At 52.9% G+C, this 140,562-nt stretch overlaps 6 protein-coding genes and 2 long non-coding RNA genes across 24 annotated transcripts in view; 4 read left to right on the top strand and 4 right to left on the bottom strand.

Annotated features, from left to right (window-relative positions):
* Positions 1–11,068, top strand: part of CDA (cytidine deaminase) — a 20,933-nt gene extending 9,865 nt beyond the window's left edge. The window contains exons 2-4 of the mRNA NM_001193110.2: positions 2,208–2,319; positions 7,245–7,302; positions 10,561–11,068. Of these exons, the coding sequence (NP_001180039.1) occupies positions 2,208–2,319; positions 7,245–7,302; positions 10,561–10,677 (287 nt within the window). The 3' untranslated portion in view covers positions 10,678–11,068. The remainder of the gene's footprint in view (positions 1–2,207; positions 2,320–7,244; positions 7,303–10,560) is intronic.
* A 14,672-nt stretch (positions 11,069–25,740) lies between these two features.
* On the top strand, positions 25,741–46,131 carry PINK1 (PTEN induced kinase 1). Its single transcript, NM_001099701.2, is given in 8 exon segments — positions 25,741–26,164; positions 34,848–35,135; positions 36,539–36,639; positions 38,679–38,861; positions 39,388–39,551; positions 43,037–43,164; positions 43,501–43,737; positions 44,702–46,131. Coding segments are annotated over 8 exon segments (1,767 nt in total). The 5' UTR covers positions 25,741–25,768; the 3' UTR covers positions 44,972–46,131.
* Positions 46,132–46,442: 311 nt separating this feature from the next.
* DDOST (dolichyl-diphosphooligosaccharide--protein glycosyltransferase non-catalytic subunit) lies at positions 46,443–60,299 on the bottom strand. The gene is given in 11 exon segments (NM_001101073.1): positions 46,443–46,851; positions 46,945–47,051; positions 47,176–47,296; positions 47,810–47,957; positions 48,477–48,625; positions 48,809–48,902; positions 49,164–49,258; positions 49,352–49,455; positions 50,288–50,374; positions 59,819–59,929; positions 60,137–60,299. Coding segments are annotated over 11 exon segments (1,320 nt in total). The 5' UTR covers positions 60,291–60,299; the 3' UTR covers positions 46,443–46,701.
* LOC112443422 (uncharacterized) lies at positions 49,451–58,881 on the top strand. Its single transcript, XR_003031779.2, has 2 exons — positions 49,451–49,758; positions 50,013–58,881. It is a non-coding gene; the product is annotated as an uncharacterized lncRNA (long non-coding RNA).
* A 3,013-nt stretch (positions 60,300–63,312) lies between the features above and the next one.
* Positions 63,313–114,300, bottom strand: KIF17 (kinesin family member 17; the record flags this gene model as incomplete). The annotated part of the gene is given in 16 exon segments (NM_001105212.1): positions 63,313–64,007; positions 64,911–65,046; positions 67,445–67,512; positions 69,159–69,417; positions 81,626–81,857; positions 81,951–82,025; positions 82,443–82,540; positions 86,301–86,384; positions 87,145–87,686; positions 89,551–89,698; positions 94,253–94,362; positions 98,925–99,377; positions 102,434–102,623; positions 107,230–107,331; positions 108,310–108,456; positions 114,070–114,300. Coding segments are annotated over 16 exon segments (3,054 nt in total), but the record flags the coding sequence as incomplete, so codon positions are not given.
* Positions 114,301–116,312: 2,012 nt separating this feature from the next.
* SH2D5 (SH2 domain containing 5) lies at positions 116,313–132,170 on the bottom strand. 6 transcript variants are annotated; one of them, XM_059877350.1, is made up of 10 exons: positions 130,615–132,168; positions 124,968–125,096; positions 124,613–124,696; positions 124,076–124,150; positions 122,883–123,029; positions 121,437–121,685; positions 121,118–121,292; positions 120,642–120,750; positions 119,877–120,036; positions 116,313–118,742 (listed from the first exon to the last, which is right to left on the bottom strand). In XM_059877350.1, the coding sequence occupies exons 1-10, from the start codon at positions 130,642–130,644 to the stop codon at positions 118,539–118,541; spliced, it is 1,362 nt and encodes a 453-aa protein (XP_059733333.1). In that variant the 5' UTR covers positions 130,645–132,168; the 3' UTR covers positions 116,313–118,538. The 6 variants fall into 6 exon arrangements, with proteins under 6 accessions (XP_059733333.1, XP_059733335.1, XP_059733336.1 ...); XM_059877352.1 differs by having other exon boundaries at positions 124,613–124,693; positions 130,615–132,167; XM_059877353.1 differs by lacking the exon at positions 130,615–132,168 and adding an exon at positions 130,090–130,166.
* LOC132343568 (uncharacterized) lies at positions 116,484–122,538 on the top strand. Its single transcript, XR_009492446.1, has 3 exons — positions 116,484–116,571; positions 120,349–120,474; positions 122,406–122,538. It is a non-coding gene; the product is annotated as an uncharacterized lncRNA (long non-coding RNA).
* Positions 132,171–137,886: 5,716 nt separating the features above from the next.
* The window catches only part of HP1BP3 (heterochromatin protein 1 binding protein 3), a 39,257-nt gene continuing 36,581 nt past the window's right edge, over positions 137,887–140,562 (bottom strand). For 10 of the 12 annotated variants that reach the window (XM_025000581.2, XM_005203100.4, XM_010802534.3 and 7 more), the window contains one exon: positions 140,422–140,562. This exon is cut by the window's right edge and continues 1,644 nt beyond it. The gene's annotated coding sequence lies outside the window, so the exon portion shown is untranslated. 12 annotated transcript variants of the gene reach the window in all.

Genomic DNA, 140,562 nt, shown 5'->3' with positions numbered 1-140,562 from the left:
ACAATTGCAGGCTTTTATAGGCCAGACCTTTGGCTTCATTGGCTACCCAATTCTGTCACACCCAAAGAATCCTTTCTGTGCAACAGTTCTTCAGCCTGCCAACTCCCCTGTTTTACTAACTGGTTTCCCTGCCCAGCCCTACCCTGCTGCCTCTTTTGAACGGTGGCTACCTTGAAGCTCCCGAAACAATGGCTAGGTGGAAATGACAGCCTTAACCAGATCTTTGCCACAGGGTGTCTCCCGTTGCCAGGTAGAAAATCCTCTGAGTCAGTAATATAGTTTGCCTTCCAGTTTATTCCAGGTTGGGGCTTTAGCAAATAATCTGCCAGGAGTATCAAGGGCCATCCGATTTCCTTCTTGCCATATCTTTGTTTTCTTTCACATTGATTTAGTTGCTAAGTCATGTCCGACTCTTGTGACCCCATGGACTTAGCCTGGCAGGCTCCTCTGTCCATGGGATGCTCCAGAGAAGAATACTGGAGTGGGTCACCATTTCCTTCTCCAGGGGATCTTCCCAACCCAGGGATCGAGCCCGGGCTTTCTGCATTACAGGCAGATTCTTTACCAACTGAGCTACAAGGGAAGTCCCATTCCCAACTGCTGAGCCAAGGCCACTTAGTTTCGTTTTGTTCTTTTTGTCAAAACTACATCTTATTTTTACTGCAAATCTCTGTTTTAGTTGGATATAGATTAAGTTACTCTAACCAAAAGATCCCAAGATGCAGAGACTCGAATTCTTTTTCTCTCCCATAATGATTCAGAGCAGGCAGCTGGTCCCGGGCAACTTAGAGCTCCCCAGGTGGCACTAGTAGTAAAGAACCCACCAGCCAGTGCAGGAGACAGAAGAGATGTGGATTCGATCTCTAGGTCTGGACAGTCCCCCTGGAAGAAGGCATGGCAACCCGCTCCAGTACTCTTGCCTGGAGAATCCCCATGGACAGAGGAGCCTGGCAGGCTACAGTCTGTGGGGTCACAAAGAGTTGGACACGACTGAAGCAACTGGGCACACACGCACCGGGGCAAGCAGGCAACTTGACCCTGCTCCACGAGTTGACCAGGTTTCCAAGTTCCTTCTGTTTTGTTGCCGTTCCATCCTCATGAGCATAAAGCACATGGTCAAAGCTGTCCCACCCCGCCCCAGTCTCTGCAGGAGAGAAGAGAGGACGAGGCAAGTCTCTTTACAAAAGATGAGACCCGGAGTTTCCTACCTCACTTTGTGCCACATCCTATTAGGTGAAATGCTGCAAGGGAGGCTGGGAAATGTAGTCTCTGAGCGGCCATGGGGTCAGCCATATTGGATTGAAAATGACCTGTATTACTTAAAGGAAGAAGGAGAAAATGAATACTGGGGAACAATGAATATCCTGCCTCAGGGAGAAGGGCAAGCTGTGAAGAGTGACGTACTGTCTATCACACCCTGATGGTCCTGGGAGAGTCCAGCTCCTGTGGCCATCGGTTCATGGCCTCACCTGCCTGCAAAGGGGAAGTCTGCTGGTCAGCCACTCTGGCTATGCCAGTGTTTTGTCTCCTGGGAAGAGCCCTTGCCCATTTATCCCCAGGGACACTCCACAGAGGGCCACCGGGGAAGACTCCCTTACTCCGGACTGTGCCACCTTGGCAGCCCACCCTTCACTGGAGGAAATGGATGGCCTTAAGGCTTGTATAATCACAGACACCCTTTGCAAAGCCTGGGAGCTTTTTGTTTCTTATTTTGTTGCTTTTGACACTTCTGTTTTGCAAATCAACTCACAGAGAACCCTGACAGCTGGTATCCACATCAAGAATTTGACCCAGGCCCGATCTTTGAATCAGCATCGCCACCATGTCCCAGGCTGTGGTTTCCGTCTCTGAGACCCAGGCGGGGGCTCTGCTCACCTTCTTAAGCTTCAGCATCTCCCTTGGCCCTGACCTCTGCTGGGAAAATGAGGGTGGGGTCATCAGCCCTGTGAGGCTGCGCCTGCTCCCAGGTTCTGCTTCAAGATGCCAGCACTGCGGAAGTGAGGAGAGTGGGAATTCCCTGGGCAAAGCCACCACACCAGTGAGTCACAAGCCTCCCAGTGCTTCTGGTCAAATTGCCCTCTCCTTCCCCTACCTTGTTCTGAGTAGCGGGTCCCTCCCAGCTCTGGAATGGGGCAAGCTTCTTACTCAACACATGCAACAGGAAGTGGTTTTGCTGGTAACACAACTGGACTCTCCTCTCTTCTCAGGGTGCAACATAGAGAATGCCTGCTACCCGCTGAGCGTCTGTGCTGAACGAACTGCCATCCAGAAGGCCATCTCAGAAGGGTACAAAGAGTTCAGGGCAATCGCTATTGCCAGGTGAGTGAGAAAGGCCAGTCGTAGCAATACTCGTTCATCTGTCCAGCCAGCGTCCACCACACACCTGTTACTCACTCATTCATTCATTCACCTGTGGTGTTTATTCTGAACTTCCTATGTGCCAGGCACTCTAGGCGCTGGGCTGAGGGCTAAAAGTAGAAGATAAATAAGAGACAGACTCTGCCCTTGGTAAGCCTAAAGAGCAGATAAACAGTCAGGACAACTCTAAGACAAAGGGAGGTGTGTTCTTGTTCTGATAGTAGTCCCAAGTACAATAGCATCCCTACAAGATACAGTAGAAAGGCCACTAAGAAGCCTAAAGTGAGAGGGACCTAAAAGCACCTGATTAGACTTCCTGGCCACTGTACCCATTTTACAGTTGAAGAAACTGAGACCCAGAGAGGATGAGCAGCTTTCCTAGGAATTAGTGGCAAAGCTGGGACAGATAGATCTCTAGAGTCCGACTCCAGAGCTCATTCCACTTTGCTGTGCTGTGACGGGAAATGAAACCCTCTTCCCTGCTCTCCTTGAGCCAATCCGGGGATCCTGTCTTCACTGTCCAAGCTGGCACCTTTGCTTGGCATCAGTCACCCCTAGGTGCAAGAACCAGGATAAAAGGACAGGCTGGTGGGGTGACAGCCAGGCAACCCAGGTTATGGTTTAAACTGATCAGATTCCAGCCCGAGTTCTGGCTGAACAAGAGCACTTATCAGCTCTCTCTACATGCCCCAAACATAAATATCCAAGTTCCCACGTGTGCCCTCAAAGGGAATTCTTTGAGTTCTGGCCACGGACCCAGACTCAGTGGCTTCAGGATTCAAGTGATATGAATGGGCTGTTTTATTAATTCAGACCCCATTACACTTCTGATTTAATGATAAATTACTCTTGTGTGTACCGTTGCATTATCTATGAGAGAGAGTTCTCTTAGCAAGATAACAGCACAGGGAAAATAGGTAGGAAATGTTGAATCTACCCAGAAAGAGACTGCAGGGCTGACCTGGTGTTGGTCTTTAGAGACATCTGGGTGTATGGGTCATGGACTAGGAGTAAATGATCTCTTCGTTGTCGGGGAGATGCAGGCCTTTTCTGGCAGAAATATGAGGACCAGGAACAAGGATGATGGGGTCTGCATGACAGAAACCAGCCTCCATTTCTTTAATAAGATCCTCAAAGGAGCTTGGTCTCGCCCCTGAGGTGATCCACTTTATTGAAGGTTTTTTCCCCTGAGTAACTAGAGCCAAGGATGCGCTTCTGGAGGAGGGCCTCAGCTTCTGAGAGCTCTCCGTGGGACCAAGGTCTGTCCTGGCTTCCCTCCGGCTTTGGGAGGAATAAATGAGGCCGCCCTGGGAACATTCTGTGCAGATGAGCAGAGATCAGGATGTGAATTACACTTCAGGGGAGAAAAAAGAGGTGGAGGGGATAACTCAATTTCAAAGCTGATCCAAGAAAATAATGATATTCTGGGGAAAAGGAGGCCAAAGTCAACAAAAGGAGAATGGCTAGGTGGCCCTGCTCTGTTTAGAATGTTCCAGTTGAAAGACTTTTTCTCTTGGTCATTGTCTACTCTTCAACATGACTGGGTTTTGTTTGTGATGATTAGTAAATGTCCTTGTTTAAACAAAAACTACATTTTTTCCAGCGCCCAACCGCTCCTCTCTGGGTGCTCAGCCTGCACTGGCATCCCCAAGCCAGAAAAGCAGTCATTACTGCTCTAATGATTTGTTAAATTGAGAGTGTGGATTTAGAGAGTGAATGGGAAGTGCCAGCTCTCTTGTTAGTGCTGATGGGCGTGCATCATCTCAGAGAGCCCCCTCGAGATCTGTAAAATGCAATGTGTGCAGCTCAGGGGGGATTTGGCTAACGAGGAGATGAGCTTTCCCCCCTGGGGTCCCCGCTGTCATCATCAAAGTCGATAGGTTTCCAGCGCGTCAGGTCTGATGAGCTGGCCTCATTGTGTGCCCAAGGTCAGCACAAAGCACAGGAAACTGTCAATACCCAGCACGAGGCAGGGGAGGCAGAGGCTAGAGGAAAGGGAGAGGGGGGGATGAGAGGAAGGAAGGTCCCTGTGTGCCCAGCACCTTCTGGGGTGCTTCTAGTCCCACCTCTCCCCTGCGCCTAACCACTGTCTGCCTGTAGCTGTGACATTTACACACAGATTTGATCTCCCTTTGAGACTTCAAGGTCCTGCAGGCCGGGACTCTCGGACAGGTCTTTGTTGCTCCCTCCCAGGCTTGCCTAGCACAGAGCAAGCTCTCAGCCAACATGCGTGCAATGAAATAAAAAACAGAGACTTCCCTGGTTGTCTAGTAACTAAGACTCTGTGCTCCCAATGCAGGGGGCCTGGATTTGATCCCTGGTAAGGGAACTTCCCTGGTGGCTCAGACGTAAAGCGTCCGCCTACAACGCGGGAGACCCGGGTTCAATCCCTGGGTTGGGAAGATCTCCTGGAGAAGGAAATGGCAACCCACTCCAGTGTTCTTGCCTGGAAAATCCCATGGGCGGAGGAGCCTGGTTACAGACTATAGTCCATGGGGTCGCAGAGTCGGACACGACTGAGCGACTTCACTTTCACTTTCTTTCAGGGAACTAGATCCCATATGCCACAGCTAAGACCCTGCACAGCCAAAGTAATTAACTAAAAAAAAAACAAAAAAAAAACTTGGTGGACTTCTCTGTGACTCAGTGGTAAAGAATCTGCTTGCCAACGCAAGAGACACGGGTTTGATCCCTGATCCCAGAGCACATGCGTCAAAACTATTGAGTGTGTGTTCTAGAGCCTGGGAGCCGCAGCTACTGAAGCCCAGGCGCCCTCGAGCCTGTGCTCCACGAGAGAAGCCTCGCAGTGAGAAACCCACCCCACAACTAGAGAAAAGCCCATGCAGCAACAAAGACCCAGCACGGCCAAAAATAAATAAATACAGAATAACAGAGTCCAGGACTTCCCTGGCAGTCCAGTGGTTAATATTCTGTGCTTCTAATGCAGGGGGCACGGGCTCGATCCCTGGTCGGGGGAAGATCCCGAATGCTGTACGGTGCAGCCAAAAAAACCCAAGCACATCCTCCAAAGAGCTAACGAGAGGCTCTGGCTGCAACATCAGCCGCTTGGTAACCAGAAGGGTTCATCCGGCTCAGTGTGCATCCTGGGCAGCGGTCCCCACCCTCTCAGGTCCCCAAGCGGTCCCTCTATAGCTAGGAGTGTGAGTGTGCTCAGTGAGGACCCACCTTTCCATGAGCAGGTGCTTTCTTTAACTGGACCTCCAGAGGTAAAAGGGAGTTGTCATGAAGGTTAAATAAAGCAGCAGCCCTCCACTCTCTCTCCCCTCAGCTGCTTTATTCAATTCACAGCATCTGTCTCTAGCTGTAATTGATACGTGGTTGGCTGATAGGCTGATGGTTTGCCGGTTATCTGGTTCACCTGATTAGTCAAAAACTCCCGAGTGCAGTGAATTCCACCTGCTTTGCTCACGGCTCTATCCCCGGCACAGACAGTGCCTGGTGTATAGTGGGTGCTCAGTAAATAACTGTTTGTCAATTAACATGAGAGAAACACTGTAAGATGCTTTGGAGGGTGTCTGGCACATTCTAGGCATCTATTAAATAATATGATAATTATTGTTAATACAAAATAGGTGAATTATATAATATTATACCACGTAAAGCACATCGTGTATAATAAAACTGTACATGACAAGGTACAAAAATTATGACAGATATCCTTATCTATCTAAAGGAATAATGCCCAGTGACTGGTATAGGCAGTAATAATGTGTGTATTGCATTCTAAAACTTAGGAAGTTCTTTGCACGTCTTAGTTCATTTTATCCTAGCATTTCTACAGTGTGGATGACCTTATTCCCCACATTTTATAGGCAAAGAAATGATCCTTGCACGGGTTAAAATGACTTGGTCAAAGTCACATGTAATTAACAAAAGGAGGAACTGATCAAGAACTGAATTTTAAATCCTGTGATCTTCCAGAGACATCAGAGAACTGTGGGTCTTAGAAGCGCAAAGATGATGGTGACCACTGGCTTAACCTCTGACGCTTTATCAAGCTTGGAGGTTCTTACAGTTTCCTCTTTCTTTAAACACCATCCTTTGTCCTGCTCAGAACTGGAGGGCTGCCTGCGGGTGCCTTCATCCCCAGAGACAACCCCTTGGCTGTAAGCTTCTCTTCTCCAACTTTCTCAGATGCAGGGTACCCAGTTTTCTCAAGGACTCACAGGTGTCTTATTCTTTTATGCCTCAGGACCTTTGCACGTACTATATCCCTTGTCTGCAACAGAGAAAAACCCAGAGCTTCAGAATAGCTCTCTGTTACTTCATCTTAGTGAACCTGTGTCCTTGATGATAAATGGTCATCTGGATGCTCAGGTTATACTGAGAATTAAATGAGACAATGTCTATAAGTGCCTGGTCCAGAGATTGGAGCAGATCAGGTTCTCACTATTGATGACTTATGAACTCTACGCTTCCTCCAAGGACCAGGTCAATGCTACATCCTCCATGAAATACTCTCTCTCCCTCCCTAGTCAAGGATCATGTCCTGCTTACCATGTGTTCTTACTGTATGTTGTTTGAAATGATAACTCATCTAGTTTTCCTTGTCACCCACTAGGCTGAAGGCCAGAGACAAATTCGCTTTAACCTTTGTGTCCCTGGGTTGTGGGTGATAGTAAGTGTTCACTAAACATTCTTTGAACACACCAATGAAAAGAATAGTCCTAGCCATGGTCTTGCCTCTTGTGAGTGTGGAAAGTTCTGTCCACTTCTTCTCACCCTCTAGGACAGGCTCATCTGTGAACCAGGAACTGCCTTGAGGGATTTGACTTAATCTGCAGGCAGGCAGGACTCTTGAATTTAAGCAATCATTCTCAAGTTTCCAGAGACTGATCCATGTTTTTGTTTCTCTGCTTCCCCAGTGACTTGCAAGATGATTTTATCTCACCCTGTGGGGCTTGCAGACAGGTCATGAGAGAGGTAAGCAACTTCCCTTTCTTTCTGGAATGGATCTCCCCTCCTCTTCCCTGCTCTTCCAGGCCCTGGGAGCCAAGCCAGGCCAAGTGAAGAGACACAGTGACTGTCCTATTAGCTGGGTTGGCTGACTCCTAAGGCCTTCCCAAGCTTGCATGAATCACTGGAAATTATTCTTTCATTCAGCAAATACTTCCTGAGTGAATGTCTGTTCTGGGCTAGGCATTGACCCTGCTTTGGCGAGACAGCGGTGAAAAGACAGGCCAAGCCTCACAGGCATTATAGTCTAGTGTAGAAGACAGACAAATAAGGAGCAAAATAAATCAACAGTTAGAGTTGCTGAGAGTGAAGAGGGCTACAGAGAAAAAAAAATGCAGAAGAAAGGAGTTGAGAGCGACAGAAGGTGGAGCTGACTCTAGGTCAGAGTCAAAGGTCAGCAAACAACAGCCCGCAGGCAAATCCAGACTTTTGCATGTTGTTGTCCCACACACCAATTCACACGTTCCCTCTGGCTGCTTGGGTCCTACCAGGGGAGAGAGAAGAGTTACAACACGGACCTAATGGCCCGCAAAGCATAAAATATTTACTATCTGGCCCTTTATGGGAAACAGTTTGCCAACCCCTGCTTTTAGATGGCCGGGAAGGGAGTCTCTTTGAAGATAACATTTGATCAGAGATATAAATAAGGAGAAAAGATGAGACAGACCAAGATCTCGAGATTTGCAGGTGGAGGAAGCAGCAAGTTTAATGCCCACACGCTTGGTGACTTGCATGAGCAGTTTGAAAGCCAAAGAGGCTAGAACACCGGGCAGGGCTTGAGGGGGGGTGACGGGTAAAGATAGAAACGCGGTCAGGGGCGCATCACACAGGGTCTAGTAGTCCTTGGATAGAGGGTATATTTCACTCCAGGAATAAAGGGAACTGAATCGTACACTTAAAAATGGTCAAAATGATAAACCTTATGTATATTTTGTGATATTAAAACACAAGTTGGGGGAAGAAAAGAATAAAGGGAATTCAGTGGCTATTTTTAAAAAGAAGAGACTCAAAGGATCTGATGTACTTTTTACAAAGATCTTGGTTGGAAGCCTTCAGTTTCTTCAATTCTAAAAACCAAGGGGCTGAATTCGATCCTTTCTTCTGAATCTGGGCTCAATGAGGTTTTTGATATGCACATGTACATTTGAGGAAGAGGGATGTCAATAGCTCTGATGGACTCTCAAAGGGGCCTGTGCCGGCCAGAGCCCACAAAGGCTAAAGCCACCAACTTGAAGGGTCCCCAGGCCTTGAGCTCTGATGAGACATCCTCGACCCCTCTAAATACAGCATTTCATTTAATCCCCACGCCCCGCCTGGAGGGAAGTGTGGGCCGTTTGTCAGAGAAGCAAGTGACCTGCAGAAGGACACACAGCCCGCCAGTCAGTGGCAAGCTGGCACTCACTATAGCCGTTCCGGCCGACAGCAAAGCCCACACTCCCCTCGTAAAGGCCCCCTCCCTACCTTCATGGTCCTACAAAAGGGACACATTATTTTTGGCCACAGTAGAGATAACATGATGCTGTGCAGAATCAGAGTGGCTTGTTCCATGGGGGCTTCTGCTTTGGAGTTGCTGGAATTTGGTGGGAGGCGGGTGGGGGGATTCAGTTTTGCTGTTGAGTCTTGGGGGGTTACTAGCATCTCTAGAACACACAGACATCCTCATCCTCCTGCTGCTCGCCAGGCCTGCAAATCAGGCACAGTTAGCAGGACTCATTTCCCAAATCTAGATGAAAAATGCCACTGGGAAGGCTCTGAATTCACATTAGGGACTTCATTCACCCCTGGTTAGAGGGGCACAAATGGCCGCCCAGTACCACGGCATGTCCCAGGCCACAGGCAGCAAGCACATCAGGATGCCAGCTCCCTGACTCCCCAGGCCCTGCCTCCGTCTAATTGCTCAAGGCTGTTTTCTCCACGCAGATCAGATGTTGGCAAATGAGAGATGGCAAATGGAAAAGCTGAAGGAGAGAGAAGCAAAACGGAAACCAAAATGCAAATAATAAGAGCTGAAGCTTGGGGGCTGGAGGCCTGGCACTTAAACTCGCCTCCACTCAACTTTCACCCACACCCTCAGGCAGAGCCCGCCAAGCAGAGAAATTTCCTTCCTTAAAACATTAGCTTTAAAAAGACGGACTGTGCCCGATAATAACGTGGTGGTTTAGGCCGAAGCATCAAGAGCAGGCTGCAGAGCTGGCGGTCACTAGGAGCCCTAGCTGTCAGTACAGATGGCTTCCACTGGGCATTTACTACATGCCAGGCACTGCGTGCGGGCCCCTCCCACCCACTGCCTCCAGTACTCTCCATCTGGCCAGGTAGAGCCTCAGGCTGTTGACTCCAACTCCCCAGGCTATGCTCCATTACACTGCTGACCTAACTCTCCACCCAGGACACCTATCTTCCTGCCTGATAAGTCTTTTGTCTCTAAAGCCATTTCACAGATCAAGACAGTGAAACCCAAAGAGTTTCATCATCTGCCCCATGTTTCTCTGCAAAGCCTCAGTTTTCTTATCCGTAAAATGGGAATAATATCCACCTGCCTCAAAGCGCAGATGATGCAATCCTGCTGTTCATTGTACAGTGTGTGACAGGCACGCAATCTCTCCAGGTTCTCAGAAGTTATCGAGAGGCCCCAAGGGAGGAAGATATGAGTTGTCCTTTGTCACAACAGGAGGGGATCTGGCCCCAGGGGTTAGATATTGTTCTTATAAAGCCCCATTGTTGTTCAGTTGCTAAGTTGCATCGGACTTTTTGTGACCCCCATGGACTGTAGCACGCCAGGCTTCCCTGTCCTTCAGTATCTCCCAGAGTTTGCTCAAACTCATGTCCATTGAGTTGGTGATGCTATCTAGCCATTTCATCCTCTGCCACCCACTTCACCGTTTGCCTTCAGCCTTTCCCAGCTTCAGGGTCTTTTCCAATGAGTCAGTTCTTCATATCAGGTGGCCAAAGGATTGATGAGTCCTCATCACGGAACAGAGCGTTTACTGCCCCTTAGCAATGTGCCAAGCACTGTGCTAACTGCTCATGCCATCTTTCACTGGCTCCGCCCTCAGGCCCTATCAACCAGGTACGATTATTATCATTCCCATTTTACAGGTGAGAAAACCGAGGCACAGAGAGGCACATTAGACAGTAAGAGGCACTCAACCCAGGCCAGACTCAAACCAGGGCAGCCCTCCCCTCAGCCACACTGCCTCCCTCACGCTGGCTTTGCCTCTTTTCCAGTTTGGCACCGACTGGGCTGTCTACATGACCAAGCTGGACGGCACGTATGTTGTCAGGACAGTCCGGGAACTGCTGCCTGAATCTTTTGGGCCCGAGGACCTGCAGAAGATCCAGTGAGGGATGGAGAGCACCCTCTGCCCCGGAGCCCCTGCATTCCTACACAGGCTAAAGGGGATGACCACCTGGAGGACTTCATGAAGACATTCTCACAAACCGGGGGACATCTGCCAAACAGGCCCAACCCCCCAGGCACTGGGAGGAGACTGTTTTTGCAATTAACACTGGAGCCCCAGGTTTCTCCTGAAGTGATACAGCGTTTCCATTCCAGCCCTTCCTTGCAACCCCTTCTTGTCCTCCCCAGAACTCAGGGCACCCCGGCCTTCTCTCTCCTTCCCATGGGCCCTCTTTCAAATTCCAACCTAGTCTGGACTGCTTCACCATCTGCCTTCCCAAGGTTCTGTCCTGCTCTGGGTGACTTTTCTAATGATAAACATCACAAAACATTCCAGAGAGGCTTTTAGCTCCATCTCTGTCCTTGCTGGAGCTCTCAGGAGGGGCAGTCTTTATATTAAATAGAAAGACCTGGACTCTCTCTGCCAGGAAAAGAATCAGGCACCTTGGATCTGTGTAGCTGGTGTGGAGAGCTGAGTCTTTAGGTCTCTGTGCCTTCTTCCGATGAGGGGCCGCTGGACTGGGTCTTACTGCAAACGGCCATTTCTAGAATCTGTTCTGGGCTAAGTCAGACCTGGGCCCTGCATGCTGTCACCCCCAAGTATAAAGGGGATGGAGGGGGCTGTTTGTCTAGATGGGAGAGCAGACATCTCTCTGAGGACCTACTGTGTGTCCAGTGTTTTTACCTGGATTATTTTGTATTTAAAGTACTCAGTAAAGTAGCTATCTCCCCCTTCTTACAGCTGGGGGCCCTGGGTCTCAGAGAGGTTGAGTAACTTGCTTTAGGACCACAGCAAAGTTTAAACCAAAATCCAGGTCCCATCACTTCCCCCTTGTAAGGTATAGTTCGGGCTGAGGCAGAAAAGGAAAGATGACCTCAACGGAAGTAGGTTACCTTTATTCAGGCAAGAAGGGGTGACAGTCGACCAGGCTGAGCCCCAAGAGGGATCAGGGAGGCTCCATATGTATAGGGAGGTTTGTGGAAGCGATAAGGGAAACGTTAATCAGGCGGGATGTTTTGGGTATTCTTTAGTTGAGTGGCATTTGTAGTTGGGCAGGGGGTGATAAGTCTTCTGGGCAGGTGTACGGGGTGGAAGGTTTCTGGACAGGGGATGATAAGTCCCAGATAGATAAAACCGGCCTGGAGCATCAGGGTGGGACCTAAAGTTCTGTTTTGTTTTCTCCGAAGTTAGATGATTCAGCAAGGGCCTTTGAGACTGTTGTTTTCTTTCCTTCACCCCCAGGATCTAGAAACAGTGCCTGCTCTTTGCCATGTGCTATGATGTAGCAGACCTGGAATCTGAACCAGGTCTGACTCTTGAGTGTCTTTTTCTACTTTTCCCGCAGCTGATGTCTGGCTGCTTTTATTTACTGAGTCTTTTCTATATGCCAAATACTGCAGAGAAAGATGTATAAGAAACAGTCTCTGCCTTTGAGGAATTTGCAATCTGATAGGGAGAGAGGTGTAAATAGGACTCACGCTCAGAAATACACACTGTGATCCAGGCTGGTAGCAAGTGCAGGGGGGCAGCACGCTGCCTTCTGGGGAGTGAAGAGGGTCGCAGAGGGAGTCTGTTTCGTTGGTGCACTTAGGAAGGTGAGGACTGAAAAGGGAAGGAGCTGGGCTGGCTCTGTAAAGGGGGCTGGCAGCTCTGGGTGTCCTCCCTGGAGGAACTGGCCTTGGGGCCAGCCTTTGTCACTGGGATAAGAATACAGCATGGGTTTCCTGTTTCACCCCTTCCCTGGGAGTCCTTTCTTTTGAGATCAGAGCATCTGCAGGGACTACTGGTGCATGCGTGCTAAGTCATTTCCATCGTGTCCGACTCTTCGTGACCCCATGGACTGTAGCCCACCAGGCTCCTCTGTCCATGGGATTCTCCAGGCAAGAATACTGGAGTGGGTTGCCATGCCCACCTCCAGGGGATCTTCCCAATCCAGGGATCGAACCCGTGTCTCTTACACCTGCCTATGTTGGCAAGCTAGTTCTTTACCACTAGCGCCACCTAGGAAGCCCTACTGTCTGGTAAGACTGGCTTTTCCATTACCCACCCAGACTTACCCGCTGCCATCGTGAGAGACAGAAAAGTAATATTTCCAACATTCTGCATGATGCAAGACTGCACCCTGCCTTTCTCTAGAAATGGTTGCCGAGAACTTCAGCACACTCTTCTGAATGTTCTCAACCAGGAGAAGTGAAGAAAGAAAAGAGAGGAAGCAGGAAGAAAACGGGCCAAGACATTAACATCAGTTAAAATTCTGATCAATGGAAATTTAGAGTAGTGGGTTATTTTCCTTACTACATATCTAGATTTTTAAAATTCCCAACATATTTCTTTTTCATTTAACAGCAACAACAAAAAGATGGTAGGAGTTAAACAGCCTCCTAACCATGTGATTTCATTACTCTGAGTCTCAGTTTCCTCATCTGTAAATCAGCGGTGACAGCTCCCAGGGAACAGCATTGTCTATGGATCAAAGGAAAGAATGCCTTATTGAGAGCCCAGTGCTGGGCCCTCAGTAAGCTCTTGATACATGCCAGTTGTTCCTCTTATGAAGGGTGACAAATCTGGGTCCTTTGCGGGTGGACGTGATTTTTGCAAACAGGCTTTTACACTCTTTTAATAATTTTTTAATTGAGTTCCTACTGGGTTGGAGGGCTGGGGCCACACCCTGGGGTTGCAGCAGTAAAGACAGATAAAATCGCTGTCCTCACGGGGCTCTGACTACCTGTGGGAAAGACATCTAAGTCAGCGGTTCCCAACCTTTCGGGCACCAGGGACCAGTTTAGTGGGAGACAGTTCTTCCCTAGACCAGGGGGTAGGAGTGGTTTGGGGGTGGGCCACGCCCACCACATTCACTGTGCACTGTATTTCTGTCGGGAGTTCCCAGATGGCGCAGTGGTCAAGAAACTGCCTGCCATTGCCAGGAGACACAAGAGATTCGGTTCAATCCCTAAGGTCGAGAAGATCCCCTGGAGTAGAAAGTGGCAACCCACTCCAGTATTCTTGCCTGGAAAATCTCATGGACAGAGGAGCTTGGTGGGCTACAGTTCACGGGGTCAGATACAACTGAGCACGCACGCACTGCACTTATTTCTGTTATTACATCAGTTTCACCTCAGATCATTAGGCATTAGATCCCTGATCTAAATGATTCTAGGGACTTTCCTGGTGATTCAGTGGTTAAGGCTTTACCTTCCAATGTAAGGGGTGCAAGGTCAGTCCTTGGTCGGGGAGCTGAGATTCCCACATGCCTTGCAGCCAAAAAAACCAAACCATAAAAAAAATACAATATTGTAACAAATTCAAAAAATACTTTAAAAAACGGTCCACATTTTTTAAAAATCTTTAAAAAATGGTCCACATTTAAAAAAAATCTTTAAAAAATAAATGATTCTGTCCATCGTGACAAGGGCCACCCAAGGGGAAGTAAGTGCTCTGGGGACAAGTCGCAGGGGGAATGGAGCTAGCCTGAGAATGGGCAGGGCAACCCAACCCTAAGGAGGAGATATTTCAGCCGGGGCACAAGAAAGGTCAGCCAGTTAAGGAGTGGGATAGAAGGAGGGGCAAAGAATGAAGACTGGAGGACTAAGCCTAGTGATCTGTGCATGCATGCTAGGTCGCTTCAGTCGTGTCTGACTCTTTGCAACCCCATGGACTGTAGCCCATCAGGCTCCTCTGTCCGTGGGATTCTCCAGGCAAGAATACTGGGGTGGGTTGCCATGCCCTCCTTCAGCAGATCTTCCTGACCCAGGGAGCAAACCCACATCTCTTACATCTCCTGCATCGGCAGGCAGGTTCTTTACTACTTCATGGGAACAGACTGGGGAAGGCACTTTGCAAAGAAGGATTCCAGAAATTGTTCGAACAATGTCCCCTTGGAAGAACGACACTCATTTGGCTGCAGAGAGGCTGGGATGTTTGTTTTAAATAAAAGCACTTTCATTTTGCAGTCCTGCTGTTCTGAGGGCTGTGATTTCCGAGCAGCACGTGTTCTATTGTTTAAGGCTGTCTGTGTGTTTTAGGACCCTAAAGCTAAGTCCCAGATTCCCATGGACATAAATAGAAGCATGTATGTCTCTGCTGCTCTTGCCAGCTGCTGCTAACTGCTTATGTAAACTACAAGATTCTTTAGGATTTCCTTTTGGCAGGGAGGAGGGAACAAATATGATTCACAGGTGCCGGGTACTTTGGGTGCCTGTGTCTGAAATGAAGCCAGAAAATGCTGTTCAAGAATAAATAATGGATGGCCTAATCAGTCTCACATACGTGAGCGCATGCTAACTGCAGCCCGCCAGGCTCCACTGTCCATGGGATTCTCCAGGCACGAAGGTAGGTTGCTGTGCCCTCCTCCAGAGGAACTTCCTGACCCAGGGAGCAAACCCACATCTCTTACATCCCCTGCATCGGCAGGCGGGTTCTTCACCACTAACACTAACTGGGAAGTCCAGTAAGTCTCACACAGATATAATATTTTTTATTGAATTATGTGAACACAGAAAATACTTGGAAGGAATGCCTAGTCTGTTAATAGTTGTTGAGGGGTATGGGAAGGGGAAGTTAAGGGAGGACAAATTAAAAGCTCTATGACTAAACAGAAAAAAAAAAAAAAAAAAGACGTAATGATTGTGCTAGCTACCTATGGCTGTGTAACAAATTATGCCAAAATTTAGCAGCTTGGGACAACAGAAATTTATTATCACACAGTTCCTGCATGTCAGGAGTCTGGGATGAGCTGGGTCATCTCAAAGTCTCATACAAGACTGCAGTTAAGGCATCACTGGGGCTGCAGGCTCATCTGAAGGTTCGACTGGGGAAGGATCAACTTCAAAGCTCACATGTGTGCTGTTGGCAGGACTCCTACAGGCTGTTGCTGTTACTGTTCAGTTCCTTGAAACATGAGCCGCTCTACTGGGCAATTCACAACACAGCAACTGGCTTCCCTCAGGAGAAGCATGAGGGGAGCCAGAGAGAAGCCAGAGTGTTTTGCTAGCCTGATTGCAAAAGTAATATCCCGTCACTTTGCCAAATTCTATTCCTTAGAAGATGTCCCTGAAGTCCAGCCCATAGTCAAGGGGAGGGGATTCCACAAAGACATGGATACTGGTGTGGGGTGGGTGTCACTCTAAAGATGTAAAAATTGGAGCTTAGACTCTACAGACGGACATCACCAGATGGTTGACACCGAAATCAGATTGATTATATTCTTGGCAGCCAAAGATGGAGAAACTCTCTCTATACAGTCATCAAGAACAAGACCGGGAGCTGACTGTGGCTCAGATCATAAAACTCCTTATTGCCAAATTCAGACTGAAATTGAACAAAGTGGAGAAAACCACTAGACCATTCAGATATGACCTGAATCAAATCCCTTATGACTATACAGTGGAACTCAGAAATAGATTTAAGGGACTAGATTTGATAGACAGAGTGCCTGATGAACTATGGACGGAGGTTCGTGACATTGTACAGGACATAGGAATCAAGACCATCCCCAAGAAAAATAAATGCAAAAACGCAAAATGGCTGTCTGAGGAGGCCTTACAAATAACTGTGAAAAGAAGGGAAGCGAAAAGCAAAGGAGAAAAGGAAAGATATACCCATTTGAATGCAGAGTTCCAAAGAATAGCAAGGAGAAATAAGAAAGCCTTCCTCAGTGATCAGTGCAGAAAAGTAGAGGAAAACAATAGAAGGGGAAAGACTAGAGATCCCCTTCAAGAAAATTAGAGATACCAAGGGAACATTTCATGCAAAGATGGGCTCGATAAAGGACAGAAATGGTAGGGATCTAAAAGAAGCAGAAGATATTAAGAAGAGGTGGCAAGAATACACAGAAGAACTGTACAAAAAAGATCTTCATGACCCAGATAATCATGATGGTGTGATCACTCACCTAGAGCCAGACATCCTGGAATGTGAAGTCAAGTGGGCCTTAGGAAGCATCACTATGAACAAAGCTAGTGGAGGTGATGGAATTCCAGTGGAGCTATTCCAAATCCTGAAAGATGATGCTGTGAAAGTGCTGCACTCAATATGCCAGCAAATTTGGAAAACTCAGCAGTGGCCACAGGACTGGAAAAGGTCAGTTTTCATTCCAATCCCAAAGAAAGGCAATGCCAAAGAATGCTCAAACTACTGCACAATTGCACTCATCTCACATGCTAGTAAAGTAATGCTCAAAATTCTCCAAGCCAGACTTCAGCAATACATGAACCATGAACCTCCAGATGTTCAAGCTGGTTTTAGAAAAGCAGAGGAACCAGAGATCAAATTGCCAACATCCGCTGGATCATGGAAAAAGCAAGAGAGTTCCAGAAAAACATCTATTTCTGCTTTATTGACTATGCCAAAGCCTTTGACTGTGTGGATCACAATAAACTGTGGAAAGTTCTGAAAGAGATGGGAATACCAGACCACCTGATCTGCCTCTGGAGAAACCTATATGCAGGTCAGGAAGCAACAGTTAGAACTGGACATGGAACAACAGACTGGTTCCAAATAGGAAAAGGAGTACGTCAAGGCTGTATATTGTCACCCTGCTTATTTAACTTCTATGCAGAGTACATCATGAGAAACGCTGGGCTGGAAGAAGCACAAGCTGGAATCAAGATTGCTGGTAGAAATATCAACAACTTTAGACATGCAGATGACACCACCCTTATGGCAGAAAGCAAAGAAGAACTCAAGAGCCTCTTGATGAAAATGAAAAAGGAGAGTGAAAAAGTTGGCTTAAAGCTCAACATTCAGAAAACTAAGATCATGGTATCCAGTCCCATCACTTCATGGCAAATAGATGGGGAAGCAGTGGAATCAGTGGCTGACTTTATTTTTATGGGCTCCAAAATCACTGCAGATGGTGATTGCAGCCATGAATTTAAAAGATGCTTGCTCCTTGGAAGGAAAGTTATGACCAACCTAGATAGCATGTTGAAAACCAGAGACATGACTTTGTCAACAAAGGTCCGTCTGGTCAAGGCTATGGTTTTCCAATGGTCATGTATGGATGTGAGAATTGGACTATAAAGAAAGCTGAGGACAGAAGAATTGATGCTTTTGAACTGTGGTGTTGGAGAAGACTCCTGAGAGTCCCTTGGACTTCAAGGAGATCCAACCAGTTCATCCTAAAGGAGATCAGTCCTGGGTGTTCATTGGAGGGACTGATGTTGAAGCTGAAACTCCAATACATTGCCCACCTGATGAGAAGAGCTGACTCATCTGAAAAGACCCTGATGCTGGGAAAGATTGAGGGCAGGAGGAGAAGGGGACAACAGAGGATGAAATGGTTGGATGGCATCACTGACTCAACGGACATGGGTTTGGGTGGACTCCAGGAGTTGGTGATGGACAGGGAGGCCTGGCATGCTGCAGTTCATGGGGTCGCAAAGAGTCGGACATGACTGAGCTGAACTGGTGGCTCAGTGGTAAAGGATCCGCCTGCCAATGCAGGATACAGGTTTGATAGAGTCAGGTAAGATCCCATACACAGCGGAGCAACTAAGTCTGTGTGTCACAACTATCGAGCCTGTGCTCTGGAGTCCAGGAACCGCACTCCAGAAGACTGTATCCTGGAGCCCGGGGTCCGTAATCAGAGGAGCTCCCACCATGAGAAGCCCAAGTACCGCAACTGGAGAGCACTCACATAAGCAAAGACCCAGCAGAGCCAAAAACAAATAAATAAAATCATTTTTTTTTTTAAAGGTGTAAAAATTGAAAATGCTCGTGGACAAAGAAAAGAAACCAGAAAAGCATAGTAGGGCAGCAGGAGGGCCTGGTTCACCCTGTTAAGAAGTTGACCTTGTTCCAAAGGGCAGCTCTCAGTTTCAGATGGGTGTGGGGGGTGTGCATGTATGTGTATGTGTGTGAAATGATCAGCTTTGTGCCTTAAATACCTCAGTCTGTCAAGTCAGGAGATGTTAGAGATCTGAAGGAAGACAGAAGAAATAGCCATACGGGGAAAATAGCATGCCTCTGGGCTTACGTGGAGTTGGAACAGCAGATTGTTTGCTTTTCATGATGAGTGTATCTCTATATACTGGTAGTCTTTTTCAAATCATATGTGCATATTACTTTTAATTAAAAAACTTAAATTTTATGTATTTATTTACTTTAATTTTGGCTGTGCTGAGTCTTCGTTGCTTTGCTCAGGCTTTCTCTAGTTGAGGCAAACGGGGGTCGCTTTCTAGTTGCGGTGCTCGGGCTTCTCAGGGCGGGGGCTTTTCTTGTTCCAGAGCATAGGCTCTGGGCACTTGGGCTTCAGCAGTTGTGACTTGTGGGCCCTAGAGCACGGGCTCAGAAGTCGTGGTCACGGGGTTAGTTGCTCTGCGGCATGTGGAATCATCCCAAACCAGGGATCGAACCCATGTTCCCTGCAATGGCGGGCGGATTCTTCTGCACTGCACCACCATGGAAGTCCTTAAAAGACTTTTTAATTTAAAAAAAAAAAAAAGAAGAAGAAGCTTGCAGAGCGGAGGTTCATTTAGCAATAACGTAGTGTATTAGAGAGCAGCTGCGGTAGTTAATTCTGTTGGCAGCGGGGGTGAGCTGTTTAACATTCCTGATATTGCTGGATCACTAAGGGCAGGGAAGAGGGACTGCAAGGAAGAGCCTGGAGCCGAAGAGCGGAGAACACTCTCTGCCAGACTAAGGCGCTTAGGCTTTATCCTGAAACCAATGGACAAAGTCAAAGAGCCTGTGAAGGATCTTAAGCAGCAGGTGACATAGCCATATTTGTATTTTGAATAACCACTGCAGGGCAGCAAATTTATTGGAATGAATAAGCCACAGACTGTCTGAATGTCTCAACAGCACCACACCTCCACGATCCATCATATCACACTCGCCTCCATCTTGCCCAGTCGAAACAAAATCACTTCTTTCCGGTGAAATCTCATTCTCTGCCTACAGTTGTCTGATTTTAACCTCCAAAGACTACAGCCCAGGAGTTCCAAGCAGCTGGATTTTGATCCAGCAGCAGCTTTGCTCTGTCAACAGTTTAAGCAAACACTCCTTCCACCTCCGCTGGCAATTCACAGATAGCACTTCTGAGATGGTCTGTGGAAAAGGATGTGGCTGCCCTGGGAAAACGTGTCTGTCTCCTGCCGGAGGAGACAAAGAGCATTGAAATGGTGCCAAAGGACATCGTCCACAAGGGAAGGTCAAATAGCCCTCAACGGTTCTCTTTTTGCAAGTCTAGTCTTTTTCCATTTTCACATTAGCGTCAGCCTTTCTTCTCCCCACTACACATCCCCCCGCCCCAGCCATGTCCTTTGGGGAGAGGTTAAATGATGCTTCTTAGGAATATTATGCACTTTATCAAAACTATGCGGTCTTGCTGCCTGGAGGGAAAAGGGTACAATGAACACACGCGGTGCCCACAGAGCAGAGTATATACCAGAAAAGAGTCTTGTGGCCTCTCCAGCAACCCGCTCCGTTCCCCTCTAATTCTCATGGCGGAGCATATCAAAGCCAGCCTTTGATGTTTAATAAATATGCTCTGAATGAATGAGACTCTCAGAGTATTAAATCTGCAGTATAAACAGATACCATCGCAGAAAACCACATGCCAATTCCTCGATGTCACCTGTGTGGGATACCACTAAAGAGACAGAATATGTTATGCGAGAACCTTAGGATGAGTCCCCTGAGACAGGAAACCAGGGCCATGATCCCTACAAAAGACAGCCCCTGTGCCCCGAACAATAAGGCTGTATCTCTGCCCTGAGAAGGGAGAACACAGAACCCCGTGAACCCTGAAGGCAGCTTCTCTGTGTAGAAATCCCCGTTTGCCCTTTCTATAATTAGGCCTGCTGAAGAACTGAACTTCATGATGTGCTTGGTTTAGACCTGTCACAAGCAACTTAAATTTTCTACAGAAGGAGACGTGAACCCATCTGGTGCTCTCTGTTGGGCAAGAAACTTCACAGTCTACAATGGAGGGTTAATTAACATCAGCCTGAAGTTTTCATTTCTGCAGGTGGGTAACTTAAGCATCACAAGTCTGGCAAGTTTATTTGTGGCTTAGGGGAACAAATCCGGAGGCTGATAACAACCACCCTCTTTAACTCAAAAACACCAACACAATGTCTCCTTAGTGAATACGCGTTACAGGCTGCATAGTCATCACAAGCCTCATGGTAAAAGGTTACATTCCTAGTGGAGTAAAGAAAATCCTTTTAGTTAAAATATTAAACATCTCAGGAACCTCTCGCTCCTTTTCAGTAAACATTAAAGAGAAGAGCTGTAATGACAAGAACACACATCAGATGGGCAGACTTAAACTTTAAAGGAGGTCTTTGACCCAACTAAGTTTCCATGGGTGAAGTTTCTCCAACCTTCTCTTTCTTGCTATGCTATGCTATGCTAAGTCATTTCAGTCGTGTCCGACGCTGTGCGACCCCATAGACGGCAGCCCACCAGGCTCCCCCGTCCCTGGGATTCTCCAGGCAAGAACACTGGAGTGGGCTGCCATTTCCTTCTCCAGTGCATGAAAGTGAAAAGTGAAAGTGAAGTCACTCAGTCGTGTTCGACTCTTAGTGACCCCATGGATTGCAGCCTAACAGGCTCCTCCGTCCATGGGATTTTCCAAGCAAGAGTACTGGAGTGGGGTGCCATTACCTTTCTCCAAAGGACAGTTTCAATGGAGCACTTTAAAATTGTAGTTTAAAACTCTCTGCTGCTGCTGCTGCTGCTAAGTCGCTTCAGTCGTGTCCGACTCTGTGCGACCCCAGAGATGGCAGCCCATCAGCCAAAAACTTAAAGATAATATCTGACTTCCATGCACCTCCATAAATAAATTGGAAAGAAATGTATCTGTTTATCTACTTATGTCTCTCCCAAATAAACATGACTGCATATGACATGGGCCCTGCTGTTTCTCCCCATAGGCGAGATCAGAACACCCATACTGTTCTGGCAAAGCAGCTGCCCACCTGTCTCTAGCCAGGGATCCACCCCACGGCCAGACAAGCCTGGGGCTAGAACTCTTCAGAGGACTGAAGATCCCTCCAGCAACAGCTGCTATTTACTTAATTTCATACATAAGAAGGAAGGAGGGGGCGTGAAGCCTTTTGCATGCTCTCTCTTGGGGTCCTGACTTCCATCACACCCTCATCAGATCAATCAGAGTGAAGATGATCCCCAGTGTTGGCTGGCCCTGAGCAGGGGAGAGTCCCTTCCTCTTGTCATTCAGGAAAGGGCTGGCTGGGTTCAACTCAAGGTCTCCGATAGGACAAAGCTCACTATTAAAATGTGTTTGTCTGTTTGAAACCACTCAGTGCAAAGACAATTAAGTAAACCTTGTGAGTTTTATCAGACTATTCATGCTAAGTTCGTTTTTCATGAGTTAGTTTGAATTTTTTGTATGTGTTCAAAATGTTTTTTTTACTTTGTTTCTAACTTTTCTTTTTTTGCATCTATTTAAAATTTTTATTGCAGTATGCTGCTGCTGCGGCTGCTAAGTCGCTTCAGTCGTGTCCAACTCTGTGCAACCCCATAGACGGCAGCCCACCAGGCTCCCCTGTCCCTGGTACTCTCCAGGCAAGAACACTGGAGTGGGTTGCCATTTCCTTCTCCAATGCATGAAAGTGAAAAGTGAAAGTGAAGTCTCTCAGTCGTATCCGACTCTTAGCGACCCCATGGACTGCAGCCCACCAGGCTCCTCCGCCCATGGGATTTTCCAGGCAAGAGTACTAGCTGATGTATAATATTATAAGTTGAGGTGTACAACATAGTGATTCACAATTTTTAAAGCCTATACTATGCTTATAGAATATTGCCGATATCCCGTGTGTTTTACAGTATACTCTTTTGCTCATTTATTTTATACATAATGGTTTGTACCTCTTAATCCCCTACCCCTACATGTCCATCAACAGATGAATGGATAAAGAATATGTGGTGTATACATATATATATATATTACTCTGCCATAAAAAAGAAAAAATTCTGCCATCTGCAACAGCAATGGATGGACTTGGAGGGTATTAAGCTAAAGTGAAATAAGTAGGACAAAGAAAGACAAATACTGTATGATGTCACTTATATATGGAATCTAAAAAATAAAACAAACAGTAGTGTTGCCTGGAAAATCCCATGGGCGGAGGAGCCTGGTGGGCTGCAGTCCATGGGGTCGCTAAGAGTCGGATACGACTGAGAGACTTCACTTTCACTTTTCACTTTCATGTATTGGAGAAGGAAATGGCAACCCACTCCAGTGTTCTTGCCTGGAGAATCCCAGGGACAGGGGAGCCTGACGGGCTGCCGTCTATGGGGTCGCACAGAGTCGGACAAGACTGAAGCGACTTAGCAGCAGCAGCAGCAGTGAAAGTGAAAGTCGCTCAGTTGTGTCCAACTCTTTGCAACCCCATGGGTATAGTCCACAGAATTCTTGAGGCCAGAATACTGGAGTGGGTAGCCTTTCCCTTTTCCAGGGGATCTTCCCAACCCAGGGATGGAACGCAGGTCTCCCACATTGCAGGTGGAAACAAACTAGTGGATATAATAAATAGAGAACAAATTAGTGGTTACCAGTGAGGAGAGCAAAGCGGAGAGGGGCAAGATACACTGAATTTTTCAAAAAAGCTTTCCTTATATCAAGAAGGTTTATGTAAAGTGTTTACTAAAACACCACACAGAGAAAATTGAACAAATCAAAGTGTACATCTAGGTGAATTTTCATCAAATGAACATACCTAAATCAGGAAAGAGCATGTCCTCAGCACCTCAAAAGCCTGGCCCCTAACACTGTAGATTAATTTTGTCTGCCTTTGAACTTTATATAAATTGAATCACATAGAATTTATCACTTGTTTTTTTTTTTGACTGCCCGCCCATGGCATGTGGAATCTTAGTTCCCCAACCAGGGATCAAACCCCTTGCATTGGAAACACAGATTCTTAACCACTGGACTGTCAGAGAAGTACCTATTTATTGCTATTTATGTTTGCTTTTTTAAACTGATCAGTGTATTTATAAAATATATAATATGTTGTTGCCTATATTTGTAGACACTCTTCTGGCTGAATATACCAGTTTATCCGGTCTACTGTAGATGGTCATTTGAGTTGTTTCCAGTTTTATACTGAAGGAGGAAACAGAACAGGCTCCCTCTTGAAAGCAGGACTCCATCTTGGGGCAGACTGTGGACTTTGAGCTATATGCCCAGTATCTATGGAAACGATATACCAACTGGAAAACCAGGCCCCTGGAAGGAAGAGCCCCGGGGCTCCCCATCGCCTAAAAGAATACCCTAATTATCTGTGTAACCGAATAGAATCATACATTCTACTTTGCTTATTGGGAAATGACCACAAGCCTATTAATAATGGTCCACTGTTAACTACCTAGGTTTAAGGCATATGAATCATGGGTTAACTTTGATAGTATCTTTCTTTTTCCTTTGTTCAGACTAGTTTCAAGAAACCTTATACACAGGGTATAAAAGGTTTTCACAAAGGCTGGTTGGGGTCCTTGGCTAAGAGGAGACTCTGCCTTGGGCCCGCCGGTGTAATAAACGACACTCCACCATCTGCACTGTCTTGAGTGAGTCTGTTTCCCGGAACGCGTGGCTACAACAGCACTATGTAGAACAGCACTGCTATAGACATTCTTGGGGAGATTATGTTTGCATTTCTATGGGTCTATACTTAGGAGTAAAATCACCAGCTTCTCATTTTATACATATGTGTGTGTGTGTGTGTTTAAACTCACCAATTCAAAGATAGATCTTTTTGCAGTGCCTTATTTTTATTCTTATTTACTTCTATTTTTACTTACTACTCTACAGCACAGAACCAGGGTTGTGCTGAAGGTCACAAATGAGCCCCAAAATTAAATGGATTAGGTTGTGCCTTTCTACCCAAGCAATGCTGAGGTGGTTCTCACACCAGACAAATGTCTCCTTGCCCTGAAGCTCACCTGTCACACACAGGTATGGCTCTTCACTGTTTAGTCGCTAGGTCGTGTCTGACTCTTTGCAACCCCATGGACTGCAGCACTCCTGACTTCCCTGACCTTCACTATCTCCTGGAGTTTGCTCAGACTCCTGTCCATTGAGTTGGTGATGCCATACATACTTAGCTGCACCTACAAAAACATTTTATATCTTTTCCAGGGCCTGTAAGGAGAATATTACTGAATCCAAGCTCAGTTTGCTTGTCGAAGACTGACTGACCGAGAGACTAGGAGGCAAGGAATACAACTTTATTCAGAAAGCCAAATGACCAAGAAGAAGGCAGGCTAATGTCTCAAAATAACTGTGTCAGGGTTTAGATGCCAGGTTCTTTCACAGAACAGAGATGGGGAGGAGTTGAGGAAATAAGCAAGTCCATCCTAAAGGAAATCAGTCCTGAATATTCATTAGAAGGACTGATGATGAAGCTGAAACTCCAATACTTTGGCCACCTGATGCGAAGAACTGACTCCTGAGAAAAGACCCTGATGCTGGGAAAGATTGAAGGTGGGAGGAGAAGGGGACAACATTAGATGAGATGGTTGGATGGCATCACCGACTCAATGGACGAGTTTGAGTAAACTCTGGGAGTTGGTGATGGACAGGGAGGCCTGGTGTGCCGCAGTCCATGGAGTCGCAAATGGTTGGACACGACTGAGCGACTGAACTGAACTGACACCGCATATGACCTGGGACCCTCACAGCCCTTCCGTGCCTGTTTTCTTATCTATAAAAACGACATTCCTATCTCATTGGTGGGAAATTTAATTAACAAATGTAGAGAGTCTGGCACAAGGGGGGTTACTCAATAAATATTCCCTCCTCAATGACGATTTCGCCAGAAGCAGCCAAGTTCACACCCCTGACGTCCTTGAGAGGCCACCCCGCAGACGCTGCGGGCAAAAGTCTGAACAAAGTACGCGCCGGCAGGGACGGCCACAGCGCCCTCGCGCGTCCAGCCGGGAAACCGCCTGAGTGACGGCCCCGCCCACCGGCGCCCGCGCCCGTGCAGAGGCTCCGCCCCGAAGTTGAGGCGTTGTGTCAGGCGCCCCGGACGCCGGCAGGTCCCCAGGGACCGGGCGGCGACGCCATGGCGGTGCGACAGGCGCTGGGCCGGGGCCTGCAGCTAGGCCGAGCGCTGCTCCTGCGCTTCACGGCCAAGCCCGGCCCGGCCTACGGCTGGGGCCGGCCGGAGCGGCCCGGCCCCGCGGCGGGCTGGGGCCGCGGAGAGCGCCCGGGCCCGGCCGCGGGACCCGGCACGGAGCCGTGCAGGCTCGGGCTCGGGCTTCCCGGCCGCTACCGCTTCTTCCGCCAGTCGGTGGCCGGGCTGGCGGAGCGGCTCCAGCGGCAGTTCGTGGTGCGGGCCCGGGGCGGTGCGGGCCCTTGCGGCCGCGCTGTCTTTCTGGCCTTCGGGCTTGGGCTGGGCCTCATCGAGGAGAAGCAAGCGGAGGGCCGGCGGGCCGCCTCAGCCTGTGAGGAGATCCAGGTGAGTGTCGGCGGCGGGCGGGGCAGGGTCGGGGGCGGGGGGGAGGATCGGGATGGGGCGGGGGCGGGGCCCCACTTGGGTGAGGGGCGGGGCCGGAGCCGGGATGGGGCGGGGCCAAGTGCGGGGGCGGGGCCCACTTGGGTGCGGGGCGGGGCCGGGGAGACCGAGCTGGGGCAGGAGCCGGGCTTGGGGCGGGGCTAAGTGCGGGAGCCGGGTCCGAGTTGGGGGCGGGGCGGAGCGGAGCCGGCTGCCTTCGGGCCTGGGGTCAAGATTTAGCTTGTTCAATCGCGCAGTATTGTCCCACTCTCTGCGACCCCATGGACTGCAGCACGCCAGGCTTCCCTGTCCATCTTCAACTCCCAGAGCTTACTCAAACTCATGTCTGTCGCGTCGGTGATGCCATCCAACCATCTTCTCCTCTGTCGTCCCCTTCTCCTCTTGCCTTCAATCTTTGCCAGCATCAGGGTCTTTTCAAATCAGCCAGTTCTTTGCATCAGGTGGCCAAAGTATTGGAGTTTCAGCTTCAGCATCAGTCCTTCCAATGAATACTCAGGACTGATTCTATTTATCTTGTAGCTGGGAATTCCTTGGCAATCACTGATTAAGGCTCATTTGTTACTGATCTCCTGGTACCAGGCCAGTACCTCACTTTGGTTTTACTATCTTCCCTTCCTCAAACGGGGGTTTCCAGGTAGCTCAATTGGTAAAGAATTCTCTTACAATACGAGAGACCCTGGTTCGATTCCTGGGTCCAGAAGATACACTGGAAAAGGGATAGGCTACGCACTCCAGTATTCTGGCCTGGAGAATTCCATGGACAGTCCATGGGGTCACAAAGAGTCAGACAGGACTGAGAGACTTTCACTTTCTCAAACTGCATGGTTTGAAAGATATACTAATTACATAGCTCCTGGACTTCCCTGGTGGCTCAGGCAGTAAAGTGTCTGCCTACAATGCAGGAGACCCTGGTTCGATCCCTGGGTTGGGAAGATCTCCTGGAGAAGGAAATGGCAACCCACTCCAGTACTCTTGCCTGGAAAATTCCATGGACGGAGGAGCCTGGTAGGCTACAGTCCATGGGGTCGCAGAGTCGGACACGACTGAGCGACTTCAATGTCAATGTCAATGTGTCTCCAAGGCCAATGACCTTCTGTAAATTTTCTAAAATTTAAGGACAGCTAAATCCTAACCCTTATATTCCAGAGGTAGTTGTCATCCCCAATATATGGATGAGGGAGGTGAAAAGTGAAGTAACTTGCTGAAGTCACAAGTCTGACTTTCACAGAACCTGTGTGTGCTGTTGTTAACCACTTGCCAGCCAGGCAGCCTCCACAGTTTAGCCAATTAGTGACATAGCTGAAGCCGCAGTAAAAACCCAAACAGCAGGAGAAAACAGCAGGCCTAGTTAACAACCTGTGTAGAGTTATCTGGGGTGACTAAAATGCTTAGTTCTTGGGCTTTTTAAGTGTTTTAAAGAGCTCAGAGGATTCTGTTTCTACTCAACCAAAATCTCTACTTCTCCAGAGAAACAGAAGGAATAGGATGTGTTTATTAAAAGGCAGCTTTATTTGAAGGAATTGGCTCTGCTGTTCTGGAGTCTGGCAAGTTCAGACTGCAGGGCAGACAGGCAGGCTGGACACCCGGGGAAGAAACATTGTTAAGTTCAAGTCTGAAGACCATCTGCTAGCACAGTTTCCTCCTCTTCAGGGAGGCCCTTCTTCCTGGGGTTGGGAACCATTCACTGCCTTAGTACAGCCCCTGCGTTTTACAGCTGAACGCTGAGGTGGTGCAAGGTGGGGTGATTTGCCCAAGGACACAGCTGGTTAAAGACCAAGCAGTGTTGGTCTTTAAGCTCCCATGTTTCCTGGCTTTCCGCCCAGGTCGTGTTACTCATCACCAGAGCGTCTCATGTTTACGCCCTGGCCCCTGTGAGGCAACAGGTGACACCTGGTCTAGGCCCCATTCTCTGCCCCTGTCTTTTGTTACAGCTCAGCTGGCAGAAGCCAAGGTGGCCAACTTGACAAACCCTACTTAAAATTACAGCCGGTGTTTCTAAACTGAGGAGCTAGATCCTCCTAGCTTACCATCTCCACATCCTTGCCTCACACTTCATTCTTCTGTGTCTTAAAATTTTTAATTAATTACAAATTAATTTTTTAAATTCTTGCATTTGACTTCTTTGGAAAGAAAATCAGAGTACCAGATTTGGCAACCCGTGTGCTAAAATTCTAATTCTAATGCTAATTCCATATGGTGTCATACTGGAGTAGACCAGACCAGTCCCTTTAGATGCATTTGGAAAGCATTTTGTTGGGGGAACCCTTTATAAAATAGGCCAAAGATATGAACATATATTTCACCAAGAGGAGATACAGATGCCAAATAAGGATAGTTGAATCATTAGGGAAATGCAAATTGAAAATACAATGTGGTATCTCTGCATACTTATTAGAGCAACTAACATTTTAAAAATAAGTGATAATAGCGAATGCTTGTGAGGATGCAGAGAAACTGGATCAATGGTGAAAATCTAAAATAGTACAGCCACTCTGGAAATTAGTCTGCAGTTTCTTACAAAACTAAACATACATTTATCATATGACCCAGCCATTGCAGTCTTGGGCGTTTACCCAGAGAATTGAAAATTTATGTTCACACAAAAACCTGTACCTGAGTAGCTGCTATGGGAAACAGTTCCCCCAAACATTAAAAATAGAATTATTGTATGATCCCAGCAATTCTACTTCTTGGTATATAGCCAAAAGAATTGAAAGCAGGGATTCTGAACAAATATTTGTACACCTATGTTCATAGCAGCATTATTCACAATAGTCAAAAGGTAGAAGCAACCCAAGTGGCCATCAATGGGTGTTAAATCTTGTACACCAGTATTTATGGCTGCATCCCTCATAATAGCAAAATATTAAAAACACAAACATCCTTTAGCTGGTGAATTGTTAAACAAACCCTGGTATATACAGTGGAATACTAATAATAAGGAATTACAAGGAATCAGCATTGATACAGGTAACAACTTCAGTGAACCTCAGGGGCATTATGCTTAGTGAAAAAAGTCAGTTCCAAATGGTTGCATCCTGTGATTCTATTTATATAACATTCTTGAAATGACAGAATGGTAGAGATGGGGAACAGGTCAGTGGTTGCCAGGGACGTGGTTGCATGGGGCATGGCGGGGGTGGTGCAAAAACAAAGAGGCAGCTCAAAGGGATTCTGTGATGGAGCAGGTCTGTATCTTGGTGATTACATGAATCTGTAGGTGGGGTGAAATCGCACAGAGCTACACCGCAGGGGCATGCACACGAGTGAATGTGGGTTAGAAAAGATGGTGAGAACTGGGTAAGATCTGCAGCCTCGTTGACAGTAGAGTATGTCGTCACTTTCCTGGGTTTGATACTGTACTAGTGCCTCGTGACGGAGAAGGCAATGGCACCCACTCCAGTCCTCTTGCCTGGAAAATCCCATGGACGGAGGAGCCTGGTGGGCTGCAGTCCATGGGGTTTCTGGGAGTCGGACACGACTGAGCGACTTCACTTTCACTTTTCACTTTCCTGCATTGGAGAAGGAAATGGCAACCCACTCCAGTGTTCTTGCCTGGAGAATCTCAGGGACAGGGGAGCCTGGTGGGCTGCCGTCTATGGGGTCGCACAGAGTCGGACACGACTGAAGCGACTTAGCAGCAGCAGCAGTGCCTCGTGAGAGGTCAACTGGGGGAAACTGGGAGAAGGGCACACAGGACACTTTGTTGGGTTTTTTTTGGCAGCTTCCTGTAAGTCTATATTTATTTCAGAATAAAGCTTTAAAAATTTTATCTCATCCTCAAAACTATGGTTGACTGAGGATTACACGATGCTTCTTTGGCTCCACAGAATTTAGAAACTGGTTGGCAAGGCAAGACAGACTTTCATTTTTAAAAAAAATTAAAAGTTCTCATGCGAAGTGTTTTAGCTTATAGACTCCCAGTGCTTTAGGAATCTTCCAGAAGGAAAGACTACTGCGGGCTGAGTGGTCAGCACTTGTTATAGGGGAAGCAGGAGCTTGAGTTGGGACTTGATGGATGAGTAGGGATGAACAGGCAGAGCAAAGACAGTATTTCAGGGGGCAAGGGGAGGGGAAGAGTTTGAGCAAAGGTTCAGGGAGAGGCATGTGAGAGACCAGTATGGGCAGTGCAGACCAGCCTGCAAAAGAGTTTTCATATATAGGAAGTGTCAGGACAAGGCACTGAGTAATGCATAAGTTAGGTTCTTTTTTTTCGGTGGTGGTGCTGGTCTTTCTCGCTGCGTGCGGGGCTAGTCTTTGTTGCAGTGCACAGGCTTCTCATTTTGGTGACTGCTCTTGTCGCGGAGCAGGGCTCCAGGGCGCACAGGTTCAGTGGTTGCAGTACACAGGCTCAGGAGTTGTGGGGCACAGGCTTAGTTGCTCTGAGGCTTGTGGAGTCTTCCCGGATCAGGGATCAAACCCATGTGCCCTGCACTGGCAGGCAGATTCTTATCCTGGACCACCAGGGAAGTCCATCAGTTAGGTTCTGCTGCAACATTTGAAAGCAATGGGCTTTCACTAGACTCGGAAGCAGGTAAGGAAGGACATGAGTGGGCAAGTCTGGAGGCGAGTGACTAGCCATAGAAAGGGAGGGATCAGCAGATGAGATGGGATTTGAGGAGGAAGGTAGAGTTTGGGCAACTGGAGGAATGATGTCACCTGCCTGAAGTAGGCAAGAATACCAATTTGGGGGAAATGGCCTCTTTCCCCGTGCACCCCCACCTACACTTCCATCTAATTCCATCAGAACTCTTGTACTCTTTGTCTCCTTTCTGTGAACAGAATGGCCCCCCAGCTTCCTAAGAGGCAGAAACAGGGAGACAGGTGTATGGTCAGGCCACTCAAGATGGCGGTTCTCTTGCTCTCTGTACATCCCCTGTGGGACCGGTCCCTGCTTCAGCTACATCCTCCTCACAGGAACATGCTTGCCCCCTGCCCCAGCTATGGTTGTTTTCAGCTTTGGGCCAGAGCAGCTCCACCTGCTAGTTTATTAACAACATACTGACCAGAGACATTAATAATACGTCTTTTGTTACCTAATCGTTATTGACCAGAGTCGTCTTTTAATATTCACTTATATAAAAATCGCTGGCCCCAGTTGTTAGTTTCTGCAAAAATCCCCCAATTGATAATATGTTCAAGGGAAACATCTGTCCTCGTGATGGTCGTTAACCTGAGGGGCTGTGAGGGACATGCCCCAGCCACCGGTTTCCCTGGTAACTAATGAGCCAACCTGACTTCAATTCCTTCTGTAAATAGCAGCACTCCCCTCCACCCGACTCCCTGCCCAGTAGTGAAGATTGCTGCCGGGTCCTGCCTGCTGCACATGGTGGGGTGTTGCTCGAGGACCTTTTTCTGCAGACATGTAAGGTTCTCTGTCACTGTCTCCGGGCTTTTGCTTGGGTCATCTGAAGGCTGGGCAACTACAAGGCTTGCGGGCCTTTGGGGTACAACCTAACAATTGGTGAGCCAGCCGAGAAAGCTCCTGTAAACACCAAGATGTTGGGAAAGGACAGGGAGCTTGGTTGGGGAAAGGAAAGCTTTTGGGGAAATCCCAGGGTGGTCGCCCACCAGCTGTGGGCCCTGTGACAGCTGACTACTGTGAGAGACGTCTTTCTCGTCCATTATGCTGATGCTTTCCTGTTAACCTTGGAGTTTCTTTCTTGTTTACATGTAGCAGCCCTGTGCTCACGGGTCATCTGATCGCACAGGGATGGCTGATGAATTCAGACAGAATGCAAGGACCTGGATTGTCTGTGAAATACAGGCACACCCCTGACCCACCCCCCCAAGCAATGTAGACTCAGGTTTAGGGTATTAACTCAGGGACAGGCTTGTGAACTGGACATGGCCAGTTTCTTGCAAAGGCTTGTTTGGGGCCTGTGGCAATGGCAAAACGATTAAAGCATACCCTTGGGCTTCTGGTCCCAGCTTTGAAAGGGAGCTGAGCAACGATAGTAGTGTGATGAACAGCAGTGATACGCAGCCTACGATGCATTACAGCTGACGGAGGACGTTACAAAAGGCCTATCTGTGTTTTCGAGTGACACCAAAAGCCCACCTTACCAGCCACAAAGTTCAGAAATGGACCGAAAAAACAAGTAACACACACTGGCATGCCCATCTGCCTTACAGCTCCACTGCGCCTGGGCTTCCGGGATGATGGAAGCGAGAGCGACGGCCGCCCAGTCGTGTCCAATCTTTGTGACTCCATGGGCTATACAGTCCATGGAGTTCTCGAGGCCAGAATACTGCAGTAGGTAGCCTTTCCCTTCTCCAGGGGATCTTCCCAACTCAGCGTTCAGACCCAGATCTCCCACATTGCAGGTAGATTCTTTACCAGCTGAGCCACAAAGGAAGCCCCAAAATACTGGCGTGGGTAGCCTATTTCTTCTCTAGCGGATCTTCCCAACCCAGGAATTGAACCAGGGTCACCTGCATTGCAGGCGGATTCTTTACCAGCTGAGCTGTGAGGGAAGCCCAGTGGGCGGGATAAAGGAACTCTTTCAGCAACAGTTGAGATGTGAAACCCACTCTCTCACCGTGTGCCCATGTGTGACCCAGGAGGCTAACCCCAGACCTACCAGCTATAACTGAACGTCCAAGGAGTGACCGTCCCCCTGCCTCTGCCACATTAACCCAGAGGCCACTTGTCCACACCCTCTGAGTTCAGCTGTTGATTGCCAAAGGACCACTGCCAGCTGTGGGCCGGGGCAGTAACTCACAGGTTGGTCCTCGCCACAGGACCGCCCCCCGGGGAAATATAAAGCGGTCCGGGACTGGCAGATAAGACCCTGGTGGTTTGGGCTTGCCACCCTGTGGGGCAGGGGATTAGAAAGGGGTTTGCAGATCTCACCTTCTTACAGATCTTCTACCCAGCTCTACCTAAGACTACTTAAAGGAATTAGTCTGGGCCTCTACTGGAGAAAGGCACCATTCTGTTAACCCTGGGGTCTGTCACACCGCCTCTCTCGGACTGGCATTGGCTGTGGGAACTGAAAGTGGACCGGCGGTGTGGTCCCACCGGCTGGCCAGGACGAAAACCACAGGATGGGTGGGCTCTCACAATGCTGGTACTACTTGTATTTTGCCTAGCGGTCACGACCTTCCCTATATTATGTAAATGTAAACATCCTACGTTTTGTCCCTTATCTGAGCAGAGAGCATCTGTCCAGTGACTGGGCGACCATGGTGGCCTAACTGTGAGATGAGTCTGGGAATTTCCCTGATGGTCCAGTGGTTAAGAATCCGCCTTCCAGTGCAGGGGACGTGGGTTACATCCCTGGTCAAGGAACTAAAATCCCACATGCCATGCAGTGAAGCTCCTGTGGCCAAACTAAAGAAGCCAGCACTAAAGACTAGCATGCTGCAGCAAAGACCAGCACAGCCAAAAAAATGAAAAGCCTATAGAGATGAGTCTGACCAGCGGGTCTCCAGCAAGATGCTCAGTCCTCCTGCGTCCCTGGGCCCCTCCAGACTCTGAGCTGCTGGGGTCCATATTGCATCTGTGGTGTTTGGTTGCAGCGCACCTCTGCATATGTGACCCCAGGGACGTCACGGGGGAGGGCTGGACCAAGACTGTAAGGGCCGCGCAGGGTCTGTGGGAGTGGAGTGTGTGGTCTGGGCGCTCAAGATGGCCTCTCTCTTGCTCTCTGTTCATCCCCTGCTGGACCTACAGGTCCAGGGAGCTGGACCAGTGCCTGCTCCCCTACAGCCTCCTCACAGGAGGTGTTTGCCCCCTGCCCCAGCTATGGTTGCTCTAAGCCTTAGGCCAGAACCACTCCACCTGCTGGTGTATTAAAGGGAAACATCTGCCCTGGTGATGGTCATGAACCTGCAGGTTTCCCTGGTAACTAATGAGCCAACCTGACCAGTTCCCCTTGTGAATGGTAGCTGCCTGCTCCCCAGAGGAGCCAAGATTGCTGTCAGGTCCTTCCTGCTGTCTGCCACACACACCGGGATGCTGCTCCAGGACCCCCTGCTGCAGACATATAAGATTCCCCATCCAGTAAACCACGGATGGCATTGTCACTGACTCCAAGCTCCGTCATCGGCCATCTGGAGGCTGGCCATCTACAGGACCTGCAGGTCCTCGGGGTTCAGGCCAACAACAGGACCCGATGACTGGCTCCAGGGAGCCTCCTGATTTTCACCCCCTTGCTTGCAAGAGCAGCCCGAGGTCATTCACAAGCGGAAGGGGTGGCTGTGACCACATGCTCCTGCCCGTCCACAGCTCTTGGTAACCGTCCAGTAGCTGCCTGCCGAGGCCTTTGCAGATAGAACCATCTCCATAATCAGACACCTCCAAGATTGTGCTGGTAGCCTGACAGGCAGCAAAGGAGCAGTGTGCCAGCTGCAGAACTGGGGAATTGTGATCTCTTAACTCACACAGTGTTCTGTGTTGGACTGTCGCGGTGACTGCCATGAAGTGGCAGTTTGAGAACCACTCTGAATAAGGAGAGAACAGAGGCTGGCTTGAGCCCAGGACCAACAGTAGCACCCAGTTTGGTTGTTTTATTAGCGCTCGATCTGCCAGTGGAGATTTGGCCTCGCTGTACCACTCTATCCCTTCACTGAAGCCTCACGGGGCTGCCAAGCTCATGGTGCCTGCTGGTTTTCTTCACAGGCAATTTTCACCCAGAAAAACAAGCTGCTCCCAGACCCACTGGACACCCGACGCTGGCAGGGTTTCCGGCTGGAGGAGTATCTGATCGGGCAGTCCATTGGCAAGGGCTGCAGTGCCGCCGTCTATGAGGCCGCCATGCCTGTGTTGCCCCAGAGCCTGGAGGAGGCAGAGAGCCTGGGCCAGCTTCTTCCAGGGAAGGGCCCAGAGATCCTTCCACGAGGAGAGGAGGCGCCAGCCCCACGGGCCCCGGCCTTCCCCTTGGCCATCAAGATGATGTGGAACATCTCGGTAAGAGTGGGGCCTTCCATCTCTAAAGTCATCCTTTTTCAAAATCCCCTTCTTGTTGGGGGGTAACCAGACGGCACTTTCTCCTAGGAGGTAAATAGGAACCAGAAGATTCTCCACAGGACAGGTGCCTCACGCTCTCGTGCGGCGGTCTGAAGCGGTGTTACAGTCTTAGACTGTAGCCTGCCCACGCGTCACCTGAGGGTGGGTTAGAAGGCAGGTTCTGAGCGCCGGTGTGGGATGGAGCCCGAGGTCCCGCCTCCCTAATGGGCTCCCAGGCCACTGGGCTGCGAGCCACACTGAGTGGCGAGGGCCCGGGGCGTCCGGGCGGATGAGCGCATTTCAGGGCTGCAGTGTGCTCTGTCCTCTCGCTCCGTGACCTGCTCGTGGGGAAGGAGGAGCCACGTGCCTTCCTCTGAGCTCGCCTCCCACCACACTCCAGACCCAAGACTGATGTGCCAGCTCTCTGCTCTTAACCCTTGCAGAACTCAAGACTTTGGCAAGTTGAGTATTTTTCCCACCCAAAAACAAAGATTTTTGTCCATTTAGAGTAGTTTCTGTATCTTGCCATTACATGGTGGGAGGAGGGTTAGGAAATTCATCGAGACTTGATGGTATTTTCTGCTGCCCAGAGCCTCTCTCCAAGGCTGAGGGGGACACAGCCACATAGCTCATGCTGGGCCCTGAAGGATGTGGTTTGTGCCTTGATTTGGGGAATGAAGCTTGTTAGACTGTGCTTCCACGCTGGGCTGATAGCTAACAAGTAGCCAACCCCTCACCCCACGCCCACTGCCAGGAAACATCCAGTCTTAACATCAAAACTCCCACTGGTTGGGGCATGACAGCAAATGCATTCACAAAAGCTAAAAGACTTAATTCTTAAAGGATTCTTTATAGGTGTCGCCAGTCCTGAGAGCTGTTCATAATGAAATGAGGAAAATACGGGGCTTTTCCTCATTGTTTGTTGCTTTTTGCTGGTTGATAGAGGGCTGTTCTGTGATTCAGTGCGAGTTTATCCAGGGTGGGCTTGTCGGGCTCAGCCTGTCTGCTGAAGGGAGCCTTCACAGGTGAGTGTTCGTGCTCGGTGGTCAGGTCTGAGCCTGGTGGTGCCCGGAGGCCTCTGTGGCAGGAAGAGGAGCCCCTGCCGTGGTCGTCTCAACATCTCCTCCGGCCCTGGGAACCTGAGCTGCCGAGAGTTTGAGGCGTGGGCAGCATCCTCTGGGTTGGCATGAATGGCACCTCTGCCTCCTTTCTCCCTGGAGAAACTAGGCTTGGCTTGCCACTCAGAGAGGTTATGAGCTTGAAAGTCAAAGCCAGTTCCAGGCAGTAGTTGTCCCGGTCCAGATTACAAGGAGGGCCTGGGCTTCTCGGACCCGTGTAATTCTGGACCGTTATGGATGTTCCAGGCAGGCTCATCCAGCGAAGCCATCTTTAGCACAATGAGCCAGGAGCTGGTCCCAGCCAGTCGAGTGGCCTTGGCCGGGGAGTATGGAGCGGTCACTGACAGGTAAGCAGCCATCTGCCCCACCTCGCCTCGCCACGGAGCAGCACCCACACCTGTGCCCTCGGCACAGCGTCTGACGTGACACACACACCCCCACAGACACAATAAACGCCCACTGAACAGTGTAGTCAGTGATGGGCTTTCAGTTGGGGGATAATTGGGAAAGACTGTAGTCTGACCCCAGCTGGAGATGCAGGTGGCTGACTCACGCTGGAGCAGGGAGAGAAGGCCACCTAAAACCATCCTTCATCCTTCTGAACTGGGCGGATCTGGTTTATGACTCCTAAGTAATTCTCAGGTAGAGCACCCCAATTTTGCACGAATTGAATTCTGTCTGTCCCCAGCAGAGGTTAACACTCACTTTACAACTAACTGCCATGACCTGATGGTGCCGAGAGATTTTTTTAGTGGCCTTCCCCAAGAGTGTCTTTGTGGCAGAGGCGCCTGAGAAGTGGCAGCAGAGTCCGGTGTGGTCAGTGCTGGTCCGACCCCCGTCAGGCCTCCTGTCCGGATCATTCTCCGTTCAAACACAAACACCCCTCCCGGTGCGGCCACGCGCTGCCCCGGGTTTGCTGACAGCCGTGCAGCACGTTGCTGCTGCGGCACCAACAGCCTTGTGCCGGGATCGTTGTTCTCCCAGTGGCTCTAATGGCTCAGGCCGGAATGATGCTCTGATGCCTTTGATCACCTAAGACAGGGGCCCGTTTGGACGAACCCCAGAGGAGCTGTTGGAGCCACTCACAGCCTGGCTCAAAGCTCGGACCTGAGGCAGCTCGGAGGACAGGCCGGGCGTGGGGCCCTCCCTGTTGCCTCGATGTCTCTGGGCTTCTGCTCCATCCGCCTCTCTCTGCCACCCTGCATCCTCATTTCCTGCCCGCAGGAATACTTCCGGCTTCCCTCAGGCCTCGTGGCACTGTTAAAAAGCAAAATCCTGTGCCTGACGTACAGTGAGGTCAAACAATACCAAAATGCCAGAGTTTGGAACAGAGAAAGGTTTATTACAGGACCATGGAAGGAGATGGGTGGCTCATGGCCCCCAAATGTCAAATTCCCCAAAGAGTTTCAGCAAAGCATTTTTTTAAGGGCACATAAGGGAGAGGGGTGTCCCAGGGTATGTAACCGGCTCGTGCACAAATCTCCAGTAGATGGTGAGGTGACAGGGCAGTGTCACAGTGGTTAACAGCCTGACCTCAGGCTCCAGGAGGTCTGCGGGCTATCTGCTCATGGTCATCAAGTGGTTAGCATCTTCATTTGGTGGGGGTTTTTACATTTGTAAAACAGCTCAGCGAACTCAAGCGCGTTACAGCATCCTTTCAACACCTCAGCTCCATTTCCTATGCAGTTACTGCCGAGTTTTTCCTCACACTCCACAGAGAGCCTCTCCCCTTTTCCTGCCAAGCATTGGGTCTCAGACATGACTTCAGGCCCTTGGTTGCCCTTGGGTCAGGTGCGCACGCTTAGGCCTGGCAGCTCTGGGCAGGGGCGGGGCCACACCCAGTGGACAGTCCTACAGCCTCTGTGTCTGAGCAGGGCGGTGGGATGGGGCTCCCGGAGCAGCAGAGGCCTGGGCAGAGCACCTGACGTGCGGGGGAATCGCTTCTACAAACTGCCTCTGTGTCGGTTCACTCAGAGGCTGACTGAGCTCGTGCCAGGTGTTAAGCTAGGGCTGGAACAGGGAGGTTCTGGGTCCTGTTATCCACCTTACAGGGTATGGTACTACTATATTCCCCTTTTGCATTTGAGACTGAGCCAAGAGACGTTAAGCAGTGTGGCCAAGGACTTGGAGTGGCAGGCGTGGGGTTCAAGCCCAGGCAGCCCACTTCTAGGGCCTCCTGCCCCCTGCTCTTCCTCGTGGGATGGACGGGGTCACCAGTGTGATGAGTCACCGCGGCTTCCCTTCCAGCACCCCGCTCTGCACCTGGCACACACTTGGTATAGATATGGGTGGAGATGAATGTCAGTGTTGATTGTGGCCTCAGACTGTTGTATCCCAAGTGTCGTATCTGCTGCTCCCTCACGTTTGTCCCACCCGGCTGAAACAGAAGACCCAAGGGAGGTCCCAAGCAGCTGGCCCCGCACCCCAACATCATCCGGGTCTTGCGAGCCTTCACCTCGTCGGTGCCGCTGCTGCCAGGGGCCCTGGTCGACTACCCGGACGTGCTGCCCCCGCGTCTTCACCCCGCAGGCCTGGGCCATGGGCGGACTCTCTTCCTCGTCATGAAGAAGTGAGTGGCGGGACCTGGAGTGAGTGGGAGCTGGTCGCTGCCTCCAAGAGCCTGGGATCACGGGCCAGAGGATCCTCTCTCTTTGGGAGACAAGGGCAGGCTGAGGGCATGTGTCTCCCCTGGAGCGCAGTTTCCCTTTGGGACGGCCTTCCAGGCAAACAGAAGTGCATGTTCAGTCAGGTCATACTTCCCATCTAGTGCTCTTAGGACCTTTGACCATAGCCCCCTGTATGCTCACCTTTCTCCTGCGTTGTTTTGTTTTTTTTTAAACATAGACTCTTCTCCTTTTCTCCATCTCTGTGCCCCTGGCATTGCTGTGTGAGTGTTTTAAGGAAACGAGCAGCTGTCCTGTAACTTCTAACGTGTGAGGCCCTAGCTCTTACTTCCTAATTCCAGGATGGTGGATAGAAACAGAACAGCTACTTAGGGAGCAAAGGAGTCAGGAGAAAGGCCATCATCCTAACAGGAAGTAAGGTGCTCGGGATGCTAGGCGCGTGATGACTGGCCCTGTTGTGCTCTCCACCAGCTACCCGTGTACCCTGCGCCAGTACCTTCGCGGGAACACCCCGAGCCCCCGGCTGGCCACTGTGATGACTCTGCAACTCTTGGAAGGGGTGGATCACCTGGTCCAGCAGGGCGTCGCGCACAGAGACTTGAAGTCCGACAACATCCTGGTGGAACTGGATGCAGGTAGCTGCCCGCCCCGCCCCGAGCTGTCCAGGGTGGCCTGCACTTCAGGCTTGGGGACATTTGGGGCCTTCGGGTCTTTTCTGGTTTCTATGTTCTAAGTTGTGTCTTAGCTCTGCCCACAGAGATAAGCACTCTCTCCTTCAAGATGGATGGTTTTGTTCTTTGTTTTGGTCTTTGTATTGTAAGAATATCTTCAGCAAGTACTGCTTGAATGTCAGCCCAGCTGCCTCTGGCAATGAGCTCCCCATCATTGGAAGCATTCAAGCAAAGCTGGGTGGCTACTTGCCTGGGGGTTCTGTAAAGGAGAGTCATTGTTTTGTTCTTCTTGTTTAGTTGCTAACTCATGTCTGACTCTCTGCAACCCCTTGGACTGTAGCCCACCAGGCTCCTCTGTCCATGGGATTTCCCAGGCAAGAATACTGGAGTGGGTTGCCTTTTCCTTCTTCAGGGGATCTTCTTGACCCAGGGATCGAACTTCTGTTCGCAATACAGGCGGATTCTCTCATATGGTCAATTTTGAACTAAAAAGATTTAGGATAATTCAATATGCGATTAAATTCTAGAGGAACTGGCTTTTAAAGGAAGTCTGCATGAATCCTTTTCCAGATAACTAATTGATAATGTGCTGATTTTAGCCAGTTCTTGGCTAAGGGACCTTGATTTCCTGGAGGCATGTCTGTATTTGTGTTGCTGGTCCCACTCAGCTCTCTGGTGAGTGGGCAGCTGTCCAGGCCTTGCTGGCCTGTGTTCCTGGGTCAGCATGTCCTGAGAGTGGCTTTTGTTGTTGTTCAGTCACTCAAGTCATGTCCGACTCTTTGTGACCCCATGGACTGCAGCACGCCAGGCCTCCCTGTCCATCACCAACTCCTGGAGCTTACTCAGACTCATGTCCATCGAGTCGGTGATGCCATCCAACCATCTCATCTTCCGTCATCCCCTTCTCCTCCCACCTTCAATCTTTCCCAGCATCAGGGTCTTTTCTAATGAGTCAGTTCTTCGCATCAGGTAGCCAAAGTATTGGGGCTTCAGCATCAGTCCTTACAATGAATATTCAGGATTGATCTCCTTTAGGATGGACTGGTTGGATCTCCTTGCAGTCCAAGGGACTCTCATGAGTCCTCTCCAACACCAGAGTTCAAAAGCATCAATTCTTCGGTGTTCAGCTGCTGGGGTCCAGCCCTGGCTGATCCAGGGAGTTTGAACGGGAGACGGCATCGGCGATTACCCTTGGCTTTAATTAAATATTAATCAAAGATATAAAGAGTAATAGAATGAGGATAGCTCAGTAGGAAAATTCAGCGGAGAAGAGGCTGAGTAGCTTGGTTTACGCGGAAAATCAATATAACCTGTGACATCAGGTTAGCTCTGACCACGGAGGCCTCAGGCGCCCTCTCGAATAGCAGAGGGTGCCCTACCTTAGGCACCTTCTCGAGTGGGTCTTAGAAGCCCAGGCAAATAAGTGGTCACAGAGGACCTCCGCACTCCAGATGGAAACTCAGCCAGAGGTTGAGAGAAAGAATGACATGGGGAGACCAAGCTTCGGTGAGCAAGGCCCGTAGCTTTATTTTCAACAAGGGCTTTTATACCCTAAGTTGCACGTAGAGGATAATAGGGGATGTGAAATCATGCAAAGTCAGCAGTCTTTGATCCTTATCGAAACCAGGGTTTCTTTTCTGCAAATTTATTGTATACAAATGGTTTAGGTGATTTACATCATCTTCTGGCCAGAAGGCCTATTAACATTTTATGACTCTGACAAAGGTTTGTCAACCGTAAGACTTATTTTCTCTAAGAGTAGTTATTTTAAAGTTTGGCGCCATCCTCTGAAGGTGTTAGATAAAGTTGCATTCCTATAGGGCAGAGGTGCAGTGGGTTTACAACAAAGGAAAGAATGTATTACCTTAAGGGTCTAAAGTTGCTAACACCAAGGCCACTACTTATTTTTTCTACATACCAACTGTATTAATTCACATTCAAGGATGCAACACAGGGGATGTGGAAACTTGGCAGCAAGCATTGGCTCATCAATGAAATCTTTTACTAGTTTTATTCTGACAGCTTCTAACTCTAAGAGGCTCTAAGCTGTTTGAATATCTTAGGCTTCCCGTGCCTCTCGCGGCTGGGAGACAAAACACTCGTATGCATAGCTGTAGGAGTCCGGGTAAACTTGTCAGGTAAGTTAGAGAGCTATCTGAGGGGTTTAGATTTAAACACTCCTATTATGCCCAGGAACTTTATTAACTGGAGTTGTAAGTTAACTCCTTTTCAGAGAGAGAGCGAGATGGTGGTGGGGGACAGCCCCCCGTAAAGTCAGAGGTGAGAGCACAAAGCAGTAAAGTAGGCAGACTCTGGTTTTGGGGGTAGATGCTCGAGAATATCCAGGGGGACTCCTGATGCTCGATCCCGCCTTTGCGTTTGCCGAGCCTCCTTCCTCATGACCTTTGCCATGGGCGGAGTTCCTCATGCTGGCTCCTCGCATTCAGCCTTCTTTATGGTCAAACTCTCACATTCATACATGACTACTGGAAAAACCATAGCTTTGACTATATGGACATTTGTTGGCCAAGTAATATCTCTGCTTTTTAATACCCTCTCTGGGTTTGTCATAGCTGTTCTTCCAAGGAGCAAGCATCTTTTAATTGCATGGCTGCAGTCAACATCTGCAGTGATTTTGAAGCCCAAGAAAATAAAGCCTGTCACGGTTTCCATTGTTTCCCCATCTGTTTGCATGAAGTGATGGGACCAGATGCCATGATCTTAGTTTTCTGAATGTTGAGTTTTAAGGCAGCTTTTTCACTCTCTTCTTTTACCTTCATCAAGAGGCTCTTTAGTTCTTCTTCACTTTCTGCCATAAGGGTGGTTTCATCTGCATATCTGAGGTTATTGATATTTCTTCCAACAGTCTTGATTCCAGCTTGTGCTTCATCCAGCTTGGCATTTCGCATGATGTACTCTGCATGTAAGTTAAATAAGCACAGTAACAATATACAGCCTTGATGTACTCCTCTCCCAATTTTGAATCACTCTGTTGTTCGGTGTCTGGTTCTCACTGTTGCTTCTTGACCTGCATACAGGTTTCTCAGGAGGCAGGTCAGGTGGTCTGGTATTCCCATCTCTTGAAGAATTGTCCACAGTTTGTTGTGATCCACACAGTCAAAGGCTTTAGTGTAGTCAGTGAAGCAGATGTTTTTCTGGAATCCTCTTGCTTTCTTAATGATCCAACAGATGTTGGCAATTTGATCTCTGGTTCCTCTGCCTTTTCTAAATCTAGCTTGAACATCTGGAAGTTCTCAGTTGACTTACTGTTGAAGCCTCACTTGGAGAATTTTGGCATTACATTGCTAGCATGTGAAATGAGTGCAGTTGTGCAGTGGTTTGTTCCTGGGTCAGCGTGTTCTGAGGGTGGCTTTAGTGGAGGTATCGGAGGGCCTCGAGGTGCAGGGAGGGGAGGAGATGGCCTCTCACGTCTGCGAGTCTCCCCACAGATGGCTGCCCCTGGTTGGTGATCACAGACTTTGGCTGCTGCCTAGCTGATGAGCGCGTCGGCCTGCAGTTGCCTTTCACCAGCTGGTACGTGGACCGTGGCGGGAATGGCTGCCTGATGGCTCCCGAGGTGAGTCCCACTGAGCGTGTCAAGTGCCGCCAGCAGAGCCTCTCCCACCAGGTTTCCTCCCTGTTTACTCAACACTTCCATCTTTTCTGACCCATAATTTATCAGAAGTCCCTTCCCTGTCTCTTTGCCTGGAACTGATGTCCCAGGAGAGATGAGTTTTGTCAGCCTGAAGTAGGCAGCCTAAGCACATTTGCTTGGATCTGAGCTACAGTTCATTTCAATTCTGGGTTCCTTGGGACAGAGTCCAGACTAGTGCATGAATTGGGTGCCGTGCAGGAGCACAAATAGGTTTCAAGTACCAGCAGCGTGACTGTTCACTTGTTGCTTTCCGAGCAGGTGTCCACGGCCTGCCCAGGCCCCAGGGCAGTGATCGACTACAGCAAGGCAGATGCCTGGGCGGTGGGCGCACTCGCCTACGAAATCTTCGGGCTCCCCAATCCCTTTTACGGCCAGGGCAGGGCCCACCTTGAAAGCCGCAGTTACCAGGAGGCTCAGCTGCCAGCACTGCCCGAGTGGGTGCCGCGGGATGTGAGGTGCCTGGTGAGGTTGCTGCTGCAGCGGGAGGTCTGCAAGGTGAGGTGGTTCAGGTTTACAGGGGTTGTGTGGATGGGAACCTCAGGTCGCGTTCCAGAGTAAAGGGCAGGGCTGGGCAGGCACTGGAGTGAAACGGCTCCTCTGTCTTACGGAGGTGATGGCCACGTACAGAACACACAGCAGGCTGGAATACAGATAGGAGCAGGGGGGCTGGCCACCAAGCTTGGAGTCAGGACTCCAGCAGTCACTCCTCTTGGCTTTAGCTGCTTAAAGTTACTCAGAGGGAAAGAGATGCAGTTTTAAGACATGTTTAATGAAGATACAGAATCAGCTGAGATCTAGCCAGACAGATAGGATGAACTCTCCTGAGAGATCTGGACATTTTGAAATTACTCCAAAGGCTAACATATTGAAACCTTAACAGGAGTGGCAGGGCCAGTGCGGGTGGCATGTGGAGTGGAAAAAGCATGGACAGAGCAGGGCTCAAAGTCCCGCCTACCGCTTGCCCCTCACCATGTGCAGCAGGCTGTCACATAGCGTGCACTGCCGTCATGAAGTCAGGACAACTCCCCTCACCCCAGACGCAGCTCCTGGGCCTTCAAGGCCTTGGACTGTCACGGACTTCCCTGACAGTCCAGTGGTGGCCTCCCAAGATTCCAGTGCAGGGGACACAGGTTCGATCCCTGGTTGGGGAACTAAGATCACATATGCCATGCTGCATGGTGAAAAATCTTAATAAAAGAAAGGCCCAGGATGGGGAGGCTATTCCAACAATGTCCCCTACCCCACCCACCCACCCCACCCCAAATTTCGTACCCATGTGAAAGCCTGGGGCGTGGGTAGAATTGGCCGGTGTGTGTGCAGAGTACTGCAGGAGGGAAGGGTGAAGAGTATGCTCAGGGCCAAAGAAGGGAAGACCCTGAGACAGGCTGTGCTAACAAAGCGGGCTGTGGGTGAAGACTGTCACAGGTGTTCTAAGCTCTGGCTCCCCTTCCTGTTGCAGAGGCCATCCGCCCGAGTGGCTGCTAATGTGCTTCATTTAAGCCTCTGGGGTGAACACACGCTCGCCCCAAAGAACCTGAAACTAGACAAGATGATTGCCTGGCTCCTCCAACAATCGGCCGCCACGCTGCTGGCCAACAGGCTGACGGAGAAGAACTGTGTGGAAACAAAAATGAAGATGCTATTTCTGGCCAACCTGGAGTATGAAGCGCTGAGCCAGGCGGCCCTCCTCCTCGACTCCTGGAGGGCAGCCCCGAGACAGCTGCTGTAGCTGGTGAATCACTAAAAGAACTTTCCAGCATCTGTGTCGTGATGGTCTGTGAACGCTGAGCGAGTGCCTCCTAGGTGAGGGGCGGGGGTGAGGAGGAAGGACGGCATGGCGAGGGCGAGTCAGCCAAGAGAAGGCCTCAGGTTTGGCAGATGAAGGAGCAGCTCGAGGTCACGGTCTAGCCACTAACTTGCTCTAGCTGTGTGGCTTTGTCTAGCTGTGTGATTCTGATGCATCGTCCAAGTTCTCTTACCTGTGAAATGAAGACACCGCTCTCGAGAGAGGTCAGCAAACTTCTGTCGAGGGCTGGTGCTCAGGCTGTCGCAGCTGCTCAGCTCTGCCATCGTGGTGCAAAGACAGCCTTCAATGTGTGAACAAGTTCAGCTTCACTTAGGGACCCTGAGATTTGGAATTTCGTGTGTCACTATTTACTCTTAATTTTTTCAACCACTTAAAAGGTAAAAACCATTTTTAGCTTGCAGGCCTGCAAAAATCAGGCAGCAAGCCAGACCGGCCCACAGACCAAGTTTGCCAACCCCTTGTCTAGATGACCGCAAAGGGCCTAACCCTCAAGAGAAATGCTAGCCAATCACCAGGCTCCTTTGTGTTTCGGCGCTGACCACGTGACCAGCCCTGGGCACACAGATCCAAAGGATGGGCTCTGTCCCAGGCGAGAGGCTGCTCGGGCGTAAACCACTGACCCGAGTCCTGTCCTCCTAGACCTCTGAAAAGTCAGTGGCCGAGCGGGTCTGTTAGGTGAGGCTGAGCTGAGAGGTCAGACCGGTGTTGTGGCCAGAGTTCACGCAGGTCAGGATAGTCAGGTGTCAGAGTGAACAGCCCGTGAGTGAGGCCCGAGACGGGAGCCGCTGCCGTCAGTCAGTCGTCTGTCCCGGAGCAGCCCGGGGTGCTGGTGACACGCATCGCCGTGGGGCTCGTGCAGCCGCTGACTTGAGTCCAGCAGAGCGCCGGTGATTGAGGACATGGAGATTAGCAGTGCAGTGTTCTGAACCTGCTGACTGTCCCTTCTGACTAGCATTTCTTACAGGAACTGTGACGAATTAAATGCATGTTGACAACTGCAAAATATGTAAGTGCCTCAAATGGAATACTTGGCTTGTAAGAGTAATCCTCACACTATAAAGACAATCATACTGGAGACGGAATCATACATCTTTACGTGTGCTTTTTAGGAACACAGCTAGGGCCTAAAGCAAGTTGAATATGCTGTAAGGTTCTTTTCAACCAAGCAGTTCTATAATTCTATTAAAGTCCAGTGCTGTTACCCTAGCTTTCCCATCTCTGTGATGTCCCCACTGGCCTTTATTAACCTTACTTCACTCCCCTTGACATTCAGCAGCTGTGTCATTTCCAGACTTCAGCAAAACTAAAAAGGGCCACTTACTACTTTGTACCCGTCATTTCTCAACAGCATCCCCCTGCCCCATCAGCAAAGTACAACAGGGGTCAGATGAAATGTGAGGGCCATGTTTCTCTTTATTTTAGAAATAAGAGTTGACGTCACATATGAAAAAATACACAGCGTTAAAGGTGGAAAAACAAATTATTCCCTAACCCCCACCCTCTGGTACTCAATGTTCCATCTCCCACTGAGGTAATGCTGTACCATTGTCCGTGGCTTAAAAAAAAAACCAAAAACCACCAGAAAGGCAGAAGAAAACCAATCCTATGAAAACCCTCCGACTCTGTTGCCAGGAGTGCAGGGCGCCAGCCTCTCAGTCGGACTTCTCCTTCTCCTTCATGTGCAGGAAGACGACGCTGAAGATGAAGAGCCCGAGCATCATGGAGAAGGCGCTGGCGTAGTAGGGGTAGGCCGAGGGGATGAAGCGCTCGTACTGCGTGTGCTGCAGCGGCCGCACGGACACCTGCGAAGGCAGCAGTGCCGGGCCCTGGCCGCGCGGGGGCGGGGCGCGGGGGCGGAGAGTGCCCGGAGTGGAGGGCGGCAGGAGGGGGCTTACCTGAGTGGAGGAGTACAGGTGCGTGTAGCCTAGCCGGTTGTAATCCACTTTGAACTGGAACACACCGTACACGTCAGGCAACTTGAACTGGACGCTGTATTTGCCACCTGGGGAAGAGCCAAGACATACAGCCAGGAGGGGCTTCCTGGGCCATCGGTGAGCTGCTCCTCGAGAGCCAGACAGAGGCAGGGATGGGCTTCCAGAGCTGTCTCTCGCAAGAGCTGCGCTTACCTTTCCTCTTCAAGAAGGTCCTCACAAAAGGATCGATGCGGACAAACTCCAGCTGAATGTCATCGCCATCAAAAGGGACCCACTTTCCATCTGAGAGCTGTTCAATGACGATGCTGTATTCCTGAGACAAGCAGCTGGGGTAAGCCCGGTGGCCAGTGCCTGGCAGGACAGCCTCGCCTTCAGCTGCACTGAATCCCCCTGTGATTCGGGCAGGAGTCTCCCACCCCCAAAGTGGAGACGCAGCCAGCTGGCCTGGCCCTCTGACCTGCCCCGAACAGTGCTCTCCCTGAGCGCACTGGCACGCCTGAGCGGCCCTGCTTCCAGTAGCCATGCGAGCCTTTCCTGACTGATTCTCCAGACCCCACTCAATGTGAATTCTACTCCCAGCGGAGTAAACCAGTAAAGCCTCTCCCCGCTCTGCGTTCCCACAGCAAAAGCACACCTCCTCCACAGAAGGCCGCCTGTGACGGTGAGTTATATGCCAGGCTCTCTGCACCTGAGCTGACTTCCTAGGGTGAAGATGAACTTATTCAGCCTCGTTTGGGCGCTTCAGGCCCAGCATGCAAGTGTTGAGTGCTTTTGAGCGGAATCAACTTGGCCCAAACCCAGGGTCCCTCCAGCGCCAGGCTCTTACCACTAGGTCAGTGACGGTGTAGGCGTTGGGTGGCGCTGTCTCGCCCACCCGATGATGGGACACGGGCCCCACCCGGAGGACCCCCTCCTCCTTGAACACCCAGCGGGAAAGGGCCACAGCCAGCTCGTAGTTGCCAGTCTGGGAATACCTGCAGAAGGAGAAACGGAGAGGCTGCAGCCGGGGACCAACTTCCCTCCAGCGGTGCCTGGTAAACCAGTCACCAGGCACCAGACAGACCACACCCAGCCAGGCCCTGCCTGAAGGCCACACACATCTGGGATCCTGCTCAAGGGGAAAACGGGAAAGGATGACAAGCGTGACACGCTGCTCTGGGTGTCACCTACACGACAGGTGCACAGCTACCAAAACATCAGTGACAGGAGATAGTGAAGGATAGGGAGGCCTGGTGTGCTGCAGTCCACGGAGCCGCAGAGTCAGACGCGACTCAGTGACTAAACCACCACCACCACCACCACCACCACCAAAACGTCTCCAGATAAATCATTACTACTATGAACAGTCTAGATTGCCAACAGAAGCGATAAAGTGACAAAGTCTTCAAAAAAGCACCTGAAGATACTCAGCCTCCAGCACTTTTAGCTAAAAGGCTCCCTCCTCCCGGTCCACACAGACCTACCCCTTGGTGGCCCCAGGCCCCCGCGTTTACCTCTGGGAGCCGGGTGCAGCCTTCTGCACCGCTGAGTTGAAGAAGGCATCGCTGAAGAAGTCAAGGGAGCCGCTGAAGATGACCCGGGCGTTGTTCCGGGCCTGCAGCCCCGCGATGAGAAGGGTGTTCTTCCCCACGGCGTGCGGGTACTGGTGGCAACATGAGGCCGTCAGCCAGGAAGGCCGAGACCACCCCCTGCTGCTGCCCTCACCCTGCCCACCCACTCCTCATCCCACCGCCAAGGGGGCTCTCCTGCTTGCTGCTCACTTTCAGATAAAAAGTGCTGCCCCAGGCCCAGGAGCGGGAGGCCTCGAGGCTGCAAAGGCCCTCACCTGGGTGATGGGTTTATCCGGGAAGAAGGAGTAAGAGGTGGAAGAGCCCGTCAGGATGTCCAGCACCAAAGGATTGTCAGGGTCGGCCACCATACTGGAGAAGGAAAGGAGAACTGCCCAACTCTGACCCCCAAGAACTGAGCCCAAAGGACTGGGGTCCCTCAGTAGCCACTCCTTCACAGGAATTCATCACACTTTTAAAAGCCAAACCCCGAGCCCTCCTCTTGCTGTGACGATGGAATCTGACTCAGTGTCACATTTAATCTCACCCACGTGCTCCAGGGGAAAGAAAGCCTCCCGACAAAAGGGACCCCTTCTTCCCCCAGGATTCTGCCAGCCTCTCCTGCTCACTCACCCCACGCCCCGAAAGAGGATGGGATTCAGAGATGATTTCCCAACAATGGTGGGGGCCTTCAGCAGGTTCTCTGTGTCGGCCACGATGAGCGTGTGCTGCCCAAGCAGAGGGAAATTGGATCAGGAGAAGGTCCCCCAGCCAGGGGGCCCCTCCCAAGCCCCTCCTGGTTTCGAGGCTGAGCTGGTTACCTGGCCAAGGTCTGAGACGTCATAGTTGTGATGATCGATGACAGCTGTTTTCTCCTCGTCGAACTCAATCCCACACTCACTGCCCAGCTCTCGGAGAGGGTCGCCTGCACAGACCCGACAGACGCCTGACTGAGCCCTGAAGCTGGGGCCCTGGGCTGAGCAGTGTCCCTCCTGCCAGCATCCTCATGACTCACTCTACTACCAGTCACCCCCAGGCCCTGAGGCGTCACCAAGCCGGGCGCAGCCCCCACGACCCCTGGGCAACAGCATGGTGTTCTGCCTGCGGAGTCAGAATCTAAACTGATAAACCACCACCAGCTGACCCCTCCCTCCACAAGTACACAGTGATCTTGGTTCTGCACAAAAACTTGCTTTGAAGCCAAGTACCTCGGGCAAACTTCATCTGGGTGAGTCTGGACTTACAAGGTTTCTCTCCTCTTCATCAACACCCAACCAAGACCCCACCCAACACAGTTTTAAAAACCTACCCACACTGAAGAAGGGAAACGAGTGGCCAGGGGGTGCTCACTAGTGCAGCTGGTGGTTAAGTACAAGGGGTTCGGGATCCCACTCCCCTCTCCCTGCTTCTAAGTGTCTTTGAAAATGTCCAAAATAAGAAACAAAAATCTGTTCATCTTCCCTCTTGCCTTCTTTTTTTCAGAGCCGCCAAAAAAACAAAAGAACAAAAGGAAAAAGCAAAACGAAGGAAAAGAAAAACAGGGGTCCCAGCTCTGAAACAGGACCTGCTCCTCACCTCCCTGGCTCTGGTCACGGGAGGCGCAGGAGGGACTGAAGGGTGCTGCAGTGCCCGCCCTCCCTGGCAGGGCTCCCCCCACCTCCCCACCGCGAATGCCCATTTGGCAGCTTCCATGTGTAAAGCTCTCAGCCCCCTGGAGAAACACTGGGAAATGCCACAGCCTCCCGGGCCAGACTCACCGATGTCTGAGCTGGCAGCCACCAGGACACTGCCTCCACCGTCGATAAAGGCACTGATGGTCTCCACGTTGATATTTCCTCCAAAATCTGAAAGAAGCACCAGACTCAGGACCCAGAAGGTTCCTCTTGCTGCTCCTCTGACATCTGGGTGGGGAGGGTGACCCACAGCCCGTGCTAAGTTGCTTCAGTCGTGTCCAACTCTTTGTGACCCCACGGACTGTAGCCTGCCAGGCTCCCCTGTTCATTGGATTCTCCAGGCAGGAATACTGGAGTGGGCTGCCATGCCTCCCTCCAGGGGATCTTCCCCACCCAGGGATCAAACATTGGCACGTGAGTTCTTAACCAGCTGAGTCACACCAGAGACCAGGCACAACCAATTACAGAATAGCACCCTCTGGGGGCCCAAAGCAAGAGGGACCTCTACCATACACGTCCCGACAGGACAATGTTCCCAGTTCCTCAGTGTGAAGAGCCAAGAATAATGGCTCAAATTCATAAACCTTTAGAAGTACAAATGAAACACTCAAACACCTACCAATTACAGCTGTCAAGTCAGTCATACACATTTCAAGTCACACACGAACTATTCGTCTAGAAGTGCCACGTTTTTTCACTCCCATTTCGTGAAACAACTTGCAGCATATCACCCGCACTTTCCATCAGTACCTTTGTCTTCACTCGAGCCACTCCTGGGCCCCTGGCCGCTCTCCAGAGCCCATCGACCTCACCTCAGTGCGCCCGCCTGAGAAGGGGCGCTCCTGAGCCTCAGGATGTGCAGTCACGTGACCCGGGCAGTGCTCTGCCCGACACGAGAAGTTTCCCCGTTAACCCAGGTCCAGCAGTCACAACAGGACCACTTCATACACTGTTTTAAAGTGAGCTCCAAAAAGGCACATGAACTTTCAGCACCTGTAAGACCACAGCCTTTTCTGGCCAGAGGGTCAGGGGACGGCCATAAGCACCCAGAACTGGCACTGCGGGGGCCGCAGCAGGCTCGAGTGCTGGGTCGCTCAGTCGTGTCAGATGCTCTGCGACCCCATGGTCTACAGCCCGCCAGGCTCCTCTGTCCTGGGGATTCTCCAGGCAAGGATACTGGAGTGGGCTGCCAGGCCCTCCTCCAGGGGGTCTTCCCCACCCAGGGACGGAACCCAGGTCTCCCGCATTGCAGGCGGATTCTTTGCCGTCTGAGCCGCCAGGGACGCCCTCAAGGGCCCTCCCCACAGGCACCCCTGAGGCTCAACATGAAGCAGCGGCTAGAGTGCTCAGTAACTCACCTTTTCGTTATGTGAAATTGCTTCCTGTGTGCTGAGAAGAAAAGGCAGGACAAGGGGCTGGCGTACATGTGTGCTGGCCAGGGAGACGCCAGGCACGTGTGTGTGAGTGAGCGAGCGAGGCATCTGGGACGCGAGCACCCGGGCACCGAGAACGGCAGGTGCAAGGCCCCGAGGTGGGCGACTCGCCACCAGGGAGGAGCTCAGTGTGACAAAGGGGTGAGGCGCAGCAGAGGGAGCCGGGCACTGCCGCTTCTGTGGGCTCTGTGACAGTGGCCACAGGGGGAGCCACCGAGGGCTCTGAGCAGGAGACCAAGATAATCTCCTTGTACCTTTAAAGGATGGTTCTGGTGGCTATGAGGGGAATCAGGAACAGGGGTGAGGATGGACACAGAGACAGGGGACCACTGCAATCACCCAGGCAGTGAAGAGTGGTGTCTGGACCCCAGCAGTGGAGGGGGAGGAAGCAGGGCAGCCCTGCGCCCCCACGTCAAGGGCCAAGCCTGATGAGGGAGGCACGAAGGACGGCGCCAAGATCTCTGCCCGAGCAACTGGAAGGCTGGAGGTGCCGTTCACGCCGGCTGGGCACGCAAGTCTGCCCACCACATCCACTGGGCACTTAGAAATGAGCTCACCACGTAAGTCTGTAACGACGCAAACGTGAGAACGGCCCTCTTTTCTGAGCGCTGATTTTCAGGAGAAAGAAAAGCACAGTACCTTACCAATCTACAGAACATCTTAGTCAGGGGTGGGGGGCGCTCAAGCCCTTACCCCACACCGAGCCGTCCACCCAGCCTCCTCCAGAGAGGCCAGGCAGATCCTTACAACGTAAAACAGCTGCTTGGTCCAGCACAGGGGTTCCCAGCAAGGTGATTCCGCCACTCAAGGCAATACCCGCAGATGTTTCTTGTCACCAGGGGAAGCAGGCTGCTGCCACCTGGGGGGTCGGGGCTCAGGACACTGCACTGACCAAGACAGTGCCCACAAGACAAAATCATCCAGCCCAAAGTGTCAGGAAGCTTGCTGCTGAAACTCCAGCATAGTGACAGACTAGGAAATTGATGATTTACTGTTGTTTAGTCACTAAGTTGTGTCCAACTCTTTGCAACCCCATGGACTGCAGCACACCAGGCTCCTCTGTCCTCCACTATCTCCCAGAGTTTGCTCAAATCCATGTCCCTTGAGCTGGTGATGCTGCCTAACCATCTCATCCTCCGTCGTCCCCTTCTTCAATATTTCCCAGCATCAGGGTCTTTCCAACAAATCAGCTCTTCGCATCACGTAGCCAAAGTATTGGAGTTTCAGCTTCAACATCAGTCCTTCCAATGAATATTCAGGACTGATTTCCTTTAGGATGGGCTGGTTGGATCTCCTTGCAGTCCAAGGGACTCTCAAGAGTCTTCTGCAACACCACGGTTCAAAAGCATTAATTCTTCAGACCTCAACTTTCTTTATGGTCCAACTCTCACTTCCGTATGAATGAAACTGAGATACCTGGGCTTAACTCCAGGCATCATGCCTTGAAAACCCAGTGAACAGTATGAAAAGGCAGAAAGATATGACACTGAAAGATGAACTACCCAGGTCAGGAGGTGCCCAATATGCCACTGGAGAAGAATGGGAAAATAGCTCCAGAAGGAATAAAGAGGCTGAGCCAAAGTGGAAACATCCAGTTGTGGATATGTCTGGTGGTGCAAGGAAAGTGCGATGCTGTAAAGAGCAATACTGCATAGGAACTAGAATGTTAGGTCCATGAATCAAGGTAAATTGGAAGTGGTTAAACAGGAGATGACAAGAGTGAACATCGACATTATAGGAGTCAGTGAACTAAAATGGACAGGAATGGGCAAATTTAACTCAGATACCCATTATATCTACTACTGTGGGCAAGAATCCCTTACAAGAAGTGGAGTAGCCCTCATAGTCAACAAGAGTCTGAAATGCAGTACTAGGGTACAAACTCAAAAACGACAGAATGATCTCTGTTCGTTTCCAAAGCAAACCATTCAATATCATGGTAATTCAAGTCTATATTCCAACCACTAATGTCAAAGAAACTGAACAGTTCTATGAAGATCTACAAGACCTTCTAAAACTAAAACCAAAAAATGATATCCTTTTCATCATAGGGGACTGAAATGCAAAAGTAGTAAGTCAAGAAACACTTGGAGGAGTAACAGGCAAGTTTGGCCTTGGAGTACAAAATGAAGCAGGGAAAAGGCTAACAGAGTTTTCTCAAAAGAATGCAGTACTCATAGCAAACATCCTCTTCCAACAACATGAGACAACTCTACACATGGACGTCACCAGATGGTCAATACCGAAATCAGACTAATTTATATTTTTTGCAGTCGAAGTTGGAGAAGCTCTATACGGTGAGCAAAAACAAGACTGGGAGCTGAGCTCATGAACTACGTATTGCAAAATTCAGACCTAAATTGAAGAAAAGTAGGGAAAACCACTACACCATTCAGATATGACCGAAATCAAATCCCTTACACTTATACAGTGGAAGTGACAAACAGATTCAAGGGATTAGATCTAATAGAGTGCCTGAAGAACTATGGATGGAGGTTCGTGACACTGTACAGGAGGCGGTGATCAAAACCATCCCCAAGAAAAAGAAATGCAAAAAGGCAAAATGGTTGTCTAAGAAGGCCTTTCAAATAGCTGAGAAAGAAAAGTAAAAGTCCAAGCAGAAGAGGAAAGTTACGCCCATCTGAATGCAGAGTCCAAAGAATAGCGAGGAGAGAGAAGAAAGCCTTCCTCAGTGATCAATGCAAAGAGATAGAGGAAACAATAGAATGCAGACTAGAGATCTCGTCAAGAAAATTAAGAGACACCAAGGGAACATTTCATGCAAAGATGGGCACAATAAAGGACAGAAATGGTATGGACCCAACGGAAGCAGAAGATATTAAAAAGAGTTCACAAAAATACACAGAAAAACTATACTAAAAAGATCTTCATGACTCAGATAACCAGGATGGTGTGATCACTCACCTAGAGCCAGACATCCTGGAGTCCAAAGTCAAGTGGGTCTCAAAAAGCATTACTACCAACAGGGAATGCCAACTAGTACAGCCACTATGGAGAACAGTGTGGAGATTCCTTAAAAAACTGGAAATAGAACTGCCTTATGATCCAGCAATCCCACTGCTGGGCATACATACTGAGGAAACCAGAATTGAAAGAGACACGTGTACCCCAATGTTCATCACAGCACTGTTTATAATAGCCAGGACATGGAAGCAACCTACATGTCCATCAACAGATGAATGGATAAGAAAGCTGTGGTACATATACACAATGGAGTATTACTCAGCCATTAAAAAAATACATTTGAATCAGTTCTAATGAGGTGGATGAAACTGGAGCCTATTATACAGAGTGAAGTAAGCCAGAAAGAAAAACACCAATACAGTATACTAACGCATATATACGGAATTTAAAAAGATGGTAACAATAACCCAGACAGCAAAAGAGACACTGATGTATAGAACAGTCTTTTGGACACTGTGGGAGAGGGAGAGGGTGGGATGATTTGGGAGAATCGCATTGAAATACGTATAATATCATACGTGGAACGAGTCGCCAGTCCAGGTTCAATGCACGATACTGGATGCTTGGGGCTGGTGCACTGGGACGACCCAGAGGGATGGTATGGGGAGGGAGGAGGGAGGAGGGTTCAGGATGGGGAACACATGTATACCTGTGGCAGATTCATTTTGATATTTGGCAAAACCAATACAATATTGTAAAGTTTAAAAGTAAAATTAAAAAAAAAATAAAATAAAATAAAAAGCATTACTACCAACAAAGCTAGTGGAGGTGATAGAATTCCAGCTGAGTTATTTCAAATCCTAAAAGATGATGCTGTGAAAGTGCTGCACTCAATATGCCAGCAAATTTGGAAAACTCAGCAGTGGCCACAGGACTGGAGAAGGTCAGTCTTCATTCCAATCCCAAAGAAAGGCAATGCCAAAGAATGCTCAAACTACCACACAATTGCAGTCACCTCACACGCTACCAAAGTAATGCTCAAAATTCTCCAGGCCAGGCTTCAACATTACGTGAACTGAGACGTTCCAAATGTTCAAGGTGGATTAAGAAAAGGCAGAGGTGGATGAAACTGGAGCCTATTATACAGAGTGAAGTAAGCCAGAAGGAAAAACATCAATACAGTATACTAACGCATATATATGGAATTTAGAAAGATGGTAACGATAACCCGGTGTATGAGACAGCAAAAGAGACACTGATGTATAGAACAGTCTTATGGACTCTGTGGGAGAGGGAGAGGGTGGGAAGATTTGGGAGAATACTGAAACATGTAAAATATCATGTAAGAAACGAGTTGCCAGTCCAGGTTCGATGCACGATACTGGATGCTTGGGGCTAGTGCACTGGGACGACCCAGAGGGATGGTATGGGGAGGGAGGAGGGAGGAGGGTTCAGGATGGGGAACACATGTATACCTGTGGCGGATTCATTTTGATATTTGACAAAACTAATACAATTATGTAAAGTTTAAAAATAAAATAAAATTAAGAAGAAAAGGCAGAGGAACCAGAGGTCAAATTGCCAACATCTGTTGGATAACAGAAAAAGCAAATTCCAGAAAAACATCTACCTGTGTTTCATTGACTACACTAAAGCCGAAGACTGTGTGGATTACCACAAACTGTGGAAAATTCTTAAAGAGATGGGAATACCAGACCACCTTACCTACCTCCTGAGAAATCTGTATGCAGGTCAAGAAGCAAAAGTGAGATCCAGACATGGAACAACAGACTGGTTCGAAATCAGGAAAGGACTAAGTCAAGGCTGTATATTGTCACCCTGCTTATTTAACTTCTACGCAAAGTACATCATGAGAAATGTCAGGCTGGATGAAGCACAAGCTGGAATCAAGACTGCTGGGAGAAATAGCAATAACCTCAGATATGCAGATGACATCACTGTTATGGCAGAATGCGAAGAGGAACTAAAGAGCCTCTTGATGAAAGTGCAAGAGGAGAGTGAAAAGCTAGCTTAAAACTCAACATTCCAAAAACTCCTGATCATGGCATCTGGTCCCATCACTTCATGGCAAATAGATGGGGAAACAATGGAAAGGGTGACAGACTTTATTTTTTTAGGCTCCCAAATCACTGCAGATGGTGACTGCAGCCCTGCAATTAAAAGACGCTTGCTCCTTGGAAGAAAAAGTATGACAAACCTAGACAGCATGTTGAAAAGCAGAGACATCACTTCGTCAACAAAGGTCCATCTAGTCAAGGGTAACGGTTTTTCCATTAGTCGTGTACAGATGTGAGAGCTGGACCATAAAGAAGGCTGGGCACTGAAGAATTGATGCTTTTGAACTGTGGTGTTGGAGAAAACTCTTAAGAGTCTCTTGGACTGCAAGGAGATCAAACCAGTTGATCTTAAATCAATCTTGAATATTCATTGGAAGGACTGAGGCTGCAGCTGAAGCTCTAGTACTTTGGCCACCTGATGTGAAGTGCCGACTCACTGGAAAAGGCCCTGACGCTGGGAAAGACTGAAGGCAGAGGAGAAGGGGACGACAGAGGATGATGGTTAGATGGCATCACTGACTCGATGGACGTGAGTTTGAGTAAACTCCGGGAGTTGGTGATGGACAGGGAGGCCTGGCGTGCTGCAGTCCATGGGGTCACAGAGAGTCAGACACGACTGAGTGATTGAAAAACAACAAATCCAGGCAACCCCTTCACCTTTCTAAGCCCGTTTCCCCATCTATAAAACAAGGATCCAGTGTTTCCCGGGTACCGAGGACAGGCTAAGGATCCTTCTCCTGTAGCCATTACTGCACGTGCCTTCAGAGTTTCCAGATCCCAGAAGAGCAAGGAACCAACTGACACGTGGAGGAGGCAGCCAGGCTGGGGTCCTCACACCTAAGAGGGCCTAGTAGTCACAGTACCACAGAAGGGCACTCAAGAGCCTTTATCCTGGACACGACTTATCCTGAACACCCCCGACCTCCAGAACATGCTAGCCTTTTCCCTAGGGGTGTCTGAGACGGTTTCCCTCAAGATCGGTCCCCACCCTGCAAGAGGCAGAAAAGTTGACCACAGAGATGCCGGGCAGGGCTTCAAATAACACTGAATCTCAGAGACATTATTCCATTTGTTTTCCCTACTTTCTCCATCAAGAATGGTCACAGTTCAATACTGGCCTTAACACTTCTCTCAACCAGCTCATCTCCTCTTTTAAGAGGATGCCTCAGGTCCAAAGCCTTCAGCAGGTCAAGAATCAGCTAGAACTTGACAGCACTGCATTCATTCTGTTTATATTTTCCTCCACAGAAATCAATCGATGGTAGAGTACTGGCTTTCCATCTTCAGTGGTGACAAGGGGTTCATTACTAGTTTTCTTTTAAACTGGGTTTTTTTTTAAAGCAGGTCAATTTGAAGAAAAACATTACTATCACAAATATGGAAAGTGGTAAAGATCGCGAAGTGGGTACGGAAATGACCCCGATTTCTGAAGCAGTATCTTAGGCTCTGCCATTTCTCCCACTCACAGCAGCCAACCTCAGCCTCCTCAGCCCACCTCTGCCACTTCCCTCCCCCTCAGTGACCCTTCTAAGCACAACTCAGACAGTCCCTCCACTCCATCTTGGACGTTCTGACATGTGGCTTGGGAACTCATTTCAAGTCCTTATTTTTATTTCCTCACAGGTTGAAAGACTCCTCAAGGGCAGGCTCTGTCACTATTCAGTACTGCTTTCAGAGTTCCAACACAGCAATCCAGCAAACACCACTTAACCTGCTAAAGGCATCATTCGCCTGCCTAGCCAACTTGAAGATTTTAATGCACAACTGAACTTGCCTCTAAAAGCCAATTCCAAAGGCACATGTTACAGGGGCGTTGGGAGCACCTCATCAAGTAATGGGAACCTAGGGGAAAATACATCAGGGGTTTGGCAGATCCCAATCTCACATGAACCACAGAAAAGAAAGTCGATGCCAGTGAAGAGGCAGCCTTCCTAAGCTTCATGAGCTGAACAGAGAGATGGCAGTCCTGACTTACCCCGGACAGGGACAACTTGTGTCCTCTGAGAAAAAGATAAACTGAAGCCACTAAAGAAGAGAATGACTAGGATGCTCACTGAAAAAGCACAACAAAGAGGGAAACAGCCAAAGAACTGGGGATATTTAGTCTGGAGAAGAAACAACCGAATAACTCAGGACCTGATCATGCAAAGGCTATGCCTCTAAGCAAAATAAGCATTAGACCTATTCTCTTAGGCCCTGGGGAGTATCAGAAACCCTTTTCCTCCTTGCCCCAATAAACAAAGCAGGAAGTAGGAAACAAATTTCAGCTTAATACATGATCTTCTTAACAGAGTTGTACAGTGGCAGATTGAAATAAAATAGTAAGCTAAAATAGTAAGCTGTCACAGGAATGTCAACTGGAAAATCTAGTGAAGATGTTCGTTTGGTTCAACAACGAGTCTTCTGCTAAGCCCTGGATATATGCACCCAGCCTCAAATAGGGGTTTGGACTAGGTAATCACTAAAGGTTATTCTCAGTCTAACTAGGACTCCATCTGAATTCTCAGGATCAACTACCACCAATGCCCCTTTACAGAAAATCATACTTATGGTACAGCCATTTTCTCTTTCCAGACAGGCAAACCTAAGGGGGCGGGGGGCGCAACGGTGAAGGAACTGTTCATCTTTCTTATCAGGCCCTTTAATGGAGAAAACCCACTTCTCAGAGTAGCAGAGCCAGGAGTTCTAAGGTCTGCAACAACACTTGATCCCACAGTCTTTAGCTCTGTCTTCTGGTAAGGACATATCCTCTCCTAAGCCCAGAGTGAAGTGAAGTGAAATGAAAGTCACTCAATCGTGTCCGACTCTTTGTAACTCCATGGACTATAGAGTCTGGAATTCTCCAGCCCAGAATACTGGAGTGGGTAGCCTTTCCCTTCTCCAGGGGATCTCCCAACCTAGGTCTCCCGCATTGCAGGTGGATTCTTTACCAGCTCAGCCACAAGGGAAGCCCAAGAATACCGGAGTCGGTAGTCTATCCCTTCTCCAACAGATCTTCCTGACCGAGGAATCGAACCGTCTTCTGCATTTCAGGCAGATTCTTTACCAACTGAGCGTTAGCATTTCTCTTCTCTGGGAGCAGCAGCGCCCAGGGCTGGCGACCCATTCCATCCCAGGAATGCCCACGATCCTAAAGACAGCTGATAAATCAGAGTTCTGGGGCGACCCGCAGCCCTTACCTTCTACCGAAGGGGAGAAAATGATGAGATTGTCATAAAGAAACTCCCCGTACTTAATGAGGGACAGGCTGGGGTCATCTGCGGTCTTGAATGTGAGTACAAAGCCGCGATCTGGAAAAAGAGAACGAGGGAGCTGAGGCACATAGGAGGCAAAGAGGAACCACCACTGCAGAGACCATGACCGTCCTGCCCCACCCCCGTTCCCCCACCAGCCCCCTGGCGGCAGGTCAGACCTGGAAGGCCAGCTCGGGTGGGAGGGAGAGGGGTCGGTGTCTCCGGGCTCAGGGACCTTGCCAATCCATCGGGCCCCAATCTCACCCTTCAGGCTCCGGAAGAAAAGCGAATGCGTCTCCCGGAGGTTGAGGTTGTCCAGCAGTACCAAGGTGCGGGGACCGCTGGCGCCGGCCAGGCCAAGCAAAGGCAGCAGCAGCAGCCACCAGCCGGACCACACACGGGCCGCGCGGGTCGCCATCTTCCTGTTCCAAAGAAACCAGACGCCTGGGCACCGGAAGTGCCCCTTCCACCGTCGCCCAATCGTGGCTCGTTGTCTTGGAGTGTCACCCGGAAGTGGTTCGAAAACGCCGGAGCCGGGCGTCCGGAACCTCTGCTTGGACGGCGAGGCGCGAGGAACCCGGCCGGAAATGTCCCTGTGAGAGGCGGATTCTCGGCACACTATTGGTGAAAGCGGCGCGCAGTCCCGCCCCCCCGAGAGGAAAAAGCTCAATCCTAGAGAGACAGCTGTGCGGCCGCGGCCAGTCAGTAGGGCCGAGAGCCCTTGGGTTCCGCCCATTGCCGACTCCCGCCGGAGTCCCTGCCGGCTCCCGCCTCCTCATCCGATTGGTCCTGGACTCGGCCGCGGCGTTCGGGTCGGGGTCCGGGCTGGAGGTTCGCTGGCCCGGGACAGGTTCGACTGGAACCAGGCCCCACTTCCACTCTCTCCAGGGAGGAGATGGTTGGAAAAAGGCCGGGGACGGGTCGCGGGCGTGGGGGCTGCGGGAAGAGGGCCGGAATCTCTCCCGCTGCTCATGGGCGCAGGGCCTTGGCGCGGGCGCGGCCCACCCGCAGGCCGGAGGCAGTGTGGACTGGGCATACATTCAGAACCTGTAGCTGGGCGCATGCTCGCACCAGCCCTGTAACCTGGGCGCTTCTCCGGTTTCCAGGCTGCTTCTCCTGGTGGCTCAGAGGGTAGAATCTGCCTGCAGTGCGGGATACCTAGGTTCGATCCCTGGGTCGGGAAGATTCCCCTGGAGAAGGAAATTGCAACTCACTCTAGTATTCTTGCCTGGAGGTTTCCATGAACAGAAGAACCTGGCGGGCTGCAGTCCATGGAGTCGCAAAGAGTTGGCTGAGCGACTTTCAGGGTAACTTTTTGGGGCTTCCCTTGTAGCTCCGTCAGTAAAGAATCCACCTACAATGCAGGAGACCCAGGTTTGTAACCTAGGTCAGGAAGATCTGGAGAAGGAAATGGCAACCCACTCCAGTACCTTTCCTGGAGAATCCATGGACAGAGGAGCCTGGCGGGCTGGCCCCACACCCCTTCTGAACTGACAGAGGGCAGCCAGCTCTCAGACCACCACGGGTCTAAGTAAAAGCAACCACAAGCATCTCCAGGACTTAGCTGTTCTCTAGGGCTCAGCCCCAATCCTGGAGTGAATGGCGAAGGTAACTGTGGAGAGAAGGCAGCCATTCTTTTCTGATGTATTCTACTTGTCAACCGAACCAAGAACGTGGGGGCAAAAGTCAGAACCTCCCTCTGCGCTTCTCTTCAACCAATCCTGCTCTCAATCCCCAATGACTGCTCCCGGAACTCCTGCCCCACAGCCCAGCCCTCCTGCCCTTCAGCCCATGATTGCCACATCAGTCCACTTCTCACTGAGACCCGATGGTGTAGGCAGTCACTGAGCAGTTGGCCACAGCTCACAGAATCCAGAGGCTCTTCACGCAGGTCTGCACCTAAACTCATCTCGGCAGCCTTATCTCCTCTCGGTCCCTGCTCAGGGCTTCCATGGAACAGGTCTCCTCCCACCTTTTACATACCCTGATCTTCCCACCTCCTGCCTTTTGTTCACGAGGACCACTCTACCAGGAACCCTCTCCCCACATTCCCATCTTAAGGGATCTTCTCCATCCTTCGTGGTAGCCCCACCCACTGCTGCTCCCTTCACAAGGACACTATTCCCCATACAAACCTGATTTTGCATTCTCTTGCTCAAAGGGTGCACTGCAGCCTGCCTCCCCTTAGGCTGATCTCTGGGTTTCCTAAGCACCTTCTGCCCTGGCTTCTCCAGAACATGAGCTCCTTGGCCCAGGCAAGTAGCTTGGGGCAGGTACCACAGTAGTTAATACAAAATATGAAGGGGAGGACTGGAGGACTAACAGCACCTGCTATGCAGCAGGAACTCTACACACTATCTCATTTAACCTTCACAGTAACCCTGTGAGGGCTTCCCCGATAGCTCCGTTGGTAAAGAATCTGCCTGCAATGCAGGAGACCCCGGTTTGATTCCTGGGTCAGGAAGACCTGCTGGAGAAGGGATAGGCTACCCACTCCAGTATTCTTGGGCTTCCCTGGTGGCTCAGCTGGTAAAGAATCTGCCTGCAATGCGGGAGACCTGGGTTTGATCCCTGGGTTGGGAAGATCCCCTGGAGATTGCACAAAGAACTCTATACACTATCTCATTTAACCTTCACAATAACCCTGTGGGGTTGGTATTATCCCCATTTCACAGATGCTCAGTGTGAAATGAGGCTCAGGACAGCACCAAAGCCTTTTCCCTCAGACTGGGCCCCTCCCACAGAGCAGGCCTGGGATACAATGGGCAAGGGGATGGGTCAGTCTTAGGCAACTGGGATGGCCTGGATTCATTTCTAGCGATGTTAGCACGCACGGTTCCAACACAGCCCCTGAGGGCATCAAGACCTGGGTCTTCTCTGGACCTCAGCCAGATGTGGCCCCTATTTCCCAAAACAAGGAGTCTGCTCTCCTGGGTCACAGATCCTTCAAGAATCTAACACCGGTTCACATTTATATGCTCTCTGCTGAAAAAGCTGCACTTATACTCAAAATTGCAGGGAGTTGCAGAGACCTGGAGTCTGCAGGCTGTTAAGAACCCCTGCTCCAGGCTTCCCTGGTGGCTCAGTGGTTAAGGATTGGACGGCCAATGTAGGGGACACCGGACAGATCCCTGGTCCAGGAAGATGCCACATGCCACAGAGCCACTAAGCCCATGAACCACAACTACTGAAGCCCGTGTGCCCAGAGCCCTGCTCTGCTACAGGAGTCACCACAGTAAGCCTGTGCATCGCAATGAAGAGGAGCCTCCACTCACCCCAACTAGAGAAAGCCCGTGTGCAGGTGCGAAGACCCAGCACAGCCAAAAGTAAACACAAACGTACATACATACACAAAAGAAGCCCTGCTCCAAAAGAGCTTCCCCAAGAAGGCCAGGGAGGGGCCGTGGGGACGCTGTCTGAGGACCGGAGAAGAGCAGTCGTCGGTAAAAGGCAGTTTATTAGGGCAGCTTAATGTGGAATGGCCTCCCCTGGGCCGCAGACCAGCTGCTCCAGGACCCCTGGGCCCGCCCCACAGGGCTTCCCCACCAAGTGGGGCCTACTGGACAGAGGAAGAGTGTTCAACTGCCAAGGTGCTGATCTTGATCCACGTGGAGGCCACCGGACTCTGCAGGATGCTGATGAAGGCCTGGAGGCAGAGCTGAGGTTTCTGAACCCAGGGAGGCATGGAACCGCACTGGTGGGCACGGCGGTGGGCCGATGGGAACACTGGTGTGGCGTGGGGAGCAGCTATCTCCAAGGATGGTCCAGGGGCTCACACCCTGGGCAGAGTGGGCTCTCTGGGTAGCAGAGAGGGGAGTGAGCCTTCCCAGGGACAGACCCCCTTGGGTGCCCCGGTCACTGTTGGGGGCAGGCGGGAGGAGGCCTGGCTGGAGCTGCCCTGGGGGGCCTGGCAGTCTCACGGGAGCCCAAGGGCAGGGCGGCAGCTGGCAGTGTGTTCACAGAGGCTCACCGCCAAAGCTGCTTTTGCTTTTCTTACGCTTGGCCTTGGTGAAGGGGATGTCGAGGGACTCGAGGCGGAAGGGCCGAGGCTGGGGCATTTCCGGGGCCTGGGCAGGTGGGATGGCTGAGCCGCCACCGAGCGGGGAGCTGAGGCCTGGTGGGGAGCTGTGGTGTGCTGCGGAAAAGCACAGAAGGGAGACACGCTGTTGGCCAGGATGCGGGGGATGGAGAGGAAAGACTGTGTGTGGGGTACAGAGTCTGGTCCCCCCACCCCAGCCAGAGGCCCTGGGACCCCAGGCTCTGAGAGCTGCTCTGGCTGAGGCCTTGGGCCCAGCACTGCATCTCTGCCCAAAGGGTCTGGTCTGGGTGCATGAATTTTCAAGCCTCAGACTGTGCAGCCTGGGGTGTCAAGCCAGACAAGCCTGCTGCAAAACCCTGCTCCGTCACTTCATGGGAGGGTAACCTTGGGGAGCTGCTTCTCTCAGCCTCGGTTTTCTCATCTGCAACATAGGCACGATGCCAGGTACTCATGGGATGTGAGTTTCTTCACAGTCCAGCTTTCCTCTCCTCACTCCTCACCTCCACCCACTCTGTCTCTCAAACAACCTCAGGACAGATCTGAGATTTGCTTTTTAATTGGTATTGGATTGGAAGCTCAGTGTCTTTGGTTTCAGTTTTAAGAGCAAAGTGGCTTTCAACTCTTGCTTGTAAAATCGTGTTTTGCTTTTGTGGTCCTGATTGCCCTGCTTTGGGAATGAGTTGCCATCTGAAGAAGCTGGTGAGGAACTGACCGAGTCCTGGGCAAGCCCAGGCTGGGGCCCGGCCATGTGCTAAGGGCCTGCTGTGTGTCAGGAAGATAGAGGATCCAACTTGGCACCTCGCCCCCCAGGAAATGGAGGGGGACAGGAGATGGGAGGCACTCCCCACCTCGTCTCACCGATCACATGAGGAGGCAGCTCCCCTCAGTTTACAGTGGAGGAAACAGGCTCAGAGAGGGAAAGGGGTTCCTGGCCCGGCCTGTGTGACTCCAGAGCGCTCAGGGAGGGGCTGGAGGGCAGGAGGCAGGCGGGATGCTCACCCAGGCTCTTCATGGGGTCCGTGCCGAGGATCTGGCTGGCCCGCTTGGGCCGGAAGTAGTTACTGGCTATGTTCTCACTGTCACTGCGACTGAGCATCAGCCTGTAGCGGTCCTCTTCCTGCCGAGATTCCAAGTCCTCCAGGTCAGGACCCCTTGTTTGTGCACTTCCTGTACCCTGTGCCCTGACCCGAGGCGGTTCTGCGGGCTCTGCCGGCCTGAGCGGCGGGCTGCCCTGAACCTCACTGCCCACGTTATGGTACCCTCCACTCCAGACCCTAACTCCTGCGGTGGGATCCAGGCAGCTCAGGCAGCAAGGAGGCTGGCCATCTCCAGTCTACACACGCTCCTCCCCACCCCCACCTTGGGACAGGAAGCACCTTATTCCTCCTGCAGTGCTCAAAACCAGGCGCATCAGGGCAAGGCAGATACTACATCCCCCACACCCAGGACACACACTCATATAACAGTGTGCAGCTCACGCATGATCATTAGAGCTGGAGTCCAGGACACACACTCATATAACAGTGCGCAGCTCACGAGCTCACGCATGATCATTAGAGCTGGAGTCCAGGACACACACTCATATAACAGTGCGCAGCTCACGAGCTCACGCATGATCATTAGAGCTGGAGTCCAGGACACACACTCATATAACAGTGCGCAGCTCACGAGCTCATGCATGATCATTAGAGCTGGAGTCCAGGACACACACTCATATAACAGTGTGCAGCTCACGAGCTCATGCATGATCATTAGAGCTGGAGTCCAGGACACACACTCATATAACAGTGCGCAGCTCACGCATGATCATTAGAACTGGAGTCCAGGACACACACTCATATAACAGTGCGCATCTCACGAGCTCATGCATGATCATTAGAGCTGGAGTCCAGGACACACACTCATATAACAGTGCGCAGCTCACACATGATCATTAGAACTGGAGTCCAGGACACACACTCATATAACAGTGCACAGCTCACGAGCTCACGCATGATCGTTAGAGCTGGTGTCCAGGACACACACTCATATAACAGTGCGCAGCTCACGAGCTCATGCATGATCATTAGAACTGGGGTCCTCTAACACTTGTCACCAAGCCCTAGTGCGTTTCACTGCTGCCGTGGATCTGTTTTCTTCAGCCCGAACCTCTTCCTTCAGGGAACTACCCTTCACCCACTGGACATGATCATGGTAGGTTATGCATTCAGGGCACCCCAGCTGCAGCAGCAGTACCACCACTGCCGCCTGCCCATCCCCTTGCTACACATCTGGACACGTGGCCCGGAGTGGGCCAATCACAGAACGCCATCTCCTGGACATAGTCATTGGTCCAAGAGTAGGCCCATGACCCAGGCAGAGCCAATCAGAATCTTCCCACAAGCACTGGTTTAAGGATGCTCCAAAAAACCGTATCTCTCTTCCTCTTGGATTACCAATTGCTAGCAGCCATCTTTCCTGCCACACAGAGACCTGCCTCCGTCCAAACCTAGGACTCCAGGTGAAGCAGAGCCAAGAGGTGAAGAAGCCACACAGAACCAGGACTGGTTGGGCCCCTTGATCCAGCCATGCCTGAAACTGGTCCACTTAACACAGACCAAGAAAATCCCTGTTTTGCTTATGACTGTTTGCTTTGCGTAGGTATCCATCACCTGGAACTAGAGCATTCAAATATAACCCCAGATTCAGAATGGCTTTTCTCAGAAACAACTTTCCTTTTCCTTTTTTTAAAACCACGTTAGGGAATCAAAAGCAGTCAATCAGTGCCTTAGACCAGCCTGAGTTGCTCAGATGGAGACGCTTGGCTGGAATTCATCAACCTGTGAGTGACCTTATCGTGACTGCAAAGGTATGTTCCATGTAGGTTTTCCAAAGTATCTGTAATGGTTAATGGTGAGGATCAGCAAATTATACAGTCTGTGGGTCAAACCTGGCCCACAGACTGTTCTTGGAAGCGCTCTGGACACAGCTGTGCTCAGCCATCTACATACGGCGGGGGTGGGTTCGCGCTCTCTGGCAGGGCTGAGAGCTGTGTGAGAGACCACCTAGCACCCAAGCCCTGAAACAGTTGCTGTGTGGCCCTTTAGAGAAAAGTTGGCTGACCTCCTTTAAGGCTGTGTATTTGCTGGAATACAAAATAAAGGCAGTATGAAGTAAAGTGACTATAGAATCACAGTGACTGTTTATGGAAACTTTTGAGGACGCTTTCTGTTCAAGAGTACCAGCCGGGGCCCAGGAAACTAGGATGAGCGTTTGTTCTCTGGGTTTGTGGCTGAAACCTCTGTCCTTCACCAGCAGGGTGGGCTGCCTTGAGCCCCTGCTCCTCCGCTGGTCTCTGCGCACACTAAAGTGCCTCTGAACGAGGGCCAGAGGAGCTATGGGGTCTAGGGTGACACAGACAGGGCCCCCGCTCAGCCCCCTGATGTAATCCTCAGGTCGCCTGGAAGCACAGTCCAGTTCCTACAGCCCCCCTGGCCCACCGCGCCTTGGGAGCCAAGCTCCCCGCTCCCCACTGGCTCTCCCAGAGACCCTACCATGCCTGGTTCGCCGTTGTCCGCTGCGGAAGTTTTGCGGGCTGGTCTGTTCTGTGGCCCTGTTGAAACTGCTATGAGAAAACAGAAGCTGAGGTCACTGCTGCCTGGAAGGAGGGCCAGCAGGGCTGGGGGAGAGGCTGGGCGCTCAGGCAGGCCTGGCTCGGGCTTGGAGCCAGGGGAGGACACTGCCCAACCCTAGAGAGGGGATGGCCCTGAGAGACATCAGGAGGGCTTAGGCCGAAGCAGCCATTCCCCTGCCTCCAGGCAAGACTGCAGGTGAGCCTGGGGAGACAGGCCAGCGCTACCTGCAGCCTGCGAGGAAATGAGGCAGCTGGCATTTCACTGGGGGTGGTGCCACACAGGGGTTAACAGTCAGCCGCGTGTTGCTCTGGCTAAGCCACGAATAAAACGCCATGGGAAAAGAATGAAAGCAAGATAGAGCAATTAAGTATAATCTAAACAAAAGTTCATCGTCTTGATAAGTTGGGGTCGTCACGCCCTGCTGAGCCAGGGGAAAACAGTGTGGGCCTTGCAACACTAGGTCAGTGCAAGCTCAGAATACTGTTCACTGCACACACAAAGATGTTTTCCCCAAGGCACGTGCGGGTTTAGGGCCTCCAGCAGGGTGATACCCTTTGCACGAGAAAATAACGACAGTTCAAGGTCATCTGTAACGTGGGACTCGGGACGGGGCACACAGGAAGCTGACCTTATCGTAGCACCACAGATACTCTCTGCGAGCCGAGATACTAAATACAAGTGATGTGGCTCCGAGGAACAGCGCTCTTGACCCCTGAGATCTTGAGTCCCCCGTCCCATCTTTAAAACTTTAATTCTGTCTCTAGTTTCTTTCTTCCAAACTGTGTCACCCCACTTTTGCTCCCTGCCTGCTGCGCTGGTCCCCGCCAGGGTCGTCAGAGATGGAGGACCTAGGTGAGCACTCCCTGAGCAGGGGGCGGATGGGTGCGGCCCCACCAGACCCGGGAGCCTGTGGCTCCCTGGACGGGCGGAGCCGCTGGAGAGGATCCACTGCAAATCTGAGCCTAATCTGAGACTCAGTGAGGGCTCGGTGGCTTTCAGGAGTAGCTCATCCAACCCCTTCTCTGTGAAGATCAGGCGACCGAGGCCCAGAGAGGGACAGTGATCATCACAGGGTCACACAGGAGATCAGCAGCAAAAGGAGAAAGTGAGCCAGGCCTGCAACTGCCCAGCTCGCTTCTGTTCTTGGCCTACAACTCACTGCTCTGATTGTGACTCTGGGTAAGTCACTTACACTCTCTGAAATTTCTCATACGGAAGACGGGTGAAAATATCCCTTCAAAGGGTTGTTGCAGGCTGAAGTAAGGACAATGATGATCGTGGTAATTAAATGCATCAGGCATTTAAAATGTGCCGGGCATGTTTCCAAGGATTTTACACGTCGTAAGACGTTAAGCCACCCAGCGATCTTTAAGGACGGTGCCGTTATTGGTCCCCATCTCACAGATGGAAACACTGAGTCCCAAGAGCTGACAGCGACTGCTGGAGCCAAAACTCCAACCCACGTGTGTCTGACTCAGGCCCCCGACATTCTGGGTACCCAGGGTCAACTGTCTGCTGCCCCCAGAGCCAGCTGGGAGGGGTGCAGGGCCCCCCTGTCAGCCTGTGGGACAGCAGACTGTGGAGAAGGGCGGGGGGGGCAAAGGAGGTGGGCAGCGACAGCAAAGCCCCTGACCTGCTGGGAGGCTGGTTTTTATGATGATGGGCTCGGGAATCTTCCAGAAACCATTGTCTTCATCCCAGCAGGACTCTCGTCTTATCTTCTCCAGGTTGCTATAGTTACAGTCCCGGCGAATCAGGGGCTGCACCTGCTCCAAGAGCTGCTGCAAGAGCAGAAAGTCACGTTCCTGCCGCCGGATGGTGGCCAAGTAATCGATCTTCTCCAGCTCAAACTCCGACTGCAGATCTTTGATCTCCACCTCTGCCGCCCGGAGCTGAAAACAAAAGATGAACAAGCAGTGAGCAGGAAAGACATCCAGCGGTTTCCCTCTCCTCCACGCCCGCCCCCTGCCCCGCCCCCCGCCCATCAGTCACTCAGCCCCGGCCCACTGATCCTCTCACCCATCCAATCTGATCGCCACCGTCTATCCCGTCATCCTTCCATTGATTCATTCCCTGTCCCTCCCACCCCTCCACTCAGTACTTAGATGAGCACCTACAGGGTCCGGAGCCCTGTAGAAAGCAGGAAGAGAGGCTGGTCATCCACTCCCATCACCAGCCCTCAGTCACTATCCGCACTCGTATGTTTTATTCAGAAGCCCTTTACAAGGCTCCACGTGTAACACTGTAGTTACCACAGTCCTCAAGATCTCAGAGAACGGTACAAATTCTTTCTTCTAAAAGAAGCAGTAGGCGGGACTTGCCTGCTCGTCCAGTGGCTAGGAGACAACTGTCTGCCTGCGAACGCAGGGGACAGGGGTTCGATCCCTGGTCCAGGAAGAGCCCGAATGCCACAGCAACTGAAGCCTGTGCCCAGGGCCCGCAAGCTGCTCCTGCTGAAGCTTAAGCGCCTGGAGCCTGCGCTCCTCAACGAGAAGTCACCACAGTGAGGTGCCTGAGCGTAGCAATGAAGACCCAGAACATCCAAAAGTAATAAACTAGTATTTTAAGAAAGCAGCAGTAGGCATACATGCTCAGACAATAGCCCTTGCTCCCCTCTACTGTCACACTTCGTTGGTGTTCAGTCGCTCAGTCGTGCCCAGCTCTTTACAGCCCCATGGACTGCAGCGCACCAGGCTCCCCTGTCCTTCACCATCTCTCAGAGTTTGCTCAAACTCATGTCCACTGAGTCAGTGATGCCACCCAACCATCTCATCCTTTGTCACCCACTTTTCCTCCTGCCTTCGATCTTTCATCAGGGTCTTTTCCAATGAGTCGGCTCTTCGAATCAGGTGACCAAAGTATTGGAGCTTCAGCTTCAGCATCAGTCCTCCCAGTGAATTTTAAGGGTTTATTTCCTTTAAGATTGACTAGATTGATCTCCTTTCAGTCCAATGGACTTTCAAGAGCCTTCTCCAGTACCACATTTTGAAAGCATCAATTCTTCGACACTCGGTCTTCTTTATAGTCCATCTCTCACATCCATACATGACTACTGGTAAAACCATAGCTTTGACTATATGGACCTTTGTTGGCAAAGTGATGTCTCTGCTTTTTGTTATGATGTGACAAATACTAGACTTAAGAATCAGACCTACCTGGATTGAACAGTAGGTTTCATATTTTTTGGTCTCTTGCTCAGGTCTGCCAGACTTGCCCTCCATACCCTCCTAAGCACAGTGACTCCCAGCGCCAACAGCAGCCAAGCCCTCCCTCAGCCCCATGACACGTTCGTGTACAGTCTGTTTCCTCACACAGCAAGGACAGTTTGACTAGTAAAGAAGGCTGTTGTAAATTCACGGGAACGATAATCACATGTAACCAACTGAGAACAGAGAATGCCTGGTAGGACTCAGGTGGGCAGGGAGCCATCAGGGAGGGGCAGGTACACAGGGCCTTCAGCTAAATTAACTGTGCTCCATGTATGTAGTTGGATAGTAGTTACGTGGCATTCATGGTAACAATCTTTATGTATTTTTATACATTTATGCACTCAGACGCTCACTTGTGTCCGACTCTGACCCCATGGGCTGTAGGCTGCCAGGCTTCTTTGTCCATACAATTTTCCAGGCAAGAATACTGGAGTGGGGTGCCATTTCCTCCTCCAGGGGATCTTCCCAACCCAGGGATCAAACCTGCATGTCTTGCGTCTCCTACATTGGCAGGTGGATTCTTTACCACTAGAGCCACCTGGGAAGCCTCTTATCCTTTATCATCACTCACAATTATTTTTAATTGAGCTATAACCCACATCAAACTATTCACCCATTTAAAGTGTGCAAATCAGGAATTCCCTGGCAGTCCAGTGGTTAGAGCTCTGCACTCTCACTGCCAAGGGTCCAGGTTCAATCCCTGGTTGGGCAACTAAAATCCCACAAGTTGTGCAACATGGTCTAAAATTAAACTAAAAAAATAAAGCACAGGGCGTCCCTGGTGGTACAGTGGACAAGAATCTGCCTGAGACCGCAGCGGACATAGTTCGATCCCTGGACTGGGAAGATCCCACTTGCCACAGAGCAATTAAAGCTCATGCACCACAACTGCTGAGCCCATGTTCTAGAGCCTGTCTCCAAAACCAGAGGAGCCAGCACAATGAAAAGCCCACACGGGAGAGGAGCCCCAGCTCACCACAGTGAGAGAAACCCGCGCACAGCAGCAAGGACACAGCGCGGCCAGAATGGCCAACGCCGAACATCCGGTCATATGTTTGTTGGCAATTTGTATATCCTCTTTGCAGAAATCTCTCTTCAGATCCTTTGCCCATTTTAAAATTGGGTAGTCTCTTTATTCTTGAGTAGATTGTTTTATTTTTTTCTAGACTCAAGCACCTTATCATACTATACGTTTTGAAAGTATTTTCTCCCATCCTGTGGGCTGTCTTTTCTCTTTTTGACAGTATTCTTTAAAGCATGACAGTTCTAATTAAGTCCAGTTTGTCTTTTTTTTCTTTTGATTGTTTATGCTTTTGGTGTAATACCTAAGAAAGCGTCTAATTCAAGGCGATAAAGATTTTTTTTTAATTTTATTTTATTTTTAAATTTTACATAATTGTATTAGTTTTGCCAAATATCAAAATGAATCCGCCACAGGTATACATGTGTTCCCCATCCTGGACCCTCCTCCCTTCTCCCTCCCCATACCATCCCTCTGGGTCGTCCCAGTGCACTAGCCCCAAGCATCCAGTATCGTGCATCGAACCTGGACTGGCATCTCGTTTCATGCATGATATTTTACATGTTTCAATGCCATTCTCCCAAATCTTCCCACCCTCTCCCTCTCCCACAGAGTCCATAAGACTGTTCTATACATCAGTGTCTCTTTTGCTGTCTCGTACACAGGGTTATTGTTACCATCTTTCTAAATTCCATATATATGCATCAGTATACTGTATTGGTGTTTTTCCTTCTGGCTTACTTCACTCTGTATAATAGGCTCCATAATTCAAGGCAATAAAGATTTAAACCTGTGTTTTATTTTACATGTTTAATAGTTTTACCTCATATTTGGCTTTTTGACCCATTCTGAGTTAATTTTTATATACAGTGTGAGGCTGGAGTCCAGCCTCATTCTTTCGCATGTGAACATCTAGCTGTCCCAGTGCCATTTATTAGAAAGATCATCTGTTCTCCACTGAATCATCTTGGCACCCTGTTGAAAATCAACTAACTGTAAATGTGAGGTTATTTCTGGATCTCCAATCTAATTGCATTGATTTTAAATCTTTACATCAGTACTGCACAGCCTTGACGACTGTAACTTTGTAGTAAACTTTGAAATCACGAAGTATGAGTCCTCCAACTTTGTTCTTTTCAAGATTATCTTGGCTATTCTGAGTCCCTTGAATTTTCATACAAACTTAAAGATCAGCTTGTCAGTTGCTTCAAAGAAGCCAGCTGGTTCTTTAAGAAAGATTGCTTTGAAATCTGTAGATCAGTTTGAGAAGTACTATCATCTTATCAGGCTTCCCTTGTAGCTCAGTTAGTAAAGAACCTGCCTGCCATGCAGGAGACCCAGGTTCGATCCCTGGGTCAGGAAGATCCCCTGGAGAAGGAAATGGCAACCCACTCCAGTATCCTTGCGGGAAAATCTCATGGACAGAGGAGCCTGGTGGGTTGCAGTCCATGGGGTCTCAAGAGTTGGACACAACTTAGCGACTAAACCACCATCACCACCACCATCTTATCAAGTCTTCCGATCCATGAACATGGGTGTCTTTCCATTTATTTAGGTTTTCTTGTTTCTTCTTTATCATTTTTTGGCCACACTGCAGCACGCAGGATCTCAGTTCCCGGACCAGTGCAGAGTCTTAAGCACTGGACCAACAGGAAGTCTCTATTTAGGTATTCTTAACTTTTTCAACAATATAGTTTTTGGAATATAAGTTTTATACTACTTTTGTGAAATTTATTCCTAAGTATTTTTTTGATGTATTGCAAATAAAATTGTTTTCTTAAAAAATTTATTTGCAGATTGTTCATCACAAGTATATAGACATACAATTGCTTTTTCCTTATTGATTTTGTATCCTGCTGAATTTGTTTATTGATTCCAACAGATTTTTTAGTGGATTCCTTTTAAGGATTTTCTGTTTATAAAGATCATGCCATCTGATAGTTGTGCCTACTCTTTGCCAATCTAAACGCCTTTTATTTCACTTTCTTGCCTAACTGCCCTTGTTAGAACCATCAGTCTCATGTGGAATATAAGTGGTGACAGTAAATGCCCTTTTCCTGTTTCTGAACTTAAGGGACAAGCAGTCAGTCCCTCGCCGTTGAATGTTGTGTTAGCTGTGAGTTTTTCCTGCCCTTTATCAGGCTCAAGAAGTTACCTTCCATTCATAGTTTGTTGAGCATTTTTATGACAGATTTTGAATTTTGTTAAATGCTTTCTCTGCACCTATTAAGAAGATCATGTGGGTTTTGTCCTTTATTCTATTGATATTAGAATAATTGATTTCTGAATGCTAATCCAATCTTGCATTCCTGGGATAAATCCTACTTCAGCACGATGTATAATCCTTTGCATATGTTGTTAACAGTTCTATGAACACCTATAAGAACGTCTAGAGCATCAAAAAAAAAAGATGTTCTTTCATCATAAGGGACTGGAATACAAAATTAGGAAGTCACGAGATACCTGAGGTAACAGACAAGTTTGGCCTTTGAGAACAAAATGAAGCAGGGCAAAGGCTAACAGCATTCTGCCAAGAGAATGCGCTGGTCATACCAAACACCCTTTTCCAACAACACAAAAGACAGCTTTACACGTGGACAGCACCGAATGGTCAACACCAACATCAGACTGATTACGTTCTTTGTAGCCAGAGATGGAGAAGCTCTATACAGTCAGCAAAAGTAAGACTGGGAGCTGACTGTGGCTGAAATCATCAGCTCCTTACTGCAAAATTCAAGCTTAAATTGAAGAAAGTAGGAAAAGCCAGTAGGCCACTCAAGTATGACCTAAATCAAATCCCTTATGGTTACACAGTGGAGATGATGAATAACATCAAGGGATTGGATCTGGTAAACAGAGTGCCTGAAGAACTATGGATGGAGGCTCACACCATTGTACAGGAGGCAGTGACCAAAACCATCCCCAAGAAAAAGAACTGCAAGAAGGCGACATGGTTGTCTGAGCAGGCTTTACAGATAGCTCAGAAAGGAAGAGACGTGAAAAGCAAAGGAGAGAGGGAAAGATATATCCAACTGAATGCAGAGTTCCAGGGAATAGCAAGGAGAGGTTAGTTCAGTTCAGTTCAGTCATTCAGTCGTGTCCGACACTTTGCGACCCCATGGACTGCAGCACACCAGGCCTCCCTGTCCATCACCAACTCCTGGAGCCTACTCAAACTCATGTCCATCGAGTTGGTGATGCCATCCAACCATCTCATCCTCTGTCATCCCCTTTTTAAGGAGAGGTTAGAAAGCATCCTTCAGTGAACAATGCAAAGAAATAGAGGAAAAATAGGATGGGAAAGACTAGAGATCTTTTCAAGGAAACAGGAGATATCAAGGGAACGTTTCATATAAAGATGGGCACAATAAAGGACACAAATGGTATGGACCTAACAGAAGCAGAGGAGATTAAGAAGAGGTGGCAAGAATACATAGAAGAACTGCACAAAAAGATCTTCATGACTGGGACAACCACAATGGTGTGGTCACTCACCTAGAGCCAGATATCCTAGAGTGTGAAGTCAAGTAGGCTTTAGGTAGCATTACTACCAACAAAGCTAGTGGAGGTCATGGAATTCCAGCTGAGCTATTTAAAATCCTAAAAGATGATGCTGTGAAAGTGCTGCACTCAATACATGTCAGCAAATTTGGAACACTCAGCAGTGGCCACAGAACTGGAAAAGGTCAGTTTTCATTCCAATTCCAAAGAAGGGCAATGCCAAAGAATGTTCAAACTGCCATACAATTTCGATCATCTCTCATGCTAGCAAGGTAATGCTCAAAATCCGTCAAACTAAGATTCAACAGTATGTGAACTGAGAACTTCCAGATGTACAAGCTGGATTTAGAAAAGGCAGAGGAACCAGAGATCAAATTGCCAATATCCAATGGATCGTATAAAAAGCAAGGGAATTCTAGAAAAATATCTACTTCTGCTTCATTGACTACACTAAAGCGTTTGATTCTGTGGATCAAAACAAACTATGAAAAATTCTTAGAGATGGAAATGCTCGACCGCCTCACCTGTCTCCTGAGAAACCTGTAAGCAGGTCAAGAAGCAACAGTTAGAACCGGACATGGAACAACAGACTGGTTCCAAATTGGGAAAGGAGTATATCAAGGCTGTATATTGTCACATTGCTTATTCAACTTATATGCAGAATACATTATTCGAAATGCTGGGCTGGATGAAGCACAAGCTGGAATCAAGATTTCCAGGAGAAATATCAATAACCTCAGATATGCAGATGAGACCACCCTTATGGCAGAAAGTGAAGAGAAACTGAAGAGCCTCTTGATGAAAGTGAAAGAGAAGAGTGAAAAAGTTGGCTTAAAACTCAACATTCAAAAAACAAATATCATGGCATCCAGTTCCATCACTTCATGGCAAAAAGATGAGGAAAAAGAGGAAGCAGTGACAGATTCTATTTTCTTGGACTTCAAAATCACTGCAGATGGTGACTGCAGCCACGCAATTAAGACACTTGCTCCTTGGAACAAAAGCTATGACAAACCTAGACAGTGTATTAAAAAGCAAAGACATCACTTTGCTGACAGAGTCATACAGTCAAAGCTCTGGTTTTTCCAGTAGTCATGTATAAATGTGATATGTGAACCATAAAGAAGGCTGAGAGAAGAACTGGTTCTTTTGAATTGTGGTGCTGGAGGAGACTCTTGAGAATCCCTTGACAGCAAGGAGATCAAGCCAGTCAATCCTAAAAGAAATAAACCCTGAATATTCATTGAAAGGACTGATGATGAAGCTGAAGCTCCAATATTTTGGCCACCTGTTGCAAAGAGCCAACTCGCTGGAAAAGACCCTAAAGCTGGGAAAGACTGAAGGCAAAAGGAGAAGAGGATAGCAGAGAAGCAGATGGTTAGAGAGCATCAGCAACTCGATGGACATGAATCTGAGGAATCTCCAGGAAATAGTGAAGAACAGGGAAGCCCAGCGTGCTGCAGTCCCTGGAGTCCCAGAGAGTCAGACGCGACTGAGCGACGGAACAACAATCGACTCAAAAATAAGGAGATTATCCGAGATTGAGTGGGCCCAATGTAATCTATGGTAAGTTATGACCAACCTAGACAGCATATTAAAAAGCAGAGACATTACTTTTCCAACAAAGGTCCGTCTAGTCAAGGCTATGGTTTTTCCTGTGGTCATGTATGGATGTGAGAGTTGGACTGTGAAGAAGGCTAAGCGCCGAAGAATTGACGGTTTTGAACTGTGGTGTTGGAGAAGACTCTTGAGAGTCCCTTGGACTGCAAGGAGATCCAACCAGTCCATTCTGAAGGAGATCAGCCCTGGGTGTTCTTTGGAAGGACTGACGCTAAAGCTTAAACTCCAGTACTTTGGCCACCTCATGCGAAAAGTTGACTCATTGGGAAAGACTCTGATGCTGGGAGGGATTGGGGGCAGGAGGAGAAGGGGAAAACCAGAGGATGAGATGGCTGGATGGCATCACTGACTCGATGGACGTGAGTCTCAGTGAACTCCAGGAGTTGGTGATGGACAGGGAGGCCTGGCGTGCTGCGATTCATGGGGTTGCAAAGAGTCGGACACGACTGATCGACTGAACTGAACTGAACTGAATGTAATCTATATACCACCATGTGGGAGAGGGAGCAGAGAGAGATGAGTAGAAGAGGTTTGTTAAAGGAGATGCTTGGGAATTCCCTGGGGGCCCAGAGGTTAGGACTCCACGTTTTCACTGCTGAGGGGGTGCGTTCAATCCCTGGTTCCATAAGCAGAGTGGCACGGTCACAAATAAAGAGAGGCTTCAGAGAAGTAAGTCAGGACAGCCAAAGAGACGGGAAGCAGGAGAGAGACACTCCAGGCCAGGATGTCTTTGGAGGGGGCCAGGCAGCAGGAAGTACAGGCTGCCTCTAGAAACTGAGCGTGACCATGGCTGACGGCCAGCAAGGAGATGGGAATCTCAGCCCTTCAACCACGTGTCAACAACCCCAAATGGACTGTCCCCTTGGATCTCCAGAAAGAAACGCAGCCCTAACAACACCTCGAGTTCGGCCTTGGGGAATTCTAAGTGGAGAAGCCAGCATGCCGTACCTGCAGTCTGACCTACAGAGCTGTGGGAAGGTTTATTTTTAAATGTTTATTTACTGTTTTGCTGCGCTGGGTCTTCCTTGCTGGGCCGGCTCTTCTCCAGTCGTGGTGCCCAGGCTTCTCGTCGCCGTGGCTCCTCTTGTTGAGGAACACGGGCTCCAGGGTGCTCGCGCTTCAGTAGTTGAGGCACGTGGGCTCAGCAGCTGTAGCTCACAAGCTCAGTAGTTGTGAGGCACGGGCTCAGTGGCTCTGAGGCATTTGAGATCCTCCCGGGATCAGGGGTTGAACCCGTGTCTCCTGCACCGGCAGGCGGATTCTTTACCACTGAGCCACCAGGGAAACCCCCTGTGAAACAGTCAATTTGTGTTGTTTTAGGCAACAAAATGTGTGGCAATTTGCTACAGCAGCCACAGGAGACTAATGCAGAGCTCTGTTTAAAGCCACACCTCCGTATGGACAGAAAAGTGTATTACTGAGTAAAAAAATAAAAACACCTAGCAAGCCACCCCAACCTCTAGCTCTGTATGGCTGTTAGCACAACTGACACCACCTTGGGCCCGTTCAGTTCCTGCTGTCCCTCCACTGACCCCACCCTGGGCTGTGTGTGTGTGCGCGCTAAGTCGCTTCAGTCATATCCGACTCTTTGTAACACCGTGGACTGTAGCCCACCAGGCTCCTCTGTCCACAGGATTCTCCAGACAAGAATACTGGAGTGGGTTGCCATGCCCGCCTCCAGGGGGTCTTCCTGACCCAGGGATGGAACCCGTACCGCTTCTGTCTCCTACATTGGCAGGAGGGTTCTTTACCACTAGCGCCACCTGGGAAGTACTGTGTAGTAAATTTCTTCTGCGTGGCCAAGGGCTTTGTAGTTGATCATTTCAGTTCAGTTCAGTCGCTCAGTCGTGTCCGACTCCTTGCAACCCCATGAATCGCAGCACGCCAGGCCTCCCTGTCCATCACCAACTCCCAGAATTCACTCAAATTCACGTCCATCGAGTTGGTGATGCCATCCAGCCATCTCATCCTCTGTCGTCCCCTTCTCCTCCCGCCCCGAGTCCCTCCCAGCATCAGAGTCTCTTCCAATGAGTCAAGTCTTCACATGAGGTGGCCAAAGTACTGGAGTTTCAGCTTTAGCATCAGTCCTTCCAAAGAAATCCCAGGGCTGATCTCCTTCAGAATGGACTGGTTGGATCTCCTTGCAGTCCAAGGGACTCTCAAGAGTCTTCTCCAACACCACAGTTCAAAGCTATCAATTCTTCGGTGCTCAGCTTTCTTCACAGTCCAACTCTCACATCCACACATGACCACAGGAAAAACCATAGCTTTGACTAGACAAACCTTTGATGGCAAAATAATGTCTCTGCTTTTGAATATGTTATCTAGGTTGGTCATAGCTTTCCTTCCAAGGAGTAAGCGTTTTTAATTTCATGGCTGCAATCACCATCTACAGTGATTTTGGAGCCCAGAAAAATAAAGTCTGACACTGTTTCCACTGTTTCCCCATCTGTTTGCCATGATCTTCGTTTTCTGAATGTTGAGCTTTAAGCCAACTTTTTCACTCTCCTCTTTCACTTTCATCAAGAGGCTTTTTCGTTCCTGTTTACTTTCTGCCATAAGGGTGCTGTCATCTGCATACTGTAGTTAATAGATACTGTCCAATTGTGATTAAGTCCCAGTGGTCTCTATGCCCTGATAGTTGCCAAACAACGATGAAGACCTTCACTGACATATTCCCAGTGCCCACAAGACTAGTCGCTGCTGCTGCTGCTGCTAAGTCGCTTCAGTCGAGTCCGACTCTGTGCGATCCCACAGACGGCAGCCCACCAGGCTCCTCCGTCCATGGGATTTTCCAGGCAAGAGTACTGGAGTCGGTTGCCATTGCCTTCTCCGACAAGACTAGTTACCCATTCATAAATCTTGACTTAAGAGTGCTCTTCCTGGGACTTCCCTGGTGGTCCAGTGGTGGAGAATACACCTGCCCACGCAGGGGACACGGGTTTGATCCCCGGTCTGCAAGGTAGATCCCACGTGCTGCAGAGCAACTGAGCCTGTGCGCCCCCACAAGCACAGAGTCCAAGCACCCTAGAGCCGTGCTCCAGAGCAAGAGCAGTCACCACAAGGAGGGCCCGCACACCGCAGCTAGAGAGTAGCCCCCAGCCACCGGAGTTGGAGGAAATCTGCATGTAGCAACAGAGGCCTAGTGCGGCCAAAACAAAACCAGAACAGGACGCTCTCCCTGTTGTAAAGCTCCTACCCCGCACCCTGGGTCAACACGGGCATCCCAACGGCCCCTCGGAGCTGGGAGGAGCCGCTGCCAACGCTTCCCGGGCGCCAGCCGTCCGGCCCCGCCCCGTGACTACCTCACCCTAAAATCAACTGACCCACTGACTACATGGAGCCGCCTGCCTCGTTTTTTGGTCTCAGGGTACCTTATTTTGGTGGGTACTTTGGGTTCCCTCCATCCTCCAACAACTTCGGCGTTCAGTTGTTACTGAGAGTGCAGAAAAACATGACGTTATGCAATAAACAGAGGAGAGCAGATGTATCTATTCAACGCCACTATTAAGAAACAGGAAGTGAAAATGAAAAGCATTTCAGCAGAAGAAAGCCCCCCCAAAGCACCAGCACATGCAACCAAAGGTTTAAAATGTAGCTCGACGCCCCGGTGCAAGTGGTCTCCTCAAATATTCGCAGGTGTGAGATTTTCAAGTCAGAAATCCAAAAGCTTGGACAAAAGTGAAGAAGGTGCCAGGTGGGGCGTTAACACAAAAGCAGCAAAGGTTTTTTTAATTTAGGTATGTAGACCAAAGTACAAGAAAGACCAAATTTAATTAAAGATATGAAGCACAGTAAGAAAAGGCGTAAAAATAGCCAAGAAAAAAATTTAAACTAAAGACATTTAAAGACCAAAAAATATCAGCTTTATGCTCTGGCAAGATCGCTTGGTTGCCACACTGAGTGGGGATGAGGACGGGGTAGCAGGCGGCCAGGGAGGGCGCTATAAGGCCCAGGCCACCAGGAAGATGCTCTGAAGGCCACGCAGGTGGGTCACAGGTGGCAGAGCCTCGTTTCCCTCCAGTCCCCTCTCCCCACGCTCAGCCACATGGCTGCCTTTCTGGTTCCTGAACCACAGACCGCATTCCAGGCACCGGCCTGTCTCTTCCCCTAGACCGCTTTCCACCAGGCCCCACCTCAGAAGCCACCACCTGCACCGGAACAGCCGTGTCCTCCCATCTGAAGTGGCCCCGGGAGCTTCTGGGGTCCTGCTAAGGCTCAGAGCCCCCAGCCAGGCGCAGCTGGCCCAGGGCACTCCCTTTGTGGAAATGAATTCAGTTGTGCGTTTGTACTTTGATCAAAGTAAAAAACATCAAAATGAAGCCGCCCCTCACCTCCCTCCCGTCCCTGCCCCGCATTCTCTTTGTCGGGCTAGAGTCTCTTCCTTATTTCTCTGCTGTTACTGCTTACTTACCCTTGGAGAAGGGAATGCCTACCCACTTCAGTATGCTGGCCTGGAGAATTCCATGGACTGTATAGTCCATGGGGTGGCAATGAGTCAGACACAACTCAGCAACTTTCTCTATTGGTTACTTACACACACACGCACACACACACACACACGAGTCCACTACTGCAGAGATGACCCTGTCACCACGACAGCTTCTAGAAAAGGGCGTGGCACACAGCCGGCGTGGGATACAGGCAAGGATCAAGACCTGGTGTGAACGCCCACCTAGTGCGCCTGCCTGGGGGGCGGGACCTGCGGGGCGGGGCCTGCCTGGGGGCGGGGCCTGAGCCCGGCCTCACCTTCCTCTGCATCTTCTCCAGCAGCTTGCTCTTGGCCCTCACTTCCTCCTGGATGGAGTCGTAGACGTTGAGCAGTACCCAGTCCCCGCTGTCCTCGTCCGAGTTCTGCAGGGCCGCCACCAGCTGCTTCTTGCGCTCGTCCGCGTACCGCTTCCGCCGCCTGTGCTTCTCCTTCAGGTCCTTGTTCTTGGCCTGCTCCCCCCCGACCACCTGCTGCTCCAACAGCTGCAAGCTGCCGGCGGGGAGGAGAAAGCAAACGTGACAAAGTCTGCCGATCACTGAGCACTGGCTGTCCAGGCTGATCTCCCCGACTCCTTCCAACAACCGCGCTTCACAGACAGGTACACTGAGGCCCGGGGAGGTGACTGCTGTTGGCTCGGGGTCAGACCCAGCGTTCCTTCTGGGCGAGAGTCTCCCTCCGCCCAGGGCTGCCCCACCCACTTCCCGGGGCTGGTGGTCCTGCCACAGAGCAAGCTCCCGGCTGTGCTCCCAGGGCACCTGCAGATCAGAGTACCCCTAGGTTGTGGGGAATGACGGTCAGTGCATAATGTTTCATCAGGGACACAAACAGTTCTTTTTTTTTTAATATTTATATCTACAATGCTTTAAAAAATTATAGAGTTTTGCCTTTTAAAAGCACAAATTTGAAATAACTACAAAGGCTCAGGTGGAAATCCTTACTCAACTAAAGCACCACAGAAGTGTCTTGACTGTGCCTCTTCCCAAAGGGATGCAAGGGTCGGATAACTAAAGGCATGACACGGACTCATAACAGGACAGGCGACCACAGTCAAGGGAAAGAAGGAACCATGCAAACCCAGCCACCCAGTCCAGACCTGCTTCAGGCTCAGCTCTGAGCTCAACAGCAGCCAGGATACAGGTGAGCCACGTCCAAGTCGCTGCTTTGCTTAAAATCCTTCTAGGGTCCCCATCAGGATGGACCCCAAGCCTCCAGGGGCACACATCTGCCCCGGAACCCCACCACCCCTTCCTTGCTCCAGCTTTAATCCCGGGGCGGCTGCTTCTCCAAACACCCAGGCTGTTTCCACCCCCTGCACCCACTTTGCACCACCTCACTGTGCCCTATCCCTCGAATGCCACCCCTGAGACATCTGTCCTGCATACCTTCTTCAAGGGCCCCCTCTTCTGAGAAGCCCTCCCTGACCACACTCCAGACCACACCGTGAAAACCACCACCTGTGCTGTGAGTTTTCACCAAGCTGCTGCCTCTTGGGGCATCGTGCCGTGCGGCCCTCACAACAAGCTTCCCAGCCTGGAACTCTCTCACCCACTGTGTAGGTGAGAGACTGAGGGACAGAGAGGTAATCTCAGCCCAGGTGGCAGAGCTGGGCGATGGCGGAGGCAGATGGGAACGCAGCCAGTCTATCCGCTCCAGAACCTGACTCCCCCTGGACTGAGAGCTTCTTGAAGGCCAAGGTGATATCCCATCCATGCTTGCGTCCTGACGCCTGATACATAGTAGATCCTCAGTTAGTGTTTGAACCATAGTCTGTGGGGCCAGGAGGGGGCTGAACCGCTGGCTGTGGGGCTGACTCTGTCATGGAGATGGGCCTGACTGCAATCTCATTTACGGAAGTGAGAACCAAGGCTCAGAGATGTTAAGTGACTTGCACAAAGCCGCACAGCAAGGGAGGAAAGTCCAGGTCAGCAGGCAGCCCCAGGGTGTGTCGGGAGTGGCCTGTCCCTAGAGGGAGCATGTCTTCCACGAGGGAGGGACTGGAGGCTAGGCTGTGGTGCTGGTGTGCTAGTTGCCCAGTGGTGTCTGACTCTTTGCGACCCCATGGACTGTAGCCCACCAGGCTCCTGTCTGTGGAATTCTTCAGGCAAGAATACTGGAGTGGGTAGCCATTCTCTTCTCCAGGGGATCTACCTGACCCAGGGATCGAACCTGGGTCTCCCACATTGTTTAGGTCAGTTCAGTCGCTCAGTCGTGTCTGACTCTTTGAGACCCCGTGGACTGCAGCACGCCAGACTTCCCTGTCCTTCACCAACTCCTGGAGCTTGCTCAAACTCATGTCTGTTGGGTCGGTGATGCCATCTAACCATCTCATCCTCTGTCATCCCCTTCTCCTCCTGCCTTCAGTCTTTCCCAGCATTAGGGTCTTTTCTAATGAGTCAGTTCTTCGCATCAAGTGGCCAAAGTATTGGAGTTTCAGCTTCAGCATCAGTCCTTCCAGTGAATATTCAGGACTGATTTCCTTTAGGATGGACTGGTTGGATCTCCTTGCAGTCCAGGGGATTCTTAAGAACCTTCTCCAACACCACAGTTCAAAAGCATCAATTCCTCAGCACTCAGCTTTCTTTATGGTCCAACTCTCACATCCATGCATGACTACTAGAAAAACCATAGCCATAACTAGACAGACCTTTGTTGGCAAAGTAATGTCTCTGTTTTTTAATATGCTGTCTAGGTTGGTCATAGCTTTTCTTCCAAGGAGCAAGCGTCTTTTAATTTCACTGTTGCAGTCACCATCTGCAGTGATTTTGGAACCCAAGGAAATGAAGTCTCTCACTGTTTCCATTGTTTCCCCATCTATTTGTCATGAAGTGATGGACCAGATGCTATGATCTTTGTTTTTTGAATGTTGAGTTTTAAGCCAGGTTTTTCACTCTCCTCTTTCACCTTCATCAAGAGGCTCTTTAGTTCCTCTTCACTTTCTGCCAAAAGGGTGGTGATATCTGCATGTCTGAGGTTACTGATATTTCTCCCGGCAATCTTGATTCCAGCTTGTGCTTCAGCCACCTGGCGTTTGATTTCTGCCTCCACATTGTAGGCAGATTCTTGACCATCTAAGACCCGGGGAAAGCCTGCATCGCCTGCCCTGGGCTCCTGAAACCTGCAGGGCGGCCCCCGAGAAAGCCAGGTGGGGACTGTCCCCGCCCCCCACAGTAGCTGCTCCCCCTGCAAGCATCTGATGGGATCTGGAGGCACCTGAGCCGCTTCCTGAGCAGAGAGCCCTGCCACCCGGCTGACTGGCCCCTCCGCACCGCACCACTCCTGGGGAGGACCGGCCCAGTAGCCATGTTTGGGGAGGGCTGGGTGGGGCTCAGGAAGGATCTCTGGGTCCCGCCATCCAGCCCGGGCCCTGGGCTCCCTCCCGCCACCGCCACCGCGGGTCCCACCGCGCCCACCCCCCGCCCCCCAGGTCCCACTGCCCTGGGCTCAGGTGCTTACCGGGCGAGCACTTGCTGTTGGTCCACGGTGGGCAGGAGGTCACTGGCGAGCGCGGCCGCGCCCTCCCTCCTCGCGCCGGCCCCGGCCAGCAGAGAGCGGGGCTGAGCCTCCAAGGCCTCCGGCGCTTCAGACTGGGCTTCCTGGGCTTCCGCGACGGGCTCTGCTGCCAACACCAGCTCCTCCGTCGCCCCCGGGCCCAGGTCAACCTCCTAAGTGCAACCAGAAGCCAATGTGGAGGCGGGGGCCAACTCCTGGGCACGAGCTCACCGCAGCCTCAACCCTGGCTAGGGCGGCCGGCCCCTGGCGGCCCACGACATCACTACGGGCTCGGGGACACCCCGTCATTAAAAACATGCACCCAGTCAACTTCCTGCCACCTTTCTGACCAACACCCCCCAAAACATCCCCCAGCTCACTCTCCCTCCTGCCCCTTACCATCTAGACTCCACACAGCAGCTAGGGCAATTTTTGTTTGTTTTTTGGCCTTGCTGTGCGGTTGGCAGAATCTTACTTACAATCAGGGACTGAATCCGTGGAACCAAGCCCCCTGTGGTGGAAGCACAGAGTCCTAACCACTGGACCACCAGGGAGTTCCCGGAATTTTCTTAAACTATAAATTGATCCTTCGCAGACCCCCCCATCACATCTGCAGTCAAACTCAGTTTCTTCCGCGGCCTGCTGCACCCCCGGTGCCCACCCCCTCCTCCCACTGCCTGCCCCCACCCCCCACCCACCCCACTGCTTCCCTGACCTCCTTTTCTGGCACTGAGAACTTGGAGATCTTTCCGGCCACAGGACTCTGGCACCTGCTGCCCCCGCACCCCACCCCAACCCCGGCTCCGTGCTCTTTCCCCTGCCGCCCCGGCTCCTTCTCCCTGCTTGAGTCCCACATCTCAAGGTCACTTGCTGCCCAGGGGGACCCCCGACCTCCCCAGATACCCTCTGCTGAGAAGCTGCAGGCTGGCTCCTACCCAGTGATCAGGCCCAGAGGCCAGCAGGTCGCTTCCTCTCTCCACAAATGTGGGCAGATTTAAAGTCTTCCTCCCGCTTCCCTCGGATGGTTGTGCTTTCTGAAGCAGAAGTGGGGGTGGGGAAAGGTGGGGTCTGAGAGCAGCAGAGCTCAACACGGCCCCCTGCCGCCTGGGGGGTTCCCTGCCAGCGCCTCGGGGCCTCCAGCTCCGCTCTGTGGCCCTCATCCACCACACACGCTGGGCCTCTGTGCTTTACACCAGGGCTCCACTGCTGAGCAAAGGCTGAACATCACCCTGAAACAGTGGCCTCTCGGTAAAAAATCAATAAATAGAGGTGAGGACTCCTCAGATTTGCATGCTGCTTTGTGCTGGGGGAGGGCTGGGGGTATTGTCCCCATTTTATGGGTGAGGAAACTGAGGCCAGAGAGTGAGGAGACAAGCGAGAGCATCCCAGCAAGAATCAGGCCCCTGGAGGTCCCCACCACCACCACTCAGGGCAGAGGGTACTCACATTCCTGGGTGGGAGGTCCTCAGCCACCTCAGCTTCAGACCCGAGGTCAGCGGGCTCCAGCAGATCTGTCAGGGAAGGGTGCTTGCAGGAGAACAAGTTAGGGGAGCAGGGGTTGGGTCAGGATCATCCTCTGGGGCCCTGCCCCACCCTTCCCGCCTGCTCCCCAACCCCACCAACTCCTCCTGCAGGGAGCAGGGAGAACAGAGGAGAGAGGAGGTGAGGCAGAGAGGAGAGGCACTCCTGTTCCAGGCCTGCCACCTGCCTGACCTCACAGGACGCATGTGTCAGCATCCCCATTTAACAGATGAGGAAACTGAGGCCCAGAGAGACAGCTGGACAAGGTCACACAGCTGAGTGAGGGGTAGAGCTGGGATCTGAACCCGGGTCTCTCTGATTCAAAGGCCTGTACGCTTTAGACAGAGAGAGAAAGGAAAGGAGGGAAGAAAAAAGATTTTTAAACATAAAACAGAGGGTTGAAAAGGGAGAGAAGGCCTTGGACCAAGGGGCAGGATGGAGGAGAAGCAGCCCCTCTAGACCCCTGGGCGGCCCCTGAAAGGAAGCAGGACTCTCACAGAACTCTCGCCTCCCCTAGGAGAACAGGCTGGCGAGGAGAGGTGTAACCATGGCAACCAGCAGCCGCCCCCCCCCCCCCACGGGTGTCCCCGTGTCAGCAGAACAAGGGCCCACCCGGCATCGCCTGGGATCTCATCCTGACCTTCCCACTGGTTTACAGAGCCGTAGCCAGAGCTCCCCTTTCCCGGACCCCGGACCCCTGAGACACAGCCACGCCCCCGCCGGGCTCACCCCCTCCCCTGAACTTCCGCGTATCAACCCGCGTGACGTCAGGTACCTGCGTGGTCACCTTGGGGACGTCCACCGGGGGCGCTTCCGGCCTGGACACCGTGGAGAACCTGGCCAGCTTGGCCGCCACCTCGGCGTAGGGGTCGTGCAGGCCGGGTAGCAGCTCCAGCGCCATCAGCGGGGGCTCCTCCTCCAACAGGGGCTCCATGGCGCCCCGGCCCACGTTGTCAGGCAGTGGGTAGCAGCCCCCAGCGTCTGAATCAGGCACGGAGAACTCCAGGCTGCAGGGCTCCTCTGGCCCAGAGAAGGCCGTGCAGACGGAGTTCTCTCTCAGCGTGGAAGACTCATCGGACCCCAGAGACGCCTCGGACTTGGAGGCCGCCATCTTGGGCAGCTCCTCAAACCCGGAGGAGACCTGAGCCTTGAAGGAGTCCTCACTGGGCACGGGCTCAGGCATAGAGTAGATCTCGGGTCTCTCGGCCATCTTAAACTCGAAAGGAGGCAAGTACTCCGAACTGCTGGCAAATTCAGCCCTGGACAGGACCTCAGCCTTGTAGAGGACTTCCGCCTTCAGGACAGCCTCTGCAGGAGACACCTTCCTTTAGCTCTTTACAGGGTGGACTGGGGTGGCGGGGGGCGGGAGGCAGCCCTTCCCTGGAAGCTGGCCGCAGGCCCACCATCTCCAAGAGACCAGCTTAAAAGTCAGAGCCTCTGGGCCCCCAAACGCTGACTTTCCATCTCTGCCCCTCAGAACTCAAGTCCTATCTCCTTCCACCTCTTCCAGGAAGTCCTCCCTGACCAGCTCCATGATGTCTCCATTCTCTGACTGCCCCAGCCATTAGGGGCTGGACTCTTACCTCTGTGCCTTGGGTCTGCTCTTTATACATAAACTGGCTGTCCTGCCAGTATTACTGCCTCAAAAGCAGAGAGCTCCTGACCCAAAGATTTCACACCCAAGACCCTCAGGGCCCACTCCTGGCATAACCAGCTCCAGGCCCTTGTCCACAGGACAAGCTAGAGCCGTGGGAGTTAAATGAATGCTGCAGATGAGTATTAGCGAGACCAAGTAAAGTCCCTCGGAGGCCTGATACTCAAAGTGGGCTGGAGGAAACACTCTCCAGGACAGAAAGTGCTAAAACCTGCTCCTCGGTCTTCCTCTGGGGCTGCATCTCCCTGCCAGCTGGGATGGGGGGAAAGTACCACAGGCCTCCTGCTGCCAGCTCACGGGCCCACTCCTTCGGGTCCATCCACCGTGTCCTGGGCTTCCCCGAGAGAGCCCTGATGTCCCCTTTGCTAGGGTCGTTCACCCCCCCCCCCTCCCCCGCCTAGGGGTCCCTGACACCCAGGAGCCGGACCACACGGCTGAAGGAGAGCAGCGAGCGAGCTCCACCTGCCGCACCCCATCGCCTGCGACACCGCCTGACCCACCCGCCCCGTCCGTGGAAGAACTGTCTTCCACAAAACAGACCCCTGGTGCCAAAAAGGTTGGGGACCTCTGTGCGTAGCTCACAGCCTGAACCTCTCCCAGCCTCGGCTTGCACACCTGCCGTGTGAGGAAGCAGTGAGTCCCAACTCACCGAGGGCAGGCAGGGGAAGTGCCTACCTACCCAGTACCTGGCACACAGCAACGCCCCATAAATGGGACCAACGATGTGAACGCCGTCATCATTACAACGTGGATTTTATAGTATTTATGGGCTTCCCTGGTGGCTCAGATAGTAAAGTGTCTGCCTACAATGCGGGAGACCTGGGTTCAATCCCTGGGTTGGGAAGATCCCCTGGAGAAGGAAATGACTACCCGCTCCACTATTCTGGCCTGGAGAACCCCATGGACAGAGGAGCCTGGTGGGCTACAGTCCATGGGGTCGCAAAGAATCGGACACGACTGAGCGACTAACACAGTGAGTCCTAGGAAGTCTGGGCTGCCTGGCAGCACAGGGTGTTTGAAAGATAGCGGTGGGATGGAACATTCTAGAATGCCAAACAGAAGACAAAAATTCCCAGGAAGTTAAAAATCTCTTGCTAAGGATTGCCTACTTTGAGGTGTGGTTGCTCTGATGACAGATGGGCTCTAAAGTGGAAGAGAGACTGTAGAAAATGCAGAAACCGGGGGAAGGGGCTTACCCATAAAACTTGGGTGATCTGTTGCCACTCAAGTCAGCCTTGGGCGGGGACCCAGCCTTCGGCCCCCAGCGCAGAGCCGTGAGTGAGAACGCTGACCCCGGGATCAGACTGCTAGAGTCAAATCCCGGCTCCGCTTTAAAAGCTGTGTGACCTCGGGGAATTTCCTCACCCTCTCTGGGCCTCAGTTTCCTCAACTGTCAAGTGAGGGTGATGGAGGTGCCTGCCTTGCTGGGCGGTTGCGAGGAGGAAACAGAACTGGGGCCCGTCGGCGGGGGGCGGGGGCAGCAGGCTGGGCTCCCTGCTGCCGGGCGGGCCCGCCCACCTGTCTCCTTCCGCAGGTTCTGCTCCAGCGTGGACAGCTTCACGTCGTACGAGTTGCGCATGGCGGTGATGTCCTCCTCCAGCCGGGCCCTGGACTCCTGCTCCGCCTCGTAGTCGGCCCTCAGCTGGGCCAGGCGCGCCTCGTACTCCTGGAGAGGTGAGCGGGGGACGGAGGGGAGCGCTCTATGACCGCTTCCAATCGCGGCTTTAGGGAAGCCTCCTCTGTCCCACAATCCAGGAAACGCAGCTGAGCCCAAGGAACAGAATTAAGATGATCTCCACGATGCTGGGGGGACTCCTGGCTGGGGAAGACCCTTCTGAACTCTTGTCTAAGCGTGTTTTAACACGCTAATAACATATGCGTGCACGCTAAATCTCTTCCGTCGTGTCCAGCTTTTTGCGACCCCATGGACTGCAGCCCGCCAGACTTCTCTGTCCGTGGGATTCTCCAGGCCAGAGTACTGGAGTGGGTTGCCATTTCCTCCTCCAGGAGATCTTCCCGATCCAGGGATCAAACCCACGTCTCTTATGCCTCCTGCATTGGCAGGTGGGCTCTTTACTGCTAGCGCCACTTGGGAAGCCTGTATATGTGTCTATAATCTAATTTTTCCACAAAGCGATAGATCACAAACACCTTTCTGCATCGACAAATACAGTTTAACCAAATGGTTCTCAACCCATCGAAGACAAAATAAATCACTATACCTCTGCTTAGCCATCCATCTTCGCCATCACCACCAGTTCCTGCCCAGACCTGGTTCCCCACTTCTACTCTTGAGTAAGACCGTCCTCCACGGGGCAGCTGTGTGTCCATGGATCATGCTTCAGGGGCTTCCCACGGTTGAGGATAAAATCTACTTCCTCCAGTCGACCTCCAGTCCCCAGTGACCTGGACGGCCCACCCCATCTTTGTCACACTTGGGCACGCCAGCCCCTTTCCACTCCTAGACACACCCACTCCCCCGACCCCTGCCAGCCTTAGGACCTCTGCCCTCGCTCTGAAGCAAGTTCAGCCCTTCGGGCCTCAGCTCAGCGACACCCGCTCAGAGAGGCCTTCCATGAGCGCCCTCTCGGAGGATGCCTACCACCACTCTGGCACTTTGCTTACGTCTTCTCAGCCTTGATCAGAAGTTCCACCGTTCTCTGCCCTTGTTTGATTATAGGTGAACCACCTGGCTCCCTGGCCAGAGGGCAAGCACCGTGCTGTCTTGTAGCCGTGATGCCGGGCACAGAGGGGCACCTGAGTGCTGTGCCACCGAGTCGGCAAGTGCGTGAAGCAGAAAGGCTGGGCAGACTGTCCAGGCGTCTCGTGCGTGCCCCATGGGGAAGGCTGGGCCTCTGTGAACTCACAACACCCCGTGAGCCGCGGCTTTCTGGACAGGGTGGCCCTGCAGCGGCAGTGAGCCAGGGGGTGGGACAGGGTTAGAGGTGGGAGCCCCTGCGCACGCCCACCCGACCCCCGGGAAGTACGGGACCAGCGCAGACCCCCAGCACGACACAATCAGCCAGCCTGGGCTCCCAGGGCAGGAGACGAGACAGACCATCATGAAGACCTAGTGGTTTCTGCAGCACAGCCAAGGTGCCGCTGACCTGCCACCGAGATCCAGGGAGGGCCCACCTTGCCCAGAACCACACACAGCTCCTGGCGGTCCCCTGAGACCTGCAGCCCTCACCCCGCCTGCCTTCTCCTGCCCTCGAACCCACGCTCGCCCAGCAGAGGTCCCCTGGCTGGCACTTCAGCCCCAACCCCAGTTCAACCCAGGCCTCAGCCCAGCGGCATGTACAGCCTAGCAAGACCTGACTGGAGACGTACACACTTATCTGCACACACGCACACGCCATTCTCACGTGTAAACATGTGACCCCCAAATTACAGGAGGACCTCCAAGTGGGGAGCGCCCCTTTCCGGTCTCTCCATCTTCCCTTCCCTCAACGCTCCTCTCCCTCCATTCCCCGTCTGTCCCTTCACAGAGGAGGAGCGGGAGAAGGGGCGACAGAGGAGGAGATGGCTGGATGGCATCACCGACTCCACGAACATGAGTTTGAGTAAACTCCGGGAGCTGGTGATGGACAGGGAGGCCTTGCGTGCTATAGTCCATGGGGTCACAAAGAGTTGGACACGACTGAGCGACTGAACTGAACTGATGACAAAAATTTTACCAACATCAAACCACTTAATCCTCACCGCACAGTTATAGAGCAGATTTCAAAATGTTTTCTGATCTGTACAGCAAAGTGATTCAGTATGTTTGCAGATTATACTCCTGAAGAGGTCACCTTCCCCCAACATCCTCTTTTTAAGATTTTTTTCTTTGATGTGGGCCACTTTTTAAAGTTTTTATTGAATTTGTTACAATATTGTTTCTGTTTTATGTTTTGTTTTGTTTTTGGCCACAAGGCAGGTGGGATCTCAGCTCCCCAGTCAGGGATCAAACCCGCGTCCCAGGCATTGGAAGGTGAAGTCTCAACCGCTGGACCACCAGGGAAGTCCCTCTGGCATCCTCCTGGGGCAGAGGACAGTCATCCATGGCCAACCCCCCCACGGGCGGACTCCACTCTGTCAGTTCCTGCCCTCCCCCACACCGGACTGCCCCCTCAGTCCCAGATCATTCCTCCCATTCCCTAAAACATGCTCTGCTACTTCCAATCATTATTATTTTTTTTGGGGGGGGGGAGATGCAGTTTGGGAGATTTAGGGCCCCGGCCACGGATTGAACCAGGAGCCACCTGCCTCCAAGAGATGGAAGCATAGAGCTCCAGGGACCACCAGGACATTGCCATGCTACTTCCAGCATGAAAAACAGCACCACCGTGCCTTGGCCCCACCCTCGCCTCCAGCTGCAGCCCCTAGCAGGCGTGCAGAAGATGCCTGTGGCTGGCTGAATGGGCAGGCGGGGTGGAGAGAATGCAAACCCAGGAACCCCCACAGTCCCGGCTGGCACCTTTTACACCACCCAGCCTCTTCCAGCAGCAGAAAAGCTGCTTTTTGTCCACTCCCAGAGATGAGGAAGGGCTTCCCTGGTGGCTCAGATGGTAAAGAACCCGGCTGCAATGCCTGCGTGTCTAGTTGCTCAGTCATGTCTCTCTGCAACCCCATGGACTGCAGCCCACCCAGCTCCCCTGTCCATGGGATTTCCCAGGCAAGAATACTGGAGTGGGCTGCCATTTCCTCCAGGGGATCTTCACGACCTAGGGATTGAACTAGCGTCTCCTGCGTTCGCAAGCAGATTCTTTATACTAAGCCATCCGAGGACGCTCTGAGCATTGGCTCCACCAGCAACCAGGCCAGAACGGCAGCTCGTCTCCCCTATGACCACTAGGGGGCGGCGGTGCCCTGCTTCTCACGCTGCCAGGAACCCCACCCGCCCAACCCAGCTTCCCCAGGCAGGAAGCTTGCATCCCAGCCCCATGCCCACACCCCGTCCCCACCCCCAACCCCAGCCCGCTCCCTGTCACCCCCCCAGCCCATACTGTTTTGTGGCCAATGTCTACTCATCCCTGTGTGACTCTAAAACCCTCCCTGAACCCCAGAGTGTCACCGCTCTCATCCTGTGGGCTTGTGCTCAGACATCCCCAAAGACCCCCTCCTCCCAGGACTCCCCCAGGAGGTGGGCCCAGGGCTCCAGGGCCAGCCTGACACCAACTCTGCCCCAGGGGCAGCAGGGGAACAGGTAGAGTGAGCGGCTGAGCCCCCAGAGCCTTCACGGGGGCCCCACTGGGGCTACTGGGGGCTACATCCAGGCCCCTACTCGAACAGTACAAGCCCCTGCCCGTCATGGGCAGCTGGGGGTTCTTCGGTCGATGACCCCCAGACCTCCAGCCCACAGCACAGAGATCTCCCCAGGCCTCACCCAGTCTGCCTCCCAGAGGCTGGGCCCCAGGCCCCCACAGCCTGCCCGGGGGCTTCCCGGGGCCCCAGGACTGAGCCCATCTGAGGTCACAGCTGAGTGGCAGAGGCCCAGTTGCAGACACGCTCCGTCCCTAGCCCCTGCAGAGCTGGCTTTCCCACCAGGGAAGAGCCAGCCGCCTGCAGGGACCACTGAACGTCAAACCCCACCCCATGCTGGGGTCTCGGGATGTGAACCCCCAGAAACCAACAGAGCCTAGGGTCGGGGCAGAGTTAAGGGCAGGGGTGGGAGCCGCTGGGTGTCTGGCCCTGTTGGCACCTCTGGGTCAGCTCCGCGTCTGTCAATCGGCTGTGGGCAGGAGGACCCCACACAGGCGGGAGGACCCAGGGGCCCCAAGGTGACAGCTTTTTCTCGGAGCCCAAACGTGCCACTGAGGGCTCCCTGCGGCCCACCCGGGATGCCCCGCTCTTGGCCCCCAGCGCTCCCACTCTGACCTCGGTGAGGCACCCGCCAGCCCCACTACCAGGGACGGCCCCTCCCCACCGTCGCTCCACCGCCAGCCCTTCGAGCAGGACGTACAGACAGCGGACGGCGCAGCAGACGCCTCCCTTCTCCCCACACCAGCACTCACGGGGGACAGACTGCGCTCTGGAGGTGAGAACCCCGCTTCAAATCCTGGCTCAGATTCACCTCGCTGTGTGACCTTGGGCAAGCCACAGCACCTCTAAAAGCCTCAGCTTCCTGAACTCCAAAAGCGAGGCTGGAGGACCAGCCCCCAGGGGAGGGCGGCGGGGAGGCGGTCTAGTCCTGGAGCCCCACCTCCTGCAGGGCCCACCTGCCCGCCCCGCGCCTCACCTCCCGGATCAGCTGCTTCTCAGCCTCCATGGCGTGCTGCATCACAGGTGGAGACAACGGCTTTTCCTCAATCTGGACAGGGCTTGGGGGCACCTGATTGTTCAGCAGAGCTGGGAGAAAAGCAGAAACAAGGGGCTCTGACCACGGTGTGCGTGGTCTGCCGGAACTAAGCGTGCCCGTGTGTGTGTGCTCAGAGTCATGGCCGGCTCTTTGCGAGCCCAGGGACCGTAGCCCGCCAGGCTCCTCTGTCCACAGGATTTCTCAGGTAAGAATACTGGAGTGGGTTGCCATTTCCTTTTCCAGGGGCTCTTCCTGGATCGGGGATCAAACCCAAGTCTCCTGCATTGGCAGGCAGATTTTTTTCCCACTGATCCACCTGGGAAGCCCCTAGAAATTAAGCAGAAACCCATAAAATGACAACAATGTGTTCATTCAAACAAGACCTCAATACTGAGCTTATTTTGAGCACATCTCTATGTAAAATGCCAACGTGCTCATCCAACAAGCCTTTCTTGGGCACCCGGGGGTTTGGCACTGAACACAACAGACAGGACTCCACACACATCACTTCCATCTGGGGAGGAAAGGCCAGCAAGAGGCAAAGCGATACTTCCTAAGAGAAAGCAAGCAGGGCGGGTGAGGAGAAGTGAAGACCAGGCGGAAGGGCTGTAGTTTAAATCCTGTGGACAGGAAAGACCTCTTAGACAAGGTGTGCGGAAAGCAGTGATCTGAAGGAAATGAGGCAGAGGGTCAGGCAGAGATCCCAGGGACAGACAGAAGGAGCAGTGAGTGCAAAGGCCCTGTGGCAGGCAGGGGGCCGGGACTGTTGCAGGAACAGCCGGGAGGCCACTGAGGCTGGAGCAGAGCGAGCGAGGGAGACTGTGAGCCAAGGGCATGGCAGAGGGGAACCTGCCGGCCCTGGCGAGGACTCTGGCTTCAAGTCCGGGTTCCACCGGGCCACTGGAGGGCTTGGGCAGGGCAGGACTCGCGTCTGAACAGGAGCTCCCTGGCTGCCGTGTGGAGAACTGTACTGGGGGTACCAAAAGCACAAGCCAGGAGGCCTGCTGGGGTGGGGGCTCTGCAGTAATTCAGGTGAGAGATGCTAGTGGCTCAGGCCACGGGGTTGCAGTGGACAGAGTCTGGACCTGCTCCAAAGCTTCAGTTCAGTTCAGTCACTCAGGTATGTCCGACTCTTTGCGACCCCATGGACTGCAGCATGCCAGGCCTCCCTGTCCATCACCGGAGCTTGCTCAAAGTCATGTCCATAGAGTCGGTGATGCCATCAGCTAAAGGTTTAGATCCTGTTCTAAAGGTAGATACAACAAAAGAAGAGGCAAAAGTGAGAAGCCAAGGATGATGACACCAAGGTTTCTGGCTTGAACATCTGGAAGGAGAGAGGTGCCACCAGCCGGGTGGGGACAGCTGCAGGACTGGGGAAGATTCAGGGCTCAGTGTCCCATACGTTAGGTTTGGAGTGATGATTAGGTAGATGGCAGGATGTTCAAGACTGGAATTCAGAGGACACGGTGTATCGATCAGGTTCATTTTAATGATGTTTTAACACCCTGGGGGGCTTGATGGCCTGGAGGGGACAGTCCTCCCAGGGTCAACAGCTTTTGGAGGAGCCCACCTTTCATATGCAAACCAATTAACGTCAAGTCCAGGGCTGCTTCTAACTCTCCCACCAGAAGCCAGTATTTCCTCTGCCTGAAATCAACTAGGGCCAGCAGCAGGCGAGCAAGGACAGCATTATGCCCTGATCCCGCCAGGCTTCCTCAAACTAGTCAGTCCTGGGCCCTTTCTCTTGCCTGCTGTGTCTTTCCACCAAAACCTCTATCACGGCTCTGGCTCAGGCTGCCCCTGGCTCCTCTGCAGACTGACCTCCCCTGGTGCTTCCTCCCCACCCCCGTGGCCCTGCGTGGCCTGTCGCTCATCGCCGGGGTAGCCGAGTAATGTTAACACTTTGTTGCAATGACATTGATCTCTCTGTGTCACCACTCAGTCAGCCGTGTAAATTAAGACCTGGGCACACATCACACAGCCAGGATAGAGGTCCACGTGTGAGACTTGTGAGCGGGGAGCACTCGTGAGCGGGGAGTGGGTAAAGCCGTGAGACCAGAGGAGCCAGTGTAGACAGAGAAGAGGCTGGAGGACCGGCCCCTGGACAACCTGACGTCAGGAAGATGGGGAGACTCGTCCAAGGGAGCTGAGGAGGAGCGGCTGGAGGGGCAGGGGGACTGGGGTGCGGGTGTCCAGGAAGCAAGGGCTTCAAGGACGAGGGAGGGGATTGTCTGAGTCAACGGATGCGAAGAGGGCAGGTGGGACCTCCGGAGAACCGATCGCTGGATTTTATCACCAGGAGGCATGGGTTCGATTCTCGGTCTGGGAAGATCCCACATGCCGCAGAGCAACTGAGCCTGTGAGCCACAACTGCTGAGCCCTAACACCGCAACTACTGAAGCCCGTGTGCCCCGGAGCCTGTGCTACACAAGAGAAGCCACTGCAGCGAGAAGCCTGCACACCACAACTACAGAATGGACAACTGGAGAAAAGTCCATGCAGCGACAAAGACCCCGTGCAGCCAAAAATAAAGAAATAAATGATTTTTTTAAAAAACCAGGAGGCGGTTTCAGCGGGCTGGGAGCACAGGGCCTGCCTGAACTAGGGGCAAGCGAGCGTGGAGGGCCGGTGAAAACAGACCAGTGTTTCCCGTGTTGCTAAAAAGGGGAGGGGGAAATATGCTGGTGACCAGAGGGAGGGCCAGGGCTGAGAGGGCGCCGGCTCACGGGGCATGCCGGGCAATGGGGACCCCTGGAGCTCCGAGTCAGACACCTCTGGCTGGTCTCGAGGCCCAACTCTATAACGTCAAAACATCGGGTACAGTCTGTGGAGCCTTACGGGACAAGTTCCGGGCGAAGCCCACACATGAACCATCTCGTGCAGTCCTCCCAACTGCCCCACAGCCATTGCAAGGCGGGTGACCCATTTCACAGATGAGGACACTGAGGCTCGGAGGGGTCTAAGTCACTTCCCCAAGGAGCCAGAATGTGAGGCAGCGGTTACTGCCTGGCTCTCGGCTCTCTGCCTGCCAGGCACCATCATCCCAGCTTGTTTGGGCTCCATGCTCCGAATCCAGGGAGACAGGACACAGCCGCCCAAGTCTGCCGTGGTAACCACAGGAGGCCTGCAAGCATGGCAGCTGCTGCGTCAGGGTTGGGGGGGCCCAGCAGAGCGCCCCAACTCCCTCCCGGTGCCTCTCACCCCTCCTCCATCGAGCGTCCCCTCCCCGATCCTGGGGCTGGAGGGGAAGAGGAGAAGGCAGGCTGCCCAAGAGGAAGCCTTCACCGTGGTAGTCAAGGCCATCTTCACTTCGTCCCTGCCAGCCCCTGCCAGTCCCTACACCTGGGCACCTCCCACCACCCAGCTTCCCAGGCACCTCCCACCACCCAGCTTCCCAGGGCACCTCCCACCACGCAGCTTCCCAGGCAGCCAGAAGATCTATTAATCCTTGTGGGTCCCCAAAGTCCCCTGAGACTTTAGTGCCTCCCTGCACAGACTGACCACCCTCATCCTAAAAGGAGATTCTCAACCTGCTAGACTCAAGCACCCCTCCTCCTCTGCGAAGCCTTCCCTGAGGGCCCACCCCCCGCCCCACACGCTCCCTTCTGCCCTGCAGTGCCCTGTCCAGCTCTCTGCCCGAGGGGCACACACTCCTCTGCGGGAGTGTCCCTTCCCTCCCCCGGGAGACTAGGTTAACCATGAGGCAGAACCTGGATCTGAGTCATCTCTGTCTGGATCCCCAGGCCAGGCCCAGGGCCACACACAGTCGGGGTGTGAGTGGGTGGGGGGAGGTGAGAGGAAAGAGAGATTCAAGGACGGATGGCAGGATGGAGTGAATGAGCAGGCAGAGAGGAGGGTAGATAAGGTAGGCGGAGAGAAGGGGTGGGGTGGGCAGAGAGAAGGGTAGTGGGTAAATGATGGAGTGGGCGGGGGTGGGCTGGCGGGCTGGCTGGCTGAGTGGATGGGTAGATGGAGGCGGGGATGAGAAGATCAGTGCAGGCCGAGAATGATGGACAGAGAGGAAGGGAGGAGGCGGATAAATGGATCCATGGATTCAGGTTCTTTGGTGCTCCCTTCCTCCCAGGAATTCTTAGACAGAGATGACCCTGGAGCCCCTCAGCCACAAGCAAGGGCTCTGCAGGCCCAGGCTCCAGGTCTGGATTGACACCTGCCCGGTGACAGCCAAACTGCCTCTGGGAGTGGAGGCAGGATGCGGGGGACAGGGGGGCGGGGATGTCAGTCAGTCACCCCGCTGCTCAGCAGCACAACATCACGACTCTGCAGCTGCCACTGAGCCAGCAGGCAGACAGGTGGGAGGACCGATGCGCGGCCTGGAGGCAGGGAACGGGGATGGAGCCTCCAGCTGCTGGGACAGGCCCCGAAGGACTGGCCTCTCCCTGGGGCGTTGGTGGGCACATACCTCCACCCCCGGGGGGCCGTCCCCAGGCAGGGTTCTCCCTGGCTGTTCAAAATCCACGCTCACACGCAGCTGGGAGGAGGTGGGGCATGGCTTCCACGACCCTCAGATGGGGAACCGGAGGCGGGCAGACACAGGGCAGAGCGCTCCTGGCTCCAGCCACCCTGCCGGCGCCCCCGCCGCCGCACCGCCCACCTGACAGGCTGCCGGGGCCCATCTGCTGAGCCAGGATGGCCTTGAGTTTCTTGATCTCCTCCTGGTACTCGCGCAGCAGGGCGTCCTTTGGGTCCTCGTTGATGCGCGGCTTGTTCCGGATGTTCTTGGCGCGGTTGGCGTAGCGCAGCGTGCTGAGCGTCTCGTCGTAGTTGTCGTCGGCGGGCGACAGGCAGGCCACCATCAGCGTCTTGGTGTTGCCGCCCAGTGAGTCCTGGAGCAGCCGGGTCAGCTTTGAGTCCCGGTAGGGGATGTGCCTGCAGCGCCCGTCCACCAGGGCCGAGATGACATTGCCCAGCGCCGACAGAGACAGGTTGATCTTGGTGGCCTCCTTGAGCCGCTCCCCCGTGGCGCCCGTCTTGGACTGCCGCTCGCTGCCCGCCAAGTCCACCAGGTTCAGCTTGCCCGCGCGGAGGTGGTCCTTGCCCCGCTCGTCTGCAGACAGACCAGACCAGACAGAGGGGTGAGGGGCCTGGGGTGCGGCGACCCCCTGCAGGAAGGAGGCTCTGGGTGCTCCCCACCCACCAAGGGTCTCAGAGGAGCCCCACTAAGGGGGCCACTAGGATTGCGCCCATGTTACAGGCGGGCAAAGTGAAGCTCAGAAAGAGCGTGTGACTCGCCCAAGGTCATGGCTGTGCCCATGTTACAGGCGGGAAAAGTGAAGCTCAGAAAGAGCGTGTGACTCGCCCAAGGTCATGGCTTGCTAAGCAGCAGATTTAAGGCCAGAACCCAGGGCCGACCCTCCAGGGAGCAGGGGCTGGAGGTGCACACTTTCCCTGTGTGTCCGGGGTTTCTTGCTGCCACTGTGACAGCTCCTTCGTGTTTCCTGTGAGGCAAAGGCGGTGGAGGGTGGGAGGTGGGGCATGGGGTAAGGGTCTGGGTCTCCAGGAAGCTGCCGCCCTTCAACGCAGAAAAGCATCGGCTTCGGAGACCCTGGGACCCAGTTCCCATCCAAGCCCTGCCTCCTACTTGCTGTGTGACCTTGGCAGAGCCATATGCTGCCCTGATCTTTGATTCTCACACCGACAAAATGAGGCTGACGACAAATCCCCATCTGGGCTGGCTGATGGAACGGGTAAACGGACAGCGCTGTCACAGAGCCCACTCCAGGCGCGGCACACAGCGGGCCTTCATGCCCCGAGAACACGCCCAGGTCCGCAGGGACCACAGCTGCGCTGGCAGGCGGACCCAGGTGCCGGGTACCTCGGGAGCAGGGACCCAGAGCATCGCTTGTGAAGACCAGAGGGATCCAGTCTGGGTTCCATCCCTTGGGAGCTGCAGGCCTCAGGGAGCTAACTGCGTCTCAGCCTTTCTCTCGGTAACAGGGGAACCCAAGACCACCCTCAAGGGTCGCGCCTGCCACACAGCAAGTGCTCTTGGAGTGAGATGAGGGCAGAGGAGGGAACTTCCTTCCTGGTTTCCTGCTCGTTGAAACCAGAACTGTCCCAGCTTTGCCCAGGAACACAGCTACTCGAAGTGAAGAAAAGGTCTGGCTGATGCCTAGTGGAGTCTTGGGCATGCAAAGGGCTTGATTCTTTGGGCTATTTTTTTTTTTTTTTTTAGCAGCAGCAGGCAGGAAGGACTTGGAAACACCCTTCTGGACAGCTCTTTGCAGAATGTACCAGGTGCCTTAGACAGGTTTGCACCCTCCTCCCAGGAGGCCTGCTCCAGGGAATCTGAGGTGACTCTAAGAGCAGAAAAGGCTTTGTGCACAAAAATGTTCATTGCTGCATGTTTACAACACACAGAAACTGGGAATGGGCGTTAAGACCTTGCAGAGGGGTGGGGAGAGGAGGACCGTCCACCCACCGCCCGTGGTCAGGAAGACATGGCAAGAATGATGTGGGGACATTCGTAAGGACGGCATGGGGAAGAAACTTAAGATTCAGTTGTGTTTAAAATTTTCATAGGGAAAAAAGGACCAAAAGAATACATGCTTAGATGTTAACAGTGGGCTGTGTTTGTAATTTTCCCTACTTTTCTCTTAACTCCTAAATATCTTTATTTGAACCTCTTTTATCATGAAAACAATAAACATCTTAAAAATTCTTTAAAAAACCTGCTTGCAGGCAGCCTGCCTTGTCCTGCAAACTCATCTGCAGAGACCGAGAAGCCCCGACAGGGCCGCGCTCCCCTCCCCTCCTCATCTGTCCTCACCTGGCTGAGTCCCAGCTCCCCACCCACAGCATCATCACATGAAGATGAGACCGTCACTCCAGACCCCATGTCTGCCCCCGGGGGGCAACTCTGGTCCAGGGGTGTTGGCCTGGGGCCAGGTCAGCCCACAGCTGGGCATCATGCTGCGTGGACTTCCAGCGACCCAGGGCTTGACCTTGGGCCGGGATCTCTCCAGAACTACGTTCCTACGTGAGCTGAGGCTGCTCCCTGCTCCACTGCTCTCCGAAGTTCTGTCTGGGATGAATGAACCACACACTCGGAGGCAGCTGCAGTGTGAATGGGGAAAACCCAGATGTCAAAGCAACCTGGGTTCAAGTCCCAGCTCCACCTCTTAGCAGTTAAGCAGTGACTTGCAGCACTTAAGCGGGACCCTGAACCCAGCAGGTCCCTAATCTCTCAGAGCCTCCTCTTCCTGACCTGTCAGTGGGAGTTGTAATGCCTGCCTGCGTTTAGGTCTCTGCTGTGAGACTTCAACAGAATGAAGTGTGAAAAGGGCTCAGCACAGCATCCACAGGTGACCTGAAATAAACGAGTACTTCTTCCTATCTTTCCTCTTCCCCTTCTCAGTAACACTTCCAGGAAGAAGAAAAAAAAAAAAGGAAGAGTGAGGTGGCTCAGGAGTAGAGAACATCACAGAAAGAGGAGAACCCAGAAGTTCTGGGCGGCGGGGACTTCCCTGGTGGTCCAGTGGTTAGGAATCTGCCTTCCAGGGCAGGGGACGCAGGTTTGATCCCAGTTGGGGAACTGTTATAATAAGATCCCACGTGCCGTGAGGCAACCAAGCCTGGGAGCCACGACTAGATAGCTGGTCCCACAACAAAGAGCATGCGTGCAGCAGCTAAGACCCGATGCAGCCAAAATAAACAAATACTCTAAAGTTCTGGGTGGAAAAAAAAAACCACAACACGAGTTCTGGGTGGCACATGCTCTGGGGGACAGACCCCTGGGACAGGGGCCCAGCTCAGAGGCTTTCTAGTTGTGTGACCTCAGCTTCCTCATCTGTAAGATGGGGATGCTATGTGTCCACCCCCTGGGGTGTAAGGAGCACATGGGCCAACGCACACGCATTGCCAGGCAGGCGGCAAGTGCACACTGCAACTGCCGGTGCTATTACTGGTGGTGGTAACGCTGTCTCTCCTTTAGACACGGGTCCCGGCACAGGGATGGGCCTCGTGCGATTCCTCCGGGCGATCCCAGCATCTCCTCCCAGCTGGGGCCCTGGTGGCTCCGAGAGGTGAAGGGTCTGGGGTGCTTAGGAGTGGGTGCCCGGCTCGGGAGGCCCGCCCCCTCCAACCCCGCCTGGCCTCACGCACCCACGGCGTAGATCTCGATGCTGATGGTGAAGATGGAGTGGGAGCGAGAGGAGTCCTTGTTCATCAGGGTGTAGCCCACCGAGCGGTTCTTCCAGCCCGCCTCCATGATGCGCTCGCACTGGCCCACGCTGTGCACCGTGTGCATGGACAGCCCCTTCACGTACACCCCCTTCTCCGGGTGCTCCTTCAGCTGCGGGCAGGAGGCTCGGGTCAGGGCTCCCCAGGGAACCCAGGGAAGGGCCCAGTCAGTGCCCACCACGTCTGCCCTCCTGCGGGGCAGGTTGGCACCTCGAATTCCTGTCACAGACCAGGTAGAACAGCCTCAAGATCACCCCCGCCACTTCCTCTGTGCGACCTCGCACCAGCTACATCACCTCCCTGAGCCTCAGTTTCCACATCTGTGAAATGGACATTTCTTAGGGAGGCAGCGGGGACTGTAAACTAAGGCCCGTACGATGCACGGCAGGCAGTGCCTGGCGCCTGGCCAGTGCTCCACGAACGGCCGCCATGGGCCTCACTGCGGCTGTTGGTGCCCTGGCTGTGGAGGCGGTTTCCCGTCTGGGGATTCAGCCCCCAGGGGGCTGACCCGGTGGTCGTTCACCCAAGGGCTCTGAGTGCTTCTTGCCTGCCTTGCCAACATGGCTTCTGCCCGCGTCTCTCTGCCGCGGCTCCAGGGCAACAGGAATGTTCCCAAACCCGTGGACCACAGCGTGTGAAGGGCTGTCTGCTGCCCAGAGTCCCCGCTGGCCCACAGCTCAGCTTGGCCCGTGGCTCCCTCCAGCCCTCAGCAGGACAGCAGTGAGTAAATTAATTTATCTGACTGCTGCCCGCTCGCTCTCCACGCAGCCAAGCTGTTGTGTTGCTGACACAGAGCTGTGAAACTCAATATTTTTCCAGTGTGAGAGGAAATACAAACCACTCTGGCAGGAGCAAGAATGAACTGGGACAGAAGTCATCTGTCTGCTGCTCTGGGCCAGGGCAGGCTCGTGTGCTGTGCCCCAGGGCAGCTACAGCGTCCCAGGTTGGGTTGGACCCCTGCTGCAGAGTTAGGGGGCGGGTGGGGCGGTGAGTGAGGGTGGCCAGCACCGGCTTGCCCTGGCAGCCCCAGTCTGGAGAAGGAGCCAGACCCAGACTGAAGGATCGGGTCTCAGGGAACAGTTAAGCCGCCGAGGCACAGAAAGGCTAAGTGACTGACTTGCTGGAGGCGGCAGTGGACGAGGCTGGGATTAGGACAGAGTCTGCAGCGGCTTCCCTGGTGGCTCAGGGGGTGAAGAATCTGCCCGCAGTGCGGGAGACCTGGGTTCAATCCCTGGGTCAGGAAGATCCACTGGAGAAGGGAAAGGCTACCGACTCCAGGATCCTGGCCTGGAGAATTTCACGGACTGTATAGTCCACGGGGTCACAAAGAGCCAGACACGACTGAACGACCTTCACTTTCACTGCAGTACCCTGGAGGATGACACAGGGCAGACCTTGACCTTGGAGGTGGCTGTGAGGATGGAGCTCAAAGGCCAGAAGCGGGAGTCGCAGCCCACCTAGCAGGGCTGGAGGGAGGCCTGGGAGGTGTGCCCGCACTGCAGCCTAGACGCCAGCAGGGCACATGGTGGGCACGGGGGAGGGGATGGCTGCTCCCAGCCTCAGGAAGAATGCAGCTTCTCATCTGTACTCAGACAGGCCCGGGCTGGACACTTGGTCCTGACTTGCTACTTTTTAGGGAAGTCACTTTGCCTCTTTTGGCCTCGGTCTCATCTTTACAGTGAAAATGAAGTTACTCAGTCGTGTCTGACTCTTTGGACTGTAGCCCACTAGGCTCCTCCATCCATGGGATATTCCAGACAAGAGTACTGGAGTGGGTTGCCATTTCCTTCTCCAGGGGATCTTCCCGACCGGGATTGAACCCAGGTCTCCCTCATTATAGGCAGATGCTTTACTGTCTGAGCCACCGGGGAAGTCCATCTGTAAAGCGAGGATGATAAACAGGGCTATTGGGAGGGTTAAAAAGAGAGTGGATCTAAAGAAAGCTCTGAGGGAGCTTGGAGGGGGTTCAGTGAACCCAGATATGGAGGTGAGGCCATCGCTCTCCACAGAGAGATAACCCTGACATAAGGGTCTCCCCCACCCCTATTTTTAGGCCCTACCTCATCTCTTGAGCCCTCCCCCTGGCGCCTGCTGTTCCCTCCCCCACCCTCCTCCAGAGTGTCAGCCGCCAGCTGTGGCCTGCGTTCCTTGGTAACTGCTCCTCCCAAATGCCAGGCCGGGCTCGGTCGCCATGGCAACCAGCTGGGATGTGGCGGGTGAGCAGGAGCTCCCGCTGTGCACAGGAGCAGGACCACGCAGGTCGGTCCAGAGTCAGGATGCGTCCCTGTGGAGGAGGGGGGTCCAGCCACACTGGCCGGATGCCTGCAGCCCCTCAGACACCTCCTTCGCTACCCAGTGCTAAGCAGGGTTCTCTGAGGGCAGTTCGTGGTGGTTGGGGGGAGGGGGTATAATCTGCTTCCCCAGATCCCTTGCTGACCCCAGCCGATGCAACCTCCTCTAATGACCAGAATTATCAGGCCCTGCGCTGTGCCGCAGAGCCTGGCCACCTGGGGGCAAATTCCACCTCTGTCCTTTACTGACTGTGCCCTGGGGCCGGTTCGCACCTAGGCAACGAGGAGTCTTAGGCTCCTCTCCTGTAATCAAGGATAGAAACAGCAGCTCCTCCTGAGGCTATGGTCAGGCTGACACAAGAACCCAGCTGCACCTCCCGGGAGAGTCCGGTGCACCCAAGGCAGGTGTCTCCGAGCACATCAGTTATAGGCGACCCTCCACCTCCAGGCAGCCTGGCTTACCAGGCTGGAGACCTGGAGGCCAGCTGGACCAAGTGCCTGTAGCTGCCAGCCCGGGCACCCCCCCGCCAGGTCCTGGTTAGCCTAGTGCATGTAGCTGCCAGCCCTGGGCACCACCCCCCGCCAGGCCCTGGTTAGCCTAGTGCATGTAGCTGCCAGCCCGGGCACCACCCCCGCCAGGTCCTGGTTAGCCTAGCCCATCCTAGCGTCCAGGGTGGGGAGGAAGGGGAGCGGACCCCCTGCTGCTGTCCCCATTTCCCTGTCTGGGGGCTGAGTGATGACTCGGCTGCTCAAGCTCCAGGAGAGAGAAGACAGTGGAAAGACCACAGCGGGTGGCTGGAGGCTCCTGTACAGAAAGGGCAAAGCGCTGTGTCTGCGAGGAGCTGAGGAGGATGGGGCTGGGGCAGGTCCTGGTCTGGACAGGGACTGGGGGAGCTGGCACACAGGAGGTGGACCTGCCGTGGTCTGCGCGCTGGCATTTCTCAGGTCAGCCATCTGCTGAATGGATGCATCGACTCATGGACATCCCTCCCTCGAATGGAACCCCGTTGCTGGCTTCTCATGGCCCCCAGGTTTCCTATACTGCCCACCCCAAAAAGTCTGGGAAGAAAAAGCACCTGACCACTCAGATCCCGCACGCTCTGGTACCAATACCATTACTAGCAACTTGCTGTGTGACCTTGGCCAAGTCCCTTCCCCTCCCTGGGACTCAGTTTCCTCATCTCCACCACGAAAGGATTGTGGATTTAGAAGCTCTCTGAGTGACTTCACTTTCACTTTTCACTTTCATGCACTGGAGAAGGAAATGGCAACCCACGCCAGTGTTCTTGCCTGGAGAATCCCAGGGACGGGGGAGCCTGGTGGGCTGCCGTCTATGGGGTCGCACAGAGTCGGACACGACTGAAGCGACTTAGCAGCAGCAGCAGCAAGGGTCTTTCTGGCTCTAATTTTATTTTTTCCACCATGTGATCAGTACAAACAAAAAAGTGTACCCCCAAAATTGTTTTTTTTCCAAAACAGCTGCTCCTTGGGGGTCAGATGTGTTCGGGTGGGGCATTTAATGGTTGCAGGTCAGAGGAACTCACGGCCCCTCCAAATGAAGCCAGGACAAGTGCGGGGAGCGGGTGGTGGTGGGGTGTCTAGAGGCAAGTAGGGGGCTCTGGAGCTGAGCAGGGAAGCAGCCCTGTCCCACGTGGATGGGGGTGGGGCGGGAACCAGGTCGCCATGTCCGGTTCAGTCTGGAGGCTGGGGAGGGTCCAGAGGACTGGACCTTAACTGCTTCTGGACCTTATCAGCAGCCCCTTATCTGCTTCTGCCCCCACCCCACACTGGCTGTCAAGGCCTGTGCCCCAGGGAGATTCAGGCAGTTTGAGCCACACAAAATGTCCAACCCTGACTCTGGAGCTTCCTAACCCACTGGCCTCAGGCAAGTCCCCGTCTCTTTCCCAGCCTCCTTTCCCCATCTACAGGATGGGGATCTCCATAGCAACCTCCCAAGACTGATGCTCATTAAGGACTGACACTCCCCAGCGCAGGCATGCTGACTCTGGACTGGGGAAGGTAGGTCAACCTCCACCGCTGGCTGTGGGCCTCTCGGTGGGAAGGTCCAGTGCTCAGATAAGAAGACCCAGAGTCTGGGAGCAGTCACTGGCATGCTGGCCACAGATCTCGGTTGGTCTCCCCTCCTCAGGCTCCTCCTGGAACTGGACCGGGCCCGTCTGGCATTTACAGTCTCAGATAGGAGACATGGCCTAGCCTTGCCCAGAGGTCCCAGACCTGGCCCAGCCTTGCTAACCACCCGGCTGTCCAGTCCTGGCAGGTGACTTGGTCTCGCTGGGCTCCCCAAGGGGTCAGGCCTGCTTTGCCCATCTTGGCAGGGCTGGGCAGACTAGCGGGCCCTGGGCACCCTTCCCTATATCTCCTCCAGGACCCCCTCGCCCACCCCAGCCAGGGCTGCACTCAACACACCTCCAGCTTCTGCTTGGCGTCTGTGCCCAGCAGGTCCCGGACATCTTCATTGTAGATCTCCAGGTAGGAGGCCCGGACCAGGAACTTGGTGTTCTCTGCACACTGCAGGGAGCGGCCGGGAAGAACAGAGACACCTGAACACCCGCTGCCTGGTCGTCACGCGGAGACATCATGGCAAGACACGGCGGCAGGAGGCGGGACGTCAAGGGGGGAGGTGTCCCTGACCTCAACTGGCCCTGCCTGCCTGGCAAGCGGTCCCCTCCTCTCTGGCTGGCTGGGCCCTCAAGCGTCTCAGAGTGGCATCATTTCATGCTGCTAAGGACTCACGCTCCCTCTGCACTCTACAGGCCTCGTGGGAAAGGAGCCAGGAGAGGGCCCCCCACTGTGAAGGTAGAGAGAGGAGACTGTGGGTTTAAGGCCCGGATCCAGCACCCGCCCTGGGCCAATCCCTGGCAGCTCTTCCAGTTGCTTGCCGGTCATCAGAATGAGTCCCAGGTGCAATACAGCGGGCTCTGCAGCTGACTAGTCCCTGCTTTGTCATTTCTCAGATGCAGGAATCTCTGAGCCTTCACGAGTGGGCAGCAGGGCATGGCTCACCTGCCATCTGGACACCGGGATCACTGGTCTGGGCCCAGCCCATAAGGGCTCCCGGTCTCGGTTTCCCTATATCAAAAATGAGGGTAACAGCTACCTCCTGGGCTAGGGTCATAGTGAGATAATTATGCAAAGTGTTCTGCACCGTGCTTGGTCTGCAGCACCTGGACCATGCAAAGGGGAAGCTCTGATCATTTACAGCCATGTCTCGGGCCAGCGCTCTGGGTCATCATATCCACATGAAATGTCACATGAAATGTTAAAACTCCAAAAATGGCTGGAGAAAAACGTAGAACTGGTAGAACTTTCTCAGCTTTAAGTTCTCGCATCACTGCTTCAGAAACTAGAGCCTGCCTCTGCCCATCTGGGCCGCGGCTAGGCCGGCTCTGACCACATCCCACATCCCAGGTCAGAAGTGCTCCAGGACTGTCCATGGTAATGCCTGGGGCGCCCAGCCCCGCCCCTGCCATCCACCAGGCCCATTACCTGGACACTCTCGAAAATGTGCTCGAAGGCCCGGGGGATGATGCCTCTCTGGCAGGCCGGGTCCGGCAGGCCCTGCATGGTGAAGGACTTCCCGCTGCCCGTCTGGCCGTAGGCAAAGATGGTGCCGTTGTAGCCCTCAGTGACGCCCTGCGAGGGGGAACACCGCCGGGCGCTCAGCTGGCCCAGCACGCCCGCGCTCAGGGCTACCTCCTGACGCAGGGACGGGCGCACCGCCCACCCCCTGCCCAGTTCTCCCACCATGGTGGCGCCGGGTGGGGTGGGCCGTGCAGAGATGGAGGTGGCTCCACTGGTGGGGTAGGAGACCGTCCTTGTGTCTGGCTAAGAGCCTGGTGCCATCCTCTGCTGCCTGTGCCCTTGGCCTGTTCTCATCCAGGGGCGCGGGGCCTCGGTGTCCTCACCGGTGCCAAAGGGTCAGAACAGCACCGAGAGGTGGGGCTGCTGCTGCTTCGTCGCTCGGTCGTGTCCGACTTTCTGACACCGTGGACTACAGCCCGCCAGGCTCTTCTGTACATGATTCTCCAGGCGAGAGTACTGGAGTGGGTTGCCATTTATTTCTCCAGGGGATCTTCTTGACCCAGGGATCGAACCCAGGTCTCCTGCACTGGCAGGCGGATTCTTTAGCGCTGAGCCACCAGGGAAGCCCGCTGAGAGCTGTGCTTGGGAATGATTTCCTGCCCTGGCACTCGAAGTGCTGGCACATGGAGGTAGGTGCCCCCTGCACACGGAGGAAGGTGCTACCCAAGTGTCTGCTGGAACGTGTGGGGATGGTCCTTCTATGAGGTGCAGGGGCATGCAATGATGGAGTTCAGGCTGGGGGAGGAGAGGGAGAGACGGAAAGTGCGGGAAGAGCCAGGCAAACTTTCCGGGCAGGTGGGCGAGGGCGGAGAACAGGGGAACAGAAAGGATGGCTTGGATTTCGACAGGTGAGAGGAGGAGGAAGGCTTTCAGGGCTGAGGTGACGGCTGGAGCAAAGCTGTGAGGGGCCAGGCGGGAGGCTGAGAGCAGGCAGACCTGGGGCGAGGGGGATGGAGACGAAGCTGGGAAGGAGGAGGCGGCAAACCAGGGTGGTGGCATTCCCCCAGGGCGACCCTCGTTCACTGAGGCCATTGTTCACTGCATAGGTTACGTCTCTCTTCTCTGCGGGGGGACCATGTTCCGGTTGGGGACCAAGCCCCAAACAAGGAAGACACCGCACTTCCTGTCCTCCCTCACCCAGCTCATGAGACCACAAATTCTAGAACTTAGCATGGGGAGGGGGACTCCTGTGCCAGAATGTGGGCCCAGAGAGCTGTGCCCAGGCCCCGAGGGCCCAGCTGGCATCTGCAAAGACCCGTCCTGCAGACCACTGCAGGGCTCGGGGTCCCCAGGGGCTGTGGGGGAAGGAAGACCGGAAGTCACGATCCACAGCTCATCAGACGGCCCTGGGTGGGGTGGTGGGGGGAGCAGAAGCGATGGCAGACCAGTCACCCAACCAGATGGCCAGAGGCGGGGGCACCGGGAGCCCAGGGACAACATGCGGCAGTGCCTGGACTACCAATGCCACCCAGGCCTGGAGGAGGGGTTCAATACCAAAGTAAATATTTCACATGCGCGGTGCGGTAGGGCAGCCACCAGGCACACCAGAAGGGTGCTTCATGCCACTGAGGAAGGCTAAAACTTTAAAATATTGTTTAAAATTTTAAAAATGTAAAATTTTCCATTTAAAAACCAAAGCAGTGTAAAATGGTTTCCCATTAAACACGAATTTACTTTTTGTGTTTCATTTCATTTGAACTGTTGACACTTCAGCACCTAAATTGAGACCCACTGTAAGTGTGAAACACACACCTGATTTCGAAGGCTTACAGTGAAGAAAGAATGTAAGATATCTCTGATAGCTATTATGCCATGATAATATCTATTGTCAGGCTTTCTTGAAATGATATTTGGGATTCTACTGGGCCAAATAAAATGTATCATTAAAATTAATTTTCCTTGTTTCCTTTCACTTTTTAAAATGTGCTGTGCTTAGTCACTCAGTCATGTCCGACTCTTTGTGACCCCATCCATGGACTGTAGCCTGCCAGGCTCCTCTGTCCATGTGGATTATCCAGGCAAGAGAACCGGAGTGGGTTGCCCTGCTCTCCCCTGGGGGATCTTCCCCACCCAGAGATCGAACCCAGGTCTCTCATATTGTGAGCAGATTCTTTACCATCTGAGCCACCAGGGAAGCCCAAGAATATTGGAGTGGATAGCCTATCCCTTCCCCAGAGGATCTTCCCGACCCAGGAATTAAACCGGGGTCTCCTGCAATGCAGGAAGATTCTTTACCAGCTGAGCTACCATGGAAGCCCTTTTAAAACGTGGCTACTAGAAAACTTTAAATTTTGTCTGTGGCTCATGTTACATTTATATTGGAAAGGCTGGCTCGAGAGCTGTGCCATCCCCGGAGGTAGCCACTGGCCACATGCGGTTACTTAAATTTAACTTACGATTAAATAAAACTAAGATTCAGTTCCTCAAAAGCACTAACCTCACGTCAAGTGCTCACTTGTCATGTATGGCTGGCGGTCCCTAATTGGACAGCTCAGATCCAGAACATTTCCACCACTGCAGGAAGTTCTGCAGAACCACGCTACTGTGGAGTGAAGTGGAAGACAACTTTACCTGCATTCTTAAGGCAAAACATAAAGTTTCAAAAATGCTTCACCCATTAAGTGATACTCCAGACCTGCCAGGGACACACACGCGTGGAGCGGGTCCTGAGTGTCGCCACTCTGTCCTCCCAGGCTTTGCCAAGTTCCCCATATTACTGTTTACTGGATGATTTTCATGAAATCAAACTGTTAGTTGACCGTCTTTATAACTTGGTGTCATCCTCTGCAATAATTCCCGTGAGGCTGCTATTAGAGGTCAGATTTTTTCTACTTAGCATCTGTGCTAAATTGCCTCATGCTCCCTATCCTCTCCCGAACAAACAGCACTGTGTTCCATCGAGGAGCCAAATTCTACCGCGTCCATGTCTCTGGAAACCAGGCCTGTCCTTGGCCTGTCCATAGCACCAGGCCCCTGGGTGGGTTGGGCAGAGGCTCATCAGAGGTGACTCTGAGGCCATGGGTGTGAAGCAGGAGGATGGAGACAGGGAATAGCGACTGGGTGGGAAAGGGACCAGAGGCCAAGCAGAAGGCTGGGCGTGGAGGGGATGAGTTCAGGGTAGGTTGTGCTGAGTTGGCTGAAAGATGGGTCTGAGGTGGAAGAGGTCACCCAGTGACAGAGAAATCAGGTCTGGATTTAAGTGGGAGAGAAGGCAAGGCAAGGGGAGGGGAAGGAGGGGAGGGCAGGAAGGGTCAGTCTGAAGCGCTGGGGCTTCGTGCAGTAGGATCTGCAGGGAAGGACCTGGGCAAGAGGCCCCCTGGAGGTGGTCAGAGCCCAGCAGGACAGACACACAGCTGCCTTGCCTAAGACACACACAGCTTGCCCTTTGCAGTTGCTCCTCACTGTGCTTTGTGTACGATTCACAGGATGGAGCCTGGGGACCTAGCTCTGCAGTCAAAATCACCCCTAACTCATTCTAGGATGCTCAAGGCTTCAGTTTCCTCATTAGGAATGATAATCCCAGTTTTACGTATGTCCACGGAGTCTGGCAAAGATCAAATGGTTTGGTCTCCACCTGAAAGGCCCTCTCCTCCACCTTCTTGCCTGGCTGACCCTCTCATCCTTCTGGCCTCAGTTTAGACCTCACTGCTTCCAGGAAGTCCTCCCTGCCTGCCCATCCCCTCCAAGCCCAGGTTTGCTAGTCTTCTTTGTTCTGCCAAAGTCCCCATGGCTTCTCTTCCCACTCATCACCCTGGCTTGCAGCTACTAGGTTAGCTGCTCCTCCACCCAATTGTGAGCTCGCTGAGGGAAGGTGCTGTTATTATTGCTCCATGCCTTGGATGGGGCCTGGTATGGAGATGCTCTTTGTTAGCTGAGTGAATTAATGAAAATGAACGTATGTCCTGCTGAGCCTGAGGCTCCGTGGGATGCCCAGAGGCAGACATCCCTGTAGCAGTGCACTCGCGACAGGAGTGGGGGCTGGAGGGGAGATCTGAGGTGTTCCCCCTCTGGGCGTGGGCTTCTTGGGGACCCCGACGAGGGAGGCGTGCTCAGGGGAATTATTTCCAGGGTGAGGAGGGGGATGTATGAGCAGGCTGAGACCCTGGAGAAGCCAAGGCCAAGGAGAACTCAATCTCAGAATCTTCCCATCTCTCAGGGACCGACCCTGGACCAGGAAGCAGAGGTGTTCTGGGTGCCCTGGGACAGAGGCAGGGCAGAGAGCTGAAAGTGTCAGGGAGTCTGGCTCTGATTCACTGTGCAGAAGGGTCTTCCAGGAGTTAAGAAGCAAAGGGGGGAGCGGGCTACTCCAGGAAGAGTGAGCGCCTGCCACCAGGTGGACATTCAAGGACCCCGGGGTGGGGGCGGGAGCAGGCCACCCATTCTGGTCCCTTAGATCCTCAGAGTCCAGGATGGCAGGGGAGCCTGGCCACCCCTGGGGCCCAGGACCAATGTCTGGGGAGATTTGCCCTCTTCCCCTGGGCATCACCTCCAGTCACACCCTCACTGCTGGGGGGCTCTGGGGTCCGGAACACTTCAACCCCCACAAGGGGTTCTGACCATAGCCCAAGGAGGTGCGCTGGGGAATGTTAGCTGGCCTGCTGGCCAAAGCAGAAAGGCTCCAGGGAAAACGCCTTTCGGAAACACTGGGTTAGAGAAGTCAAACTAGTTTCTCCGCTGCCAGACTCCCCAGAGCCCCAGGTATCCTCATGGGCAGTGGGGTACAGGCAGCAATTCTTCAACTTTTCTTTTTGCCTGGAACAACACCTCACATCCTGACATCTCACTTCACTAGCGAATTTGCCGTCCAACTGGGAAGATGGCAATAGCGAGGAAAGAACCCTTGGCCAGAAAACACCAGGTGTAGCCCCGTCTCCTCAGAAACTCTCTGTGGGAGCTCAGCAGTTTCCTCCCTCCGGGCCTCAGCCTCCCCTCTGTGATATGGCAGCCTCCCTGCCCTGCAGCTCCAAGAAGCTCCTTAGCATGAGAGGGTGAAGACAAGCAAAAGCCCCGTGAAGGGGTGAGAACTGCTGTTGCCTCCCCATTCTTCCAGCGCCAGGGAGGAAGGTAAGTCAGACCAAACGTCGAGGGTTTCGCTCCTCCGAGTCCAAGGCCTGGTCAAAGCCTTCTCTCTGCAGAATTGAGATTCCTCCCTCCACACACACACATATATATAAGCTTGTAGCCTGACGGGCCTCTCAGGAAGCTGGAGCGGGGGTGATGAAGGAGAAGACTCCGGGTGCTGAGGGCAGAAAGCGGGGGGCCAGGGCAGAGCAGAGGCGAGAGGAGAAGGGGGAGGCTGAGGAGGACCCGGGGCTCTTGGGAGGCTGGGGAAGTGATCGGAGTTTTCAGAGGAGTCCTGAGGCTGCCTGGGTGAGGGTGGGAGGCAAGTGGTCGCGGGGGCTGGAGTTCCTGTGGGGAACGGCGGAAGGATGGGGTGAGAACCAGCCTTGGCACCAGGGGCAGTGGGGGACCCAGACAGACATTGCGGGTGGCTTCCAGCTGTCTCCTGAGGGGACGGAAGTCTTCAGCCTGCCGCTGTCCACCTGCGGCCCCTCCAGAAGAGCCTTCCCGCCCGGCCTGGGGGGGCAGCGCCGGCCCTCAGGAGCCTTCCGAGGGGCCCCAGGTCCTGCCCAGAGGGTCTCCTGGGGAAGCGGGGGCCCTCACCTCCACCAGCGGGTAGGCGATCTCGTTGTAGATCTGCTCGGTGAAGTGGTCCATGTAGTAGGCGCCGTCGAAGGTGAACTGCTTGGGGGGCTGGTCCGCGGCGCCCGGGTTCTGGATGAAGCACTGGCCGCGAGCGGAGTCCACTGTCACTACCGGATGGCAGTTGAGCTCCCGCTCCCGCTGGTTCATGGGGCGGCAGCGCACCACCACCTTCACCGACTCCGAGGCCATGGCGCCGCCGCGGAGGCGGGGGTCCCCCAGGGGCGGCCCGCACGGGACCCCCCAGCAGCCCGGGCCAGGGGGCGGGGCCAGCGCCCGCGCGGCGGCGGGGACCGGGCTCCTCGGGGGGCGCCCGGAGACGAGGAGGAAGCTGGGCGGCGGGGGAGCCGAAGGAGCCGAGCCGGAGCCGCCGCCTCCTCCCGCGCCGGGCTCGCCCGTCTCCCTGAGGTCCGGCCCGGGCGGGGGCGGGGGGCGGGGGGCAGTGGCGGATCCGCGCTGTAGGCGCCGCCGCAGGACCCGGGCCCCCGGAGCCGCCCCAACCGCCCGCTCGCTCGCGCGCACGTCGCCGCGGCGTCCGCGGTTGCTGGGCAACGCCGGGGGCGTCACAGCGCGCGGCTCCCTGACGCCTGCGCCCCGCGCACCGGAGGAAGCCGCACGTGCTGACGTTCCCAGCGCTCGTGCTGACGTTCCCAGCGATCGTGCTGAAGGCTGGTGCGCCCTCGTGGGGGACCCGCGCTGACTTTGTCCACGCGTCTGCTGACTCAGTGCCAGGGGCTGCCCAGTTCAGTTCAATCGCTCAGTCGTGTCCGACTCTTTGCGACCCCAGGGACTGCAGCACGCCAGGCTTCCCTGTCCATCACCAACTCCCGGAGTTTGCTCAAACTCATGTCCTTTGAGTCGGCGATGCCATCCGACCATCTCATCCTCTGTCGTCCCCTTCTCCTCCCGCCTTCAGTCTTTCCCTGATGCTGAGTCAGCTCTTTGCATCAGGTGGCCAAAGTATTGGAGTTTCGGCTTCAGCATCCGTCCTGCCGATGAATATTCAGGACTGATCTCCTTTAGGATAGACTGGTTGGATCTCCTTGCAGTTCAAGGGACTCTCAAGAGTCTTCTCCAACACCACAGTTCAAAAGCATCAATTCTTCGGCGCTCAGTTTTCTTTATAGTCCAGCTCGCACATCCATACGTGACCACTGGAAAAACCATAGCCTTCACTAGACGCTGCACAGCCGTTCTTTTCCAGTCCGCACAGCCCCAGTTCTGAGAGGTTAACCACCTTGCTAGAGGTGGCCCAGGGGAGCCCCCACCAGGAGACATCAGAGGAGTGGCCTCCCTCGGGGGTTAGAGACTTACCGACAACGGCGACAGGGACCTTGCTGCCCTTTATCCACATCCCTGTATTGACTCGGAAAGGCTGCCCCAGAGCCTGTCACAGCGCCCCCTGCACCCCAACACCGGGCGATGCCAGAGCAAAGCTTCCCTCTAATGCTGCCCTCTGTATTAAGACTCAAGCTGAAGACAGAAAACAAATTTTGAGAGCCAAAGTCCTTTGGCTGGAGAGGCTGCCTGGCCTCTCTCCCCACCCCACCCCGACCCCAGCACAAATTCCTCTAGAAGAGCCCCACTCCAACCCCACCTCCTCTAGACTCCTGTTTGCATAGAAATTATCTGCTATGGGCCAGGCACGGCAATAGACGCTGGGAGATAGCCCAGCCCCTGCCCTGCAGTGCACCTATGGTCTAGTGGGGGAGGCTGACATTTGAAACAAATACTCCACAAACAAAAATCCCACAAATAAGAGTATTAACAAACCAAAGGACCAGATGTACTGAATAGTTGGCCAGGATACCTCACCCAGCCTGGGCAGGGGGCCAGGGGGCAGTCAGGGCAGGCTTCCTGAGAGTGAGAGATGGTAAGGTTGAGGAGTTCATCAGTTGAAGGAGAGGAGGGCAAGGAGGCCTGTGCAAAGGCCCTGTGGCATGTTGCGGGAGCAGAAGGATCATCCGATGGCCAGAACATAAGGACTCGAGTCTCTTCCCTATAGGAAATACCCACCGAAGGTTGTAAGCAGGAGTCATTGTTTGAAGCTACCCACACAACTCCTTCAAGACCTCCTGAGCCCCTGAGGACAGGATCTCTGTCTGGTTCATCATTCAGCGGAAGGGATGGGTGAGAAACGAAAGCAAAGCAGGCCAACTGGACAAAGCCCTCACCTTTCAAAGGAAAAGTCTGTACTCGACAACCCGAAGGAATGCACTTTATTTGTTTCAAGTCTGCACAGTAAGGAGAGCTGGGCTACCCAGGTGGCGATGGTTCAACAGAGGAGACTGCGGTCTGTGATGAAGACGCAGAGGTGTCTGCACACGTGGGTCAGAAACCTAGCCTTGTTCGCACCGTGTGACCCATGAGTGCTGTGTGCAAGCATGTTTAAGTACTGTGGGGACGCTCCCGACACCCTGTCTGCACAGACAACTCATGCAACAAAATCCGTCCCTCACAGAGGTAAGACCAGTTAGCTGGGCTTCTTAAATGTGCGCGACTCTGGCGCGGTAATCCTGGGCCCACCACCCTCTCCTCGCCAGGGAAATAGGAGGCTGGGGCTTATGAGGGAACAGGGCTTTGCCCAGGGAGGAGATGGCTTTTGGTAGTAAGGGCTGTAACATGAGTCCGGGTTCCCACTCATATTCAGTACAAAACCACTGCTGTGGTTCCAGTGAAAAGAAAGAAAGTGAAGTCGCTCAGTTGTGTCTGACTCTTTGCAACCCCGTGGACCAGGCTTCTCCGTCCTTGGGCTTCTCCAGGCAAGAATACTGGAGTGGGTTACCATTTCCTTCTCCAGGGGATCTTCCCGACCCAGGGATCAAACCCGGGTCTCCCACATTGGAGGCAGATGCTTTTACCTCTGAGCCACCAGGGTTCCAGTGAAATGAGCCCCTAAAGGACAGCTTCCTCCTATCTCTTGTGAAAAGGCCCCAACCAAGACCCTTTCCTGAGCCAGAGGTTGTAAACTGGGATCACCAGGCCTGAACTTCTGAGGCTCCTCATTCTTTTTATTCCGTTGGGGCTGCTCGTTTTTCCAAGAAACAAGAGTGTATTACTTTCAAGGCACTGCACAGTCACATCCTGTCCCCAGAGAGGGGAGAAGGCAGCCCCCAGACTCACGACTAGGCCTCTGCCTCAGGAGTAGAAGTTCGTCCACCATGAACTTGCTCCCTAGTTTGGGAGACTCATGTTTGTCTGTCCAGTTTATTTATAAAGGGAGACGCCTAGAGCTGTCGGTCGCCACAGGGTCATTTCCCTGGATGGACTCCCCTGTGCCAGCCGAGGCCAAGTGTCCTCTGGCAGGGCCCATGGCGGTTCTGCCTTTAGATGGCTCCTCCCTGACCCTCACCCCCAGTGGGGCTGGCCTAGTGACGTGGTCCCTGACAGATGCCCATTAAGGGAAATGCCATTATTGTGGCCGGGGATGGGGGGGGGGGGGCGGTGGACGACGACTTCCCAGGCAGCCACCAAACCCAGACCCAGTGTGGCCTGCAGGATGAGAGGATCAGGGCCCGGTCAGCCCCGTAGGCCTGTAGCTCACTGCTGGCCCCTCAGAATCAAATGGCCAAAGGAAGTGAGCCTGGGTGGTGGTGGGGCTGGTGTCTTGGTGGTTTTCGGAGGGTGTACGGGAAGGGATGAGTCTGCAACACTTCTTCTGTGTGAGCAGGAAGCCCAACTCTGTGGTTCTGAGCAGACAGAGCAGCCGTCCTAATCTGAGGTTCTCTGGGATCCTCTGCCCCATCAGCCTGCTCACACTGCTTTCTACACTCAGCTGTCCAGCTGCGATCTGGGTGACTTGGCTCCTCTCTGCAGCCTCTTAACCCCGCTCCCTTCAGAACTCAAGGGCGGACTCCTCTCATCTCAAAGGACGTGGGAAACAGGCTGTGCTCTGTCTGCCGGGATGTCGCCCCCAAGCTCCACCACGTCGTCCCTGTTTCTCTCACGGAGAGGGTGACTTGGCCCCACACCTTTCTCTCCTGCCTGCCCACACACCTCTCCCTCAGGTGTCTGGCTGCCTTGGTCTGGAGCTCTCTGGGGACGCCCAGTCAGGGCCCCAAGGCCTGGCCTCCTTAGGAGAGGGCCCCACCTGCACTGAAACAACCTTCCTGCCCACCTGGGAAAGCTCCCCACCCAGGAGCAAGGTGAGACCCAGGGAAGGCAAGCATTGAGTCACCCGGCAAGTTCTTGGAAGCCTGGAACTCGGTCTGCTGCACTTGCGATCCTGACGGCCCATGTCCTGGGGAGAAGCCCCTGGCGATCCCCACTCTCAGGGACCCCCACAGGCAGGGAAGTGATGGAAGACTGGTCCCAGGGGCAGTGACTAGATGGAACTGGTGCCCAGAAGGGTGGAAGAGGCCAGAGCCGAGCAGCCCGCTGAGGCTGGGAGCCAGGGTACAGCGGGGCCTGTGGGCGTGGGGCCCCGCCTCCTAGCCCAGACCCTGCAGCTCTGCCTCGGACTTGGCGTGGCCAAGGGGCCGGAGCGTCCGAGGAGGCTGGCCCGAGGGCCCGCAGTCTTGCTCCTCATAGCCGGGGTTCAGGCGGCCCATGTCGAGGGAGCAGAAGAGGCTCCGCTCCGTTCCTGCGTGGTGCTCCACCAGGGCTTCCAGGCTGGGGAACTCGGCCGGCAGGTGCTGGGGAGGGGGCAGGGCAGGGGCTTCAGTTCTAGCCCCCCTTTCCCCACGGATCACACCTCCAACTACCCCACCACCCTGGATGCTGCCTCACTTCAGAAAGGACACTGTACTGCTGCTCCCAGCAGAACCACACCCCTTTCACTCCACACCCCCTCCACCCCCCCTCACCCCCCCACCCGAGGCATGGACAAGACTGAGGCGCTTAGCGTGCAAATAAGGCTGAACATTCAAAAAGCCGCGCCTGCCACTCCAGTACTCTTGCCTGGAAAATCCCATGGACGGAGGAGCCTGGTAGGCAGCAGTCCATGGGGTCGCACAGAGTCGGACACGACTGAGTGACTTCACTGTCACTTTTCACTTTCATGCATTGGAGAAGGAAATGGCAACCCACTCCAGTGTTCTTGCCTGGAGAATCCCGGGGACGGGGGAGCCTGGTGGGCTGCCGTCTATGGGGTAGCACAGAGTTGGACACGACTGAAGCGACTTAGCAGCAGCAGCCCACCCCAGTCCCTGGAAACGTGTGATCAGGCCAGGACTGCAGACCTAGAGGCTGTGTGAACTTAAACGCAAGCCTCTACCCTCTCTGAGTCAGTTTCCTCCTCTGCTAAAAGACGACTTAGGGTGTGGGAAAGCATGACTTTTAAAAGCTGTGATTGATGTAAAAATGCGAGGCGTGCCCCTAGCCCAAGATTCCACTGTGTTAAGTCGCTTCAGTCGTGTCTTACTCTTTAAGACCCCATGGACTATAGCCCGCCCTGCTCCTCTGTCCATGGGATTCTCCAGGCAAGAATACTGGAGTGGGTTGCCATCTCCTCCTCCAGGGGGATCTTTCCGACCCAGGGATGGAACCTGCATCTCCTCTATCTCCTGCATTGACAGGCAGGTTCTTTACTACCAGCACCACCTAGGAAGCCCACGACTGTACTTGAAATACCCTACTCTGGTGAGAGAGGGGCCTTAGAGTGGAGCCCGCAGAGTAGAAGTGGGGCCAGAGCCCGAAGGACCAATGACTCAAGAGCTGGACGGAGTGTTAAATAGGGGGTGGGGCCAAAAGGAGTCAATGAGGGGCCTGGGTGAGGGGCGAAGGGGGCGGGGCCTGACGGCGAGGGGCGGGGCTGGGAGCCCTCTCACCTCCACGCAGTAGCGGCCCACGTGGTTCCGGAAGACCTGGTGGGGCACAACGCCACACTGCGTCCTCACCGACAGGCACCACTGGCCATTGGCGCCCGGCTCAGGCCACAGCAGGAAGGCCCCAAGCACGTCTCTCCGCAGCAGGGCGAGGGCGCTGGTCCTGGGAGGGCCGAGGCCAGAGGCTGAGGGCGGGCCCCCTTGTCGGGACCCAGCCTCGGTCTGCTGAACAGCCTAACGGATCCACAGCGTCGGAAACACCGTGCCTGCCTAGAGTACACCTTCCATGAAAGGATGCTTTCTGACTGCCTCTCAGAAAGGTTTCCAAGGGCTACCCTAACCGTTGACCCACTAGGGAGAGAGTTTTAAAGAGCGGGCATTTAGGAAGGCCGTGCCCTGTGACAGGCTTCACCTGAATAACCTTATTTGATCCCTTCCACAGCCCTGCACTGAAGGTCTGTTTGTTTTATTTTAGTTTTTCATCTTTTGGCTGCACTGCACAGTATGTGGGATCCTAGTTCCCCCACCAGGATCGAATCCACGCCCCCTGCACCAGCAGCGCGGAAGTCTTAACCACTGGACCACCAGGGAAGCCCCGAAGGTCCTTTTATTATCCGCATTTTACGGAAAATTGAGGCCCAGGGTGCGGAAGTCTCTGGCCTAAGGTCGGGGAGCCCTCTGTCCAAGGGCAGGGATGCACGTCTCGGGCCCCGGGGAGCTCACAGCCTAGTTTCCCGCCCCTCCCAAAGGGCTGGGCACCACTCCTACCTGGAGATGCCAGCAAAGGCCCAGATGTTCTCCGTCAGGCTTCCCTCGCTCTCTACCAGGCACGAGGGGCCCCCGGGCCCCCGGGGCCAGGCCTCCCACGCGGCAGGAACTAGACCGATCAGAGGGAGGGAGGTCGTCCTCTCCCGCGCCCATTCCCGTTTCAAGCCCACAGGCTTCAGCACCGCCCAGGCTTGTCTCTTTACCAAGCCCCCCACTCTCCGCCCAGCCTGCAGACATCGTGCTTCCCCAAAGACACAGGCACACCCAGGCAACACGCCTACGCACACTCACTCGCCAGTTACAGCACTTCAGCCGCGCCTCCACCAACAAACAGCACCTGGGCGCTCAGCCCCGAACACATCCTCGAGCGCGGAGGCCTGGCACTCACAGGCGTCTACAGTCACAGCCCGCAGACCCTGCCGCTCAGGCCCACCCTCGTCCAACCCACGCCGGTGCACGCGTGCCCGGCAACTCACGGGCCTCGCGGGCGGACAGCTGCAGCTGCGTCTCATAGGTGCAGGCGCGGTAGGCCCCGGAGCGGAGCACCTTGCTGCGGATGGCCTTCTTGCGCACCAGCGTGGGCGAGCAGTACGGGTTCCCCAGGCGCAGGTGGCGGGTGCCCCCGCGGCTCGCCGACTCCAGCAGCTCCTTCTAGGGAGGGCCCCGCAGGAGCGCCCAGACTCAGGCCCGGCCATAACCCCTCCCACGGAAATCCGGCACCCGCCCCCCTCTACCTCCAAACCTCGCCCTGGTCCCCCGGTCCCCTGCCCACTCCCTGGCTGGGGTGCTGCATACCCCGCTGCCCCCAGACCCCTCTGCTGGCAGCCGCCGGAAGGAGACCAGTGCGTTAACGTTCTGTGAGAGCTGATCCCGGCCGAAGGGTTCCCGTACTAGGCCAGGGGGGCCCCCGGGGCCGGGCACGGGCTTCAGGGGAGCGTCTCCCACAGGCTCCGGGCAGGGCTCGGGCCGCGCCCGCTCCTCCGGGTGCTGGAGGAGGTAAGCGAGCTGGAAGGAGCGGCAGAGCAGCAGGTGAAGGATCTGAACCTGGGGAGGGAGAGGGAGGCATGCTCAGCTGGGGGGCTCCTGGGGGGTCCCTGGGCATCAACCCATGGGCCAGGGGTGCCTGCAGCCCCCTGGCTTGAGGTGGTCTTCCCTATTCTTCCTGAGAAAACGAATACTTATCCCCCCAAACCTCACCACCATGCAGCCTCCCCTCCCATCTTCCTTGATTCATTTAACAAACAGGGAGCATCTACCTTGTTCCAGGCATCATGCTTGGAGCTGGGAATGCATGGGCTAAATGCACTGCTAGCCCTCAGTTACTAACCCCACCTATATCCTCTTAGAGGTGTGGCTCAGAGTCCAGGCCCTGAAGTCGCAGGACCTGGGATCTGATCCTGGCTCTGTCAGATAGAAACTGCTGGGTGACCCCTGGGTACAACATGGCATCTCTGTGCCCCTGTAATGACATGGACCACGGGAAACCTCCCCCAGGAGAGGCCCTGCACATTCGATCCATCACACATGCATCATCCAGCCCCGACATGGAACTGTGAGCTCCAAAAGTTCAAGGGTCACGGCTCGGCCACCAGTCACCCCAGTAGCCACACAGAGCTCGACACACGGGTGACGGCAGAGGCCTGCTGCCTGGAACCAAGCCCAGGCCCTGCTGCCCAAATGGCCAGCCGCCGCGGATCCACTGTTAACAGCGGTCACACTGACTTTGACGTTTAGGATCCACCCATCCATCCTCTCTCCCCACAGGGGCAAGCAACAGAACAGTTCAAGACCCGGACCCAGCCTCTGCGCTCAAAGAGTTCCAGTGACTGCAGTGAGGGGCAGACAGATGGCAGAGTGCGGTTCAGGTTACAGGATGGCAGAAGGCCGGGTGGTCTGGAGGATTCAAGGTGGCTGAGCCCCAAAGGGCAAGCTGGAATTTGCCAGGGGGAGGGGGAGGGGCATGGAGGCAGACAGAACAGCAAGAGCAAAGGCCTGGCAGTGTGAGCCTCCCGGCCTGGTGCCCATCTCCCAGCCTGGGGCATGCTGAGTCCACTGACTCACTTTGGGGGGTTCCTCCAAGGGCAGAGCCACAGAAGGAGCCAGGGTGGCGAGCCGGGGGGCAGGGGTGCTCAGGCCAGCTCGCTGAGCCAGCCACGGCCTCGGTCCCTGGGACCCACGTGGACCCACAGCACACTGCCCCCCCAGCCCCAGGCCTGGGCCCCTGCCCTGGGCCCCGGGTACCTCTCCAGGCTGGCTGCCCACAAAGAGGTGGCAGAAGAGCTTGCTGGCTGGGCTCCTGGGGTTTCGGGCCATGAAGGCAAACTGGCAGTCGGCCGGGCACCAGGTGGCATAGAGGATGCGCCTCAGGGCGTGCGCCATCAGGAGCACCTGGGAGGCAGCAGGCCCGCGGCCTCCATCAGACCCACCGTGTGGCCCGCAGATACTGGCCAGCACGCGCAGCCCCGCGGGCACCATGCCCCAGCCGGCAGCCTCCCGGGTCTGCCCTCCAGCCTGGGTGCCCAGCTGGGGGCCCACCCAGCTCCTGGGATGAAGAACTCTGCCCTGCTTCCAGGCCTGCCCAAACTGCACTTCCCAGGGGCACCCTCATCCTTTACACGGACCTTGAGCTTGGGGCCCCTGCCCTGGGCTGCCAGCCAGCTGACCGGGGTGGTCGTGCTGAGTCATGGAGCCCAGGGGCAGAGCGTTCACGGCCTGCAGGGTCACAGGGACAGGCAGCGGGGGCCAGCCCTGGGCTCGCACTCCTGGTCTCTGGAGTCAGGCGACCAGGGTTTGAATCCGCGCTGTGCTACTCCCTCTCTGGTGCCTTGGGCGGCTGAGTACAGGTCTCTGAGCCCTTGCTGGGATCGGTGTGAAGGAGGGACAGGACTCCTCTGATGGGGCTGTTGGAGGGTCGGTGAGACCTCGGGCAGTTGGCACAGGTCCTGACCCTAGGGCCCCCCCCCGTGCCAGCTCTGGATGTGTTGGCACCACATCTTAGGTGAGTGGCGCCAAGTCATGGGGCACCCAGTCTGGCACGTGGTTAGAGTTCTTTTTTTGGGGGTGGTTTTTCACCCTGTTTGGGTGACCAAACAGGGGCTCCCAGCCGGCCTCCAGCCTCCCTGGCCCTTTTCCCCAGTCATGAGAGGCTGGCCACAGGCCCCTGACCCAGCCTGGGGACTGGCCCAGACCTCATGGGGTCGGCTGGGCCTGACGCTCAAGCTAGGATCTGGTCCCTGGAGATTCTAGGGCTGGAGGTAGGGGTGGGGTGGGCTGGGGAGAAACTCCGCCGAGCTGCCTTGGAGGGCCCTTGGAGAGAGGACGTCCAAAGGCCCAGGACAGGCTGAGAAACCAGGGAGGCTGCAGGACTGGGTGCAGGCGTGTCCCCAGGGAGGAGGACACCTGCGGGGTCCTCATCTGCACCCCGGGGCTCCTACCTCACCCTCCCCGCTGTAGATCTTGAGGCCCTGAAGGCTGAATTTCAGGATGACAGCCCGGCGTCGGGGACAGTCCTGGGTGGGAGAGAGGTGGTGGGGGTCGTCGTCACTGCCCGGGCAGGCCCAGCCTGGCCTCTGACCTCTGGGCTGGTCAGCCTGCCCCCGCAGCTGCCAAGGGGCAGAGCACTGGACGGGGAGCCCCCAGGGGGCTGGCGCAGCGTGCATGGCTCCTGGCAGATGAACCCTGCGGCCCGTGATGACCGCCCCCCATATCTCCCACCCGTGGGCCCCAGGTCACGACTGCCCAGGGGAAGGGAGCCCCGGGGCATGAGGAATGTGGCTCCAGGAGCCTGCGTATAGTCCCAAGGGCAGCCGCCTCCCAGAATGGCTTTGGTCCCACCCTTCCCTGGGCCTCACTTGCTCCATCTTTCTGAATGCGGGGCTGGGGTAGACCCGAGGGGCTCAGAAGTCATTCCCAGCCCGATACTCTAGGTCTCTGAGCCCAGTGGGGAAGTGCCCCCTGCCCCAGCCCCATACCTTCAGTGCCCACAGCTGCTGCTGGACCAGCCACACGCTCTCCTGGGGGTCCAGGTCGTCCACGGGGAAGGAGCCCACGTACTGCTTGGGGGCAGGGGTGGGGGAGTCAGGCCCCTGGCCCCATCCCCGCTCTCCACGTGACCCTCCTCACACACACTGCGCTGTGGGGGAGGCTGGTGGGTGGCAGAGGGCATCCCCGGGGGCCAGGCTCCACCCCCCGAGGCCCCAAGGCCTCATTCGTGCTCACACACTCCAGAGCTGGGCTGGAAGCAGCCCTGGGCCCATGGCTCCTCCCCACCCCCAGGGCCGGCCCCGCCCCACCTCACAGTTCCCCCAGGGGGCCCACCCTACCCACCTGGGCAAACTTGGTGATGCACCGGGGCCGCTGAGGGGCAGGGCCGCAGTCGGAGGCCCTCCGGCCCCCGGCCCCTGCCTTCTGCATGGTCCCCAGGGCGGCTGGCTTCCCGCTTGGATGGAGAGGAGGCTGCAAAGGGCAGGGTGAGGAGGGCTGGCGCCCAAGGCTGGTGCACAGCCTCGGAGCACCCGTCAGAGGCTCCCCTCCATGTATGGCATCCGGCAAACCCTGCCTGAGTGCCTGCTGTGTGTGCCAGGAAGCATCCTGTGTGCTGAGACACGGGGGACACACACCCTGGGCAAAACGACAAACTTCCGCCTGCCCCTGTAGAGCCGACACTCAACTAAGCCGTCAGTAAGATACGGAACAGGTCAAATGGTGACAAGGGGCTTTCCTGGTGGCCCAGCTGGTAAAGAATCCGCCTGCAATGCAGGAGACCTGTGTTCGAACCCTGGGGTGGGAAGATCCCCTGGAGAAGGGCAAGGCTACCCACTCCAGTATTCTGGGCTGGAGAATTCCACGGACTACAGTCCATGGGGTCGCAAAGAGTCGGACACGACAGGGACTAACACAGACGGTGATAAAGCAGAGAGGAGGCCAAAGGGCAGGGGGGGGTGACCACGGCCGAGAAGGCCTTGCTGAGGCGTGAGGTTGGAGGAAGGGGGAGCGGACATGTAGCCAGCTTGTGCAGAGTGCCAGGAGAGGGGGACCCTGGGAGGTACCACCCAAGAGGAGGCGTGTGACAGCGGCCTGAACAGGGTCTGCGAAGGCCCGGAGCAGCTGGGCAGCTGGGGCCCCGAGGCAGAACTTACCAGAGCAGCACCCGGGGTGGGGTCAGCCCAAAACGTCACACAAGGGGACTGAGGCGCTGCCCTATGGGCGGCGGGGAGCCACAGCAGGTGCCAGGCAGGAGGCCGGGAGTCCACGGGGCAGCGGTGGCCCCTGAACGAGGGGCCAAGGCTGCGTCACGGGACCCTGGCTCCTTCTGCCCAGCCTGACCCCAGCCCCTGCCCAAAGCGCCCACCCCAACCAGAGCCGGTACTGGTGCTGAGTCAGAGGGGAGGGAGGGAGGACCCGGCCCAACCCCGGCGCTAGTCTTTCCTGGATCTCCCGGACCTCCCAGCGGAGGAGAGGAGGGACGCTGCCTTCCAGACTGTTCTCAGGGGCAGGGAGGGGGCGTCCTGCCCCCTCAGAGCTCAGGGCACAGCTGGTGTTCGGTGAATGTGGTATGAACGCATCCTGCCACCGCGGAGCCTGCATGTGGCAACTGGAGAAGCTGACGCCCCGCCACGGAGCCGGCTCTCGGGAATGAAGAATGAAGACCCAGCGCGGCCACAACAGAGATGAAAAAACAGCAGCAACAACAACACACGCATCACGAAACGGAAGGACTGAGTGCCTCTGCCTCGGCCTCAGGACTCGGCTCCCTCAGGCTTCCCTCGGGCCAATTTTAGACATCCGCGTCCGTCCCCCATCCTGGAGGGCTGCGTCTTACCAGGCTACTCAGAATCCGTGCATTTGGGATCAGAGAAACCCGGGTCCAAATCCTGTGTGATGTTGCATAAGCTGCTTCACCTCACTGAGCCCCCATTTCCTCAACCCCAAATGTGGGGTAACGTGCGGCACTGGTGAGAGCTGAATGGGGGCACAGAGCCGCGCACGATGCCCGCCAGGCTCAGAGCTGTGACCAGCAAGTGCGGTCTCGTGGGGAATGTGGTCGTTGTTGCTCAGTCGCTCAGTCGTGTCCGACTCTTTGCAACCCCATGGACTGCAGCACGCCAGGCCTCCCTGTCCATCACCAACTCCCGGAGTTTGCTCAAACTCATGTCCATTGAGTCAGTGATGCCATCCAACCATCTCATCCTCTGTCGCCCCCTTCTCCTGCCTTCAGTCTTTCCCAGCATCAGGGTCTTTTCCAGTGAGTTGGCTCTCCACGGCAGGGGGCCAAAGTACGGGGGAATGGGGGAGCCCCTCAGAAGGGGAACTCAGGGGACAGTGAGGTCTGATTACTGTCAGTACCCTCCTTGCAGCAGGCCACACCTGAGAGAAGACCACCCGGCCCGGGAGGGCAGACGTGCCTGGGGGCCGTGATTCCTGCCAGGAGAAAGCAGGGGTCAGCCAAGGCGCTGGGCAGGAGATGGGTGCACCTCGGGTGTGCTCGAGCACCGGCAGGAGTCCTGGACAAGAGGGGTTTGGGAGATCGCCAAGAGCCCGGGAATGGCCCCTACCTCAGCCTTGCCCCTGACCGTCAGCCCCAGGCTCAGGCCAGCTTGGGGCACTAGCAGCATGAAAGGGCAGCAGTGAGCCCTTAAAGGGAGGCTGCACAGTCCCCTCCAGGGCTTCCTGGTTCTGCCCTCCTGCTTTCCTGGGCCCTCTCACCTCTCTTCACTTTTTGATCCTAATTCTTTTTCACATCATGACCATTACCTACTGTCATTTTACTTTCAAATACAGCAAGGTTAGGGTGTAACGCACAGAAGCTATGTGGCCCTGGTTCCAGGCACGGAGATGGGGCTTCCAGGGAACTCGACCTTCAACACATCCTGGGCTGGGATGCCTGGTGCCCATAGGCAGGGGTGGGGGGGAACAGAGGCGGCAGAGACCAAAACCAAACCAAATGGGGCAAAAGGGAGAGAGGGAAGGAACAGGATGAAAAGACTGGCACACCCAGACAGCGTATTGAAAAGCAGAGACATTACTTTACCGGCAAAGGTCCGTCTAGTCAAAGCTATGGTTTTCCAGTAGTTATGTACGGATGTGAGAGTTAGACTATAAAGAAGGCTGAGAGCCGAAGAACTGCTGCTTTCAAACTGTGGTGTTGGAGAAGACTCTTGAGAGTCCCTTGGACTGCAAGGAGATCCAACCAGTCCATCCTAAAGGAGATCAGTCCTGAAAATTCATTGGAAGGACTGATGCTGAAGCTGATGTCAACAGCTGACTCACTAGAAAAGACCCTGATGCTGGGAAAGATTGAAGGTGGGAGCAGAAGGGGATGACAGAGGATGAGATTTTTGGATGGCATCACCGACTCAATGGACATGACTTTGAGCAAACTCCAGGAGATAGTGAAGGACAGGGAAGCCTGGCGTGCTGCAGTCCATGGGGTTGCAAAGAGTAGGACTTGACTTAGTGACTGAAGAAGCAGCAGCAGCAAGAACAGAGGAGTGAGAAGAAAGACAATGGAAAGAGAGATAAGGGAGAGATAGGAGGAGGGAGAGGTGGGGAGCAGGGAGCACATCTCACAGCTCACACCCAGCCTGACCGCTGCAGCAGCCCTCAGAAGGTGGGGGTAGACACTGGAAGGAGGCGCCAGCCAGCCATGTCTGAGGCTGCAAACAGCCTCCTCCCTACATCCAGAGCTGCAGCTTTCTTGGGGACACCCTGGGGTGTAGGCTGTGGGGGTGCAGGGGGGAAACCAGGCCACTGGGCCCTCTTATGGGTCCCACTTCACCCCCACATCACCTGATCCTTCTTCCCCCTACCTTGGAAAACTAGAAGTTTCTCCCTCCTACACCCGAGGGGTACAGTACCTTTCAGCCCCAGACTGCCCAGGGACCAGGGAGGGGAGAGGCTCACCGAACCCTGGAAACAGACCCGCTGACCTATTCCAGGCACAGACATGCACGGATCCCTTTCATCAGATCTGTTTTTCTTAGGTTTTGCACAAGAGCCTGGCTCTGGGCCAGAATCATCCTAAGGGGACACATTTGGAACAAGGCTGGGGCCCTTCTCTTGCTCCTCTGATGTTTTCCAGGTCCCGCTTAGAGACCGGGCACCGGATGGGTTGGCTACCTCGAGGGGCAAGGACGGGGGCCTCTACTGCGCTGTACTGCAGCCAAGTGGCGTCCTAAGGAGGGCCCACCTTCCAGCATCACAGGAGACCCCTCAGCCTGCAGACTCAGTGCTTAGCAAATGGTGGCTCAGAGGATGAAGCCACCTGCCCAAAGTCACACAGCAAAAGGGGAGGTGGGAACCCATCGTGGGTCTATAGGGCTCTTCCCCCCTCCCTGCCCCCTCACCCCCGCCATGGCAGTGTCCACCCCCAAGAAAGCAGGTGTCCACCTCCTGAGTTTGGTGGGTCCCAGCCTACCCAGGGACAGTGAGGTGAGGAAGCAACAGCAATGGTGCTGGGGGTGGATGTGATCAGCTGCTTTATCGTGCTGCCTGCCTCCCGGGCCAGACAGCCTGGGACTGCCAGAGGCACTCCAGTCTCACCACACTGTCTTTGGCTGCGCAGCACAGAAGAGCCCCCTCCCTAGCCCCAGGACAGCCCCCTGCCCCCAGGACAAGCCCCCGCCCCGTGCCATCCCTGCTTGCCCTGGGCCACAGGGTGGGAGAGACTAAGGTCAAGACCGTGGACGGTGGGGTCCCCACGAGGTTGGCTGATGTAACCAACATCAGCTTCCATGTCCTCAAACAGAGAGTGGGCTTAATGATAGCAGCTGCCTTCTGGAGTTGTTCATCTATCTGTTCCTTCTGAGAACATTTCCAAGCGCTACGTTCCAGGTGAACAAAACAAAGTCCCAGCCCTCAGCAAGGGGGCCTGAGGAGGGGCGGGGGTGGATACTGGAAATCAACATTTCAGCGGGGCTGAAGCGACTTGGAGGAAAATACGGCAGAGCGAAGAGGACCTAGGATCTGCGTGCGTCTGTGTCGGGGAGGGGGGGGCGGGGAGGTGCCAACAAATACAGTCTCGTCTCCCCGCGCAGACGACATGAAGAGCAAAGTGCTGTTTTCAGGATTTTCAGTGGGGCCGAAACCAGATGCGCGGCGGTACAGAGCGCTCCGCAGCGTGGGGAATTATCCCTATCACTGTAATGCCCAGGGTCCCCGGCCGGCCCCGGGGGCGGAGAAAGTCTTGCTCACTCCCCGCTCCCCGACAGAGGGGCGAGCGAGGCAGGACGCTAGCCAAGGGGATGGTGGAGGTGATGGACGGTGATGGTGGAAGTGACAGATGATGACGGTGATGAGCGAAAGGGACAGACAGGCGTCTCCCTATCCGACACGCGCCCCACCCCCCCCAGCCACCCACGCACTCCAATCTCCACGCCCCGGGACCGAGTCTCGCTCCCGCCGATCCGCCAGTCCCAGCCCCCGCCCGGCTCCCCGGGTGCTCACTCACCGCGGGCTCGGTGTCCCGTCCCTGCCGCTCGGCGCCGCGACCGCGAGCCTGCACCGCGCACCCCTCCCCTGCCTCCTCCGACTCCCAGCGCAGCCCCCACGTGGCCGCGGCGAGCGGCTCCCGCAACGCCCGGCCCTCGGCCTCGCCCGCCCAATCGGCGCCCGCGGACCGTTCCGCACGCCCGCGCCGCCCAATCAGAGGCCGCGAGGGGCCCTGGCTCCGCCCCCTCCGTCTCGCGCCCGGGCGCTCCGCCTTTAAAGCGAGAGCCGGGGGGGCGCTCACGGCCGCCCAGGATGCCTCCTTCCGGGCGGGTGGGGGAACCTGAGTGCTGGGGGCCCCGCCGATGGTTCCCCACTCCTGGGGCGGCTTTCCCCTCCCTCCTCTCACCCTCCACCCCCCAACTCCACCCCACCCCACCCCCCGCCATCCCCGGCTATAGTTTTTTCTCCCTTCTCGTCATCTCGGTGGCGGCTGCGGCAGCACCTCCTCCAAGAAGCCTTCCCTGACCACCACCGGTGACCTCACCTCCTTAAAGCGCTCGCCACTCTGGCCCATCAGCCTGACTAACCCCTCTTACTAGAGGGCCCTTGGCCCCGACCCGGAGGCGCCTCTCTCCCTAGTGCGCCTGGCCAGCAGTAGGCGTTCGGGGCTTGTCGTCTTGATGAGTGAATGAAAAAGGCGTCAGGATCCGGCCTCTGGGGCCCCCCGGCCAGTCTCAGCCCTGATTCCCTCAGCCCCAGAGAGGTGGGAGGTGTGGCGCAGGCCTTTCCTCGCCCTGTTTCTGCCGGCCGTCCTGGGCCGTTCCTTGTAAGAGATTTAACTGAGCTTGCGCAGTCGGCTCTGAGAAATCTGGGCAGTTAGCTCTACGGGGCCGAGGTGGGGGGTGGGGTGGGGCGCATGACCCTGTCCTTTGGGTTACATGGAAATCCACCGAAATGGGGTGAGCAAATCCAGCCGAGTGTCAGCACAGACCCTCTGCTAAGTCGCTTCCGTTGTGTCTGTTCTGGGACAGCCCACCGGGCTCCTCTGTCCATGAGGTTCTCCAGGCAAGAATATTGGAGTGGGTTGCTATTTCCTTCTTCAACAGACCTTGTATGTGCCACAGAAATAAATAGCAAGCCCAGTTGAGCCCAGTCTTTGGAATGTATGACATCTGAATTCTGCAGAGGTAACGCCAGTAGCTGCCACACGGCAGGAAAGAAGGGGCAGCAAAGGCAGGCGGGCACCCTGAGGGAGGTGGGTGGGCACCGCTGAGGTCTGAGTGCCTTAGGGGAGTGGGGGAGGAGGCAGGCGTGAGCCCTGCGGGTCTGCTGGGCATCGCTTCATCTCCCCAAAGCTTCCGGATGCCTTTCCAAGAAGGGCAGTGGTGAGGTGTGGTGCTTAGAGACTTGGTCCCAAATATGGACACTTCCTCTGATTGCACAGATGTGGGACCTGAATCACTTTAATCTTCTAGCACCTCATCTGGAAGTTTTACTAACACCTGACTCCTAGGGAAGTGATGATTCCCACGTGTTCAGTTCAGTCGCTCAGTCACGTCCGACTCTTTGCGACCCCGTGGACTGCTGCACGCCAGGCCTCCCTGTCCATCACCAACTCCCGGGGTTTACTCAAACTCATGTCCATTGGGTCGGTGATGCCATCCAACCATCTCATCCCATGTGTTAATGTGGGCAAATTGCTCAGCACCCTCCCTGACCCACAGTGAGTGAAGTGCTCAGTGGATATTAGTGCTGTTACTCTTGAGTTGCTTTTCCATGTGACCGAAGGGCAGATGCTAAGTGCTCTGGAAAACACTTCATGGAGGTCACATGACAGCCTTGAGCCCACTGATGAGAAGGATCAAGATGGTTTACAGTTTGGTCCTGCTTTCCAGAAATCCCAATTTATGAAACTCAGGGTACACGAGGGATGACGGGTTAATTCTTACAAGCTTTCTTAAAAGGCACGTAAATTTTAAATAGAGACCTTGCCAATTACTAGACCACAGTTCCCATTTCGAGACCCTTCAGGAACCAAAACTATTAATTACTGACTCTGACGAGTTCCGGAGTCACACAATTCATCCTGATGCCTACAATTAAAAAAAAAAAAAAAAAAAGTGACAGGAATTTGTTTTAGGTCAAAATGAAAAAAAGACCAAGGAATTAAGTTCAGATGGTGAAGCCAATAAAGCCAGAGGGGGAGTTTTGCCTTCTAAATCTTGCTCAGAAGGGGACAGAGGGTCAAGGTCTGAGTGGCAGGCGCTGTGGTAGGTCCCAGGGATACAGAGATTTACCACAAAAGTCAGATCTGGGAAGATACACGTGTGGGAAATGTGTGTGACATTGACTCCTGAGTTTGTGACCACCAAGGATCCTCTTCTTATTGGTCTTCACTTATTCCTTCACTCAGGAATACGTTTCAAAACTAAACGCATTTTATGGACTGGAAGTTCACTTCTTCATTTTTGTGTATCAGAGTAATGTAACTGCCCATCTGAGCTGGTCTTCAGGTTACCAAGTTCAGTGGACCTAGCTCCACCCAAAGCACAGAAGCTCTGATCTTCTATCATGCATGTAGCCTCAGTGAAGCTACAATAGGTCTATCAGCTCAGAGGTTTACATCAAGGAAAACAAGTGTCAGCGGGAGCCAGCCATCTCCTGGGTGAGCCAAGCTACGTCCGTTCAGGGCAGCATGAAATGGCCACCACCGCATAATTATCTGCCCCAGGAATCCAATCCTACATTCACGACAGCACAAGTCTTGGGAGTCATCAGGTAGAGAACCTCAACCGTCGGATAAATGACTCACTTTTGCAGCAAGACCAGAGAAATCATCTATACAAAACAGGGGAAGGGATGACAAAGAAGGCAAGGTGGTGGGGTTGCGATCCCTGAACGTGTGAGGGCACACAGTCCTGTCTTGGCATTTCCTGATGAGTCAGTGACAATGACTAAGCCTCACCAGGTGTGAGCTTGCCGTCACAATCTTCTCTTTTCACTAAAAATCCCAGAAATCTGGTACTGGAGTTGCTAGCTGATGTGTGTGGGAAGTAACATCACATCATTTGCAAGCCCGTCTCCAACAGCAGGACTGAGATGGGAGCCAAGATGGTGAGCTCGGACAGGCCTTGGCACAGCATCTCACACGCATCTGGTTTTTACAGCGCGTGTTTCCATGTTTCCTCAGTAATACCTCCCCACACTAGCAGCTACTTTCAGCCTTGAGCACCTTGCTTTCCTTCTCTCAGGTGTCTCCCAATGTCTGTCCCTGCAACTTAACTGTGCCTCCCCCTAATGACCTATAACTTTTATTTTCTTTTTTTAAATTCTGAGATGTTATGGGCTGAATCGTGTCCCCTCTCCCCAAGTTAACATGTTGAAGTGCTAACACCTGGTACCTAAGAGTATGACCGGATTTAGAGCTAGGGTGTATAAAGAGGTAATTACATTAAAATGAGGTTATTAGGGGACTTCCCTGGTGGTCCAGTGGTCTGTGCTTCCAATGCAGGGGGTGCAGGTTCAATCCCTAGTCATGGAACTAAAACACCCGCCTCTCCTCAAAAAAAATAAAAAGAGGTTATCAGGGTGGGCACTGATCCCATACGACTGGTGTCCTTTTAAAAAGAGGGTATTTGGACAGAGAGGAAAGACAATGTGCTGGCAGGGTGGAGACAGCCCTCCACGAGCCAAGGAGGGGGCCCGCAACAGATCCTTCCCTCTCGGCGAAAGGAACTAACCTGCTGACGCTTTGATTCTGGACTTGGAGACTCCACAACTGACAAATTAAATAGCTGTTGTTTATGTGACCTGGGCTGTGGTGTTTTGTTATGGCTCGAGCAGACTAATAGTGATTAAAATAAGACTCCTTTTCATCCAATCACAAAGTGATCCAGACCACAGCACTCTATGGCCAGATTCCTCCTTCTGGTGTTTTCTGGGTAGCAGGGATTGTGGAGGTTCCAGGATCAGAGAAATGTTATCTAGTTCAACTCTCTCCTTTCCAGTTGAGAACTAGAAGTTTCCGCGGCTGGCCTGAGGTTGCACTCTTTTACTTCCAAAGGGGCACAGGCTGCAGGCACCTCCACTCACCCTCTCAGCCACGGTTAGGGTGGTGCTTTCGTGTTTTTGGAGAAGAGGGACCGGGCACTCCCTGGGGACCACCTGGTAGAGCCTTAGTGCCGCTGCTGCTTTATTTCTAGGTAATCCTGTATCTTAAGTGACTATTATGGACTTTGTACTTCCTTCCACTTATTACCAGTAACATAAAGCACTCCCTCCGATTCACTGGAGATAAAACAAATGCCCCAGAAGTAAGTATTTAATCTTGTTGCTACCTGTACCCCATTTGAGAAGCAGAGAACAAGGAATAGTTCCAAGTACTTTTCCACCTGAGAAGTACAAGTCTAAAGAGGACCCCTCCCCGAAACACTTGTGAGAGCTCTCCTCACAGACCAGAATTGAGGGATGTGCTTCAGAAAGCAAAGAAAGCAGGTAATATCGAATACTCGCCAAAACCCGGGCTACGCTGAAAACAAACTGGTAAGAATATTCAGCAGAGATCTTTGAGAAGACTGCAGTGACCAGCTGCAGTCTCCCCTGCAGTCTCCTCTCCAGCCACAGCCAGCTGAGGCCCCAGCTTAGGCCCAGGTGGCAGCTGATGCTGACCCTGGCCTAGGAAGGACTTCCTTCTCTTACCCAGCAGGCTGCCCTTCTCTTCTGCTCCCTGGCATTACCTGCATGCAGCCCTGGTAACTCAAAAGCTGTACATGTTTTTCTTGTTCTTTTTTTTAACAAGCTCCTAGTGGTTTGAATGGAGAAGGCAATGGCAACCCACTCCAGTACTCTTGCCTGGAAAATCCCATGGACGAAGGAGCCTGGTGGGCTGCAGTCCATGGGGTCGCTAAGAGTCGGACACGACTGAGTGACTTCGCTCTCACTTTTCACTTTCCTGCATTGGAGAAGGAAATGGCAACCCACTCCAGTGTTCTTGCCTGGAGAATCCCAGGGATGGGGGAGCCTCGTGGGCTGATGTCTATGGGGTCACACAGAGTCGGACACGACTAAAGTGACTTAGCAGCAGCAGCAGTGGTTTGAAAACCTGATTGGGAAAAAAAAAACAAAAAAACCTGTTCATCACTGCCATTTATGGCATGTCCATCTGGCAACTTGTTGCCAGACATCTTGCTTCCTGAGCTGTCAGTGTATAAGCCTGCTAGGGAAGGTGTGACGGCAAGGTGACTGGTCAAGTCTGCTACGCCTCGGTTTGTGTCTACTTCCACAGTTGTCACTTGTTTAATCAGGAGAGGTTTACCAAAATCTGTTTCTGAAAGTTGGGCATAATTTCACATACTTTGAGAACGTATTTGTAAGGATCTGAGATGGTGTGATTAACAAGTCTAACAACAGGAGCCTACAATGAATCGTAAGCAACAGAGCTGAACTCGTGACACTGGATTTTGTCTCATTTATTAAAAAAAAAATCAGTGTCCTAAAATCCTAAAATGTCTTAATAACCTTGGTGAATATGTTCCGTCTTTGATACTTGATAATCTCACACTGCCTTTGGGTGGCTATTCTAATAAAACAGCAAGAATTGTGCATCTGAACCCCTCTATTTTATGGGAGGAAATTCAGCTCAGGAGGCTTGTCTTGGCCAAGGTCTCACAGCTGCTAAATGACACAGCCCCCAAAGACCACAGCTATGAATGTTTTTAGGATGCTAGGCTGAATGATACACTCTAACCAGGAGTCAATCCCAATTTGAAATTAACGTCTATTCTACAAACTGAACCAGCAAATTTAAGTTATGCAAACAACGTAAGGGATTTAGGTTTGACATGAGAATTTCATCAGAGCAAAAGCTCTCAAACAGTAAAATGGATGAGCAAGGATGTTGTGTAACTCTGGGTTTTAGGGAAGAGGACCTGTTGGAGTTGGGCGAACAAAGCAGACGATAACGAGAGAGACTGGATGAGTAATGTTTCTTCCAGAATCAAGAGCAAGAATTTCTAATATTCCAGTTCATGATTACTAAGATGGTATTGTGTCCAAAAAATGCAGTTGTCAGACAATCCCCTTTCTGGAATTTCTCTTGGTAGGCCCCATAGAACACAAGTTCATAGTTTGTAAAGGGTGAGAGCACTGCTCACTAAGCAACGTAAAAGTTCTAATTAAAAAAAAAAAGTTCTGATAGAAGCTGTGGTTCTTGGAGGAAAAGCTCTCCTAAGTGTCAGTAGCATCTGCCTGGAATAAGTAAACTGTGAGGACTAGAGCCCCATGGCTAGGATCTGAGCGTGACCAAGTGCTTGCAATGTCCTAGGAGAAAAACAAAGACAACCAGAAACCTCCTTAGGACAGCCCAGCTAAAATCTCCCAGTAATCCAAGACCTAATTTGAATAGTTACCAAACTTAAAAGTCACACAGACTCCTACTTGGCAAATTTAATAATTTCATCTCATTTCTAAATCCCCTGCATTCATTGGGCTGTAAGGTAAGGGGAGAGTTCAGAAGTTTGAACAATGGTCAAAGAGAGACGGTGGAGAAGAGCCGCTGGAGATGACTCTGCACTCAGAGGGCCTGGGTGTAGTTCTGGCTTTGCCTTTTACTATGTCCTCGGGTAGGTTTGTGAACCTCACCCTGTGCCAGATTTCTCTTCTGTACAATGGGAATAATAAACAGTGACCATCTCATAGGATTGCTAGGGTTAAATGAAGTTAATGTACGTATGGAGCCTGACATGTAGAAAAAATTCAGTTAGTGTTAGCTATGATTGTCACCTGAGAAATCTGTACGCAGGTCAAGAAGCACTAGTTAGAACTGGACATGGAACAAGAGACTGGTTCCAAATAGGAAAAGGAGTACGTCAAGGCTGTATATTGTAACCCTGCTTATTTAACTTATATGCAGAGTACATTATGAGAAATGCTGGGCTGAAGGAAGCACAAGCTGGCATCAAGACTGCCGGGAGAAAAATCAGTAACCTCAGATATTCAGATGACACTACCCTTATGGCAGAAAGTGAAGAGGAACTAAAGAGCCTCTTGATGAAACTGAAAGAGTGAAAAAGTTGGCTTAAAGCTCAACATTCAGAAAACTAAGATCATGGCATGTGGTCCCATCACTTCATGGGAAATAGATGAGGAAACAATGGAAACAGTGACAGACTTTATATTTTGGGGCTCCAAAATCACTGCAGATGGTGACTGCAGCCATGAAATTAAAAGACACTTGCTCCTTGGAAGAAAAGCTATGACTAACCTAGACAGCATATTAAAAAGCAGAGACCTTACTTTACCAACAAACATCCCTCTAGTCAAGGCTATGGTTTTTCCCGTGGTCATGTATGGATGTGAGAGTTGGACTATAAAGAAAGCTGAGCACCGAAGAACTGATGTTTTTGAACTGTGGTGTTGGCGAAGACTCTTGAGACTCCCTTGGACTGCAAGGAGATCCAACCAGTCAATTCTAAAGGAAATCAGTTCTGAATATTCATTGGAAGGACTGAAGTACTGACACTCTAATACTTTGGCCACTTGATACAAAGAACTGACACTGGAAAAGACCCTGATGCTGGGAAAGATTGAAGGCGGGAGAAGGGGACAACAGAGGATGAGGTGGTTGGATGGCATCACCAATGCGATGGACATGAGTTTGGGTGAACTCCACAAGTTGGAGATGGACAGGGGAGGCCTGGCGTGCTGCAGTTCATGGGGTCGCAGAGTCGGACACGACTGAGTGACTGAGCTGAACAGAATGATTATCACTATTATTACGTTAAGTAATAAGTCAAATAATGACACACTGTCAAACATATTCAAGGCACCAAAGAGAAAGGACTCTGCTAATCAGCACAGGTTCCACAGCAATGGTGTTAATTACACATTTACATACAGTATCAAGAGAAAGAGCTGCCATTTTTGGAGGAAACAGCTCGTGAAGGTTACCTTTAGAAACCTCCTTTGACATACCAGTTGTTGAGAACTATTAACAGAAAGTTAAAACTAAGTTAATACATTTAAGTAGCCAAGGCAGAAACGTGTTGCAACTGAAAAAAAAAAAAAAAGGCCATTGAGGTTAAGAATCTTGTGGAAAATGACAGTCAGAAGGCAAGAATATAGTAATACAACCGGCAAGGATCAGTTTCTTAGACAACAAAACCAGTGCAGTAGCGGGGTGCCATTCAGCCTCTTTACTGGCTTCAGAGCGTGCGTCCGCCAAGCAGGCCCAGGCCCAGAGCTCCAACAGTTCCAGTTCTCAGGCTTCAGCTCTGCAGCAGTGACTGACCGTCTGTCCTACTGCAAAAATGCAAAGGCAACCCTACACGTTGGGAACAGAAATGTCAGTCAGAACCTCTGGGGAAAATAATTAATGATCTTTACACAATTAAGAACAGAATTTCTGGGACTTCCCTGGCGGTCCAGTGGCTAAGACTCCATGCTGCCAATGCAGTGGGCCTAGGTCCAATCCCTGGTCAGGGAACTAGATCCCACATGCAGCAGCTGAGAGTCCACACGCTACAACTCAAGATCCTGTGTACTGCATCAAGCGTCGAAGGCCTGCATACCGCGACTCAGACCTGGCACAGCTAAATAATACATAAAATTAATAGATATTAAGAAAAAAACCTACTTCTTAAAAAAAATAAATAGAATTTCTCTTCATGAATAAAATTCGAATTTTTGCTTGACCCAAAGAAAAAGAAATATGATTTATCAGGTTCCAAAAATGAAAAGCTTCAACTATAATTTTAAGTTTTTGGATTAAAGTTTCTTTTAGCTGGTGTTTAGTTAGCGAAGTACAGCAGTTCATGAATAAAGCTGGCTTACCCTCTTTCCCCGACAGTTTAGGATGGCAAAGTACCTCAGCTTGAGCAAGAATAACTTCTTAGGTTCTTTAAAGAAGGTATAAGGGTAGGTTAACAAGCCTAGACTAGGCTGACAAAATTTTACAAAAGAGGAATGACGGAAAAAAAATGTCCAAGGTACAGGCATATTACCTAGCCCTTGTTTTCATGTAATTTCCCATCAGTTATAGCCAATAGACATGACAGATCAGGCTTCCTTTAGTTAAATCTCTGTGGATAGTTAGGATGGAGCTCTCCTTGTGTTTAAAGCTTCTGTTACAATTTTTAAAAAAAGTCTCCACCCTTCTCTGAAGTGGTGTCTCTCCTCATTTGAGCTTTAAGAAGCCAGCACTCACTCTCTCGCCTAGCACCTTCTGAGATTCACCTATCAAAGGCTGTTTGTAGGTGGTTTAAGGACATGTCAAACACTGTAGCTGAGCTCACTAAAAGCCACTGATAGTACTGAAGCCACTGATCCAGGCCAGGAATTGTTGGGTTATCTCTTGAGTTTGGTTTGCTGTTTACCTTTCTGTAACATGGAAGCAAAAATCGTGCATTCTGCTCCTTAAGAATGCCTGAAGGGAAAAAACCCAAACACCCCTTTATCTCAACATCAGGAAGGTGCCTATCTTTGACAGCTGGGGATTTTCCCTGGAAGAGTGCGATGGCCCTTTTGTCTTTTCCCTTTACCTGACACTAAAATCAAGGACAGTTCTGTCTTCACCTGAATTCTGTGAATTTAACAGAATGTCAGGGTGGAAAGGGACCTGAAACAATCTCAATCTCGCACTCTACGCCGGAGTGCCTGATACACGATATAGCCACCACATGACCGTTCAGGCAATCTCTTTACAACAAAACACAGAAACCAACCGAAATCCTCACTTCCGATTCCAGAACAGTAGAGAATTCTTAGCACAGGTATCTGACAACTATAATATTAAGAATTATTGGACTTCCCTGGTGGTTCAGTGGCTAAGACTCTTGAGCTCTCAATCCAGAGGGCCCAGGTTTGATCCCTGGTAGGGGAACTAGATCCCACATGTTGCAACTACAACTCAAATAAATAAATGATTTAAAATAAAAATATTAAAAATAAATTATTACCTGCTAAATAGCATAACAGAAAATTAGATTACTTTCTGGAAGTAGGTCTAGGATTTATCAATCTTTTTGCAATGCTGTCTTTTTTTTCTAATTCAAGGACATATCTGAACACTAAACATGAAAACCTGTAATTTATGACCTTGAAAACAAGGACCTTGATAAAATACAAAGTGATTTTTAAAAATCCCTTATGCACTGAATAATCAGGTTCAATGTACTAAAAACATTCACCATCTTTTTAAAAATTCGAAAACACAAATAAACTGGAGCTTGTTGGAGCTTGTATTTAAAAAGGAAAATGGATGACAGCTAGTACAAGGAGCTGAGAAGGCTCAAAGTGAGTAAAACACTACTTCTGAGGAATTCTAGAAACTTTTAAATATAAGCTACAGTTCAGCAGCTTTTAAAATTCCATGTTTATTCATATTTTTCAAAATATATGTACATAAAAAAAGGAAGATTTACAACAGGAAAAGATTGCCTTACATGCAACACAAATTCCAATAAACTCATGATGGGATCACACATGATTCTGGATC

This window comes from Bos taurus, chromosome 2 (genome assembly GCF_002263795.3).
Source record: "Bos taurus isolate L1 Dominette 01449 registration number 42190680 breed Hereford chromosome 2, ARS-UCD2.0, whole genome shotgun sequence".
Classification (NCBI taxonomy): Eukaryota; Metazoa; Chordata; class Mammalia; order Artiodactyla; family Bovidae; genus Bos; species Bos taurus.
This window is presented reverse-complemented; position numbering and strand designations above follow the sequence as displayed.

Excerpts from the sequence above, each read along its gene's own strand:
- SH2D5 (XM_059877350.1), bottom strand. The coding sequence starts at position 130,644 with ATGGGCCAGAGTGGCGAGCGCTTTAAGGAG. Across the intron at positions 124,151-124,612 it reads AGCAGCTGTGGGCACTGAAG|GACTGTCCCCGACGCCGGGC; the intron begins GTATGGGGCTGG and ends TCTCCCACCCAG. Across the intron at positions 120,751-121,117 it reads GCTGTCCGCCCGCGAGGCCC|TTCCTGCCGCGTGGGAGGCC; the intron begins GTGAGTTGCCGG and ends TGATCGGTCTAG.